This window comes from Excalfactoria chinensis, chromosome 9, assembly GCF_039878825.1.
Source record: "Excalfactoria chinensis isolate bCotChi1 chromosome 9, bCotChi1.hap2, whole genome shotgun sequence".
Classification (NCBI taxonomy): Eukaryota; Metazoa; Chordata; class Aves; order Galliformes; family Phasianidae; genus Excalfactoria; species Excalfactoria chinensis.
The window spans coordinates 3273604-3417782 of NC_092833.1; the positions used below are offsets into that span (position 1 = coordinate 3273604).

A 144179-nucleotide genomic window follows, 5' to 3' on the forward strand; every position below is an offset into this window, starting at 1 on the left:
GGTTTGAGGAGCCTGACTAAAAAAAAAAAAAAAAAAAAAAAAAAGCACATTAAAAGCATAATACTTGAGTACAACCATATTCAAAGCAAGGGACATTAAATCAAGAACAGGACACTGCATTGCCTACAGTATCATTGAACACGAACCCAAAAAAACAACTCCGAAACAGTCCTGGTCACAAACACTCACAAAGCTGCAGGAGGAGCTGAACTTCAACTCAGTATGCAGAGCTGAAGTTCATCAAAGAAGACATGAGTTTAATTTCGGACAGTAGACTTTATTAGAAATTTTCTCATTTGTCAGTAAATTCACATTAAAATATGCTGAAGGCAGCTCAGTCTAAACATTTGACATCCTGCCATAGCAACAACTTCCAGTTTAAAAACTAGATAACTGATGAGGCTGATAGTTTGAAACATGTAAGAAATGCAAATAGAAAGCAGCATCTTAAAAATGGGATGAGCCTGAAAAATTAACAACATTTCAGGTGAAGTTGGGGAAAAAAAAACACACACCACAACAAAATCAGTAACCCCAAGATGGGAAACAGTTAAATGAGAACTCCACAGATTCTAAACAGATAAATAAACATTATAGCCACACATCCATTAAGAAGAGAACCAAGTATTTAGAGTTCATACCACATAAAAATTATAAATTTGTTCCAAAAAGTGACAAGCTGTCTAAAATACGAGTATCCTGAATTCTGGAGCACTTTGCTATAGGCTGCAGAACTTTGGAGGGACTAGACTTACTCTTGAAAGCAATGGATTGCATCTCAACTACCATGTCAAAAAACTGACCTTTCAGATACATAGAACAGATTTTTCCTTGCACTCTTTTAAATCACACATTCTCCTAGACAACCTGCTAGCTTTCTTTTTTTTTCCTCCTCCCCTAACCTCAGAGCTTCTAGGAGTAACAGGCTGATAATGCTGGGTGCAGAACACTCAAAGCTTTTAACAACTCTGCACACCAAAGGTCATATTTAAGCATTTTTCAAGTTTTCCTTTGCTAACTGATTACAGTGGGGTAGGGTATAGAAGAGAGAAAGAAAGAAAGGAAAAAAAAGAAAACCAACACGCACATTATTGAAGAATGCTCTGCCCTGCATGAAGAGGATCTTGCAGGTCAGATTTTCTATTGGCATTTACTAGAGGCATCAACAATAAACCAATATATGACAGCTTCGGATAATGGCTTTCAGGACTGTAAACACAACAGGCAACAGATAACACATGAATCTTGATCAAATCAATGTTTTCACATTCTTTAGTAGTCCCCCACAGTGATCTGCTTTCACTGATTCAGAAAAAAATATATATATTAAAAATTAAATAACACTCAAGTGTCCATCACGAAAATTTATATTTTGCTGTAAACAATTTCCTGCTATTTGCATTGATGTAGTCCAACGTGAGGCCGGAGGGTCCTAGGCGTCTTATTGATATTGTAAATAATTTTTCAGAGACAGAGGCAAAGGTAGAATTTCTATGTCATGCAGGCGGTCTCTGCCAAGGGCAAAGCGAATTGATCTTCGGCACAAGTCCATTAAAGGCAGGGGTTCCGCTGGAGGAGAAAAAAAGATAAGAGTTAATTTCTCAGCACCTCTACTTCGAGTCTGTGTTATCATTAACATAGATTCTGTATCGTGTTAAGCAGTAGCAAAGCTCGTAGTGGCACTGTGAAAAACCTGTCAACCATAAGGTAACTGAGAACTTTCAGAGAAGAGACAATGCTGCACGTTTCACCTGTAACAACTGACCACAATTTCAGACTGAGCTTCCTCAGCTGTAAGGCTTAAAATAACACAGAACCACTTTTCACACTTCCAAAGTTGCAGCATAACAAGTTACTACATTTCCAGATTTCTAATAAGACAAAGAGCTTCTGCTCTGTAACATAACATTCCGTATGTTGTGTTAACATGAACTAAACTGGCAACTTCTGACCCCTGCATACCAACTCCTCCTGTGCCTTAGGAACTGGAAGCAGTACTTAAGGGTAACCAGACTTCTCAGCAAACACTGCTTTTCCTGTGACACTCTCTTAGCCTTTCTTTCTTCACTATTCAGTGGAAGTGAAATAAATAAGTAAATAAATAAAGGACCCTTAAAAATCTATAGGGAACTTAACCTTTACCCCATTAATAAATGAGGGGAGGAGTATTAGGCATACTGGAAGCCACTGTGAGCTCTCATACAGACACAAATAACCTCAAAACATGAAAACAACTGAAATTCCTGATGAACAGAAGTTAAGAATGGAGACCCAAACAGCAATGACAGCATCTCTAACCAACTCAACTCTGTCTCCTTCCTATCCTTATGTTCAAATTACAGGGAGCTGCTGTTTCCAAAAACTGTCCAGGGAAAAAGCCAACAAAGCATTCTGTGGTGTGCTGAAAGCATAAAAAGCATATTTAGCTTTAAAACCTCTTCTGTGACTCAAATATGAAGTCCATTTCTTCTTACAATCCATTTCCACTTCACGTAGAACTTTGGCTATTGAAAGATTTTAGAGAGAATCCACACATTATAGAAATAAAGTAACATTTTCTATACACTTGTGATCTTAGTTTTAACTTTTAAGTATTAGAACTATAAATATTGGTGCTTCAGGGATGAAGCTATAGAATTCATTAGTAAGTCAGAGAAAAAATAGCTCATGAGTTCCAGGACGTGGAGTCCAACACATATCACAGGTCTTACACCATAAACAGCAATTCTCCGAGTATCTTCCCTAATTCCCAAGGGTCCCACAATGAAGATAAAAAATGAAGACTAACAGTGTTTTAAGCCATTAACTGATCACATGGACTCTTTTTCTCCTAGACAAAGGAATATGCAAAATGCAGCCATCTGTGCAGCTGGGAACAGAGTTAATTCTAAACTTTAATACACAGTTAAAGGAAAGGTTAAAATATTTGTCAAGTTTGAGCTGCTAAGTGTGCCTCTTTTTTCTCACTTCTGCAGGGAATTCTGGAATGCTAAAGAAAGTGTCCCCAAGCGTTGGCAACAGCTGCTGAGTTATACATACCAAAGGTGCTCTGCAACTCAAACATTTAACTACACTATCTTTATTTTCCTTTCTATGAAACAGCAGTTCAAACCAACCAACCAACCTACACAAGCAGAAGCGATATTTTCTGGGTTGCTGGCTGTAAGAGTTTGCAGAAAATTTGCAATAATGGGAGTTTAAGTAAAACCTCGCAGCAGTGAACAGTCCTACATGAATCATATTATGTTTCAAATTGGTTTATGTAATTGTAAAGCTGTTTAAAATTATAGAGAGAAAAATTTTAGGCAGCCTAACTCAACAGAGGGACAATTAAATGTTTGCTACGTGCCCCTATGCAAATGCTCTCCCATGTCACATTTATTACAAAGTATTTTACAAATGAAGATCATTTGGAAAAAGGCTTGGGTTTTAGGAAGCATGACTTAGATCCTGAAAATTGGGCCAATTTCAGGTGGTGGTCTTTGTATACACTGAGAAGGCAGGAGAGCTTGCGCATAAAGACCCAAAGACCGAGTGCAATTGCCTTCACTCCATGCTCCACAGCCCTGGGGAGTGCAATGTGGCCTCATCAGCACCAAGCCCCAAAGCCACGTGGACAGACTCAGCTGGAGACACTTCCTCAGCACCCAGCACTGAAAGGGTTCCAGCACGGCCCCTGCCTCAGAAACTGGCAGGGCAAAGGCACAACTGCCCCCACAGCACAGATATAAGTGGTAATTTCAGAGATGTTTTCAGGTTCACCAGCTGCTGTTTGCCTGTGTCCCAGCTGGGTGCTAAGCCCAGGCTCTGCCATAACTGCACCCTGGTGCTGACAGTTCATCAACTGTGTCACTTCCTCTGCTGGAGCCTGGTGAGAGGGAGCCGGGCTGACATCAGCGCTGCTGGTGGGGAACTGGATGGCAGCGAGGAGGCTCTAACAGCAGGACCACTCACATGCAAACACCAAAACTGCCTTAGGTTTTCATGTAAGTTCAGTTAGAGATAAAAGCATGGAAAGGAAAAGTTCAATTTTCTCTAGCATATGCTGTGCACTTCACCTAAAACATACAGACACAGACCTCATGTATCCAAAATACTCAACAATGCAAATGACAAGAGAATATTCCAACATGCAAGAGATAGCAAAATTGATATTCTAAAGTCATCTGCAAATGTGGCTATTGAAATATGTCTTTCTACATATTTACCTTTGAAAAACTTCTAAGTATGAGGATATTAACTGATTTTCTGCAAGGGCAGAAAACAATAAAATCAAAGTATTTTATTAACTATTAGGTTCACTTTTTATCCTAACTCTGAACAAATGTTTTATTTTTACATTAGCCCGAAATGGAATGAAATTGGAGCAATTCAAGCTTCCAAAATTAAGGAATACCCAGGCATTTCAGTGAAGGTTATGTGCACTCCAGTAACACTCTATCCATTAGAAAACGGAGGAATGAATTGCTGAGCTGAAATACAAAATTGTAAAGAAAACACAATTCACAAGAATGGCTCTTTGTACTGAATTCCCAGCCAGGCTAAGAAACTGAGTGAGATATTCCAGCACATGGCAGCAGGCTTTGCACAGGAAACTTAGTTTCCTTTCAGGCTCCAACAGAACTTCAAGAAGAAAAATCAGCCCTAGCTTAGCTGGTAACCTTCAGGTCTGGTTCCCTCCAAATTGCTGCCCCTTTTCTGAATGCATCTACAGGAATCTTCCCATTTTGGGGTTAGTATGAAACTTCTTTACCTAAAGGTAGATTCTCAGAGATGTCACATCACAGAAAGATACTTTTCAACAAAAACAAATACATACATAAATAAAAATAAAATTTTTAAAAATAAAAAAAATTAAAAAAAAATTAAAAAGTGAAAAAAAATATCACTACTCAGCTTAGTTCCTCCATCTCCCAGGAGTTCATAAGAAGTTCTATTTAAAGGGGGATACAGATACAGGGCACTGCCAGCGCTGGCACAGAGCTGCATGCCTCCAAGAGGTGCCCCAGGCAGCAGACACCATCACGAGCCATGCCGAGCTGCACATACATGTGTACATTCTAACAGCACACTTTGTAACTGTGACCAATGAAGTGCTCGTAAGCATTTTCCCAATAAATATGCATCTGCGATTGCAATTCACACATCATTACAGGCTGCAAGTTCATTTTGTGCTGGCAACCTGCGGTTACTTAACAATCTGGCACTCTAACAAGAATGCCTCATCTTTATAAACAGGCTTTTATCATCAAGATACTGAAGTCATCTAACATCCAATAACATTAATGTTATTAACTGCCACATTACATAATGCTTGTACAAAAGAACAGCTTTCAGCACAAGGCAGTTACTTGCCAAATGACAATAATGATTTTCTGAAAGGAATCTTGAAACCTAGAGCAACCCGTAATGTTTGCAGTTTTCATTAATCTCTGAACAACATTTTTATCTTACTTTATAAAATAACAATTGTGTGTGACAGAGGGGAAAGCAATATCAAGGCTGGTTGGAAAATGAGGTTTTTGTGAGAACCATCATCACAAAAATTTAAGAATTCTTCGGAGTTGTTTTTCCAACAAATTATCTTATACTTTGGTATTTCTGGCCGCAAAAGATTAACAAACATTAACATTGTTCCCGTTCCCAAACTGAGGAGATGCTTGTTGCCTCCGCTTGGACCTTAGTCTAATGGTAACAATGGTAAGAATGGTTTCTGTTTGCTACATACTTTGTAGATACCGACCAACTCCCCTTTCTGTCCTCTCCTCTGCCAGGAATTCCACAACAATCAGGTCCCAGCTCTGAACCACTCTGTCTCCATCTCAGCCTCTGCAAGCTCTATTATTACCTGATCCCTACCTGTGCTACTGGGTGGCCCTTTGCCCCATCAGGGCACCAAGTCCTCCATGCTTCAGACCACAACACTCCTTTTTAATCCTTTTCTTAATTTTTTTCCCCTTATTCCAGATCCTAAAACACCTGTGAAAGGGTAACATGACCCAAGTTTTTTAGGGTGAATTAGGGTATATTAAAATTTGTAATTACCCTTGAATTATCACATACAATAAACATACAGATATATGTAAGGCTGCAGTTTGCCTTCCAACTGTTCTGCCAGAGCTTAATTATTGTTTTAATTTTACAAAGTACAGGCCAAATTCTTTCTCCCACATAATACGATACATAAATACACCCCCTTTGACGTATTTATGACTTCCCTGATGCAACTGATGGAAAAATTGACTTGTGTTCTTTAAATGGCACATTCTAGAGAAAGGAAATTGCAAATAATATTTTAAAGAACACAGGCTATGACTGGTCATAAAAAATACTTATAAATCTCCTAGCAGTAACAAAGATTCAGTGGAAGCAGAACAGAAGAAATTACTTATCTATTTTCCCACAGATGTCTGTGGGCTCCACAGTCTAACCCAGCAAGCCATGTAAACAGAATACCTCAGAACACCACGTTTTAGTCACTGTTCTGGAGATCCAGGAGAACAACACTTTCAAGAAGTCTGCAATTGAAAAGGGCACACCAAAGCACATGGTGACACTTCTCCCAGACACATCTGCCCAAAGTGGCAGGCTCTCAGGGGCAGAACACAGAACACATCCTACAGCCTCCACCACCATCCCCTTGCTGCCCTGCAGGACGTTCACACACAGCTGCAAACCATCCTGTTCCCTTCTGCAAAAGGTGGCAGATGGGGAGGTTTTGTTATCAGTTATCAGTTGATAATCAGCATCTCCAGTGATTGTCTTCCAGGACAAATAAAACCTTCTATAGCACTGCAATAGCACCTGGCTTTTAGCAGGCTGGGCAGGAAAAAAAAAAAAAAAAAGTAAGGCTAGAAATATAATGTCAGCATCGCTCCCCCTGTAGCTGAGCTGACACACGTTCCTCCAAAAATCTGGTACGTGAAATTAAATATTTTAAAGAGGAAAGGAAGGTAAAGAAGTTCAAAGAGAGAAACGGCTCCGTGTTAAACTTCTGCCCCCCATTGCTTGCATGTCATGTGCTGGGCCAGGGGAATCATTTTAAGTGTACCTTCAGCTTTTAAGTGTAAAACGCAGTTACACGCTGCTTAAAGCTTTAGTCAGGCAACCTTCAGCAGAATTAACCTCAAAGAGCAGCAATGAACAAGCAGATATTTTGCAGTATCATTTGTTCTCAGCTTATGCTCTCCAGCTGTATTTTTTTGAGAGGAAAGGAGAACAGAATGGAAAAGAATCCCTCTGAATTTCCCAAAGCTAGCAGCCTCTTGTTAGATGGCTGACAATGAATGGGTCATTTGGCTGTAAGTACACATCTCCTTGTAATCTCTTCACATTTCACTGCTTGCAATCTGCTACAAGGAAGACAAGAGAGGACAAGTCATCAGCAAGCAGCAGAGCACATGCCCAAATCCAGTGAATTCAATGCAAGCTTTGCAATTATTCCTAAAGGTTTCGATTTAGTAAGCCTAAGCGCAGGCCCCACACACAGTTGTAGGAAGGCTATATAAAGAGAATCATATCTAGATATCAACCCTCTTCAGAATGCTCAAATGTTCTCCACAAATACTTAGTGTTGCTTCATGCAAGCAGTAAGCATACACTGATAACACAGTATCTGTTTTACTAATGAAAGGATGCTGATAAACAGTGGGTAAATGCCTTGTTGAGAGACTTCACAGAACATTTTAAGTCCTGAGGTGAGCCTTATGGAGCTGAGGTGGTCTTAGAGCAAACCCATCCATCACCCCCACAGAATTAAATAACCAGAGATGAATCACTCTTTCATTCTCCCCTTTCCTTACCCTAAAAGAAAGGAAAACAAATGTCTTGGCCCAGGGATTGTTCTCTTCCCCAGCCTGAACTGGAAGCAAAGGGAGTTAAAAAACAAGACAACAAACCAAGATGAAGCTGTTTACTGTGTGACTCAACCCAAGAGGTTTCCTACCTAGTCCATAAATAAAAAAAAGATTGCTCATACAGAACAATGCACACAGGTCTAGGACAAAGCAACACAACAGGTCCTGCAGATTTAAGAAGAGAGTTGTAAGATAATTTGTGGCTTAACAGCACTAATTGTCAGAGCTGGTGATAATAGCATCACCAGGCTACTTGTAAGAAACTCAGCAATCTCACTCACAACTTGGTGGAACACCTATAACTCCTGGCAGCATTAGTCTATCTGAGGGCAAAGGTTATCTTAAACTCTTACAGAAGCAGGCATTCGTGCAGTAAGCTGCTGTATCATCAACTGAATTTTTAATATTATTACAGTGCTTCAAAAGCAAATGTTCAACCATGCCCCAAGGATCTTTTTAGCTCATCATCATGACTTCAGTGAGCATCTGTCTGAACAGTATTTAAACAGTAATTAAAGTATTTCTTACCATCCAGGTGAGTTTACGGTCCACCTTAATAAAGGCAATAGGTGAACTGAAGCACACTTACAACACAGGGCAATATAAAGTCTTGCTCATAGCCCAAATCTGGGATAAATCTACAAATAAATGCACTGACAACACATGTGGGACCTTTCCAGAACACCTTCATTTTCTGAATTAGGAAAGGTAATTCCAATGCCCATGTGCTTTATAATAATTCCATTTACATTAATAAAAATTACAGGTACGATTCATTTCTGAAAACATTTTAACACACAACTCATCCACCTCACGGATTAGTAGCACTGCTCTGTTACTCAGAAGCTGCAAAACAGATCCAGATAATGACAAATTTTACCAGCAAATGAATGCAGCAAAGCTCAGCAGCATGCTGTTTTTGTATGCTCTGAGAGAAGGAGAGGGAGAACTACAGCCACTTCTCTTCTGAAAGAGGAAGAATACGTATGATTTAACTCCTCGTGGGTATCAGGAAAGTACAAATAGGAAGGATGGAAGGATCTGCTTTCTGAATAAGATTTGTTTGTTCTTCTCCTACCCTCAGATACTTCCACAAAACAACTCCTTGCTTTTTTCTGAACACTGGATGAAGGTAAACTGAGCTACTTCAGTGATGGTCTAACTGTTTTGTAGTAGAAGAGGCACCTAACATAAACAGATACTGTTTTAAACCATACACACACACCAAAGAAAAGAACATGCTTGGACAAGAGATAAGCCTAAGCTACAGGAACGGGCTCCTTAGATCCTCCCTGTTCAGCTTCCTCAAGCTTAACATGTTGGGAATGAGAATCTGGCACAGATTAATGCATTCTTCAGAGATTGTACTCTCAGCACATTTATCACCATTAAATTCAGTTTGTGCATGCCAGGCCATAAAGATGGAACTTAAAATATATCAAGGTGTGAGAAGATTAAAACTTGGATGAGAATTTCACTGCGTTGTTCAGGGTGTTGTGGATGGATTTATAGGCAAAGCAGTAACTGAGAAAGTTGAAGGAAAGTTCAGGTTCCAAGGATGTACCACTGCAGACAGCTCATGTAACAGGTAGTCACACAGTGCAAACAGTATGCAACACGACAACTGAAATATGCTAAATATTTCTTCCATTTTCTCTCTACAAGAAATGTGCTTCATAAACGGGCACATAAAACACATCTGCACAAGGACCTGCCTATAACAACTTCTATGGTTGTGAACAAGTTTTTATTGTTCTGGGGAAAGAAATTCAGACTGTTTATAGGCAAATCTTTGCTCACCCCTCAATCCACCAGCACATTTCCTGTCCTAACAGCATAACAGCAGATGACAGAGTTTCTTGGTGCAAAACCTCACCACACAGATAAGAATATTCTAATGTTCAAAATCATAAGTTTTCATTGTTGTTCTTAAGCATACTTTGTTTTCTGGGTTCATCTCCTGAAATACACTTCTTTGAGAGAGGGAGTAAAAATGTGTGGATGGGAGAAAGGCATACAGAAAGGCAAAGCATCACAGATATATGCCGAACCCATCTGACTGCCTGACTTCTCACTCTGCCCTTCTCCCACTGACCTACTCTATCTACCTGTTACATTTTTTATGACCTACTTACTGTGTGGGACGATGCGCTAAGCTGCCATCTTACACTCTGGAGCCTCGCAGGAATTCCTAAATGCTACCACACTAAACCAATATGCGTTCATTCAAGATTTCCAAGCTTAAAGCTCATATATTCTCAGCTGGAACCTAACACAGCATTTTTCTATATGGGTTTTTCATATCATACTAGATAATAAAGTTACTTACTCTCGCTGGCAATGAAATGGAATTAAAGCATCTTCTGTATCCCACTGTTGGTTTCTTCATAGTTTTGCCATAATTAACAGAAGTGATGACCGGTGACAGAACTGATGACTATCCTGCTTAAATTCATAAAAACTGTGTTGAGCTGTTCAGAGACAGTGAATATTTTACTACGCTCCTTGTTTCACTGTTACATGACACTTTCTCAATTGCTTCAATTTAACTTACCCAGAGGCTCCAACATAGGCAGATTTCCTCAAACCAAGCAAAAAATCTGGTGTAGAGCATCATTTAAATTTTAATGCAATTGTATACACGCTAATGAGCTCTGGGGGAGATCTGCAAACAACAGACCTCATTTGGCACTTCGTTACTCTACTCATACTAATAGAATTATATTGGAATAAATCTGGAGCAATGAAATTGCAAATTAGGCTCAATACATCTATTTGATCCTGTTATTTCATTACTATTTATACTTACATTTCTTGAAAGGGACTTTCTTTTCCTTAAGTAACATAATCTCCATTAGCACAAAATGAATACTAGAAATGATCTGAATTATTTTTATACTGAACATATGATTTGTTGTCGTTTCTTTCATGCAAACACAGCTGATGCTCTATGAAGACATTTCTAAAGCACTCTGATACCCTAAGCTGAACGCACAGGGCTGTCTTTACTCACCATTGCTCAGCTCTTCTTATCACAAGTTCCTGTAACCATGCTTCAACCTTGAGAAAGCTCTGCCTGAAATTTCACACTGCTGTGCTGCTGCCTACAACTGGCCCTCCTGTATTGAAAACGGTCATTTTGTGAGAAAAAAAGCATGGAGAATTGATTTCCTTATTATGTATTGCTACAGGTGCTCTATGTTATGTCTTATCGCATTCTGGCCTTTAAAGCACCAACACAAAGTCTGCTGAAGGAAAAGCGATGGGTGAGGGGGATATCACAGAGGAACAAATTCTCCTGAGTTGGAAAGGACCCACGCGGACAATCAGGTCCAACTCCTGTCTCCAGGACTACCCAAAATCAAGTCCTGTGTCTGAGAGCAGTGTCTAAACACCCCTTGGAACTCCATGCCCACTGCCCTAGGAGCTGTTCCATGCCCATCATCCTCTGGTGCAAAACTTCTCCCTGACCCCACCTGGCCCTCCCCTGACACAGCTCCATTCCATTCCCTTGCGTCCTGTCGCCATCACACAGCACAGCTCAGCACTGTCCCTCCACTCCCCGTGAGGAGCTGCAGCCACTGTGAGGGCTCCCCTCAGCTCCTCTGCTCTGGGAAGAACAGAGGAGTTACATACATCCATCACTCTATTCCTTACAGCATAAAGCTTAACACAATTTGAGAACTTGGCTGGTAGCAGCATGCCAGCCACAGCCCCTTCCCTGTCCTCCTCTAGGTCACCAGGCCCAGCTAATGCAGTTTCTTTGGACCTCTCAGATGACATGTAAGGACTCATCCCCTGAAAGTGCTAGCTTGCTGTTCCAGAGAATAAAGACACAAAGAGAAAGACAGCAAAAAGAGCCCAGTGCCTTTTGTCTGGGTCCTCTCCTCCATTCACACTTCCCAGCTTCACGTTTGATCCTTCAATCCCCATGCTATCCACCTGTAGTTTTATGACCACCATCTGCACAAGACATAATTGATGTCAAATAAGATGAGGAAAAAACTAGTATGGCTGACATACTGAGAAGTGTGGCTGCACTCTGGAAGGAACTATGAAACACTGTAAACAGTCTGCATTTATTGCTTCTTACTGATTCACTGTCAAACAAGCTTCATTGGTAAATGGTCAAGTAATGAAATAACATCATGACATCCAGCCCCCTAACCCTGAGCCACCAGCCTGCTGATGGAGCTGCAAAGGTGAGCATCATTTGGCCTGCAGAGAAGCTATTGTGAACAAAGATCTACCTAGATTTTCAGCTCCCAAGTCAATCTTTAAGGCTGGCCATTAAGATAAGCGCTGCATCTGGGGACAAAGCAAGGTTGAGAAATTCACTCATTTCATGTACTTCTTTGCCTCTCATTTCCATAGGAAAGGGAATCCCACCATCCCACTAACATTGCCAGTTTCAAACATGAATACAGAAGGAAAGGAAGAGAGCATGCACTAAAATTCTTTCAAAATTTTCTACAGGTTTCCATTTTCAAAGCTTCCCAAAGAGATTTAGGCAGTAGTCTGAGGCATTTGGCTTACTACTCTGTGTGTGGATAGACATATGTATTTATACATATGACACATAAAGGAGGGATGAACACCCATGAAAATATCTGAGCCACCCCCTCCTTCTTCCAACATTAAAATAAGTAGGTATGTGCTGGAATTAAGCTGGAGCTGGGAAAATGCTATCATTAACACACAGCAAAAATATTTCTAGTATTCTACAATTTGAGCAGCTGTATACTAATTTCTTAGTACAAAAATTTCAGCTGAATTCAACTGATTTTAGCTATAAGAGGATATATTTTCTTATCTGGGAACTGGTACATGTGAAGGTTACAGATTTCAAGAGTAAGTTGATTTATACCAGCCAATGCTGAGATACTTCAATAAATGACTTGAATCACCACAGTACCAAGCAGGGAGCAGAGCTTAGTAAAGACAATGATAGTTGGCTTTTTGTTGTTGTTATTGTTGTTATCTTTTACTTTGCTATTTTATTAACAGTTCAGGATATGAAAATTTCAAAATTAAAAATTAATAAAATTTAACAGGAAGACAACATGAATGTGTCTTGAGTGTTTGTTTTTCATTAGTGGAATGTCAGTTTGCTGCAGAAATACCATTACGTTTTAACAGAACATGGACATAGATTCCTTTACTACCAGCCTCACATTCTGAACACTATTTTTTATCAGTTTATGTAAGTTAAAAAAGGTGAGACACAAACATCAGTCCAACTTTACACTCGTGGTATGTATAAACATATATATGTATTTTTTATAATAATAAAACTATCGTGACTGCTTTCTTTTCAACCACATTTTCAGACCTAATAAACCATTTAAGTGTATCTTATCATCTGCCTCCTTGCCTTCCTTTTGTGCTCTAATTCTCAGAGCAAGCAGCGTTATTCAGTGAACTCAGGTTTAACAATGAAAGACCCTTCTAGCCACGGGTGTGTAAACATCAGCACAGTGGTATATTTGGCTTTTTTTGTCCTAAAACCTAGGTGATAGTGGTGCAGCAGATGAAATGCTCAGCTATCAAAACAAATTCTTCAGCTCAGTATTTAATCCAGAGTACAAAACCCCAAAATATTAAAAACAGATTCAGAATTACACACAGCCCAAAAGAATGTTTCCCACTAAATTCCTTCTCCTTTGTGTCAACTCAGCCTTTCTCACTCCATCAGCATTCTCAGGAAAGCCAGAGGGAATTTTGCCAGGGTAAATACTGCTAAATAGCGCCCCTTATTCATGGATATGTGGCCTTTTCTCCCCTTGCCAAGTCTTTTCTAATGTCAATCGGCCTGTAAAATTAACTGGATATACTTTTTTTCTACCTAAGCACTCACACTTTTAAGATAAACACTAATCCCTCAGGTGTGAGGATATGCCCATGTCACTGTGACTCTCACATATTTCTACACTAATGAAGTCGATCATGCACACAATGACTGAGTAAAAGATTTGGAAATGTGACATTTCCTGAGTCATTCTTTTTATGGGTGGAAACAGCCACATAGACCAGACTTCCTGGGAAGCATTCAATTTAAGATGTTCTCTAAACCCATCACATTAGTGAGTTACCTATTTTGGCTATGCTTTTACTCCCTTCTCTGAGAGCAGAAGTCAAGGCCTCGCACTTGTTTTCAGTTTTTTTTGTAAATTGGAGTCAAAAACCACAAGCTCAGAGAAGTGCGCAGTCAAACACTAGGGGCAAGAAAACTTAGGAGCTCAAGGTAACATTACCCACTCACATTCATCTCCCAAAGTGTTGATAATATTTGCATCTCCTTGTCCTTTCCATGTTTACCAGAAAAAAACTTATTCAAAAAACAGAATTAATGAGCAAGGGTAGATGTTTCCCTTTGCAGCTGCAACAATATCAAACTACAGATGTGAGGATTCCAGCTACTGCAGCAATGAGAAGCATACTGACTTAATCCTTCTGATGCATCCTCCAACTGAAGAAGCAACAAGGAGGGCAGGGCAGTGAGCAACGTGCCTGCATGCCAGGAACTCAGAAGTTGGCCCATGCACATGCTGCTCAGTACAACCATGCCACTAGCAGTGGAGCAGGCACCTGTCACCTGCACCTCCTGGTTTCCTCTGCAGAAATTCCCAGGGCTGCAGGCAGGCTGTGCTCATCCTTGCCTGCAAAGACTGGAAGGTCGGGACTTTGGAGCCTGAGCACGATGCTGCTAGTTCACAAAACAGAAAAGCTAGTCAGGGCTGGTAAGCACTGCATCAAGACCTGAGAAAAATATCAGCAAAGGAAAAAGTAAAAGCTTCTTCCTTCTCCCCATGCTTCATTATCATTGTAAACCACACGCATCTTCTCAGCTATTAATGATTTCAATTCATAGGTTGATACAACGCACATAATACTTTAAACAAAATATTATTTTTTAAAATAATAAATGCTTTAATTTTATTCACAGAAGCATAATCAGAATTCTGGGTTTGTGTATTCAGGACCCTGGTATTGACTGAAATATGCAGTCTCTAAGATTACTTCCCAGCTCAGTAAAAGAAGACAATGCTTTCATATTGCGTCCTGTACTGATGTACCTTCCCAAGACAAAAGCAGGACTATACATTATTCACTTATTTGGTAACATCAATTAAAATTGGGCTTTCAGGGCATTATTTCCTTTAAAACATCAAAGCCGCGTGACAGCTGCTCAGGACTGGGTCCCTCTCCGGCCCATACAGCCCTGAACAGAAGCTGCACACTTGAGTAAAAGCAAACTTCATAAAAAGAAACTTGTATCATTGCTTGAGATCTCAGCACAACCTGAAGACATTCCCAATAAAAACGCTCTGTCTGGTTGCTTCTTAGATGCATGATATCTTCAAAAAGCTGGTTGTATATAATATTCCTTATTTCATCACATTCATGCTTAGGGTGATCCATGTGGATTTAGCAATTCCTGCTGACAGTAAAGGTCACACAATCTTGCCTGTTCCAAAACTGTCTGTTCCTCTTCCATGCTCAGTAGTCACAGCAGGACCAAATCCTTGCTTTCAAATATGTAGAGCTCAATTAATTTTATGTGTATTTTTCCTCGGGGATTTTGTCCAGCTTTGATGAAAGATTCAGTTCAGTCTATTCAAACAAGTGTATCCTACAAAAACTGCCTTAGCACTGAGGCTTTTTAGAATATCTGAATAAAATCGCTCTTACACGGAATAGCTTCCCTTTGGGAAGCGCTTTACAGCGATACACAGGTTACAGAAAAACATTTTCAAGGAGCTCTGCAATGAGAACGTTTCCAAGTAATAACGTATTGGCTAAAATCCTGCCACAAATATAGGAAGTTCAAAAGGCTGAGCTGTCTGCTAGTCATGAAACATGAACAGAAAACAGACCAGAGTTGTCCTCACATACAATTGCCATCCTCTGGTGAATGCCATACCCTTCTTTAAAACTTGCTCTGAAAATCTGCTTCTGCACACATCCCATTTCTAAACAACATCCAACTAACTTTTTATCTAGCTTTACAGCTTGCTTTGCTTCGTAAAGGCAAGATGACTCCAGTTGTTCTCACTAAAACACAGATCTGTGTGCGTGTTTTTCAGGTCTCACTGTGGCACACACTTTCCCCAAGTTACCAGGCCTAAACCATGGCACTGACCACAAAAATTCTGACCGAGCCTGTGGCTCAGGGTTCCTCCTAAAACAAATGCAGGAGAGGGAAAGTATGGTTTACCAGCTGTAATAAAACCTCTATAGAAAAAGGAACTTATAGTGAGCCTCCCATGCATACTGAATCTTCAGCCAGATTCCAAAGCACAGTGACCTCCGGAGGCAGACAGCTCCCAGAAGACCTAACCTTCAAGGCTGTTCTTCCAAGCAGCTGCTGCTGCCTCAATTCCTGAGCAGCCCCTTCACAGTTCAAGTTCTTGTTTTCTACATTTGTTATCCTAGACAAAGTGAAGTTTCAAAGAAAATGAAGGCAAACAGCACCACACAGAAAGTCACAAAGGGGCAATCTCGTATTATTTTGAGTTGAAAGGCAGCCATACCTGCCATGCTTTTCATTTTCCACTTTTTCCAGACACACATCTTGTGCAAAATGGCACATCAGGCACACAATAGTTACAAGGACTACACACACTGCTGCTCTACAGCCAAATCTGTTGCCACACAGATCAAACTTGCAATAAGTTTATAGCCTACAACTAAAAATGTTAGCACTGATGTACAAATTATGTTTGATTGCACAAAGTTGTGTAGAGACCACAAAGAGGCGAATTTGAAATGACACAGAAAGCAAGAAGTAAACAATCCAGAAGTTCTCAAGATTCCTTTGACTCTTTCTGGAAGACACTCCTTGCTCTGCAACAAGTCATGCTGCAGGCACAACGTGGATAGACTTCCTCCAGTAGGGTCTCAGTGAAGCCAAGTGTCCCACAGCATTAAAACAGGTCTGTGGGAAACTCCACTCAAAGGAAGGTAACACCTGTGATGCTGGAAATTCTGTATTTTTGGAAAATGCAACAATTATGATGCCATCTCTGCATCTACCATTTACTAAAATATAATGTATCACTTTAGAAGCCTGAAATGAATCTAGTAAGAGCAAAATAGCACTGTTCATGTAATGCCAGAATACTTTCAATCCTATGCAAGTCTTCCATTTTTGCTTTCAGAAACAAGAAAGTAGGTTTCTAGTTACACCTTCATGATTTCAACCTATCCAGCAGAAAAAGGCAATTCATTATGGCTCAGCTACGAGCCCTCTGCAGTACAGGAGCCGTGCTCAGCAGCAGCGCCAGCCGCCTTTGTCCAGCCGCCGCGGCTCTGCTGGACCAGCCAAGTCCAGCAGGTTAAGAGCGCATGCCGCATTTTTTCACAGGGACGTGGTCTGTGATGCAAATGAGGCCGCTTTCTAAGCCTGCCTTCCAAAAGCACGCTCAGGAACCCAGACCGGCCATTTCCTCCTCGAAATCTCTCGTTCCCAAAAGGAAAAGAGCAAAAAAAAAAAAAAACCCCAAACAACTAAGCTTCCCCAGCAAAAACCTTCTGCCAAGAAATTTGATGTGTTCACATCCAAACTCTCCTCCTTCTTCTTAAGCTTTCCACTATAAATCACTCTAGGGAAACAGCACATACTCTGGACATTTAAGATATGTTCCTGAGTGGTAAGCCATCAAACTTCACTAGTGTCTTCTAAACAAAATAGTGCCAGTAATCTTCAGAAGCAAATTATATACAGCTTTTTCTGTATTGTTACATGGATTAAAGGCTATTGTAAGAGGAAGCTGAATTAGCCAATCTTTTGGAAAACTCCTGCATCTGAAACAGAATACGTAGCACAAGGAATGAACCAAAAATATGGGGAATGCATCAAATTACTGTGAAAGGAACAGTTTAAGTATGATTGTGAGGCTGTATTGCCAATGGAAGTTCTTGCAGAGGTTGAGCTCAGACAGCGTTCAGAGACAGGACACCAGTCTGGGCGCAGAACACGTTATCCCCTGCAGGCACATCTTCTGCAGGAGCTGCATTGAGTGCTGTGCCGCCGACAGGGTCAGCTGCCCAATGTGCCGCCAGATCATCGGCTCGCTCGTGAGAGTCCCGCCACCGACCCCAGCCAACGCCACCACCCGCCGGCCGCGGAGAAGGCTGCGGAGGAGCCAACAGCAGCGGGAAAGATCCCCGCACCGCTCCCGCAGTGTCTCGCCCCGACTCGCACAGCGCATCCCCTTCAGACCTGGAGAGGGGTGCTGGCACAGTGCTTTAGGATCAGGGATGCCATGGGTGCTGCTGCCCGCATGTCCTCCTCTGGAGCTGCAGAGGGTCCCTTTCCTGCCCAAATACAGCTGCCCACTTGGGCTGAGATGGGGACTGCTTCTGGGGCAATGTTCTTTCAGCTCCACCTGCAGGGAAGGGGCCACCGGGGCTCTCCTTCTCATGCAAGCTCTGGGTTTGCACTTTTCAGGCAGGTGGGGACAATCAAGGTGACCTCATCCCACTGCAGGGCAGCATTTTTGAGCTGATACGCTTGGGCTGCACTTTAGACTTGACCTGGCCCTCATGGGACTCTGCTCTAGAATTCTGAGGATCTTGGTATCAGCTGTGCTACATCTTAAGTGTTTCCTAAGAGAACATTAAAAGGCCTAGAAACTGAAATGATTTTATTTTGGTTTTCTAAATGCAGACTTCAGCTGCTGAAGGAGCACAGCTCCTGCTCATGAGGATGAACTAGTTGCAGTGTTTGCCTTGCCACTGTCCACACTGGAAATAAAGGGAAAGCAGAACTGGCAGAGCCCTGCCAAAGACCGCAGTCTAGTTTTGAAAAATTGAGGGAACCCTGTGTGGCTAAAAGGCCACAAATACATATTACCGATAACCAATACAAAGCCAGTCCAGAGCCTTTTCCTAAATACAGCTCCTTCACTGAGGAATGCAAAGAGCTGGGCTGCTGTGCCAGTGATACTCACCTGAGGCCACTCCATCCCAGAGAGAACTGGTATATCCCTTTGGGAGTGGCAACCTGTCTGATACAAGAAAGTCAAAAAAGGCAAGTCTGCTCCACTCAGAAGAGCTCCTCATGGCTCCTTTGCTGATAAATTACAACAGTAAAGGATGGAGAGTTGACAGCACAAAAGCTGTACTGGTATCTTATAACCTCCCTTTTGGTTTTGGCTTTAACACACTTTTACTTCACAAAACCATTTTTTAAAGAACGAGATTTTGTACTTTCCATTTCAGGGGTATTTTTGCAGAAAAATCATTCTGAAGAATATGAATATATAGTGTAATAGATACTGGGAGTAGAAAGTACAGCTAGGAGCAGACCTTTGCAAGCAGTAATTGAAGATGCACCATCATTATCTGTCTTCCTCGCTGGAAGAAAATCATTTTCCTTCCAAAGCACATACCCTGAAATTCCAATATCTGAAAACTTTTGGGTTTTCCTACTGCTATTACTGAGAAAGGAAAGCAAAAAGCAAGTCATTAAAAGGAGGTGACCTTTCTGCCAGACTGGCTTCCATTACAGCTGCTTTCACACAGTGTGAAAACTCTCTGAAGGTATTAACTGAGTGAGCATTTGCAGAGCCGTCAACGTGAAATGAAGTTTGTGCAGTTATAAAACAGCACTGGGGAAAGAAAGTCTGAAAGGAAGACACTTGTGCCACTCGGGAGGAGCAGGGAGGGAGGCACTTGGTGCAGTAAGATCACATGCTTGTTTCTTTCTTTTCACAGATAAAAATGAGTGACTGGCTCTGTATTTCTCAAGAATACACAGAGATATGCTATGATACCTAAACTGGACAAATAACATCTGATTCCCTCTCGAAGAGCTGCAGAGTTAAGGATGAGAGTGCTCCTACAGGCAGCAGACAACATGCACTGCTGTGACAGAAGTGAGATTAGTGCAGCGACTGCTCTGCCAGACCACCCTGCTCTGTGGGAGCAGACTGGGAGCTCACCCTGCCAGCCCACTGCAGAGTGCCTACAAAGCTGGATTCTCTGCAACTTCCTCTAATCTAAAACCAGGTTTCACCTTTGTTACATTCTATCACTGCTTATGAATACTCAGCTAGTATTTTACCTTCCAAGGAGCCAGTGGCAATCACAGTCTAGATTATTCATCAATAAATAACACTGATCTGTCAGCATCCCCGCCTCTGAACCACAATCATTGGAGAATGAAAAAATAAAAAATAAAAAGGTGGAAAAAAAGTATTTGGAACATTTTCCCAAAGTAGGTAAGAAGAAGAGGGCTCTTCTGTCTACGGTGTCTACAATTGCTGCAAATATGCCCAGAAATGAGGTTACTTACATGCCAGCATCAATAGCCATCCTGAGTACTGCTGGCAAAATTCATAGTGTTGTTAGTAGCAAAAACGCCTGTCAAATTAATTGTGTACGATGAATACTCTTCTTAGTTTCATTTATCATGACAGGTTGGAAAGAATTACAGTGGCCCTTCATGTAGACAAGAACAATGTCAGAGCTCCAGCTAGGATGTGCCCAGCCAAATTTCCCCAGTGAACTCCTCACTCTCAAGGAGCAAATCTGGATGTCAGTCACTCCACTTAGTCATACTTAAGTGCCTGGCAAAAATCTCTTCCTTCAGCAGCTTTCAGCACATTTGAATAAAATTGACTGTGAAATATACTCAGAAAACAACAGATGGCTTATTCTTAACATGGGCAGCAAAACGTGTCAAGGGGATAGACTGAGATCGTATCTTTCTGCAGCGAATTAAGGAGCACGTGTCAAAAGCACATGCTCAATCACACCTTCTTCTTCTTCAGTTTGTAACAAAAATTAACACAAATCACCCTTCAATTTCTCAGATTTGGTGTAAAATGAAATCCCTAATTCAGTTTCCTATTATAGAACTTCTAAATTGTAGTATACGGTAAATGAACTGATTGCATTTGTGCATTTCTACTGTTACTCTTACACAGTAATTCAACTTCTAAGCCTGACTTAAGATTGACTACAGAACTTATTACAATGAAAGCAGCAGTGGGGAGAAGACAGGACAGACCAAAATCAATGTTTGTAACACTCAGTATATAAAGCAACTTCTTAGGAAACCGTACAACTTCAGAATAAAGGTGGCTTAGGAAGAGTACCAGAAATGAGCTGAGGAATAAAACCCTAAGACAGAGTATAGAGTTTTCATAGATTCTCAGAGATAGGAGGGGGAGCAGATGCACAGAAGCTACTTGGAGAAGAAGAAAAAAGACTTAATTGCTGAGTTTAGTATCTTTCTACTGCAAATAATGCAATGCAGCCATTCCATTAACCAACTGGCCTTTTCTTAGAGCAGCTTAAGCTTCATCCTACAAAAGTCCTACTCCACATTTCTGCGGTACACTTCTGAGTTCTCTTCACACACTTACAGCATTTTAGCCTGTTTTCCGGGGCTGCAAAGTGATGCTGTCATGTACTAAACTGCACCATCAGCAACGCACAGAAGAGGCTGCATTTACAGGCTGCAGCTGGCATAGTGAGAAAATGGCATGGCACTGCCCAGATGGAGGAAGGCCACTATTAGAACTTTTTCTAAGCCTTTTGTGCAGCAAAAGAGAAAGATAAGAAAGTCCCTGCCCTTTGTAGGCACACACAAGCACATGTGCAGATGCTCAGAGTCAACAGTAGTGGCTGAAGGAACTGGTAATTACAGTGGTTCAGAAATGATTTCAAGTTGATAATATGCTTATAACTATTAGCTTCTTCCATTACCAGATGGGATGTATAATGTGAAAAATAAATGACAAAACACTTCCCAGGGTTGCTTATTTGTAGCTGCAGGCATCTAGCAAGTTGTGAATGAACACTGATGTAAAAGAGCATCTCTAGCTGGGGCCACAGTAATTAGTCTTTAGAAAACTCATTGGAACACAGTCAGGAGGAAGAACGAGAATCATAAGTAATTTATGCAGAAGAATTTTAAACAATTGTTAGAACTATGAAAAATGTAAACCAGACATATAGCAGATAGCATGCAGAGCTTGTGGGTTTATCTTAAAGAACAATACCACTTTTATTGGAAAAAAAAGAAGTCAATTAGAATAGGCATAGGAAACACTGGGTAATTTTGTCAGACTAAATGACTGCTTCTGCCACCACCAAATGCCTTTCTCTAATGCTTTTCCTGCAGTACAAAATAATGTAAGTAGCTTCTATTCCTGATTTCACCTATGGCAATGCCTTAACAAAGTGAGCCAGATATACAAGGAATAAACTGGCTCTGGACTACTAAATTACTTTGTGCCATATAATTTACTGCACTTTACATACTTCTAGCACAATAGTGATGACTACTACAAGGTGAGTAAGTTACAGCCAACCCACACCACCACATTTAGAATCCAACACATGAGGTGAGAACAGTTTTGTCAGCACAGCATCCCCAGCATCAACTCATTCCATCCCATGCTGTAATAGAAACCAGCGTGTGCTCCTGATGTTATGTGGTCTTTCTGCACAGAATAATGTCCTTCACTACTTCTCTACTTGAGAAGCAAATAGTGAAAGAGAATGATTTGATCTGGGATATAACTCAAGTGGCGGCAGAAGGGAAGGCAATAGCAATGCAAGTAGAACAATTTATTCACAAGAGAGCTATTCAGACAGACTGGATACAACAGAGAGGGCCTGACTACATAGTGCGGAATTCTTAGTTTTATTGCCTAAGCTTCTGTTGTAACAACGTGATCAAGCCAAAGCTACACTACTCCACACCAGCAGTGAATCCAGCCCTCCATCTCCTCCCTACCAGTAACAGTAATAACAATAAATTGATGCAACAGAGTATATAGTGAATAAAAACTATGATCTAGCCCTGAGCTGTTAGCATGTCATGGCAATAAATTTCACCTATTCTCAACTACTTTAGGACTATATGTAAATGTCACTAGATACTACAAAAGAATTTTAACGTCCTCTATCCTCCAGTCCAGCTACAGCTTGTCATGATGAATCAAAAATCATTTTGTTAGGGTTCAGCTATTCTTTATGGGTGTCTGCAAATCAAGTTAACTAGCTGAAAAATTGTTGAGTATCATGCTTTGAGAAAAAGCACAACATGTCACGACCTGGTTCTACCTCCTGCTCTCCAGATAGGTTTAGGCTTACTCAGCTATCACCACACACTTCATAGCCTGCCAACCAAAGTATTTCCTTCTAAAATAAACATTTGAATTACAGATTATAAGGAGCAGTCTGTTTTAGCAGGTGCACTGTCAATCCCTGCCATTCTCAAATTTTTGCCTTACCTACTCAAAGTCAAGAGAATATCTTGCTAAAATCAACAGAGCGCACCAAAATTCTCTCTACAGCTGTGCAGGATGAAGTGCAGAAGAACAGATTTAAGCTTTAATTAAAACATTCAAAAGGACATTCCATCAGGATAAACGAAGACAGAAGCACAAGACCGCTGTTCCTTAACAGTCCTAGGAAGGTACATCTGTGTTTCTGACCCACTCAGAAATGATGTTGAAGATGCAACTCAGAAGGGGCATAGAGAGACACAAAAGGAAAAAGCACTGCAAATAGCAACTCCCTTCCTAAACTAGGGAATATGGGCTGTGAGGGTGGAAGGCAAACAGCAGCCTTTTGTCTAAAGACAAAATTACCTGAATATTAGTACATTATCTATGTCTATGGCACAAAAGAGTCATTTGGTAAGTCTGGGAAGACAACACATTGATTTGAACAGTCAATCTCCTTTACTCACACAATATAATTGTCTCCTGCATTCAACAGCATATGTAGACTTGTAGTTAACTATTTCCCTTCAAACAGGATGGCAGATAAAAAATAATAGAAGCAGGGGGAAAAAAAATCTTTAAATTGAGAAGAATTAACTGGTATCTTACTAAAGCTAGCAAGGCCATGCATTATTCATGCACAGAGGATGGGAGTGCGCTCATCAGCTCACAGCGCTATGGGGAACTCTACATCTGAGGCTCTCATCATTTGTAGCCATTAAAAGCCTGCCTGCACTATTTCATCTGAAAGCAAATGACAGGTTAACTGCTTCATTTCTTACACAGCCACAAGCAGGTAAATGGATGGATTCCATTCTCACAGGCACTATGGGCGCTCCTGCTGTAGCGAGCACACAGTACTGGAGAGTTCACCCTACAAAGTGTGGAACACAAAAAATATTTAAATCTAATGATGCTCCTGAATGGAAGAAAGAATCCCTGTATTACCGTAAGGTGTCTGTGGATATTATGCTGCATATTTGCATAGACCCTAATGAAACCTTTATCATTTAATGTCAACACAAGACACAAACTTTTAAGTTAATAAAAACATAGAAAATAGTTACTTTGTCATAAAAGTAGCCCCTTTCGATTAAATTATATACATCTACTAAGAAGGCTAGGCCAATCTGAAACAATATATTTGCAACCTTCATTCTAAAAATACATCTTTATAGTATAGTAGCTATTATTTCCCTACAGCATAATCATGGAAACCATGACTGCACTGCTTCTAGCCCACACGTGTTAAATAAGTGAGCTCATTTTGTAGAAACTTTCACAGTCATGCCTGAAATCTGTCTTTTACAGCACAGTATTTACTTTTCACCTGGGTTGTAAACCATTAAAACCACAAAGCCAAATCCTGCAGACAAAACTCACATTCACCAAAATCCTAATTGAAAACTGCACAAAATTGAGCAATGCTGTTCATAGTGAAGACATTGCTGGAGAAGGAGGGCAGGAGAAGCTAAAAGAATGTTTTCATATTTGTCAACAGGATCTCTTCAAGGGCCTTCCCCTAACATAGGCTTTACAAGCCTTCTACCCTTAACTTCTACTTTCCCATTGATCTTTTACATATATCTATATGTCCTGTTGCACATGAACTAGTTAAAAAAAGGAACATGAATAATTACTCCAGCAAAACATTTCTATGTTAAGCAACCACTTTTCCCAAGCTGTATCTCTAGATCTGATGAACTATTGATCCTTTTTCTCCTTCTTCCACTCTACAAATCTAATGAACTATTGATTCTCTCCTCCTTCACTCATTTTCAGCTTTGGCCGTGCATCCCCCTCTCTTCCACTTCCTAAATCTCCTTTTCTCTACAACCTTAGTCAGGGCACAGGCTCATCCTTTGTCCCCATTTCAGCTATGCCTTTCTGCATCTGAACCGCTGCACATCTGTCCCATGGCAGTTTTTGGACAGCAAAACTCTAACTAAAATTACAGGATCAGATGCTGTGCTATACTCCGCAGAGAAAGAGCATTGCAAAGGATCTGGTTCTCCCTTCTAGCATCCATTGATCTACTACTTGCTGCTGTTATGCCCTGCCCTCCCTAAGGCCAGATCCTGCAGCCAGGAGCCCTCTGCATCCATGCAACATAGTTCACCAGAAAAAGACCTTCCCTACTTTCTAAAGGGGTGTGCGTAACCCAGCTGCAGTGGAAAACCTGATCTAAAAGACCTTGGTTGTTTTGTTAGTCAACAGTACTATTTGCTGTGCTCTGCAAGCAAACTCTAACTGATTTCTCTCATTCCTCAAGATCAAAAACTATGAACACAATTCTTTTCAAATTGATGGGAAAAAACACTACGCTTCTCTGAGACTGTGCAAACCTCTTTGCCAGTTCATTTTTCTAGATGTAATAGCACCTTCCTTATCACAAAGGCCCACAGGACCATGCATTTCCACCAGCTCCAGCCCCAGCTGCCCACAGCACTCCAAAGAGAATGCTAAGCAGCCAGTGACCACAGTCAGCTGAGTCATGGCTTTAGCCTCCAGAGCCTCCTAGCCAAATTACCAAGATGTGTAGTTTCACTGTTCACAAGAGATCTGTTTGCACTTTCCCTCACCAAAGCCTTTCCTTTTCTGAAGGTACATTTCTGCAGACAGTGCCAATGCCCCACACAGCAAAGCAGTGAGCACAGGGGAAGCCAGCAATACAAGTGGTGGAGGCAGATATGGTGTAATTAAAGTTTAACAATGATATTAAAGCATAGAATTTGTTCTCAAGAATAGTTTTGCTATTATGCTGTAAATGTACAGAAAAGCGGCACTTACCGCCTGCCATACATCATTTCAGCCAAGTTTCCTCCTACATATCTTCTTTGCTGGCCCTCAGACTGATGAATTACTGCTTCATTCAGCCAGCACAGACCTTCCAAATCCCCTGCTCACTTCTCTGTGCAACCCTTCACAAATCCCTGCTCTCCTCTCTGGAGCATACAGATGTTAAGTCCCATAACAAAACTCTACTTTAAGATTATTAGGGAGTGTAAACCTCAGCCCAGCACCATGCTAGCAATATCTTATGGCATATTCACCATAACCCAACTGGAGCCAATCAATTCATTACATACACGTATCATTCTGTAGATCTCAAATAATTTATAGTAAATAATTTATCTCTCATATGTAATTTGACTTACAGAAATAACTGAGTTTAAATGTGAAACAAAAAAGTTGCTGATAATGGTAGCACTTACAAAAGCATTAATTTCCTACCTGGATTCTAGTTTTTAAAAAATTACTTGTTCCTTAATAGTTGGAGACTAAGGATCAGTTAGGAAAGAACATTACTAAACGTATTCACAATATACATATATAGTATATCCAACAAGAACATATTTAACAGTGCCAGATCATGCACTTTGGCCACAACAATCTACTACAGGCTTGGATCAGACCATCTGGAAGACTGTGCAGAAGAAAAGGATCTGAGTGCTGGTTGGTGGGAGGCTGAACATGAGCCAGCAGTGTGCCCAGGTGGCCAAGAAGACCAATGGCATCCTGGCTGTTATCAGAAACAGCACTGCCATCAGAATCAGGGAGGTGATCATCCCCTGTACTCAGCCTAGGTGAGGCTGCACCTCAGGTACTGTCTTCAGTTTTGGGCCCCTCACTGCAAGAAAGATATTGAGGTGCTTGAACGTGTCCAAGGGAAAACAAGCTGGTGAGAGATCTGGGGCATAAGACTTACAAGGAGTGAATGAGGGAACTGCGATTTTTCAGTCTGGAGGAGGCACAGGGGAGACCTTATAGCCCTGGAAAACTGCCTGAGAGGAGGCGGTGGCTGGGTGATGGGTTGGCCTCTTCTCCTGTGTAACTAGCAATAGGATGAGAAGGAATGGCTTTAAGCTGTACAAGGGAAAGTTCAGGATGGAGATTAGGAACAATTTTTTCACCAAAAGAGCGGTCAGGCACTGGAATGGGCTGACAAGGGAGGTGGTTGAATCACTATTCCTGAAGGTGTTCACTTAGCACTTAGAAACATGGTTTAGTGGGCAACATGCCAAAGTACTTTCCAACCTTAATGATTCTATGGTTACTGAGTAATATATAATGCACAAACACTGGCAACTTACTTTGAAAAATACATCTATTTTTAGAAGGACTGAAAACCGTAACTAGCTTCCCAGTAGCAGCTTTCTCCCTCAAAATAACCAGTCATAAAAACAGAAATGTAAACACCAGTCATTTGCTTATTGCAAAATGCCTGTAAAGGGTTCTTAGTTTGTGTTATGTCTGAGAGTACATCACTGATTCTGTTCTTACTTCAAAAGGCCAATATGGCAGTCCTCCCACTGGTAGAAATACTGCAAGTGAATTCCAGCAGGGAGCATGCTGCTATTGCTGCTAGCATGGTCTCAGAGGAGGTAGAAAAGCCAAAGAAGAAGGGAAAATTAACCACTGCTGTCATCTTTACCTTAGGATAGAATTTAGTAAGCACATATTATGTTGTGTAACAGGACGTATACCCTCATCTTTTCAGTAAGAAATGCAGAAATACCAGCAATTCATCATCGCTTCCTGCTTAAATCCGATTTTTATCTCTTGTACATTTTCACTCATCTCTACTGATGCAGCATCAAAGGAGTAGAAAAGCAGCAAAGTGCATTCTGAACAGAGCAGCAACACTCACGACTAGTTCACACGGTGAGGTTGCCTGCCAGTACTATTTAGGGAAAAGATTTACTTGACCACAATGTTCTTCAATTTATCCCACAGGGAAAAAAAAAAAATAAATAGCATTTGCGCTATCAAAGTATAAGGTTGTGTGAAAACACAATAAAATACTCAGCATGTGTCTAAGAGAGAAGTCTATGCAAACAAATAAATATAAGGACAAATCACAGTCTCAAAATAACTCCCAGGAAGCTTAGCTATATTAAGATTTCATCCAGGCATTTTTCAGATAAAACCCAACAAAACCTGCTCTGTTAGGAACACTAATTTCAAAACCAAACAGGCAAAAATCCTTGCTCAGTTTGCTAGAATAGGTGCTCACAGCTACTCTGCAAATATTTGGGGAAAAAATCTTCCCAAACCTTCACTCAAAAGCAAACACTCCCCAGATACCACAGGGAATCTCAAAGACTTGTTCCATCAGAACAGACTAGAACAAGATAATATCAGATAAAGGAATTTGGCTCATTGATAAAACAGAACTTATGCTTGAAAATTCTTGTAAAGAACCTCCCTTCCCTCCTGCTAGGCCTGGCAGGTAGTGTCTTTCTTTCTGGCTTGCTTTGGGCTAATCAACTCAAGCATCCTCTGGGTTGGGACACATTCTGCCCAGCAGGCCCACGAAGAGGCTATTTCTTCCAACCCTTCAGGGATACAATCCTTGGCCACTGTCAGCTTCCCACTCCTCCCAACAACCACACAAAGACTCTGAGCTCAGGCTTCATCCTGGCCTCATGTCTATCCAAAAAACCCTTCCAGGTATGCAGGGCTGCTTTGCAGGAAGGAAGCCTCACTTCTTTCCTCCCCAGGGTCCCACGTGACAGCAGGGTGCAGCCCCAGCCCAAAATCAAACAGTCCTCACACTGGCTGCCTGGACACTCAAAACAATAAAAAAAGGGAATGCCATTCCAATTTCTGCAGAATTTACTCAGCCTTCACCATAAAAACACTACTTCCTTGTCTTTGTTAAACACACTTAGATGAAGAAATGTCACTGACCTCTAAACCACTAAATCAAAGTACAGAAAGTTCAAATATGCATGCAGAAAAAGAACACAGGACTAGGGGACTAGGTGAGCAAGTGGGCTCAGAACCACTGAGAGAGGATGGGACAGTAGTGTGAGCAACAGAAGGGCCATGCGTCAGGCCAAGCACACAGCTTCCCCCATCTCCATCAGGAAAGCACTTACTTTCTTTTGTACACACCTTCCATTGTGAGAACAAAATAAAACAAAAGTCATCTATCTAGCAAAACAAAAAAGCTGGTACCATCAAGCTCTGGGTCTTCCCTGCAATAAATAGGCTCGGCCACAAACACACACAGGTTTCTAATGGTTTCCTTTTGTGCCTTGCTTACTGATGACTGCAGATGTCCAGCCCTTCTGCCTAAGCAAAATGAATTCATCCAGCTGCACAGCACAGTTATAGGACACATTAATATCACTCGTGTATAAATATTAATAACAAGCAATAACCTTGACATTGAGAGGTTGTGTCTCCAGACTAACTCCCCTCTTCCAGTTCTGTGTAAGCTGTAATAGCTCACATTACTATAAATCATCAACTCCACCTATTCTTTCCCACCTAGAATAGCATTTGACTTATCCTTGTGAATTCACATACGAGTACTTCGAACTTACTACTGCCAAATAATTAATAATCTGTCAATGTCTCCAAACCTGGCTGTAGGAGCAGCTGGATAACTGAATGCAAAAGCCAATACCCGAATCACAAGCTACCAGAGATCAAAAGCTGGAAGAGTTTCACTGCATCACCCATATTTCTGTAGCTTGACCACATCCCAACTCCAACTCATTGAAAAGATCTCAATAACACAGACAGCCCCAGGGAACTGTTTTATTTTGACAAAATAGTTCACCTTTTCCTTTCCAGGCAATGTATCACTGCATCAGCAGCATCGACCAAAGCTGATGGTAGCCGTGATGACCGACTACCCAAAACTACCTCTCACACAGCCTCCTCCTTTTCAAAAATACTCACTGCAACAAAAGCCTCATTGTCATGGCTTCAGCCCAAAGGGAGCAGATGCTCACCAGATGCTGCCAGACTGAGAACTGAGGCAGAAAACAGTGCCACAGCTGCTAGAAACACTCTGTTGAAGTCAGCAGAAGAACTCCAGTGAATTTCATGACAACAGACACTGCTAAAGGTTTATCCCTCTGCAGGCACAGACCAAGAACATAAAAAGTAAAATAAAATTAAAAATATGCCATTTGAAAAGTGGTCTCATATTTCTACTGCTGCTCAGGCTCAGGAGATGCATTCAGCATCTTAACTTGCCCTGTCCAACACGGAAAGTCCTCTCCGTCACACCACGCTGAAGGTCAGATGTACTGGGCACTATGAGATGCACAGATCACTCCCAAATGACTTAGTTTCCTTTCACAGATGGTTTTCAAGGTCCTGTATCTTTGCCTATGTATCGACCCCATGAGCATTTACCAGTCTTGAATAAAAATCAAACAGTAACACAGCCGGTAGAACTAGTTTACTCCCTTATTCTCATTTTTAAAAACAAATACATTTAGTAAGCTAGGAGTATTCATTAGGGTTCTGCTACTTCCCACAGCATCACTACTCCTTCAAAAGGGTTGTCACAAATAACCATTTCTCCAGACAAAGAAAATATTGGCTCTTTTTCTATACAACAAACAACAGCATCTTTCCTGCAGGTTCAGACTAGAAGTACCCTACTTTCTGTACTATGAATCATATTTTCTCCGGACATAGTCTGAGCATTGCCAACTTTACAATCACTGTTTAGGCCTGATAGTGCTGTAATACGTTTCATCTTGAAAATCTGATAAATATTACATCTCAGGTAACAGAAACACTGTGGTTCACCAAAACTTCCCAGAGAAGGAGTAATAGAAAAACCTCCACATGAGGATTTCCATCTAACTTACATTGAAGAAATCATATATTTATCTCTACTAACATTTAAATACCTCCTGCTTATGCTTCAGAGTAATCACTGACATCAGATGAAAGAATCCCCATGGGAAACAAGTCTTCACCTCAAGACACATTAGAGACTGTTTCAGGGCCTACAGCATTTTGCACTGTAACAAAGCAGCTTATCCTCTGGGACAGAATTTGGCTCACATCTCAGAAAAAGAGGAGCTATCTTAGTTGGCTTCAGTGGGGGAGGAAATCGTTCAGTGTGGAATAGTCACAACATTCATTTTCAAAGCCCAGTCCCACAGCACACCATGTGTTTGCCATGTCTTTTCTCCCTCCCAGCCTCCAACATACGCTGTGATAAAACTCGGTAAGGAAAATGATTTCCAATACATGAGGGGAATATCCTGACTGATCAGAAACAAAACAAACAAAATATCAACAACAACAAAAATATCCAAACAAATAAACAAAATACAAAAAGCCAGACAGTCCCCTAGGAAAAGAAAAAAAAAAAAAAAAACAGCTTTTAAGTAGATCTTGGTTACACACACATCCCAAAAGAAACAAGAGAGAATTAGAGATGGTAGGAAGAGAAGGGCAAGGAAAAAAGCACTTTTGATCTATTTCACATGGCTACATGCTTTAGATACCTAAGAAAGTTCCAAATCTCTTCCTAATAACCACTTCCTTGGGAGCTGCTCTAGGAATGGGGAGAGTTTCCAAGAATGAAGAAGGATTCTGTGGGCCCTGCAGGAGAACTCTGCTCCTCTGGGATCAGCCCAACTACTGCATCTTCTGAAAGTCCTGAGAGTGGGAGGGCATGTATAGACACACACACATGCATGTTCATAACACATAGGATCTTCTTCAACAGGCACACAGGAAAGGTAGTGTGCCACTAGTAAATCCCCTGATTTTTCTCCTTATAAGAAAATAAACATGTCACTACATATGCTATGCATGCCATTTTACACCTCTGCACAGGCAGAAGAATAGAAGACAGAGAGACCACGTTACCTGTGGTTATAAAGATAGCATCCCATAGGTAAAGCTGTTCACAGGTGGCCAAGTAATAGCTCCCAAGAAACCCAGGTACAGGCAGCAGAAATGGCCTTTCACATTCTGGCCATTACCTATTCTGTGACATTTTAATTATCAAATTCAAGAAACAGAAATATACACTTTTATTCACTTACTAGGAAAGGCTGAGAGACCTGAGATGGTCAGCCTTGAGAAGACTGAGAGAGTTTCTTACCAGTGCTTATAAACATCCAAGTACAGGTGGCCAAGAGGATGGTGCAGGCAATTTAAAGCGGGCATTTTAAAGCAGACTGTCTAATCTTGTCTAATCTAAGTTTCAAAACCTCTAATTATGTGCAAATTGTTATCAATGAAAGCATTACAGTATTAAACTGGATTTTAATAAAAGAGAATGAAAGTAGAAAGAAACCTGTTTCTGAAAACTTCCTGCAAATTCTTATGCAAGAATTACATTAGTTTTAATATTATTAATAGAAATAGGAAAAAAAAATCTCACATTTGAAGGTAACACAATCCCAAGTTCATGAACATGGTCCCTGGGCTATGGAAGGACAACAGTTATCCACAGTCACAACGGCACACCTGGGGAGCTTGAACATGTGCTGTTCCCTGATATTTCCAGCATGGGGATCCACAATACATCAACTGAACCTAGAAGGCTTGGGGATTGGAAGCGCTAAGAAAGAGTGCTCTCAAGAAAAATGCCAGGCCCAGAACTGGTGGAGTAGCAAATGGAAGAAGCATTGAAAGGTGTCCACAGCACTTGCTCCACATCCTGCTGACATCAAGGAGAACAGGGTTACCTTCCAAATTAAGCCTCCCGAAAACAAAACCACACATCTTGCTGTGTTTCTGACTCAGACATGGGTTTCTAAAATAAGACCACACCACAGTCATCTCTGCCCAAAGACAGAAGAACCGAATGTTTCAAATTTCACGTGGTTGTTTGAAACAACTTTTTTCATATTCTTATTCATGCCAAAAGTTTTCCCAGAACCGGACGGACGCTGACACAAGAACAGTGCCAGCCAACAGCTGTGTGGAGCACAGCAGCCACAGAGCACTCACGGTGCCCACAGCTCCAGCTGGCGCAGGATGAGCGAACACACACAGCATCCAACGCTCAGTCACCATCCACTCATGACCTTTCCAAGCAGTAACATCTGCCCCATGCCCTGATGAAATTCCCTAATAACAAGCATATGAAATCAACTTTCTGTTGATACTAGATTCACTGCGGTCTCGCTGGGCTGTTTCAGGCAGGGTGTTGGGCATTTTGCTTGTTTGCTTTTACATGAACAGAGGCGACTGCTCTCTCAAAATTATTCTATGCTGCCTTCACAGCCTCCAGCCCATAAACATTGCCTTAATTCATTCAGGACAGTCACCAAAGACCCAGCTATCCCTGCAGCAGTACGGAGAACACTGTCAGCTTGTTCTGAATCAGCAGAGACACTGGCAGCCTTTCAGGTCATCAGAACAAATTAGGTAGCTGAAGAAAGAATAAACTTTAAAGTGTCAGTCGAGAACTCTCCCTGGGAAACAACATTCTTTTCTCACATGCTAACTCCAACAGTTAACTGGTTTACTTACAAAATTTTAAATAAATTGTAAAAAGCAAGTAACAAAAGTCAATACTAAAGTCCTACAGAAGGCTGCTATGTTTATGTTGTACAGCACTGGAAAAGTATGGTCACTTCTCTTCAGAGAAGTTAAGTGTAAAGCATCCTTGAGAGGATGATTCAGCAATTAACCCACATCTTTCAATATGAAACTAGTGAAACATTTTCCTGAGGCCACACACCATCAGCAGCTTCATCTTGTTTTTAAATTTTTAATGTCTGGAAAATTCTGTTTCCAAAGAGGAAACTTTTCATTATCTGCGCTTTCTGTCTGCCAGAGAACAGGTGCTCTGGTAGGCTCAAGTCCTGATCTGAATTAATAGCACTGCTCATGCAACTCATTCAGTAGGATGCAGTCACCCATACTTTGTCCACAGCATCTACATCAGGGTTGCTCCTGTGTTGCTCCTGCCTCAGAGAGGCATCGTGCACAGCCCCCTCTACCACACTTCATCACTGAAATACCTAAAATTACCTTCTACAGTACGAGGTTCAAAAACTTCAGAGGCAAAGAGGCTGTATACGCAGCAGCACTGATTAACTAACTTATACTCACAGGGCAGAAACCACTTATTTCTGTATCAGTAGGCATTTTAAATCCCTAGTCTGTCCTCAGCTTCCTTCTTGCCTGGACCCATGTTCAGTACCTGAGACCTGTTCAGAGCCCCTTTACAATGAATTCATGGGCTTTCAGGGGTGGAAGCCTGAAGAGCCACAAACCAGGAAGGACTTTAAGCTCCCTCCTCCAGACCTACTTGTGCAAGTCCTGCTGGGAGTATTAATTTGAAAGGAACATTCAACATTTGTTCATAGACTACATGTTAATCTGAGAAGTTTTTGACAGAGTAACTACACTTCAAAAATGGACTATGGATAAGTAGGCTGAAAGGATTAAAAAAAAAAAAAAAAAAAAAAAAAAAAAGAACAAGAAAGAAAGAAAGAATGAAAATGGTGATTTTGTTATTTTAATGCCTTACATTTCATTCCTGCCTCCTGGAGCAGCACTAGCAGGACTAACAGAGATCTATATGAAATCAGCATCTTTGTTTTGCAACCCATCTCCATTTCAGAACAGCAAATCTAGGCATCACTGTTTGATTTATTTCTTAAATCTCATTTCCATAGGCCAGGCAGAGGCAATCTGCCTCCGCTGCTTTGCCTAGTGCAAGGCTTCTGGGTAAAGACATAGAAACAAGATACACATGCTGATGCTTTTTGCTACAGGGTTTGCACAAGGTGTTACAAATCAGCCTTTTCAAATGAATTTTACATCTTTATTCAGCCCGTAAACATATGAAACAGGTTAGGAAATAGAAAATATTGGAGGAAAAAAAAAAAAATACATCAAATTTAATTGCTGTTTTGGACTGTTTATTATGGAGTGATCCTAACCACATTAACAGAGTTATTAAGAAAGAAAGGCTTTAGTCAACACCCAAACTGTTACAATCCTCTTCTGAAGGAGAACTCCAGCTGCCTGTAGGTATACAGAGACTGGTCCCATCTCTTCCTCACTCAGCCTAGCTCATCTGCTTGTGATCTGCATGGCTGTTGAGCATTTGGTAAAAAGGCTTTTTGCCTTTGGAGGCAGCTCTGTTGCTTTAATGCCTTTTGCAGACTTAAGCACTGCAAATAAACAAATGTAAGGTCTGCAGGGGAAACTGGTTCACTTCACACACTTCCACTTATTGCAAAGTTCAAATGGAGACATGTAATTCATAGGCCTTTATCAACAGAAATACAAAAGCCATGCTCACGAAAATTAAACACACACCCATTGCAGCCACATCCTTCTCAAATATTTCTGTAAGCTAAATTCAAGATTTCATCCCAAGTTGTCAACAATTATGAAATGTACTGTGATAAACCTGTTCCCCACTCCGTAAGTTTCTCCCCAGGCACAGCAGAGCCTGTACCCTCAGGCTCAGATATTATATTTTAGAGTTTTATTTAAGTAAGCTGCATTGAACTGGAAGATACTAACCCAGAGCAATAGTCTGCAAGTTAATTGTTTCCACTTTTGTGGAAAGCAATGAATATCACAAGAAAATATACACTCTAACAATGAATATTACACTTTGTTCTTTAAGCAACATTAATCACTTTCTCTCTCCCACCTCTCCAAGGTTTTTTTTTCAGTGAGAAGGGCTCTGTTACGCTTAGTCTACAGCTATTTTGTGCTGATTACTGGAACCAAACCTCCAGACAGGTTATATTTACAACTGTCTGCATGGTCTTACAATAAGCTGATGGCTGACTCATCCTTTTTTCCCCTTCAGCTGAAATTACTAAAAGTAACAGGGAGTCATGGTGACAGTCGGAGGGAGCAGGGCATCCATCCAGCCTGAGCCTGCTCCCTTCTCCTATGACAGAAACCCACCACAAGGAGAGGTGAGCTCACACAGATCATGCCCCGGTGCTTAAAATATTTCTGACATTAATCCTTATCAGTGCATGTGATGGTAAAAAAAAAAAAAAATCCCAGAAAATTTATCACTTGAGATTTCAGTGTATGTAAACCTACCAGAAAATAAGTATTTATTTCCAAGTAACTTTACTGCCAGCACGCTTGCAAAGGCAAATCCTCCAACACAATGAATGCACTTTTCTCACTGTTGTGCAAGTTAAACAGAATACAAGAAATTCAAAATCAATGATCAGAAACACATGCCTCTCACAGGAAGATAAAGCATCAGTAGGAACAAAGCTACTATCACAACCAAAGGTTTTACATCAACTCTGGATGCTGCAGATTTGCCAGCTAGAATGAGGTATAAAAAACTGATGGGCTGGTAGCACAGACAGGGTGATAGAGTCAGACTGTTAACTCAGCAGGTCTGCATCTCTTTGTGTCAATGGGAAAGGATGTGAGTTTTCATTATCACTGACAAATTTAAAAGAGGTTAAGTGTATTCATAGCATGCCTGCCTTTCATTTCTGTCAGCATCAGCAAAATCGCATTTGATGAAAGACTGAAAAGGATCAGTGGTTGGGTTTTTTTGTTTGGATTTTGTTTGTGCTTTTTATTAAATCAAATGACTTGTTTTATAATCACAGTTGATTACTCTAATGTACTATGTGCCAACAGAAAAGCAAATCTTTCATAATATTAGTCAGTACCAGAGAATCAGCTGCCTCCATCAGATGTGCACATAGCCTATTTCTGCCACTGGTACATTGGCCTCTTTCCTATAGACGAGGACTTCCTGGTGCCTGTCCCTTAAGTACTGTAAAGCTTTCACCTACACGCCATTGACTGCAAAGAAACTTATACACACATTCGAAAATTCTGTAAATGTCAATTATTTCCTAGACTGCCTTTGGTGCTTAACACACAACCATGGCATCAGCACTTTCAGCTCTTCTCAGTTATCCAAATATGCCTTATCTGAACTAAACACAATGACTGGTACAGTTGACATCTGTGCTGTGCCAGTGCCTGTAACAAGTGGGTAAATAGCTTGTGGATAAATGCAGGAGTCATTTCTCTGTAATCTTGAGCAACACAAGGAAGCACTGGAGTGATCTATAGCATAACATGAAACTAAAATCTATAGGACTGAATAAAAGGAAATACAATACTGTGTACTCTGTAAAAGCACCCAGTGCATTCATATTGACTGCGTTGGTCTGCAGTTATAAAGTTTGCTTCTTCATAACTGAAGCCTGTCTGATGTAAGAGATGCTACACTAAACCAACAAAAGATTTAGCCTACTAAAAAAACCTTTTGAAATGAATAACAAATGGGGCTTTTTCAGCACCAAAATCGATTCCCTCATTTTTAATTCCTCACTTCCCAGTTCAAGCAATTACTCAGAAACCACTAGAAAACAAATAAGAGAAATCTCTTTTCTTCATCACCTCACCTTGTAAAGTAAAAAGCAGAGTATTTAACCCAGAAATGCTGCCTGAAACACACCCTGTGTCAGTAAAACAGGGATTTAATCACCAATTCAGCTGGTTTTTGCTCCTTCATATGCTTCACAATGACCTCCTCAGTAGAAATGAAAGACTAGATGTTTTTTTTCCACTAAGTCATCCACTTGGCCCTGTGTTCTGCTGGGACGAGCTATGCTCATCTTTCATGAGCTGTAGGAACCTTGCAATTGATGGGTGTAGACTTGAGAAATGAAAATGACCTTGTCAGTCTGTAAGTATAAAATAAAAGAAGATAACATACATCATGTTCCTTGTCAGTGTAAAGAACTGAAGAATCAAAGGAAAAAAAAGGGTTAAGTTTGAGTCTAAGAGAAGGAAAATGCATTTATATTAATATTAATAAATTGAAGAGCTTCTCCTTAGCAGTTTTAGGTGAAGAACCACATTTAAATCATTATCCTTTATGTAACCGTGACTATGCAATTTATGTTAGGAATATCAGCACTCAGAGTATTCTGTACTGAAGCTATGGATTAACAATAACTGCAATGTTGCATCTCAAACAGAACGCATCCAGTGCCACATCAACGAGGAAATGCTCCATTTCAAAATATTTTTCTCATTCGAAATAATAATTACTATCATAAGTGAATCACCCCAGCTCTTGGTACATCATCTCCTCAAATGCAAGTTTGCTACAAATGCTTGAGTGTACACTTTACAGCATGCAAAACAAACAGCAACAAAAAAACACAATTACAGAAAAAAAAAAAAAAATACACTGCAATACCTAACATCCATGGTGAACAAAACCAAGCAGGTGCATGTTAACTCATGCATACAAAATTCACACTTCTGAAATCCTGAATATTGAATTAAAAGTTTACTGTCAGCCTTCAGGGGAATTTCAACTTAAAGTATAGTTGATTAAGTACACTTCTTGCTTATCTAGAAGACACAAGTGTTCCCAGTGCTTTCTACAGCACTGTGGCACTACCATACTCTTTTTAATATTCTCCTGTCTGGAAATATTTTGCTACATCATGGCCTTTCCTTGTCATTTGCAGGAGTGCAGTTGGGCTGAGCAGGACTCCTCTTTCCAGAGGACAGCTTGGAGGACTCGGATGATCCTCAGAAAGGGCACTCTTGGCACCAACAAACAGAAGTGCTGACTTTCTCTGACTGAAGGAGAACAGATGTGGAAACAGCACACACAAGAATTAACACTTCTCCCAGGCTATCCCATGGGAAAAAACAAACAAACACAGAACAATCTAGTTTTCAGATACAATGAAACATTGATATATAGCTGAGCAACACAGCCACTACCCTCCTAAGCACTAATCTGCCTCTGCAGTACAACTTGCTTTGCTCAAGGGAATACTGATTTCATTGTGTGGTTATAATTTAGGGACTAATCCAAAGTCATTACAAAATTTTGCTAATTAGCCTCCTTGTTTCCATTTGTGACTTCAAGGTCATACCTAGAACTTACATTAAAACTGGAGTTACTAAAATGAATCTCTTACTTCCAACAGTTATATTATCTTTCCACATCCCTCCCCAAACAAGAAGAATCAATTCTTGACATGACCCATACTGCATTATTGATGTGGAGATGACATAAAATATCCACAATTCCATTAGGTGCAGTCTAAAATAAATGCTAGTATCTACATGACTTAATGAGCAAAAGAGAAGAATCCTGCAGTGCCATTCTGAGGGGCGAACCCAGTTGGAGAAACCAAACCCTGCACTTGACAAAGAGCTTGTTAAAGCAGCTGCCAGTCTGCCACCATGCACTGAAGAACTCATAAGCTATACAGACCAGTGAACAGTCACATCTTCAGTGCATTATCCAGCAGACCATGTAAATCACTGAGTATTAAAGGTTACTGTGCAGAACAGGTTCCTGAAAAAACCTTTGACTTCCAGAACTCATGTGAAAGGAACAACCACTGAGTGCCTCAGCGTGTCCAGAAGCAGAAGGAAAAACAGCCCGTTCTGATCTGCCTCTCCTGAAAGGCAGAACATTACTTGACAAAGCTGCACACCTGCTCCAACCAGCAGCAGGCTCCATAGCCATGGAACTGCACAGGAGACTAGGGGTGGCACTGCCAAAGGTACTTCTGGAACACCATAAGCAGAACTGCACTTAACTGCAGCAGAACAAATCTGAGCAAGAGCTTGCTTTAACTGAGACTGAATGAATTTCAGCTTCTTGTATTAGCCAGAAGAATCAAAGTCGTTCAATATGGGCCTCTGCAGTGACAGCCATGAAACAGAACCCCGCGATCCTACTATCAGGTCCAATGAGTGCAGTATGTTTTTCCCAAGGTACTCAAAGTCAAATGACAAAAACCTGCAACCAAAGGGGTTTATATACCCTGATGAAACCTTCCAGAGGATTCTAAGTAACCCTCACTATTAAAACTTGTAACTTACCTCCAGTTCATATTTTCCTTCTAACCAGTAGATCGTACTGGGGCCTGTGCACACTAACTGAAAGAGCTCTTTATCATCAGTTTCCTCCTTGAATGCCAACTCCTGAGCTGTGGAGTAGTTGCTGGTTGAAGTAGTACTGGGCAACGAGCAGAGCACAGTTCAGGAAAAGAGATCAACACTGCTGCAGCTTTGTCTCTAATGGACAAAGATAGAAGATGGCTCTTCCTATCCTAGGAACTCGTTTTATTTATTTATATCAATATAGGAATGTAGATGCACACAGAGGGAAGTCTAGTTAAAAAAAATAATAATTGGTATACCAGGTAAATTTAGAATACCTATAAAATCTTATATCGAAAGCACACATTTAAACTGTAGTGGAAAAATATGAAGATATACCCACATACTTCCAAAATTTCCACTCATGGAAAGATAATCACTCATCTCCAGAAACTCTTTGTCAAGGTAAGTGCATTAAAATTTCTCTTTTAGAAACCAAAGTACAGAAACATTCTTTCTCCCCAGATGCACCCCATGTATTTGTTCTACACAATAATGGGAGCAATTCTCCTTGCAGGCAGATCTTCACCAATGGTATGTATAAATATCACTGCAACCAAGGAACCCAAGCAGCCGAAAAGATGCAAATCATAAATGCAGAGAGGTACTGGTGTTTACTTTGGCCTCATCCCAATGCAGGCATTCCAACTAAAATACACCAAACTTTTTCCCTAGCCTTATAGGCCTTTGAGGAACACGTGGCCATGCTAACTCTACAGTAATCACAGCTCCCAGCAGTATGACAGACTGCACCATTTTCCCCTCAAAAAGGTCCTTTGTAATAAAGGAGGAAGTCAAATAGTCAAGGAGGAAGTAAAATAATGGGGTATGTATTCCTAATACAGTTGTACTCTAGCACAAAGAATTTTGTAATAAGATTTAATAGCAAGTAAACATTTGCCCTAAGAACTTAAACAACAAACATACTTCAAAAATTAATCAGGGCATGAATGCAGACCAGTAAAAACAGGCATCGGATAGAACAGATTCCCACATAACGAAGTCTTAAGGCCCCTTTCCGTACTTCTCACAGGACTTTTTAAAATACACTGCCGTTGATTTGATCATGAGTCAATCACAATACAAAGATCAAATAATTCCTTCTTAATGAGATCACATTTAATAAACCTGTCCCTCAAATCATTCTATACTGATAAGTGATCATAATATTAAGTCATCCTCCTGTTTTTTCAGCCAAGGGTAAAATACCATACACGACACTAGCTAGATACTTCATAACAAGAACTCTACAAATAAGAACTATCCTGTGAGATTTCACATGCTCTACTTTGCCAACGAAGCTTAACTCAATACGCTCAGCAACATATCAGAAACAGAACTCAGCTCTATCCCCATCAGCACTCCTGCCAAACAGTGAATGCCATTAGACAATACTGAGCAGCGCAGAGACGCAGAGGGAGGACTGTGCAGACAGCACTGTCAAGTTACGTTCCATCTTCAAAATAACACTTGGAAGAGAAGAGCATTTATGAATGAAAAAGAAGGTACTGAGTTCAGGTAACTCCTCTAGAAGAACATAGCTCCAACACAGATATTAATACTGAAAGCTAAGATCGATGAGTTCAACTAAAGGAATAGAAAAGCTGGAAGAGTGAACCAGACACCAAGCATCATTTCACCTTATGTCCAAGCCTGCAAACCATAGCAAGTAGGAAAAAGTGGTCAGGACAGACGGACAGCTGGTCAAACTCCTACTCAGCACACCAGCCAGCTCAGTGCATGTGTCACTGCCTTGCAATGATGTGCAGCCACTGAGAGGGCTGCACACCACATCAGTACCTCAGAAGCAGAAGGATTCAAGTGAAAGCGAACAAATACTGAACTTAATAAAAAAATACAGCAGCAAACTTCTGGTAGAACTTTAAACCATAGAACAGAAACTACTACAGTTCACCCAGAAACATGAGTTAGAAGTCAGTTGGATTTATCTAACAACTTATCACCATATGCCAGTGTCAGACCTGCCCTGGTTCACTTATTCTGTCTCACAGAATTAAACATTAAAAAAAAATGCACACAAATTTCACGTGCCACTTAAAAGTAATCAATTTTAGAGGAAAATTAAATGCCTTACTGCATTTCTTCAATAGGTCAATTGCTGACCTTCTCAACACTCCAATGCAACTGCCCAACACTCAGCAGTCCCATGAGGTTTGCTGTGGGCCATCTGGTACTACTGAAGGATAAAACATGGAAGAAACACAGCAGGGGGTGGTGCTGCTGCTGTCATTCTGGACCAGAAGACTTGGGTTACCTAATATAAGACCTTGCTAAAGTTGGGCAAAGTTGGATCGATGCACATTGAATGCATTAAGCTTACTGGCAGATAAATCAATGTGCAATTGAACAACCCTTTGGTTGTTCAATGATCCAATGCATACATAAATAATTTTTTCTAAAACTATCTTTTCCAATAGTGTCCTTGTGGTTAGAAAGAAGTAGACAATGTATGCCTTTTTCTTCTCACAACCCACCTCTTTATAAAACAGCAGTTGTTAACTGGAAGCTTGTCTGGAAAACTATTTTGGTGACTATATGGGGTAAGGAGAAGATTTGCAGCAGTTCACTGGCTGCCCCAAAGGTATCTCGATTCTTTATTCCCTATCTGTATCAATTATGAGTGCTGCTCTGAAAGTAATGCCTCCTATTATTTTGGCCCATGACGTAAGAGGTGGATGCTGGAGGGATGGCAGTAGAGGCTGAATATTCCCACCAATATTCCTTTACATTTTGTTGCCATGTGACAGATGGCAGCAGAGGGGCAGTATGACAAAGTGGTCTGACATGGAAGTGCGTATGAAGCAAAGATGTGTAACTGAATTACTGCATGTGGAAAAAAACAGCACCCAATGACATTCATGGATGTTTCCTAAATATTTCTGGATACCAAACAGTGGACATGAGCACAGTGAAATGATCTGTGGTGTGTTTCAGCTGTGGCAATAGTGACGTAAAAGACAAACTATACTTCAGACACCCATGCACACCTGTCACACCACAAAATGAGGAGTGTTTCAATCAGCTCACAAGCACAAATGGGCAGATTGCAATCAGGGAACCTTGTGCGGAGCTGAAAACTGGCTTCACTGCATTAAAAGTAATGGTGGCAGTGTTGGAATATATCAAAGTTTGTGCCAGGTGGCTCCCACAAATGAACACTGTACAAAAGTTTGCCAGGGCCTACTGAACAAATATGAGGCTGAAGATGATAGCTTCCTGGATTGCGGCATTACTAGTGACAAGTCATGGTGTCACAAGTATGAGCCAGAAGTAAAAAGAGTAGCACACAGAGTGGAGATATGTCAGTTCTCAAAAGAAAAGGTTCAAGATGTAGCACTCAGCAAGCAAAGTGACGTGCACTATTTATGGTTTAGGAAGGGGATGATTCTTCTGGGTTTCCTGGAACACAGAAAAACCATCAACTCTGAGTGCTGTGCAGCAATACAGACTAAACAAAGGCGCAAACATCTGGAACCAGACCAAAGGGACAAATAGGGAAGAAGTAGGTAAGTACTCAACCACCCAAGGTACCACTGAGTATCTTAGTCATTTCACAATTTATCCATTTTTAGAATCTAATTTATTTTCAACATTGTACTAAATAGTTACTTTGTCAGTACTGACCAACCAGCATACGTTTCATAAAGCTACCTCTAGCCAAGTTGTCAGGAGCAGGTATTTGATGATGCACTTGTGACAGATTTAATAGGTGGTTTTTAGGTCAGTTCCATTCTACATGGATCACTTTCCTTCTCCTCTGCTTGGGCTGTGTCTGCTTTCTCTAGAAATACAGAATACAAAATATTTGCTGCTTATCCTTTGAAGGGAAGGTTTGATATTTACAACATATTTGTGAAGAGCAGTTCTGAATAAACCGTAAGTAGCTCTCTAAGGGTACCCTGCAAACTGCACATATAGCTTAATTTTAGGTTTAAAGGTTACCTAAATTTGAATAGATATCCATACTCAGCTCAAGACGTAAGTGGAATTAACTCCACTATCAAGCAACAGCAGGAACTTTGTCATGGTCTAATCTTTATCGAGGGTAGTTTTTAAGCTTACCTACAATAATCCATTTTAAGCTATTTCCATTTTAAGTTGCTGAAAGTATTTTATAAACTGACAGAAACTTGTTTTCAGTCTCCTGGAACTATTATAAGCATTTAGATGGTAATGGAAAACACATGTGAGTAACAAAATATCAAATAATTCTAACAGTACTTCCATACTTTATTCTAATCTTATTTATAGAGGCAAAGTGGAAATGGAATTCACCTTATATGACCAGACAAACCAACCCTGTAATCCCTGCTGGAACTCACATCAAGCTTCAGCATTGCTTGATATTTTACTAAATATAAGTAAAATACTAAATACAAGCTCTCTTCTTATCACTCTATGTTGAGCCACAACTTCATTTCTGTCACCTTTTGGCATTTCACTCTTAGTAAACATGCCTAAATCACACATTTATTCTGAATTACAAGAAAGCACTATGTGAAATTCCAACTTTGTTATGAGTATATGATTTCATTATAGATTGCTTATTCTGGTTTCCATTTTCTGATCACCAGTAGTTTATAGGTTTCCTGTTGTAAAGAACACAACTGGATGGACGGCCATGTTCAACGAACATCAGTGGTTCTGTAATAAATATACATAATTCCCTTTTAAACCCATTTATACTTTTGGGTTCCACAGAATTTTACTGCAGTAACTTACTTGATGGACCTTTTCAATGTAGGAAATTTACTTATCAAATAAGACACCCAATATTTCACTGGAATACCTCAGCTATCACATTTTGACAAAAGTCCCTTTTTCCTACACCATCTAAGACCACAGATTTCTTTCTTTTTTTTTTTTTTTTCTTAAATATATGTATTTCCTGCAGATTTTTCTCCTAGAGGCTGAGGAGTTTAGCCAAAACAAACCAATGGAGGTGGTTTGTCACATCGCATTTATATAAACTGCTACAACATGATCTAGATGCAAAAAGCTTACATAGTTCCACAAACGGAAACTAGAGAGTTTAGGAAGCAAGCTATTGAGAATTATTAAACACACATATATATGACTAAGGAAGTCACTGACATCCACCTGTTTAGAGGCTGTGGGATGAAATACTCCATATGTTCACCCAGCTCCTGTAGCCTCCCTTAGCCAGCTACTAATTGCAATTGCTGAAGACCGGACACTGACCAGAAGGGACCTTTGGTCAGATCCAACACACTCTTACATGCTTTATACTTTCTCAGTGCAGAAGCCATTCTGTCTGTAGGAAATCCTACTTCTCTGAAAGAGTGGTCAGGCAGTGGAATGGGCTGCCCAGGGAGGCGGTGGAGCCACCAATTCTGGAGGTGTTCAAGGAACGTCTGGATGTTGCATTGAGGGCCATGTTTTAGTGGGAGCTATTGGTGACTGGTAGATGGTTAGACTGGGTGATCTTGTAGGTCTTTTCCATCCTTGGTGATTCTGTGATTCCTTACCCAGCCTACTAAGTTTTAGCATTTATTTAGCTTTGAACTTACTTGTTACTTTTATAGTTGCACAGAGGGGGAAGTGGAACACAGGGATGAATAACAGGAGCAAACAGTACTCAAGAAGGCTACAATAATATTATAGGTTTCCTACTTCATTCCAATTTACACCATCATATTCTTTTCCAGTTCATTATTAACGTATTGAGCAGAGTAGACCTCAGCAGAGACCCTACTAATAATCCTACATCTTTAAATCCAAACATTCACTTCCATCTTTTGCTTCCTGCCTTTCTGGAAATTCTCTAAATAACTAAGCTGCTAAACTTCAATGGTGTGCAATTGTTTTTGGAAGGCAGGCTTTTGAAAGGTTCTCTACAGTACATGAATTCTCAGAACTTCGAGAACTGTCACATTATTATTATTCCCACATACAATGCCATCTTCAGACAGCTCTGAAAAGCATGCATTAACTCCCCTCCGTGCAATGATTACAATTATCATCACATACACTCTCTTGTCTAATAATTCTATTCTTTATTACACTTTCCAATAAAAGATTGATTTTTTTCCTTAATTTTTTAATTTTCTTTTCATCTGAACACTAAAGCTCCTGACTGATTCAATGAGAAAAAAACTGTAGGTTTCCCTCAGTAATGGAATCTGTTGTTCTTAATGCTAACTAGATAACTGAAAATACAATTGTGTTCTCAACTGTAACATCTAGATAAATTGAAAAGCATTGAAAAAGTAGGTCTGAGGCCTCAATGGGAGTAACATGAAAATGTCTGTACTCTGAGCACAAAAACACCAGCAAAAATGCTGCAGAATCACCATTCTAGTGGTGAAGTTCTAGTTTCATAGATTTATTATTAATAATGGACTCCCAAATTTGCAGTGGCTGAAAAATCTCTTTAAAACCATCTGTACAACTAGCATAAATAATCATCCATCAAGAATACCACCAGCCAGTTATTTTTGTTCAAAACTATCATTTGAGTACAATTTTAGCTGTTCATATGCAATAAAGATAAATCCCTGGTCTCTGAAGAGCTAGAAGGAGGTCAATTTAACACTGCTTTCAGGAGCCCCAGTGCACTGCTGCTAATGAAGTCTCTCACTGCAAAGCCTGTTACAGCTCCATGTTCACACTTACTGCTTCTCTGAGCTCAGAGGCTCAGGCAGGCCATGTTCAGGCAGCAAGGAGCAGCAGCATCAAGGTTCTGCAGGGCTACCCAGTTCCAAATGAAAACAGCCAGCATCAGACCATGCAAATCACCAGAGATGGCCCCTTGGTGCAAAGCTGAACCAAAAGGGGGGACATGCATATCCTCAAAGCCTTCTGAACAGCAAGCCTTGGGATATGAGCAATTGTAAGGGACATCGAGGAAATGCCTATTGGATCACACACTTGATGATTACACCTTCTAATGTATTCAGGACACACATCTTTGTCCAGCTAATTGAACCCACAAATCACTTGCTGTTTGCCTTATTCTGCGAAGGAGGAAACGGGAGACAGACAGCAGAAATGCCCTAGGGGGCACTGAATTCCCTACTACAATTACCTCACAGAAAAGGTAGGAACATCTTCAGACTGCTGCCTGCAATACACAATTACACGGTTAATGAAGCAGTTGCTTACTTTCTCAGCAAGAGCTGAAAGTGTCTTAACGAGAATTTCATTATAGGCCCTAAAACAAGTTAGAATTTTATACAGACAGACAATATGTAATAAATATGTATGTATGTATGTATGTATGTATGTATGTATGCATCCATTTGTTCTGGATAGCCTATACAGCCATTTAGAAGAAAAAAAAGACAGATGAAGATCTGGAAAAGTTATAAATCCAATCCTACCTAATCCAGAACATTTCACTCTTTAACAGTACCATACAGCACTGAACATCAGGCCTTATGCAAAATAAATGCTCCAGCTGCACAGTGTTTCATTGGATTCTGGATCAAACAGGAAAAGCAAGCTATGTATGTCCCGCTGAACAAAGTCAGAGAGCCCATAGGAAATCTTGTAACCATGACTGACTTTGACACAGAAAGAGAAGCAGAACAACCCTTTTGCCTTTTCTCAGTGCCAGAAGAAGGGAGATCCAGAAAGGCACTTGCTCAGTGCCTCCAGCATCTATGAGCTGAAAATCCATCTCTCTTTGACTTCTTAACCTGCAACATTGAATGCTTTATGACCAAAACTGTGGGTTTTTTTGTGATTTTTGACATTAAGCAAAACTAAAGACTTCTTGACAGATAGAGAAAACTTTTTTTTTTTTTTTTTTTTTTTTTTTTAAATTATAACATTTCTACTATATGAATTCAAAGTTAGATGTACTCAAGACATATCTGGACATATTTGCCCAACTGCACTGCTATGACTCATCTAGCTTATCCCAAATTCTCCAGATGTCACCTCCCTCCCTCTTTAAATAAGCAAACAAACAAACTTCAGAAACCAATTTGAAATGCTGTTCCTGCAAAACAACTGGCAGAATCAGATGGATAGAGACCATTTTTCAAGCCTGCAGGAACAGAGCATCATTCAGATTAATTAAAAAAAAAAGAAAAAGAAGCAGAAGATGACATACAACCCTCCACTCACAAAAAAAAGATAACACATTGCTTTTTTAATTTCTCCAGCAAATTCTCTATTCTATAATGCTCACTACAGACAAAATTGGAAACAGTATCACCCATACCAGCTTGCTGGCAAGGGCGCTCCTCCAGCACCAGCCAAATAGCAGAGAAGACTTTGCACAGGGAGATGCCCTTTACCAGCAGCCTATAGATGGATGTCAGAGTACTGAGCTCCACAGAGGATCAGGACATTACTGCCAGATTAGTACTGGGAAGTGGACTTACCATCTGCTTCTTAGGCTTCAAGTCTTAATCCTAAAAGCTAGAAAAACAAATTTTTGCACACCTAATGTATGTTCTCATATTATTTATAGAAGCGAAAATGGTTTTCTTCATCATCAGCTTTACTGTTTAGTACTGAATGACTTCCCAAAGAAAGAGAATGTTTCATTGCCACTTTGATCTGTTCTAAAAGCAGGCTGGTTCCTATAAAACAACCACTTTCATGTATTACTTCAAATACTAACCATGTAGTTACCCTAAAGCTCCAGTTTAAAAAATCTTACCTCTTTTGTGTACTGAGGAGATACCGTATCCAGAAAACATTAAATGTAATGAGGTTTTGATCTCCAGATTACCCTATTTACAGGGTGACTACAACAGGGCAAAACAGGTAACTACATTTGTTATTACAAGCAATAATAAATGACAGAAAAAACGATGTGCATAATGTTAATTCCGCTTCCCCCCGCCCAAATACTGGCATGCTTTCCCTTCTTTCATATAATAGTCTTGCCCAGCATGTGAAGGATTTCATCCTTCTGACACAAACAAAATTTGTTTAAATCAGAATGCCGCCTATGGACTAGCCAGTAGAACCGGTAGACTATTAAGTCTATTAAATAACATCACGGGAATTTAAATCTATGGGCAATGAGTTGCACACTATGTTAAAAAAGACATTAAGCTTTCATGTTCACTCGGGTTTCATACATTAAGTCTTGCTTTTTGAGAGAGACATTTTAAGTAGGTTCCTAACAACACAGAAACAACCACGATGCCAGTGAGCAGTCTGGACAAGTAGTTATGGGAAGCTCCAGCAGTTGATCAGTGAGTACAAGGGCTTGCTCTGAGTTCAAGTCAATACGAGGGACAAATTCCTCCACCAGAGTGTCACAATTTTTCCTACTCTGAAACTAGCACAGCACACAAAATGATGGGCCATGACTGCATTTCTCTATTTATCAACTACTACAAACTCTTATGTCAGCAGCACAAGATAGCAGAGGAAGCCTCCCTAAGCAGATGGACCCCTCCAACCCTACCTTTGAAACAAACAAACAAACATTTTTATAGTTTTGTTGTTTTTTCCTTTTGGGAACAGGCAATCTCTAGAAATTTCTACTGCAACTCCTCTCAGCTGTGAGCTTTCAGGCACTAAATACGCCTGTCCACAGCATCTCCAATACTCTCTTACAACCAGGTAAGTTCTCAAATCTTGTACCTCTGCATCACAGCAGACTGGTTACAATTGAGAAAAACAGGGAAATAATAGATGGCTAAGAAGTACAAGTACACAGCTGCTGCTGCTCCCCAGCTACAGAAGCTGCTAAAGGCACAGCCCCACTTGGTACACAGCCCAAACCACTGTTTGGATTTGTTTCATCTCCTTCCTGCTTTAAGGGCAAACTTATTTTCATTAACACTTTAAGATCACAGTATATGTATTTACATATATTATACACATAGAGCTGTTGGAAAGAAATGAGACAGAGCAAACCTGAAAGGCCCTTTGCTTAAGCAAATTGAGAAGAAAAAAAAAAAAAACAAAACTGCATTTTCAGGAAATTGTTTGCATGCACGTGCAGCCACTGCTCTTGAAAAGCTAAGACTTAATGCCAGGGATGATGATAAAACACCCCAGTATTTGATGTATATCAAGTTATGTGTTGGATTTTGGAAACATTTGCATTACAGATGACACAGTTTTTGCTTTGTTCTCTCAATGGAATTATAGAAAACCTTAAACTTCTTACCATTCATCAGTCCTACGCAGAAGTTTGTAGAATCTGAGGCTACAGGATCTGATTCACAGAAACAATTTTTAGTAAGACTTTGGAAAATTAACGAAGACTTCCAGAATCAGAAGTCGGTGAAAAATGAAGAATATTTCAAGTCCAAAGAATCTGCAGGGTTAATTTGCCCTCTCAGACTCAGCTATAGTACAGTTCACTCATTTTTGCTCAAACTGAAAAGTTCAGTTGATAAGACACAAATGACAAAGACCCTGTTAGATGCCAACAGCATCACAATGATTCCTGAGAAACCAGTACTGAAAGCCACAGCAAACACTTGCCAAGTTGTTTGACATCTAGAGGCTCTTGGTTCAGCTTACAGAACAAGCAGTCATAAGCGGTCAGCAAAGCTCAGCAAGTTTCTGCTCAATACCAGGAGGACTTGGGTGAATCTTCAGTCCCTCCCATAAAGCTGGGGGTTGCAATATGAGCTCTTGACAGAAAAAACTGCTAAAGAAAGTGAAGATAAGTAGGGATATTTGTTCTTCAGGATCTTGGATAGACCTGACCTGACTTTTCTGTGCACTATTTAGCTTACTGCATCCAGGCTTATTTCTTTCTGTCAAAATACCAGCAGCTTTGCATTTTTTACCCACATCATGCTTCCCCATCTTCCCCTCCTCCTTTCAAGCATGGGTGCCTTCACATTTTCTTTCAACTATTTTTTTCAGAGATACTGTTGGCATTTCTCACTTCATCTCTCCTGACACACATTTCTTTTATGCATGTTGGTCATCTGTCTCTCATGCTATCAGTCATTCATTCTTTGTACACTACAGACCCTTTTCTAGTTGCCTGTCTCTCCAATTTTAACATACAAATCTCTAAGTGAAAAGTAAAACATGCTAGCATTACCTCTGACACTAGAAAATACCACTGAAAGCTTGTTTCTTCAGATAGCACCCTGCAATAGTACCACTTGACAAAGTTGCCATCTTTCAAAGAATCTACAGACAGGAAAGCCCCACATCAGACAGAACAGATCTATCTACATCTCTAGTGAAGCTGGTAATGGTTCTATCCAGGAGCCACAAAAGTATCTTGAGGAAAAAAAAGAACAAATTTTGCTAAGCTCTTTCTCTCATCTACCTATTCATCCAGCTTATTTATTTTACAAGCCTACTCTGCAGACTTTGGCATGGGAAAAATCAGCCAAAATCCACAGCATTTGGAACTCCAAGAGAAACCAAATGGAAATTTAAAAATTGAAATAACTTTTTTACTCATTAGCAAAGTGTTTCAACTTGCTAGTAGGACTGGATGATTTCTAAAGCTGGGAAGTGTGAGAATTCTGATAATGACTTAGCAGTGAAGTCTTCTTCCCTGCCCCTTAAAGGAACTAGCCAGCACAATGTGTTATTAAAGGTAGTCGAAGTTCACTACTACATTTTCAGGTAAAAAATGTGGAAGTCAGAATTGCTAAGTCTCAGTAGCAGCAGACTATTTTCGTTCTTTGAAGAACTATTTCCAATACTCACAAGCACATTCAACAAATGCCAAACCATCACACCCACGTACTGAGTGTATGCAGAGGGTGGACTAAGGAAGAAAGGACTCACCTAACCCTGCAGACTATCAACACCTGGAACAATTCACTGGAGATGAACGCAAAGTTCAGCTGGCAAATAGTTCCGTGCCTTCCACCCAACCTAATTTCTTGTCTTACTGATTATTCCCCATCCATAGCTTCAGAGGTATAGAAATCATTAGTGCAAGAAAGAGATAAACGAAAAGAAATGCAAATTCAGGTGAGGCCTTTAGCAAATGAAAGTCCCAAGTCTGGGCTCCAGCCCTCTATCAGAAGAATGAAAATAGATACTCTTGTAGCTACTCTTGTAGTTCTTGTAGCTGCAGAAATACATTTTCATGGGCATATGTACTCACATAATTAAGAAGTTCCCTTAAGCAAAAAAGAATCAGAATTTCCCTGAAATATCCATGCATCAGATGAAGCTATCTTGCTTTCCCAAATGTGTAATGAACAAATTATTTGAAAGTACAAAAGGACTGGCTGTAACCAAATACTAATGTACACTTAATGGACTGCAGGTTTTGCAGGATGTTTAAAGTTCCCCCTCTGATCTCTCTGAACTTTGGCTTTCATTTGTTTATACAGGCAGAGGCCAATAGGTCAGACCACTAAAATCAGCAAATTGTTTACACATATGGCATGCACACATCAACTAGAAATGCAGTCAAGAGTACAGCCATACACAGCATATTAAAGCAATTGCTTTAGTTAAAATAACAAACATACAGCGGGTTCACATATGTGATCAGGAGACCTTGCATTGCAGTGAAAAATCAGTATGAAGTAAGAAACTGACCAGTATTTCTTCAGAAGCCAAAACATGTGCTCCAGCCTGGTCTAACGCACGCTCTTCACTAAATCTAGCACTGCTCCCCTCCAGAAAAGCGCCAGTCTCCAATAATAACAGTGACAAATTTTTATCAATTTTTAAGTGCAACTTTAGCACTGTGACAGTTACTACCACAAAGAATATAAAGGTTTACAATGTGAGGCTGGAGGAGCAGCACTCACTGAACTTGTGCTCTGAGTGTGCCAGTCAGCTGCTTTTGTTTGGACACCAGATCCGCAGGCAGTGCCCATGACGCACATCACTACAGGCAACACGGGGCAGTTCTTTGTTTTGTACTAATGGACACAGAAAGGTATTTTTGAGAGCTCTCTGCCTAAGAGAAAGCCAAAAAAGTAAAATGTAATAGCTTGAGAAAATGAAGAAGAGCATCAGGATCCGAAAGAAACTTATCACTTTGTCCTGGTTAAATACTGCCAAGTGGGCTGAAACTAGAGGAGAGGAAGAAATTCTTCTAGCTTCAGTATACGAAGGCTTTTAAAAAATTCAATGACATACACAAGAGTGATATTTTGAGCATTTAAAGTTACTTTTCATTGCAAACCAATTATCTCATCTTTAAATTTAATGTCCAAGTTACACATGCAGACACAAATATCCACATGCAGAGGAGAGGCAGCACGATGTGGTGTAAAAATGCCTCTTGTTTCACTGTTGCCTGCTCTGTGTTTAAAATCAATTTTGGGTTCTGACAAATTGCTTTTTCTGGAACAAGATCACTTGTTTTGCCAAACAATGATATAGGGAAACAAGAAATCACTCTGCAACACTGATGCATTTATAACCTGCAAGTTTAAATGCACAGGCTGATAGATGCAAACTGGAAACACTGCAGAACTACTTCAAATAAGTCCTTCTGGACAGAATCAGTGCCTTAGAGTCCTCAGTCAAATCTGTTGTATTACATGCTCAATGGCAGCTGTGCCTATTGGCATACAGTCAGAAAATGTCTGATTAAAATCTGTGTGAAAACCTACTTCTTGCATCATATAATAGGGATGCCATACATAAAACATTCCTAGAGATACAATACATTTTCATCTGCTAGGACAGATGCAACTGGTTCCAAGAAACTAAAATTGGACATCTAACCAACCTGCGCTGTTCAGAATACAAACATATGACTATGAAAGATATCCTCCAGCAAGGTGAAGAAGTTGACAGACAGTTCTAATTAATGACCTTATTTTTAAAAAGGAGATCCAAAAGATATGCCAGGTCTGGAAGTTTGTTGCTTCTAGAAACATTCACATACGACACGGAAATACTCTTGCACTGTTTTACATCCTAAGGGCTTGACAAATATATGGAATTTGTCTTTTCTTTGGCATGGCCACCTGAAAATACAGGTTTCAGTTTGACTAACTGATGCAAAGTAACGCTGCCTCACTTTATTACTGTTAAGTCCATTATTTTACCCAATGCTATCAGTGAATAATGCTCCCATTACAACTGACAATCATTGGCACCAGTGCTAAAGATGTGTAAACTAAAACCAGCCATAGAGATTACTGGTCAATATTTAGAATGTCAAATATGATCCTGGAATAAGCGTCATCATTTTATCTTCTGTATTTCAACACTAACTAACATTTTAAATTCATATCTAAACAACGGAAAGAACCCCCATACTTCTTGTAGATGAAGTGTAGTTTTGTCAGTAATTTTTATGTTACACCTCCCCTGACTGAACCCTGAATTTCAGCGCTGACATCCCATTTCACACTGCTGTTATTGAAGTTTTTCAGATAAATTAAAGGTTGATTTGATAACAGGCCTGAAGATAGATATGATTAATCGTCCCACCCCAAAACAGTTCCAAGTGAAAGGCTCAAGTAAATTACGTTCTCTCCGTATACACGAATCAAATAAGGTGAGAGGGAGCTTTGATCCAAGTCCTGTCACTGCTGACAGGACTTGTATTTGTTATCTTCAAAAGACAGAAGAGGACTGAATCTGAACAGAGGGCCTGACTGCTACGGCAAAGCTTTCAGTGGTGGATAATACAGGGCGCACCAGTGCCTGCAGCCACACAGCACAAGGAAGAGGAGATTCAAGGATACAACATGGAAGAAAAAAGGAACACAGAATGGTTGCTTGCAGCAGAGCTTACCACCTTTTATCTGAGTGAAACACTGCCCTGGATAAAAGAAGTCAGGCTGCTATCTGCCTCTCCTCAGCTACCCTGCCTGTAGGAGAAGAAAATTAAAGCCATCTGTACAAGGAGCTCAGGATTAGAGAAGGAAACTTCCAGAGTTATAGACACACTTAAAAGTAATATCTTAAAGAGAAATGTAATTCATGGGGAAACTCACATGAAATCATAATCAACATGGAGAAAGCACGCACATTTCTGACAACAAAATAAATACGCTGGATAATCTATTGCCAAGCAGTTATTTGCATGGAAGGTTGGATTTATGCTGTGCTGTGCCTGACAGAAATACAGACAGAGCAAATCTGAAAAGAAATATTGCTTGCAAATCACTGATTCTCATACAAACCTTTGAGAATCACAAAGCTGAGTAGTTTGAGCAAATTCAGAAAAGAATTGAGCAAGGCTATGAATTTTTTAATTGCTAATTTAGGATAATAAATATTATACTCAAAGTTTACCATTAGATTACAACATTCATTTCAATTTTCAGAACAGAAACAGAGACATGAAGAGCACACACTGGCATGTTTTTCTGCTTTTTCCTTAAAAATTTGACAGAAGCCACGGTATCTTTATTAATGACAGAGGGAAGAAAAAGCACAGGTATGTCAGGGTATGAATAAACCATAACACAGCTGCAGACTGCTGAAGCTTGTTCATCACCTCCGGAGCTACCAAACTTTGAAGTACACCAGCACCTTTTCATATTATAAGCCAATGAATACTGGATTCCCTGCTAAATAGACTAGATTAGATTGCAAGGAGAAAACCCTGATATCTGCAAAGCTAATGTATGCCTTAAACTGCCTAAGGTGCCTCTATCACTGGAGGTCTTACGAGGTGAAAGTCGTATATAAGAAGACATGACTAATCTTAAAAGAGTACAAGCTTCAGAAGTTTTTCTGGCTACATATACTAAGCAACTACTTACTGTCAGCCTTGGGTAATCTGGTGATTCTATCTGTTATTACAGAAAATTTATACAAGTGAAAAAAAATATGTAAGTATTCAGGGTTCACCCAAACAGACCATTTCAAAGACGATTCATCATTGCAGCTTAAGTGACACACTCAGATATGGTATTTCCTTCCTTTGGAAGAGTGATGCTGCACCTGACATTCCACTGTTATTAATAACAAAAACCTGCATTACTTGAAGTTACGAACAACAACAACAAAGGTAAGAGTTAATTTTTAGTGTGTAGTGTATTCAAGTGACAAGGCAGTGGCATGAAGCTTCTGAGAAAAGACTGCAAATCCAAATAAATTAGAAAATGTCCACAAATTAGGATCAGAGGACAAGAAATGTGCTTAAACTAGGGGAAGAGGTGGGCATTACAGTGAAAACAAAAAACCCCAACAATGAACCACCTGATTCTTAAAGCAGAAACTGAAAACGCCTTTTTTCGTGTTAAATTATCTTGAAAACTAAAGATTGCTTCTTCACAGCTTTAGCAGCTCAGTTGCTGCCACTTCATCCCCTGACTGCAGATCTGCAGGGAAAATTCTTCCTAAAATCTAACAGTATTGCATCTTCAGAGTAGATTATTTCAGTGCAACCTCCAGAGTAATACATTACTCAAACACCATATAAAACAAACAGGTTTATCTAAACAAAGAACATATTCATTTAAAATTTGTAATTGAAAATCAGTTGGGAGAAAATCTGGTGTGTTTGATGAGAAACTATATATTTCTCCAGATAGTTAGCAATACTGCAGGTTTGACTTAGATTTCTTCATAGCAAAAAGGGGCCTGTGGGGAAGAGTGCATATGACAACCGATAATTATAAACATTTTACAGGCAGACTAATATGAGTTAAAATAATAAGAAAGAGGAAGGCAGTCGTGCTTCACTCCCAGAGGTCCAAAATTGTTATTTCAGCTGAGACATACAGCCCACAAAGCATACTGAAGAACTGCAACCCAAGGCATGGAAAGTATTCAAGGGTTAAGTTGTGGCCTTCCGTGAGGCTGGGAGGGTAAGGTTTGAACAGGCCCCACGCCCTAAAGCCTCTGCAACTTTACCCTGAGCCCCTCCTCCCCTGCAGTTCCTGAGACAACACAGAGGCCCACTAACCCTATGTGCTCCTCCCTGGAGAGTCATGGAGTTGTAAGCAGACAACCTGCAGGAAGGCAGGAGCCAAAGGGACAAGGACCACTTCTTCCCCAGGCAGCCCAGCAGATGAGCATCAAAACCCTGAATTATTGCTTCTGAGCTGCCTCAATACAGTAACTGATACACATCCTGAAACTGAGCCAATGTCATCTGAACAGCCTCAATTTTATGTCTACTGCAGCTCTGCGGTAGCAGAAGACAGACTGATAGCATGTGAAACAGGACCCAGAATTTCTGTTTAGACTAATCTATGTTTGTTCACTGTAGGTAAATTAAGAAGATAGTAGATTAGTTTTGTTGAAAGGGATCTGCAGACGCAATCAAGTCCAAATGCCTGATCACTTCACGGCTAGCCAGAAGTTACGGCACAATATTGAGGGCACTGTCCAAATGCCTCTTGAATGCTGGACAGATCTGGGGTATCAACCCCTCTAGGAAGACTGTTCAGTGTTTGACCACAGTTATGAGAAAGATCTTTCTCCAGAGCCCAGCCTGACTTTCCCTCACCGTATGAGTTAGCCTTCTTGCTATTTCCAAAGGCTAAATAATTCTAGGAGTAAATCATGATTCCACTGGTCATCAGATGCTACTATCAAACAGCTGCCTTTCTTTCATTCTACGTGCAATCTCAAGACTTTTACAGCTGATTTGTGCATTGATACATCCTTCCTTAATGCAAACACACAACAATGAAGAGTTTAGGCATAGGCATAGCACACAAGAAGCTTTCTTGAAAACTGTCTGGATCACACTGAGATGGAGTCTGTAATGAAGGGATGCATCCCACCATGTATCCCAAGCAGACTTCACCCTGAAGCAGCAGCTGGGACAGCCTGCTCTGCACCTCCAGTGGAAGCATGCTCTGTATGATGAAGATATGTGCACGTAACACCAGAAGGTGTTCTCAGACATGTCAGAAGGATAGCACTGATGCACACCCCAAGCTGCTTCTTAACTGCTCTGCTGACATGGGCACAAAGAGCAGCTCCCAGGTTGAGGTCCCAACAGTCTACAGCTACAAGGAATGCAGAGCTTCCATTCAGACACTCCTGTTGCATTGCACAGCAGCTGGAAATCCTTTCTGCAGACTCTCTCTGCATTCTCTCTGCCTAGAAAGATAGTACATTTTAAATTTTGTACCTATTAGTTGTATTAATAAATTCCCTTTGTGTAAGTGTGGATCACATAGTATTATTACTAATGTGGACAGCCTGTATTCTGGATGTTCTTCTGTAAAGCATTCTGCTGAAATTCCAAACGCCAGCTATTCTGGCAGGTATTTTTCAGGACCAAATCAATCACTGTGCTCAGTTCACTTAATCAAGGAGTAAGTTTCCCACCACAGCACTGTTATGGGGTCCTCCTACCACTCTGTGTAAACACACAGGTACTGATGTATCAGTGAATGTCTGCAGTGCTTTGCTATTTCTCTGTTCTAGTCTATAAATAGTCTCCAGGATTCCTCATCAGGCAACAGATGTAAATAGTCCAGCATTTTTTAAAACACCAAAGTACTCTAATGAAAAAAAAAGAAAAAAGCATCTGAAAAACAACACATGTTGCCCTTACTGTGCATTTGTTTTTTTTTTTTTTTTTTGTTGTTGTTGTTGTTGTTTGTTTTTAATTACTGCAATAAACAGTGAGGCAGAAATCTAATGTAAAATTCTGCCCAAGTTAAGACACTGAGAAAACAGCAACGTGGCAAATACTGATAGCATTTGATCAAACAAGTTTGTCCAGGGAAGAACTGAGCGTGCTTATGAGGAGCACCCTCCATTCTGTCCACCTCCCCTCCCTCCCAAACTCTGACCAACACCTGCAAGCTCTTGGTCTCTCAAATGTGAGCAGAAAGACGTCTTGTGGAAGTCACTGCCCATCAGTATGTGATGCTTGAAGGAGCTTCTGAAGCTTCTGGAAAGCTTTACAACAGAACATTCAAAGTTACTTCTTTAAATCACACATATTGCTCAAGCTCATGAGTAATTCAAAGTGGTCAGGCGGATTTTTACAAATTATCATTTCATCTCAAATGCAACTCTTAGTTTCAACTTTATCTTTGAAGATTAAAAAAAAGTGTGACTTTAGCCTTCACTGCTGGAATCATGATGGATTCCCAAACACACATTACCTTACTGCTTCAATTCCATCTATTTCATCCCCCTGCTTTCATCAACCATTAGTACTTTATAGCCCTCCCAGTCAGCAGAGGTCATTGCCCACCATGCCGTTACTCACTCAAAGTTTTTTTGTTCCTCGTCCCCTCCCTGGGCATTGCTGCCCCAGGTACATCTCACCTTCCTTCTACACCTCAGAACTGCATGAAGAAAGGCACACTGCAACACCGTTCATTTCCAAAACTTGCTTCAGGCTCAGACTATTCCTCCCAAACTAGCAAGTCTCCTAAGGAAATAAGTTTCTGTGCAGAAATAGGTACACTGCGGACATCCAGACTATAAAAGGCTTCTGCTCATCCACTCCTGTTTAAAGAAACCCCAACATCCAGCTGTTTAGGTAGAATGGCTCCTTATGAAAATAGCAGTTCTTGCCACAGAGTAGCAGTATGGACAGTCAAAATAAACAAAACTAATATCTGATAGTTATTTAAGTCACCACAGAAGTGGTTATGTATAGATAACAAACATATTTTCCTGCTTGTGAACCTTATCATCAGAAAATACTCTTTACTGCCAGACAAAAAAGAAGAAAAAATGAGGCTGCCTCTGAAATTCCTCTGAAAAGTGGGATAAAGTTCAAATTAAAAAATGAAACTCCTTAAAAGGTTTGGAAACACCTTTACTCAATGTGTGTGTATAAACAAAGTAAACTTTCTTACCCACCAAAGGACTTCTCTATTATATCCAATACTTGGAAAGAGTTCGGGAGGAAGAGCAGAATTCCTTACCAGCTCTAGAAATCACATGATAAGCACTATGGCATGGCTTAATGGGCTTCTTATACCTAAGCTTCTAAAATAAATAAACAACTCAAGCAATTTACAGTCATCAAAAATGTTTTGCTTCACATAAAGTTATTTTAAAAACTCTGATCTGCTGTTCTGAGAAGCATCTCAGGTGTTTTCTGCTTATCACAGTCAGCCATCAGAACACACTGCAAATAGATTTTTAAATTTATACAACAGACACGAGCCAAAATTTAGTATTCTGAGCTGGCATAGTCTAAAATACAGTATTCACCATCAGATTGTAGCCTTACTCTGTAATACTTGAACTGCTGGAAATCCCTGCTGCCAGCATCTCCACTTGCACTGTAAGACATCACGTAAACAGACACCTAAGCTGCAATGTGCACCGAGCAGTAGCAATCAATCAGTAAACGGCAAGTTACAAGCCACTGTCTGACAGCACTGTTTCACGAGCAGCCGGGTTACTACTTTCAGATCTACCAAAAGCTGCAGCCAGCAGCGTGAGATACCTCCAGGAAAAGAAAATTCCTAAGGTTAAAAAGCAAGCAAATAACAAAAAACAACACATGTACACATGGCTGGATTGAAAAGCTTTTAACAGAGAAGATATCTGTTTTAGAGCACCAGCTAGACAAGCTACTTTGGTTTCCTGAATGCTGTTATTGTGCAGGACAGTAAGGGAGCAGTGAACATGTGATAACAAATGATGTGATTCCAGGATGTCAAAGTGCCTCATGGCAAAGTGGCTTTAAACTTCCTCTTCACATGATCAGGTCAGCATTCATGCTGACATAAAAGCTTAGTTTACAAGTTTACTCTTAGCCATGGGTTCACACTTAGAAACAACTATTCTGTCTTCCTCTGGGATCATCTAAGGAAGCTATCCTGTCTTGCCAACTGAAATAACCCACAAGAGACCAGATGGGAATTTTTCTCTGCTGTCTCACAGTCCACAGCTATGCTTCCCTACTTCTCCCCTCTTATTTTATAATTTCTCCCAAACACATTCACATCCTTCTTTGTTTTCATCCTTCTAGTGTTTCCTAGAGCAGCCTTGCAAAAGGCAGAAAAGGAATGTGGGATGGCTCCTTCTGCAGACATAGTGGACCAAGCCAAGCTGCACTTTGCTTACCTTGGCAGATACTCCCAGCATTACACAAGCTGCTTTCACACACAAATCTCCAGTTTGCAAAAGCATCCCACCCCCACCAGCCTCTAAAAAAGGTCCGTAGAGCAAGCTGTCATCACAATGCCCGAGTAACTGCAAAGTCCTTTGGATGAAAGCACTCAAGAAGCTATTTAGCATTTGACTATAATAACCTGCAGCAGGGCAGGATAAAGATTCTTCACCCCCCAGTGCCATTACAGATGCTTATAGAATGGGTAATCTTAAGAAGGGTCACATTCTTTAATTATGTTCCTACTTTGTATGTGAAATGCAATGCTAACAAGCAGAGAATTCATTTGATGGAAATAACGGACCACTCCATCCTAACTGAAGAGTAAATTCCTCTATAAATCACAAACTGAAAGGCACAGGTGTTGTAGAAAGAATAATCTAATAGCAAGTGTATGAGACTAAGTTCTGTTCAAATCCAAAAATCTAGGAATTTTAGTTCAGTAATCTTTTTTTGCTAAATCTATGCATTTATATTCACAGCTGATACTGTGGGTCAGATAATACAGTATTAACAAGAACAGAGTTCCACTTATTACATTGTTCAGCCTTTGCTGCATAATTCCCAGCAGCAGATAAGCTGACTGCAGATAACTGGTCATAACCTACTGCACACTGCGCTGCAGCTGGATCTGGTAGAGCTTGCTCCTTCCCAAGCAGCAAGAAGAGCTGAACAAAACTCAGTCTGCAACACATACACCGGCATGCTGCTACTTCAGGGACACAACAGCAACATGCTGCTCCTGACTACAGAAGTATTTAATTTTATATTATCCCTCCAGATCAAAAACAGCGAAAGCTTAATCCAAGAAACCACAAAGCATTTCAGCCACTGCTTCTGAGGGTCCAGGAAAGGCAACTATGGAAAGAAAGCCTATCGGTCTGAATTCATATATGTTTCTACACACCACGCAAGAGTTCCCACTGCTGTAAACTTGTAAGATTCACAGATCCTATTTAAAAACTACAGATTTAAAACATCTCCTCAAGTAAACAAGAGCTCTACTATTCAACACATCCAGAAATTTCTCAATATTTTTTTTTCCCCTCAGCCAGCTCACTTCCATTGGAGACAGATTTCTTACCACTCTGCTTGTTGAAACAGAAAATGCTTCCAGAAGAAAATGCAGTCCATATCATCCTCATAGATACTTGTAATAACTACGGGATGCAGTTTACTAACAGCAGACATTCATCCCATAGTACACGTCTCACAATTGGAAGATAAAAAGATAAAACAAATTCAACAAGAGAAGGGTTGAAGGAAAGTGTAATGAAGAAATATGGTAAGACTTACGGTCAAGTCCATTGATGTATCGCATTGTAATTTCACAGTGCCCCCAAACTGCACTGACTATCGGGTAAAGTTTTTTCCCTTTTAGTCCTCTGAAGGCCACTCCGAGATACTGTCCATCTACCATAAAGCTGAGCGTTCCTTCGTCCATATCCAAAACCACCAGTAAGGAGTCTGGGAGTACAAAAGATTCATCCGGTTCCAAAAAGACAGGATAGGTGACCCCAGGCTGGTTTTTACAGTTGTGATAAAGTTTGTTGCGTCCCAGATCCCAGCCCCACGACTCACTGTTGCTGCCCACCAGTGACGTGTACCCCACCGAGTGCAGTGGCGCTTCTGCTGTAGAGACACCCACCACCGCGTGAGTCCCCCGCTGCCTCGTGGGCCAGTGGATTTGCCAGACATGGAGGCCTCTTGTGTAGCCGACTTTACCTCGGATGCAATCTGTGCTTTGGGCAACGGGATGTCTGTGAAAAGTCAGTTTATCATCTTCCTTTACAAATATATTTAAAGAGCGATCTTCGTTGTTCCAAGCATGTTTGTACTGGATCTCCAGCTTGGCAGGAGGCATATCCAACAACATGTCCAGCCGCGCAGGCTTACAGAAATCTGGGCCTCTCAGCTCTCGTTTCACTGGCCTAAAAGGGGGCTCCCTCACATCCACAGACTTTATGCTCCCTGAGATTTTCTGGCCCATTTCTTGGCTGCAGATTTACCAAGGAGAAAGAAAAGCTGACTTTGGCCCAACGTTACCTCATGAAAGCACTTGTACTCTGAGCCAGTGGCCTGACAAGCTGACTGAATTTACTTCTCCTGTTTGGAGCTTTTTAGCAGCAATGTTTCCAGAGAAAAAAATGTTCCTGAAACAAACAAACAACAGAAATTTTCCAGTTAGTTTAAGAAAGTCAATAGAAAACCCACAGCATATTTTTAAAGAACAATTTATTTTCCCTGGTAGTTTTTTGAAACACAAAAGCTGACAATTTACCACTTTTTGTTCAGTAACATACCACGCTAACCAGACTGATGACAGCATATTCTGAGCCCACCAGCACACCAAGCACAGACAGTCATTTCCTCCAATTCATAATAGGATACAGACATTCCTCACCTTCTGCCCTTCTACCCATTTTGTCTAGCCAGGTTCACAGCAGTCTTGAAAAAGGCGCATGGTATTCCCCAGCAACAGCAATAAACTTGATGTCCAGCTGCAGCTTCACTTTCATTTACTCTTTTGTTTCATGCTCTCAGAAATAGGCACTACATCTCCTTGCATTTCTAGCTGTTCTTTTCCCTGGGCCCTTGCAAAACAGGGCTTCAGCTTTGGGTTCCTCTAAAAGAAATGAAGCCAGCAGCAAATGGCTGAAGAGTTCTAAATGTTTATTTTTAGGGTACCCGGTTTAGCAAAGTGTGAAAGCATCTCTGACGGAGAAGAATCTCAGCTCTATCACTTTGAAGAGGGATACGGGGAAAGTAAAGGCATTCCCCAGGAGCTCCTTCTCACTGAAACAGTACAGTAACTTGAAAATTACCCAACATGAGATCAACTTGAAAGATCTCTTCCTTCTTTTCACACTATGTAAAGAGAATCTGGAAGTTCAAACAGTAATTAGATTTAACTTGATGCTTGCCTTTGCAAACTTGCAGAGGCACTGGCAGACTTCTGCAAAGCTGACTCAAAGGTACGATGATGAATGTGGTCTGCTGAAGCAAGGTCAGTACTGTAATTACCCAGAGGGCAACAAAATACTGACAGAAATGCACACAGAGAGAAGTGACAAGGAGTAAATATTATCAGATAAGAAGGATACATGATCAGTAATTGGGTGGCTCCTTTCAAAAACATGCTTGAGCTTGAAAGCAGTATATGGGAAGAGAAAATGTCAGCTGTTCAAGAGGAACCCCAGTGATTCCTGGAAGAGCTTTAGCTCAACATGTCTCTTAAAATTTCATCTTGAAAGCACAAGGTGACTGCCATGTTCCTGCTAGCATGCTGAGGGAAGACAGCTAGGGAAGTCCTCGGTGCATCCTCACATTTCACTTCCTGATTACATGAGGAACTAACCTTGGCACTGAGATTTAACTGGCAGGTTACCAAAAGACTATAAACACCAAAGGGACTCACTTGGCAAGCCATAGACAAACATTCTTCCTAAAGTGCCCTGAATTGCAACAGAAATAGGTTGCTAATAAACAGATCAGTAATTCACAGGAGTAAAATATATCATCGTAAGTACTTTGATACAAGCATAATTGTGTCTTTACTCTGGGTTGTGCTTGGTTATATGTGAACACCACTGTTCAAATATCAACATTATCAAACAATTTAATCATAGACTGCAACATTTTGCCAAATGGCTTTGTATGTACATAGGACTGAATGATAATGTAAAATTTTATAGTTCCAGATGTGTTAAAGATAAGAGCTTCATAGCTGCTCTTCATCAAATACTTTCTCCAACCAACTGTAACATATTGTGCTCTTCCTATTCTTGTTGTGCATGTCTAACATTTGTTCTCAGCTTCTGCTATAAGTCCAACTATAACCACACTTGTAGCATTCAGCTGTCAGAGGACCTGGACAAGTAAAAGCAAAAGCAAATTCAACACAATTGTACTGCTACAGCAGCACAGGTGTAACCCCAGACTAGCTGCTATCTCACCGCTCTGATCATGTGCATTTAGTGGTAACTGACATGAAATTCTTTATCTGAGGTTGCAGTGCATGCTTTCTGCTCACAGCCTACGCACCACTAACCTGAGCCCTGTAAGGAGCAACTCATGCAGACAGTGCTCTTGGAATACAACAGTCCCTCTGGCTGCCCGCACGACCAGCTTGCCTCCAAGCACGCGTCATCTGTCCCTTTCCTTTGTCAGCATCCTGCCCATTTAACATCAAACAGATGTCAGAGACAAGCTCTGAAGCAAAAATGCATCAGCAGAGGCATCACAGCTCATCCTTCATCCTGCAAGATGAGTGCAGCTTTCTGGGGTGCAGCCGGAGGAGCACAGCTGGCTGCTCTCCCCCCTTCTCAGGGAACATCGCTCTGCCAACACAGCAGCCCTGGCAGTGCCCCACTCACCACTGTCAGCTCCTCATCACACAGCTGCCCACTGACTGCTCAACAGAACTTGTAAGGAAAGCCCAAATGCTCACAAGGGGAAGAAAAGCTACTTGTTAACAACTTACTTGGCAAAGAAACCACAAAACTTGCTTCCAATCTGCAGGACAGAATGGTGAGACAACCCTCAATAGAAAAGTTGAGGGCTAATGGATAGGATGGGATAAGATCGCTCCTTTCAGGTTAAGCTCTACTCGATCGATTACTTACAGAAATATTTGGTCACAAACCTTCTCAACATCCCCTGAAATGATGAAAACTTGCTGAAGCATAGCACTGTCATCAACCTCCCATGACTTTGTATGACCTCACGGTACTTTACTTATGGAAACTCAGCTCCTTGCTTGTCCTTTCAAAGTCAAAAATCATTACCAGGAACAACATATATAGACATATAAACATCCCAAAATTAAAGCAACACACAATTTCACTGCATAATTTTGCTCTGAATGCCAAATGTGAAATTTGATTTGGAAGATGCTGCCTTCGTAGAGTGCTGCTCCTCCTGCAATTTCAAACCACCACAGCAGTTAAGAAATAAGAAAATATTCCCATTTGGCATAGTAGGTTTGATCTCTCCAGTATATCCATCCAGAGGCTAGAAGTGAAACATTAAATGTCATCAGACACCCTTGTGATTAAAACATATTTTGTGGAAGAAGGTAGTATTTTCACTGGAAGAGTAAAAGAATCATACCAGTATTGTCCCTAAGCAACTGGAAAGCTCTGGCTGGGAAGACTGCTAGTTGGTGTAGCCTAAAGCGTTTCTGTCTCAGTCTCGCACTCCTGCCAGGCTTTGTCAGGATCTGACAATTAGATTAAGCATACTGTACAAGAACAAGCCAACTCCTAACAGGAAAAGTGTGTCAGCGTCGCTTAGCTCTGTCTTCATGCAGACTGCCAAAATATTTAGGGAAGTTATTCACAATAAAAACACCAATTATACTCAGCAAAGAAAAGCTTGCTGGGATATTACTTCACTGTAATTAAATACAGTGCATTTTTAGCAATTCAGTATGTTGGCATCAGTAGAACAGAACTGCTGATAAAAGAAACATGCTTTCTTGCAAAGTCAGCTTTCAGCATTCATGTTTATGTTTCCCCATCAATTACCCTGAACCACATATGCAGAAAACTTGAAAAACACAGATGAGAAATAATAACATAGAAATAATGCAAAACTACAGTTAGAACATTCTGAAGCTTATGTCACTTCTACTAATGTGTCACCAAAATAAGTGAAGCGAGGCAAGTCCTAATGAACAGTACTGAGATAATCTCACTTCAGGAAGGTGACCCCTCAGCCTGCAAGCACTGCAAACTCCTATGCAGTGGTTCCCAATCTTTTTGCAATTGCATCTGGCTGGCTTTTTGCCTTCATGCATTCAGCTCCTGCAGCACTGCTCCTTCTGCCATAGACTGATTCCAGCAGGCAAAGGCTCCCAGACAGTAAGGGCTGCAACAGAAGTCTCCAAACCAGTGCCTCCTCTCCCTGGGCACAGCCATTGTCCTTTCGCCAGGTGCCTGAACAGATCAAATCCCTTAAGTGTTCCAGCACTCTGAATCTGGTCCTAGCCTCTCTCCAGACAAGACAGTAAGAAGAGAAACACTAGCTCTGTAGTGCTGGACAAGCCAATGAAAAGCATTTCACAAGTTAAAGAACAAGGACCTTAGCTCCATGCAGAAAATGTAAAGGCATGAGGCCGAGTGTCTATGGCTTATGTTCACAGCATGCAAACAGCTATGAAACCATGACAACACTGCTCTGAGGGTGACAATGAATTAAGTACATATTTGGCACCCTAAAATATTGGCCAGCTTGGTTTCAGCTATAGGTCCTGGCATCCAACATTTCTGATTTATTGCATATTTGAACAAGGTTGGCTTCCTTTGTCAAACTGGGAATATACAGTAACAATGCAAGCAGCCAGAAATGCTTGGACACCCTGAGCTATCCCGTGCTACAGATAACATTTTGTGTTGCATACACACTTAGCAAAACAACATTTCACATGTGGGATGAACACTGCAACAGCAAGTCATGACTTCTTCAACTCCAAAAGGAATGCACATCATGAAAATCCCAAGGATGTGCATCCATAAAGGGTAACTTGTTTTGTAACGTTACAAAAATGTAATTGTTCCAAAATTCAAGATAAGCTTGTTGTTAAAATAGATTGTGCATTTAGTTGTTTGGAATTAGAATAACTTGAAATATCACACCATCTGTACCACCACAGTTAGAAGCAGTTTAGTCAGATAATGAAGAATTCAGAAAGAATCTTGAATAGCTATAAATACAGTGGAATGTATATTTTTAAACGCTTCCATTTACTGTATGTTGGAATTGAGCTGCTTTGACATTTTAGTTTGTTTTTCAGCCCTCTCTCTCTGCAGGTTTCCAGAACTTAATTCTGCAGTACTGAAAGTTGGGTTTAGATGGAAACATTAATTTCCCAAGATGACAAAAAATACTTGTTTTTATTTTTTTGCATAATGACTTCTTAGAATACAGTAATATAAAATGAAAACCAATTATACTAACATAATGTAATGAAACATATAATTTTTTGTTACGCAGTACTATTTAAAACATTCCACTGGAAAATTACTGAAAAGAAACACACTTTTGTTCCGGGGTTTTGAACAGGAATACCCACGTGATTCCACAATTACCATCAGCTTACTCATGTTCAAGCTGCTGCACTTTCCTACCACCCCTAACCCATTCCTTCCTCCCCTTTTGTCTTGCAGCCACCTGCATTCTAATGCCCTTGAATTTGTCTCAGGAAACTGAAGTTGGTAAAATCTTGCATTTTATTTTGCCAGGTTATTTTCAAGTCTGCGAGCCCTTTGATCTGACACATCAGATAGTCCTGTAAACGCTTGCTGTGTCATAGCATCTGAATTCAAGTCATAAGTTTACATCTTCTTCACCCTTCTGACAAGGCATCGTGCATCTTTTCGCCTCCAGCCAACTGTCCCCTATGGTCAATGCCTTCCAGAAGTGGATATTTCAAATGTTCAAGTGTCACACTTACATTAAAAGAGCAAATTAATACATGAATAAAGCTTACCACTAAGGTAAATTATGCTTTCTGCTCCATTTTGCATTATACAGTATAATTTCCTACTTTACATTTGCTTCACCAAATAAATAAGTAATAGCAATAGGTGTCAGAACACATGAGATTTAAAGCTCAAAAAGTAATTAAGCTTTAATATCTCCATTTCTCTCCAGTCATTACTACTTTTCACCAGCCTAACACCTTTTTTGTTTGTTTGTTTGTAATTTATTTTACACTTTTAACTCCACTGCTTTGAATAGGATCGATACCCTTACAGAGTCGGTTTCAAAACAAAGAACTCCAGCCGTGGATGAAGCTGACTACACTCCATCTGCTTACATTTCTTTTGATGTAACTTCCAGTAGAATCAAATGGCCTTCAAAATGCAAAAAAAGTTACAAAGTCAGAGATGAGAAAAACTCCACTGGAAAGCACCACGCTGGTCACACAGCCAGTTCACATCACAGGGGGCGTGCCAGAACTGCTCCTTGGGCTGAGGGGAGCTCCAAAGACTGCAGAGATTATCAGACAAACAAGCACACCCCCAGCTTAATGCGATTGCTCTCCAGAACCTTATCACAACTGCAGGAACAGTAATAGTGTACTCCAGTGAAAAGCTGGCCCCTCAGCTCCAGGCTAAGTCACTGCAAGACTCAGTATTACCCACACCTGGTGAGTCTGAACCATGAAGAAGCCGAGGTGTACAGGTGATTTTCAAGGGTCACTTCTACGGTAAAAGATGAGAGTAAGTAAAAACATTCTTGTTTTAATCACAAGGCTGCTGCAGACTTAAAAGATTCAGCAAGAGGTTTTTCATCTCCACAATGCCTGTGTGTTTAGCCATCGATGAGTAAGCTGAGTGAGTTCTTAGCCTCTGTACCATTTATTAAAACTAATTCACTGAAGGCTTAAAAGTTACAGTGCTGCTGGAATGACCAGACTATGTTCATCTGCTTGTAGTGCTTTGAAGGCTTACACTGCTCAGTGCTCATGTGAATTGGAGCAAAAGCTGAGAAACAATACCTGTCAGATGCTCACTGCTGGTGGGCCACTGGCAAATACATCCAACACTGCAGCTGAAGCAGCGCATACCAAGCAGCTCCTGATCTGACCTGGATGGCTTTAATAATTCCAGCAGAGCTGCCAAATTCCAGTGACAGAAACATATTGTTTCTCTGGCCAAACACACTGGCCAGGCGTTGGAGATGGGCTCCCTGCAGCGAGCTGCTCAGCCTGATGCAAGGCAGGCTGGGACAGGCTTCAGGGAAGCCACTGCTGCACTCAGGGTGTCATGGGGGGGGGGGGGGGGAGGGCAGGGCTGGAGGGCACCCAGCCATTGTACTCTGCAAACATGTTGAGGATGAATGCACGAGAACAAGTTCCATTCTGAACAAAAGCGTATTCTTTTGTCTAATAGGAAAATAGGCTTACACAATCACACCATCTGCATCCCTCCTAACCCTTCCCCCTTAACTACTTCAGCCAGCAGTCACCCCCTGCCAAGTCTGAACAGCAGCCGCTCAGAGTAACTACATTACAACTGAAGGGGCAGCTGGGCAGTGGACAGGCACCCTGCAAGTGACCACACGGACTGTCAGGTTGGACTGCAAGCCAATGGCTGAGAAGAAGCACTGAACCCAACAAGCCTACTTCAAGCTGTAACTGCAGGCAAGGCATCCTGCAGACTTCAGGTCCTGAAGGGAGCAGGAAGAAACGCTTCATTAGTCCTGCAGTTTCTAGAGGGACTTCTTTTAAAGAACAGAGGTAAAGTAAACAGACTCTACACATCTTAAGGAAGCAGCATCAGAAATTCAGACCATGAACTGATTTATGACGGTTTTATATTTCCCAAGTGAGGTTACAAAGTGACACAGAGCTCCTGAGCTCTGACAAAGAGACCAAACAACTTCCTCTTATATAAACAAATATTTCTCAAAAAAGTAAAAAGAACAGAAAAAACAGCAACAGCAGCAAACTTCATCTGTCTTAAACATGGCTTTGCTAAAGCCCAACTGTCAGTAGTGAACAATTCCATAGACAAATGGGAACGAAGGAGTAATAAAATAGAAACCAACCACCTGAAATCCAACTACAAAATTCTTTCTTCTCATACACTTAAAAGCTTCCTCATTTTACAAGGCAGTATTTTGCCGTGCTTTCTGTTAATTAAGGAAGCAGAGCATTTAGTAATGCAAAGGAGTCTGGGAAAGGCCACAGGGACTTAAAGAGTTAAAGCTGTACAGCCACTTAGGTCCCCTCACAGTAAGCATCTCTGACCCCCGAAGGCACAAGGGTTGCCTGTGTGAGGACCCAGGACAGGTCCTCCCCTGGGAGAGACCAGGCAAACTGCTATTTCTTTTCTGGACCTTCCATTTTGCCAGAGCTAGACAAAAAAGGGATGACTTCTCAAACAAATACTATTTTACACAGGAAAACGCATCCCCATTGCCTAGACTTTCCACTGCTAGAACTAGAAAAAGCCATAGTGAAAGATGTTGTCATGCCGAGAAGTGTTTACATCTCCTTACCACTGACCTAACAAAGCACATCCTAGAAGAATTTCATGCTACAAGTGCCAACAATTCCAGATATTTCTGACCACAGGGAAGTACTTAAAACAAAGCAACCCACGAGACTTCCTGATAGAGGTATGGATAGAAATAAATCAGCTTTGTGCCTACCTACAGGAGTCTCAACACAGACTGATCCATAAGCTCCATTGCAAAGGCTGTTTCTCAAAATAACCTCCCTCTTAAGTTCCTGCCACTAAGCAGTCTTCTGCAGAGACTTTGCTTTCAAGCAGTATTTCATTACTAATTTTATTTCATTCTTGAATGCACTGGGGGAAAAGAGAGGAAGGAGGAAAAAAAAAATAAAAAAAAGCAAATGATTTGGAAAAAAGCTGTACCAGGATACAATTTCTGATAGTAAGAAAAAGATAATCAATACTCAGTGTCTATGTATACTGCCAGTGAACTAAAACAATCAGCACAGTATGCTGGAAGCCTTGCCAAAGCTACACAAAAACGTGTACGCTCCTAATAAAACTTTACATGAAATAATAATAGTAATAAAAATGGATATGATTACAAAGAATCTTCAAGCCATTATCTAAATTTGCCAGGTACCAGCTCTCTAGTAACTCAGGCAGGCCCCACTTTGCCCTGGAGAGAATACGCTCAGGCTAAGTTTGGATCAGTAGCACCATGCACAGAGTGAAAAAACTAAACTCCAGCAACAGAGGGGGGAAAAAAAAAAAAAAAAAAAGCAGAGTTCTTCTGGAAAAAGTATTGAAACTCCAGACTGCAATGGGATGTACAGACCACCTTGGTTTCCAACATAATAAAGAATTAAAGTGACATTTAGAAATGTCTTCATGGTTATGAGACAATCTTCAGGAAGAAGAGATATCTGGTTTCCCAATGAGTTATAAAACCATAACACACCTGATGTGGCCTAAACTATGAAACAAACATTGGGAAAATGATTCTTTTTCAACTCTATCAGAGCTAGATTTGGTTTCTTTTACCATTTTCTAGAACAGCACATACATGGGAGGAAACAGAGTTCATGAACATGAGGGAAGGAAAGAACAGATATTTCACTTCTAATGCATATCTTCTTCAACACAAGCTTATGGCAGAGGGCCTGCCTGTTACAACCCCTGTCTCCCCACACCCTCCCTCTCCCTTCCCATCCTTTCTCCAGGTGCCACATTGTCAGCTGTTTAGTATAGTGAAGCCCTTCTTCCAAGAAGTCTGGAAGTCACAGCTTGCTTTCCCATGCAGCCTTCCCAGTGAACTTACATCTGACTCTCAGTGAACTTACATCTGACTCTCATGTTAGGACTCAACAATTCATTAAAAAAAAACAAAAAACAAAAAACAAAAAAACATCCTCAAAGTATTTGCAATTAAACAGGATTGTTTATAAAAGCTAACCAGCTTTCATTAGTCACTGAGACACAAGCTTCTACACTAAACTATTCCCAGCTGCGTAACAGAAGGAAAGACCTCCATGTGCTACCATCATGAATTTTCCTTCTTCCTAAGAACTACAGCTTTGCCCCCACCCCACCTCTCCATACAAGCTCTCCTGACCTCCCCTTCATAGTCATCACCACAGGGAATCTCCAGCAGATGCTGTTTCTATTTTCTCCTCTGGCACCAGCCCACTACATCCTGAAAGAGCACTTATTTATTTACAGCTGACTTTGTCATTTGGAAACATTAACCTGACCCATGGGTGGGATTAATCTGGCAAAATTTAGATTCTGTGATGTACATGAGCTCATCATTAGGATAAAATTAAAGTCTGTAAAGCCCAGTTTGCAATGAATATAAAAAGTGACTCTAGCTAAAATTAGAGGAGATAGTGGAATTCATCTCATACAGCATAGAACCAACACACTAACTCACTTAATGTTCTTCTCATAGGCAACATAAAGAACAGAGAAGAAACAGATGCAAACATGAAGACCACCAAAACCATTCTGACATTATTCCTGCTGTTTAGCACTAGGTTAAGATGTTTACATCCAACCTCACCGCACAAGCTTTTCAGGCTAGCATAGCCCCCCAGCACTGCTGAAAAGACAGACCACAGAATCACACCCATCTACCAACTTTCATCAGGCAGCATATACTTGATTCAATCTAAATGCACAGATTAACCATCATTACTAAACATTATGTCATGGCTTTTGGGTAGCACAGTATAATACAGAGGAAGAGATAAGTTTGCAATAGTGTCAAGGTCTTAGCTCTGAAATTCTTGTAAGCAAAAATAAGACAGAAACACAGATCCCAGTTTCCAAATCTACCACGTGGCTTTAATGAAAATCGATGTGATAGCTAATGATCTTGAAACATCTAGTACTGCAAAAGTACTTCAATTTCTTCAGAAAATCATTCAAAATCATTTGTGGCCACGTACTGGTAGAACTGAGGCATATTTGTGCTGCAGCAGCTGATGATGAATAAGTTCCCAAGTAGCACCAGGGGCTGTGGCGACATGCAGAAATTGGTTCTGGCTCAGGTTGCTTTTCTGAGCTCTACAAAACAGAAAATACTATAAGATTCTCCAACATGACCACAACCCTTACTAGAAAGGGAAAAAAACTAGAAAGCAGAGAGAGGAAGAACTCTGTGCTACCATCTAACTTTCCTATCTAGCATCCCTATCCCAATTCCTTACCCAATGCTATTAAGACATAGACTTTGGGTAGGGAAGAGGATGTATCTGCTAAGGACACTGTTGGTGAAGCCAGGAATCTCAGGTATCCTCCCAAGCAGTTGCTAAGATTCCCTTGTTTGGGAACCGCTGCCTTAAAACAGTGGTCAGAAGAACACAGGAGCAATCAGGCAAGGAGAAGAGGAAAAATATTTACTGAACTGTGCCACAGCTGCAGCCAACACAGACATTCAAGAGCAATGAGAAAAGACAGCCTCAAATGCTATAGCTGGGACACAGTACACAACGTTCTTCAATAAGGAATCTCATGCCTAAAATGCTCCTAGGCAGTGCTAAGGCAAGGCTCTACCACAGCACACTAGCTAAAACTAGCTCACACACCAGAGGACTGCATTTGGAGCTTGTCTTACACTGCAAGCACAGCTCTGAAGCAGAGTAAAAGGAAAAAAAAAAAAAAAACATAAAAAAAAACCAAAACCAACACAGCATGGTCTTCTGCAAGGAAAAATTAATAGCAAAGTAAGCACAGGGAACTTTCAATATTAATAAAATATGGTAGTCAGTCACCATTCAACTGCACTGTACAGAAATCACTATGATTTATGACTACTGCCTAGGCCCAACTGCAGAGGAAAAAAGGCTGTGTGTGCCTCTCATATTAAGCATATACCACTTCACGTCCATGCAGAACACAGGAACAACCAAGGCCACCTGCTTTACACAGACAAAAGGAATTAATTTCTAAGGCAGTGGGAAATACTACATGAGAGAACTTTCAATCCCCAAATTCTGTCTATTTAAAACTAAGCTACTTAATCAAGTTAATTGAGGGAATTAAGAAAGCGCCAAATTCACCAACTATTCTCTAGCCATTCCCAATCTCGTGTTACTCTTCCTGGGCACAAGCTCCCCTGCTGGCACTGCACAATCTATCATCAGCCATTAGGCTGATTACCAGCTATTAGTTTTGCTAAGTACATGTATGAAATTTAAACCTACTTTTGTTATTTACAAGCTATTCATGTACCGCATATGAAGCAGCTGTACAGTGTTCAATGTAAACAAGAAAAGTGTAGCTGAATGTGAGTTAGAAATTAAAAATAACCAGTAGAAGTAGTAATTTCCTTTCCTTTCTCACTGAATATTTGTTTGATAGGACAAATAGGACAGAAGTTTATCATCTTTAATAGCACAGCTGATTCTGTAGGCTGAGGAACAGGTAAGAACCCACCAGAATAACATAACATTCAATTAAAATGTCATTCTAGAAAACACAGAGCTGGGGTTCTTACAAAACAACATTTTTTTTTTTTTTTTCTCTGTTATAAGGCAGAGTGATTAAAGTAAAAGATATTCTGCTTTATTTAAAAAGCTAGTTGTTACATACAATAAAAATATATCCTTGCACCATTACAGACTTAAATGCAAGACCTGAATTCTGCTAAGAGCCTGTCACCCCAAACACCTTTGCTGTAATAGTAATCGCTTAACAACAAATATTTTTATACAATAGACCTCAGCTTTGATTCTAGCACACCACATTTCTTCAGAAACCAAACACAGAACAGCTGTGGAATCAAACCCCACTATATGCAAACATTCAGATCAAAAACATGCAAGCAGAATATCCCTTGTGAAGGCCACTTAAGTGGGAACTCTGATGAAAGTGTTGTTAAATGTCAGTTATGTCTTGGTGTAAGGATATCCAGAGGAAGCATCCCACACACACTTTTCATAACAGGTGCAAACAGATGCCTGCTCTGCACAGTTTAGATACTTGAAAGAGTAAATGTCCCAGTGTCTATACTGCCAGCAAGGTTCCGGGGGAAATGAGCTACTTGCTATACTCACTACTTTGTTTCCTGCATTCCTAATTCAGGCATCTAAATTTAGATGGCAGATTTAGGCAGCACACTTCCCACTCTAACAATCAAAACAAACAAACGATCAATTCACTTATCTTCATCCATACGCAGAAGCAGGAGTAGACCTCTCCATGCACAGGCAGAACAACCTGTAGGAGATTACAGCAATCTACCGATCTCAGCAATCTCTAGCTGCAGGGCAAGAGAAAGTCTCATATCCTGACGCAAGCGTCAGTAATTACATATTAGCCTGTGCTCGCTACTTTGTGACATTTCTGCCCAACCCTGGGTCTAACTCCCATGAGTTTAAAGCCACTTCACTGCAACTTAAAAACAGAGTTTAAAAATTAAGGGAGCGTGTTGACTTGGCTTCATTGAAGCTTCCTCGTCCAGCATCCTCTATTAGCAGAATGTGGATGGAGTACAGAAGTAAAAGCCAGATCAGTAAGTCTCATATCTATGGAGTGTCGATACACTTCAGCTTCAATTTCCCTTTGGTGTTTCCTTCCAATAGTCAAGTTGTGACAGCTTGGCAGATACAAATTTCTTCTTCTCTTGCACTTTCATTCAACTTTGCTGGAATGAAGTGCATACGAGTGAATAAATTGCTAGTTCTTGTTAATCTAAGGGTAGGAAACTCAAGCCAATTATCAGTGCTATAGATGGCTTGCTGGAAAAAAAAACAACAACAAAACACCATAAAACAAAAAGACCACACTGTCCATAGACAGGAATTCAAGGCAGCAATCTCATCCACTTTCTCTACTCCCAGCACCACTAAGCAGGAGCTGCTCCAGCAGGCGAGGTGAGGGACACTTCCATAGCAGCACTTATGTCCCACAGCAAGGGGCTGAAGCACCCACAGGTATCTCACAGAAACTGCTGATTTCATCCGTGCCCCTTGCCTATGAAAACTGCTTACACTTCATATTTCATTTCTTAAAACTGATGAATTTTTATACTTTGTTGATTCACTGAATTCACCACCTTTTCTCCAGATACATCCACATTTTCGCATCTTTGATAGATGATCTCTGTGATTACAGTGCTGAATCTTACTTTATTCAAATCATCAATGAGCTAAGTGTAAGATTTTTAAGATTACAGGAAACAGTTATGCTAGCACTGACCAAAGTACAGAGGAAATTCTTTATCTGATATTTTAAACATTGTAAATAACCAGCAGCCTCGGTGTGCCATTTGCTTTTGAATAGGAAAGATGACAGAAAACACACCCTTTTTATCTTGCAACATCAAAAGCAAGGACTATATAAATATTTAATGAATGATCAGTACATTGTGAATTACAAGCGTGACTACCACAATTAATATTACCCAGATGTTAACAGCCTCAGAGACTGACAATACTGAAATCTAAGGAAACAGCAATAGTAAAGTGTATGTCAACAATCCTTTTACATTACAACCCTTGACTGAAGACTTAAGATAGAAAAGTTTCAAGCTTTCTAGCGCATCCAGCTGCTGAGAAAGATCAGCAGATAACACAAAGGAAAAAGTTAAAGAAGACAGAGCTAGAACAGTCCAGATCCTGGTTACGTTTCAGGACATGGCCCTACTTCTGCAGGAAGGAAAATCCATATTCTTCTGGCAAGGCGGGATAAAGGTGGGACATCTCTCAAAGTCTCTTTGCATGACGTTACTTAGGAATTGTTAGAATAGAAAGCGACAGCCCAGTCAAAACAGCATGCAAGCGCATTTGAAACTTGGGTAGCCAACAAGAACACTCTTCTGGAAAGTCACAAGATAGTGAACTCAACTAGACAGTCTGCCGTATGGCTCTGCAAGAATTAGTCTGCAGTCAGCTCAAAAGATGGATTTCATTGCCACGTTTTATGCTGCACACCAAAGCTTACTTGTCACTCAGCCTCTGACAAATCCTCAAAGATAAAGTTGCTAAGTCACCCTCACTGTAGCACAACACAATCCAACTCGGCACCTGACACCCATCATGAACAGGATTAGCCTACAGCATCCAACTCAAAGATACACAAAAGAGAAGGAAATATAACTGCTGCTGCTTAGCTTTAGTTTAAGTTCAGCTGACTTAATTATGAACAGATCTAGGTCAACACTGAACACCCATGTTTCTCACTAAGGAAGTGAACACATAAAGGATGAACTGCACTGGTCTCTGAGGCAAAGAAAACATCCCTTTAAGAAAAATGGCACAAAGCCCCAAATACACATATAAATATAAGTACGCTAGAACCTACTACTCCATTTTTTGGTCCAGAAGTTGGCAAAAAACAGGAAGGAAGTGAGTTCTTTCTAATGACCTTGATGTGCAGGCCCAGCCTGTAACAGAAAGGAGTAGCTGAAATACAGACACTTGGTTTTAAGCAAATACTGCCAATCAGATTCTGACAGTTCTTAGCTGAAAGTCCTGCTCAGGCCTCACTGCTCATATCCACTGTTTGGTCTCCAGAAACATTCAGCAAGCATCCATGAATGTCAGTGGGTGCCATTTTTTTCCACATGGGGGAATTCTGTTCCACACCTTTGTTTCATTTGCATTTCCATGTCAGATGCCATTTTGTCATGCTGCCATCTGTCACACAGCAACAAAATGCAACAGAAAATTGGTGGGAAGATTCAACCTCTGCTGCCATACCAGCGACATCTGCTTCTGACATCATGAGCTAACATCATAAAACAGGAAGCACTGCTTTCAGAGCAGTGCTCATACATCAGCCAGAGCTCCTCCTACCTTAAACCACATTTTATAAAGACAGCTTTAAGTCTTCGCTGAAAGACATGTATATGCTGTGTTGCTCTCAGCAACATACACAATCCCATGAAAAATACGTGTGGGTGAGGTAGCTATCTGGTCTGGCAAGTTTCAGTCTACAGCACAAGTTTATTTCCTAACAGTAAGTCCAACAACAGTAATTTACAGAATTATCAGCAAATATTTAGCTATGCATAGCAACCGTATATTGAGCTTTGACTTAAGGCTACTGGTTGAATAAACAACCTCATTTCTTTAACCGGTTTCAGAACAGCAAATGGGCCTGCACTAGCTTAATAAATACTTTAAGACCCCAGGACAACATGTGTGGCCTACATTTCCATTAGCCTCAAGCTGTGTGCTGTATTAACGTAGCCCAGCAAAACGGAACTAAATGAGCTGCATCAATCTAAGCCGAGTTCCACCAGCACAGAGCCCCAGTTCACAGAGCAGCCAGCAGGACCAGGCTCATGCTCCCCTCTGCCATCCACCTCTCTCTGGCCTTCAGCCAGGGCTTATGAAGTCCAGCAACATTTACGTCAAACCTCTACGTTTCCCTTTGGTGTATATTATATTAAGAAGAGTACATTTATAGCCACTAGGTGAAGGAGGAAATGGAAGTGAATAGCAACACTGCTCCATGTTGCCATTATTCAAGATGGGCACCCACAAGTGCTCTAGAAGCCTCACATTTGCCCTGAAGTGATGCTGCCAGAGCACAAAAGCACATGATTAAAAGATGTCAGTGAACAGCAGCAAGCAGCCAAATGAGCTAAAGAGAAAATGCAGACTAAATGCAACCCAAGGTACAGAACTTTGCTCTGGTAAAGGCATCTCCTCAGACTGAAAACCTCTTTTTCACTCTAACCTTGATGAAGAGGAACTAAGACGACAGCTGGGTGCCTAACCACTGTTGCTCATCACTTTAATCAAATAATTTTAACTGTAAAAGCATCAGAAAACCATGCCCTGCTTTCTTTTTCCATTGTTGTTACTGTACCTTACGTGTGTAGGCACAGGAAAAGTCTCCAGCTGTCTCAATTAAAAAAGAAACAACAAAAAAGATCCAACCTAAGCAATCTTCAAACAGCCCTCTGGAATCTGGCACTGAGTTCTACTGTGCCAAGTAGTCTCCTTCCCCACAGAAAGAGGGCAGTGACCCACCCACAGAAGAGGGGCAAATGGTCATTGCAAAAGAAAATAAGACAAAAAAAGCTTGCTTGATTTTACTTGGCACATGGAAAATCCATTTCAGAAGTTCATAGAGCAACAATGAGGCCTGATAAGTTAATGAGCTGCAGCATTTGGAGTCATGGGAGAGGCAGCCCATGGCTCAGAAATTCCTGTGTGGCACAGGACACAAATCATGACTAATTTAGTCAGATCAAAAAATCACCAGCTCTGATTCCTTCAGGAAGCAAGATATTCAGACAGTGCTTCACTGGAGGGTTGAGGTTTTGTTGTTTGTTTTTGCGTTTCTGCACATAAAACAATCAAAAACCCAATGCAAGCAAACAAAATCCTCAACTCTCAAGGGCTACTTGCAGAAAGCAAGAACAGCCTGATTACATCAAAGCCCCAGTCTTGTTGGACAGGAAGCCTGGGGCTCCTAAATGGGCATGGGTGACATTAACAAAGACAACCACAGACTCATAGACTGCACTGATGCCAGGCCTGCAGGACAGAGCCCAGCAATGTTCATACACCTGTAGGAGGGCTTTGGCAAGGCTGTGAAGCTCTGCCACTCATCCCCATGATGTGGGAGCTGTCAGCCTGCACCCAGCCTAGCACAGCCAGCAGCAGGACTCTGAAGCATGTCAGCCACTAAGAAAACTGCACTAGTACCAATGCCAGGTACAAAACTTTGAGTTGTTAAGAGAATGTGTGGTATCTGGCATTATTGTGTCAGCAGCACCAAATAATGTCACAGCAATCTGATATTCATGTCTCTGACAGGCTGCTTTAGTTACAGAAACAACATTAAAAATGCAGCATCCTTTGAAATAGTTGAAGAAGCGGGGCAAGCTCCAGCCCCAAGCACAACAAACGGCTCCACGAGGCTGGTTACTCCCTAGAGGATAAAGTCTTTCACAGCCAGCATACACCTTATCAGGGATCATTTCTGTCACCCACGGCAAACACGCTGTGAAAATATCAGTCGCAACTTACACTTTGCAGCCAGCATCAAACCAGTGACCAGCCATCCTCACACAAAGGACACTTTCCTCGCATAGCACTCCAAGCACAAGTACTAAACACAAAGGAAAAGAAGAGACTCGCTGCCAGCACGGACACTGCCACATCAACTTCCTCTGCCGCGCTGACACACAGGCGATCCTAGAGAATGAATGGGGCAGAGCGCAGCGTGCGGTCCTCCAGCCCTCGGCCACAGGAATCGCTGCACGCCAGCACCAGGAGTTTTTAGAAGTAACAAGAGGATGGATTCGGGCAATACCTTTCTTTGTGGCAAGTCAAGCCTCGCATACGAATCGAGTTGCCTCTTCCCCTCACAAAGAGATGGCTCAATATTTCCAGCCAATCTGAACGGCGAAGCCAAGGTTTTAGTACCTGAAAAAGGACCAACTAAAAACTGCCAAATAGTAGCTTGCAGCAGAAGGGTTTGCTTTCACCAGCATAAAGTCAAATCAACACAAGTTTATAAGAAACTTAAATCTTCAGCTAAGCTAACATCTAGGAACAATCCTCTTTTACAAGACAAATAAGTAATTCCTTCTTCAAAACGTTACAGTAGAAAACATGAAACATTCCGGAAATGTATTTCTTCTAACACCAGCATGGAGAACAGCCGTGTAAAAATGCACCTCATCTCCACAGGCTTCCCGTGCAACAAAACACAGAACTATAAAAAGCACATGAACCTATCCGTCCCAAACTTACCATAAAAAAAACCATCAAAGCAACTCTACGGATCCGTTATGCGACCAGAAGGGCAATCCAGAGGAGAGGACGCGAGCTGTAAGTAAACAAACTCGAAGACCAAGAAGAAACTCGCCGCGACTCGCAGAAGAATTTCCCCACGCGGTTCTCCCCCGGGGGCAGGAGACCCCGCCGCGCCAGGAGCTGCTCCGGGAGGCGCGCAGACGAGCCGGGCGCTGGCGCACGGCGCTGCCCGGAGCCACGGCCCAGCGGCGAGGCGGGCAGGGCGCCCGGGGGTGGGCAGCGGGACCGGGGCGGCGCGCCCCGCTCTGCTGCGCCGCGCTCGGCTGGGCCGGGCCGGGCCGCCGGGAGCCCCGCCCGGTGCCCGGTGCAGGCGGGAGGCGGCCTGGCGCGGCTACCGGGCTTTGTGCGCGCTGCCTCCCCCAGCGCCGCCCGCCGCCGCATGCGAGAGCCGACGCAGCTGGGGAGAGCGGCGGCGGGGACCGCCGTGCCCCCTCGCGAAAGCCGATCCCGCTGATCTCATCGCGGCGGGTCACGAATCCAATGGCCGGGGAATTAACACCAGATGGCGACGCCCCTTCCCCCCGGCCCGGCCCTCCCGTCCGCGGGCGGGCGCCCGGGGCGGACCCGCGCCGAGGGGGAGCTCGGCCCCGGGCACCCGGGGTTCGGCTGCACGGAGGGCGCGGAGCGCCGCTGCCCGCCCGGAGCCGGAACCGCCCCGAGCCCGCTTCGGGGCAGCGCAGCCCAGCATGCGGGATCGCTGAGCTGCTGACCGGGAAAGGACGGACGCGCAGTGCTGCACGGGCAGCGGTCCGCGGAAACTTAAGCAAGCGTGCGTGCTCGTGGGGTTTGCTGGGGGGTTTCTGTAGTATTCCGTCTCTCTAGGCTGTGTACAGGCAGCTGATTTACACTTTGGGATGCCAAAAATAAACGCGTGCTTCCAGGTAAGCGCTGAGTCACGACCAGAGCGAGTTCCGTCAAACCCCTGAAAGGTACACAAGAGTCAAAACGTGAGCACTTCCATCGCTGCTCACCAGTATCTCTAAACGCTAACTTGAAACACCAGTGTTTTTTTAATCCTAATAACCCTGGCTCTAAGTTGCCAAGCATGTGGTTGCCAGCAAGCACCGTGCAGATGGTGTGCTTTCCCTCACACACCCTGCTCGGCTCATAGATCCACACATCTCATTTCAGGAGCAGCTTCTCCTTGCACCGCCTACCTACGTCCCTCCCCAAAACTTACTATAAGGAGGGAACCAATGAAGATTAAGGACATAGTAGTAGTCCTTACATTGCATTCCTTATGGGAGACATGAAATAGATGTCTCCTGTAGAAAGAGACAGTAAAAGCTTACAGAGGTGAACAACTTACAGTACTTCCCAATGGTATTTTTCCTCAAATTCTACTTCCTCCAATGCTATCTATGCTCTTTACTTCTGGGGTGAAGAGTGCAAGGAATTTTTACACTGTTTTTCATGATGATATTTATTTTCACATTACTTTTTTTTTTTTTACTGAAGTCTACAGACTTCAGCAAATCCAACAAACTAAACAGGACAAGAAAAATGGCTGTGCTTACACCATAAACAATTCTCAGACCTTAAAGCTGCAAATTCTTTGAGTCCTCAGCCAAGATAGCTCAGGATGAGCTGCAGTACAAAAGACCATTTGTTTCACACATTCCATGTGGGCAGGACAAGTGTAAGATGATGGCAGTGGGCTTCTGTGGGGATCTGGAGGTGCCTGCAGGGCTCCCACACTCAGAACATCCACCAAACCTATGTAGAAAGCAGGACTAATATTAAATTGTCCCTCCTGGCCCTGCGTACACACATACATCCCAGCCACCAATGTATGCCATGTATTAAATAGATGAATGGGAGGTCTCCATATGTTCCAAAGTTCTTCAAGCCTAGAAAAGGTTTTCTCCTGCTCCGCATTCACTCAGGTGGCTGCTAGTTTATATACACCCAGTGGGAAATCTTGGAACAAGCAGTCTTCCATATTCTTTCCTAGTGGACAAGTTACTGAATTTAAATCCTGTGATTCTCTTGAGTACCAGTGGGATCTACCCCTCGGCTTTCATTTGGGAGAAAAACTTTAGAATGGGCAATGTTTAACAGTTAAGGGGGAAAACCTGTGCCTTGCTTTCTTTTCTTCAGTTTCTAACAGAATTCTTTTCCTTAAGCAGCTTCCCAGTGCGGCAGTGTCTCCTAGCACCTCCTCTGGAAGTAGGCAGTATAACTTTCAGCATAGGAAGAGATGTGGTTGTTCTTGTCTGTGCCAAGCTCAGTACAAAAAGCAAACTTGGAAAGTCCTTCTGCACAGTTTGTGATACCAATTTGACAAAGAAAAGATGAAAAAAAATCCCATTAGAAGCCAACTTTTGTATCTTTCCAGCTAGCTTTAGACACCTAGGTCTGAACATTGAACGATGCAGAGATCAATCAGGCAGAACAGAGTTTTGGGAACACACTTCATGTGCAAATGCAGGCTGTAGAAAGTGTCATTTTGATTAATGAGGGCTAGAACACACTATTGTATATAGATCAGACTATACATGTGCCTCATATGTAGATGAGAATATATATATACCTCTCCACACTGATCATTAAAGGAACAGGAAACAGACAACTTAAAATACAAGTAGGATTTTAAAAGACTTGGAACACAACACAGATATGGCATGTTCTTCTGAGCTGATCTATTACTGATACAGTAACTGGGGAGGAGAGGAAGAGGCACAGGTTTGTAAGACAGCACTATGAACCTTTCAAGATAAACTCTGTAATGCATAAAGTCATCAAAATCAACCACGTGGTGCAGTTCCTGGACCTGCACACTGTGAAGGAAAGAATTCAGACTTGTCATAAGTACCATGCATTATTCACATTATCAACACCTTCCACTTCTTTGATAATCCTCACAAAATAAAAATCACTCCGAAAGAAAAAGAACAATGTACCTGACTGATTAAAGTTTAAGAATAGTATACATGATTTCCCACTTGACTAGGAAACACTACTGTGAGGTGCAAGTGAGAACCTTTGGCCTCTCCTCTCTGCTTGGAATTGCCAGGCAGACTAGTCAGAGAAGCCACCCACTGCTGCCTAGGAATGGGTAAGAGAATGGAAGTTGATTTAGATTGGAGAAGGCCACATTTTGTTTCTGCTTAGGTCATGCACAAGAATCATAATTTGAAGTTGTACCTTGGCATTTGAGCCTGGCAAATGGACCAAAAGCAGTGAATTGCCGGTTGGTTCTTCCCATACATGTTCATCTCCCTGTTAAATTCCACACTTACAGCATGGCTGAACCTTCATCCACCTTCAGCTCCACATAAAAATGATCAGGAAGCATTTCCTACACACATAAGATGAATACTGAGCTCTGACTCTACAACCCCTCTAAATAACAAATCCATTTACTATGATTTTTCTCTCTCTTGGTTTCTGGGTATATCCAAAAAGCAATGTCTGCTCTGGTTCCTGCAGCAGCACAAGCAGGCAAGCAAACCCACCTCTAAATCCACAGAACAACACAAACATAGAATTGAGATTTATGAATTGCAAATACCATGATTTCTTGCACCATGTTTTCTATTTAAGGGGCTTTAGAATTCTGCATTTTTTCTAACAACCCCCTCAGTAGAGTAATACTGTAATCATCATTCTTATAAAGAAACAGAAATAGAAAATTATGATGAGTTGGTCTCTTCACAGATTTTAGAAATCCATATGAAAAGCACTGCCTGGTGACATAGCTTCTCTACCATATCTGTCCTTGTAGCAAACTTTACCACTGCTACTTGGACTCTATCAAAGCTATTAACTAGGAAGCTAGGACACTTACATCTCAGTGAGCTGAGAAATGGCTACAAGACAGAGATCTGCTCTCCCAGGTCACTGGGCAGAAGTTAGAATTTACTTCTTTGAGCAAAACCTTGTAGAACCACAACACTGAAAGCCCACACAGATTAGGAAATGACTGCTTACATAAATGTATTATTAGTTCAAAGATACTGAACAGAGCTAAAGATTTTGAATTCCTCATTTGAGAAATAAGGATGACATTCAGAAACACTTAACATTGTAGAAGTAGCTTATTGTAAAATGTCAAAAGTCAGTCCATCTAAAAGCAGAGCCACCTGTACTCCCAAATGTACTTCCAGAGCTTACTATATACTTCACATCCTACAACATAGACAAGTTTATTTCCCAACTATTTTCCCACTACTTTCGGACTATGCAAGCATAATACTTAACAGGTTAAGAAGAAAGCTGTTCTTGTTCTTTTTTGTTCATATATTATTTTCAGAGCCCAGAGTCACATGAACTAAAGTAACAGATTTCTCTGTGGAGTTGGTGTTTAAGTGTTTCCTTTATGCAAAATTCAGTTGGACAGAGGTAGCCATAAGTTCCCACCAACAGAGAAGCAAGACAGCCAAAGGTTTTTAGAGAAGTTTTTCTCTTAAACACAGTAAGGATTGCTTGTCTTGTGCCAGCAGTAAACAAGGCAGGGACAACTCAGAAGACGTACCACAATCAACTGATAAGCAATGGTAGCAGTTATTAGAACACTGAGAACAATGAAAAATTCATTTTACTTACTTATCCAAGATTCTGCAAGACCAAAAAGGGCAAATTCTAGCGGTTACATTCTGATGCAGAAGCCTCTGACTGAGAATGACCTCTGAGGAGGCAGTTCCTGTTTGGGAAGTCAGCCTACTTCCACTGCCTGCTGCAACCCGGGACAAGTAGGTGTTCACTAAGACTTGCTTTGAAAACACATTAAACCTCTTGAGGTCATTACAGTGTCACAAGCTTCATCAGAAACTGAATGGCCCCTAGTTCATATCACAGAACTCTGGTGTTGTACTCTTGGCTTTCAAACACACTAATGCAGACAATCATACTTTGTACAACTTCCAGTTTTTAAGTGGTATTACTGTACAGCACTTTGCAGACTAAATTACAACAATCACATGCCACTATTAAAAGACCAATTTCAAATGGGAAATCAAACACAAAAATCTCAGTAAAAAAACAATGGATATAGAGTCTGGGACCACAACTGTCACAGGAACATCAAAAACCAAATTATTATACAAGATTGCTGATGCTGCAGTAGATAATGTTTTTTGTTTTGTTGTTGTTTTCCAAAGGACAGTCAGACCAAGGGGCAAGAACTCAGCTCTCTTGAAGCTTCCTGAAGCACTGGGATCATCTCAGCTTGATTTAAACTGGATCATGACTTATCCAGACTCCTTGGATTAGAAGGCCACTGTGCATCCATTCTGCCACATCAGCTACTACATAGGTGAAGGAAACTCATTTAACTGTTACTGACACTTTTGCTAATATCAATTCGCTGAACTGGTCAAGTGAGAAAATAAGTCATTATGGTCTCCCATGGGCAAAGCACTGACCTTACAGTTAGCAAGAAGTGACTGTAATGATCTTTCTCTCCCATCTTTTTCTTTTGAAGTAAATAAGACATCTCAAAATAATTACATGTGGAAAGCCACAAGATGCAGACTTTAGATTGCAGGCAACTATGGAATGCAAATCCATAACACATTAGCTGTTATATCAAATACTGTCACAAGGAGCTGATGTGGTTAGATGTGTCACCTATCACCCAGATTTCCACATGATGCATTTCTGAAAATCTAAAGTAATATGTGTATCTCAGTCAGAAATATTTGTTTTTAGCTGAAGCAGATTGTTTTTTTGTTTCAAAACTGCTCTCCAAATCTACTTAGTTTCCACAATGTTTTAGAAGATAGGTATCAAACAAATAAAGAGGTAGGTCCAAACCAGATTATTCTCTTGAAAAGACAGAACTTACCCTGCATTCTGCCTTGATTCTTGAAGAAAAAACCTGCAATTTAATATATCTTTGGGAAACTATGATAACCAAAGGCAGATTTATTCACATCCTCCCTGTAAATATACACTATTGCTGTTAACCAAACATTCCAGACATTCAACTTTGTTATATATTCCTAACGTTCCTCAAATATTAGCTACGTCTATGAGTTTTGCTTCACAGTCTATGTTGAAAAAAAATCCAGCGTCAATTGCTACTTCCATAAAAATTACACTTTTGTTGTTAGAAAGGCATCGTGTTTCCGCAACGTGCCTCAGAACTAAAAAAGATATCAACATTAATACATATTTTCCATCATGTTTAAAACAAAACAAAAGTCAACAAAACCCTTTGTTTTCCCAGCCCTGGAATAATTACTCAAAGATATCACCTAAGCTTGATTAATGCCCATTTGGACTCTTTCTACACACACTGATTAGCAACATCTGAAATTCCAGGAAATTTCATCTGAAACTTTAAGAATGCGTCACATATTTCAGTTCCCTGACTTGAAGGGCAGAGGGGAGGGGAGAGAGCCTCAGAGGTGCTCAGCTATCACTATTGTACATTTCTGGGAATACACTTGCAACTGTGACGTTTTTGTCTTGAAAGCATTTTGTTTCAGTAAAATTAAGTCACTAAGTATTCCAGGCAGAACATGTGGCCACAAACAAAAAAGTCTATGTTAATTGCTTAGGTGTGATAACTTAGACAACAGGATTTAAGAGAGATTCTGCTAATCCACCTTACTTTCTGTGTTTCAATTATTAACTTCAGCACTGCCTGTTTTTGCAGCAAAGCCACTAAGTAGTTGCAATTTATTCAGTTTGCCCTCAGCCCCCTTCAAGATTTACAATGATACATATTTTTGGCAATTTTCCCCAGGAGATCTTTTGTTTCTTCAGCTTGAAAACATCCATTCACATCAAAAGCAAAGTCAGTACAGTTTATTATCCATTAGTCCATTTGAATATGATTCTTCTACTAAAGAGTGTGACTGCAGGCAACCATCTGGGGTATGGGCACACAAAAGGCTGTTCATAAGGGTGCATGCACAAAAGCACCATGGGGATGTGGAAGTGTGTACCACACAAAGACACCCAATTGTCTTTGCTTTCATGCTTTTTTGAAGGTGCCATAAGCATCTAATCAGAGAATTAAGCATCAGAGAGGCAGCCCTCAGATGGCAGACGTCAGCTCCAGTGAGGACAGATGGTGAACAAAGGTGAAAAGCACACAATGCACCAGGGCGGTTCTGTACAGGGAGGTGGTTTCACTCCTCAGTTACAACAGCCACAGCCTAAACGTATCATTTCCTTTCTGGGACTCTCACAGCTCCAGGCCAACTTCCCAGTAACTCACAGTACATGTAGACTCATTTTCCATGTTTTCTGCAAGGTGTCACCAGCACTAACTGGCAGCACCCACAGGTATTTGGGAAAGAAAACATTGCGTACTGCTGCAGAGATACTAGTTTGGCACAGTCATTTGTCAGGGGAACACAACTCACTGTCTGCCTTTCAGAATAGAAACTTGAGGTCTTTGGACATAAAGAAAACAACTTCATTTAACTTACACAAGATACACCTGAAAAACATTATTCACTTCTTTTCGATCATCTAATATGTTACAATTGTTTTAAAAATAGGATTCATAAAGAAACAAGTTACTCTTGGATGAAGCTTTTCCATATGGTAATACACACGCAGTTTAACATGATACTAGATACACTGGCATACATCCCACTGCTAACAAAACTCTGAATGGCTAAGTGTACTTTTAGCTCATTGTAATCGGGTTATCTAGATTTATCCGTGATAGAGGCTGCTGCCCCTAGAAGGGGAGAAATGAGCAAAAACAACGGCAGCAATCCAAGGAAAGAAATTATTTTACTAAATACGAGACACAATATGATACAATATAACTACAACTACTATATCAAACAAGGCAGAGAAAAAGAAAGAGAGAAAAAGAGTCCCGGAGAACCGGGGGCCTACTGCAATCTCTAGGCGACAGGCTGGAACGTTGCTGATAGAGCGAGACGGCAGGGATGGAGCGCTCCAAAGCGAAAGACAGGGCGAAAAGAGGGACGTTCCAGCCTGGGAGCGAGATTATATGTGTGTCCTCCTCCTCTGGTGATTCATCTCTGGCCGCGTTGTCCCCTGGGATATGTAGTTTCCTCCAAGGGCTGAGTACTCGGGATGCTGCCATTCCACAGATCTGGAGCATGAACCTTCCACACTTCCGCATACCCTCTGTTACACTTCCACATACCCTCTGTTACACTTCCACATACCCTCTATTACACTTCCACATACCCTCTGTTACACTTCCACATACCCTCTGTTACACTTCCACATACCCTCTGTTACACTTCCACATACCCTCTGTTACACTTTCTTATACCACCAAAACAGTTCATACCGCACATGATGTCATGATGTAGAATATTGACAGCACAAAACCATGACACTCATTTCATTTTTAGCTCACTTCTCCAAAGTTTCTGAGAAGAGAGGATAAAATAGTTTTACATCATACTTAAACTGCAAGTACAGTGATTCTCCAGGGAACAAAGCCCAAATATTTAAATAAAAAGCAAGATGTCTCCAGGAAAACTGAAAAATCAGAGACCATAGGTGAATACAGACAGGTACCAGCCTTCTGAAATGGCACAATCCTTGCTGAATTTCACTATTGCAGTTGCTGCCATCTAATAGGAAAGTCCTTCCTTTTTCCTTTCGTAGTATTTTCTTTTAAAAGAAACAACAACAACAACAAAAATGCATAGTCATAAAGAGCTAGCATAAGGGTACATACAAAGTAATCTTCTAACTACAAAAAATTATCTTCGTCTGTCTTCCTATTCCAGTGTATGTGCACATACACTGGAATCTATCAATCCTTGAAAGACTTTTCTGGATTTGCAGAACATTGCCCGGTCAGGGACATGTTCAGCATCTCTAGGAAGGCTGTCACTTGTTCACTTGAGGGTCTCTGAAAACTGATCCATGAACAAATACTGTCTCTTTGAGGATTAGTCCATCTGCCTTCCAGATGGGGGAAAAGGTAATTGCAGCAGGAACAGATGTTCAGGCAAGTACAGCAGGTCACAGAAGAGTAAGGACGAAGAGTAAAATGAGAAGAGCTAATGATGAGAAAGCACACGGATTTTTCATGGAGATTGAGGTGAGCAAATCTAGAAATAACATCACTGCCACATTAATACAGAGAAGACACAATGCACGTCTGATGATGTGAAAACATCATACAAATAAACTACATAAAAGGACAAGAGAGAAAAGTAGTTCAGGACTAACATACAGCTCCCTTTCCTAAAACTGACAAAGCAATTTCAGATGCGCTGGACATAAAGCAGTGACTTCATAAACACTAAGTTTTTTTTTTTTTTTTTTTTTTTTTTTTTTTTTTTTTTTCCCCTAGTTAATTGGATCGACACTGCAACACAACATTCGCACCTCCAAGTGTTCCACCTCTAATTGATTACTTCCTGGGTGACACGATCCAAACATTTTAACTTGAGAACTTCTTCGTCTGGAAAAAGTACCATCACATGCTCTGAAATCAATGACACTAGGAAGCACAACCAGGACATGGGATTGGATATGCAAGATGTCCTTTCCTTTGAAAGATGATCTATTTCATTGCAATTGCATGGCATTCTACTATTTGGTGCATTTCTGCTGTTTTTACTTTTTTTGGAGAAAGTTACAACTTCATCAGAAACCTATTAAAAGGCATTTTAATGGAAACAAAATCATTTGGTTGCGTTGATAAATTTTACCCTAATTCTAGGGTAAATTCTAATTCTAAATAATAATTCTAATAATAATTCTAAATAATAATTCTAATTCTAAAATATTTCTCAAAATATATATGTTATGTACTCCATATACATGAGCTCCAGCATTTAGTATTTATGTTTCCAGATTGTTCTATCAGTAAAAGTGACTATGTCTGAACAGTAACTTCTTCCCAATTCTGATATATGACAGAAGTACAGTTTGGCCAAGAAATTAAAAAAATACATAACAGAAACCATAGAAGCTAACTGATAACAACTGCATAGACTGTACTTTGTGGCAGGATGCTGAAGTGAACCACGAGCACAGAGCATCTCTGGGGCAGTTGCCCATAACTTCTAAATAAGGGACTTGCATGAGGAGCAGGCTGCTTGAGAAGCTTGGTAATCACATGGTAGTGAAGCTGCAAGTCAGCAGCTATATCATTAAACTGCAGTAATATTACTATGATGTAGAAAGCTCAGTTGAGAGATGGAGAGAAATAGTATGTTGCCAAAATAAATTTCATATTGGTAAGTAAATGAATACAAGTTCAAATTAAACTTGCTTTAATCACAGTGTTACTATAAGGTATATTAGAAGTTTCTTATTTTTCTTTAATTAAAAAGTTATGTAAATGACAAAACAGGAGGCTTTTAGAAGTTTCCATATATTCAGCTCGGTATTTATTATATAGCTCTGATCTGCCATCCGTATAAATTGCTAACGCTTCTAAAAGCTGTTATCTCGAGCTCTTTAGATCAGCACAAAGAAGTCAACTTTGACAAGATCCTTTACAATTTTCTTAGGTTAAAAAAAGAGTCCTACATACAAGATGGCATTGAGCTGCTTTTTTTCCCCCCAAACCATATATCATGCTGTCAAAACGTATTCAAAATCTAGAAGATGAAAGAAGGATGCTACTGAGAAACTAAAACCAACAAAAAGCGTATTTGGTAAAAGAGGTACTCACCAAAGAACATCTATTTGAAGTGAATACTATAAACTTCACTATTGTTCAGCTAGTGTTTGTGTGAGCAAACTCATAAGGCAGAAACTCACTTGCTTACAAACAATAGGTTTCAGGATTGATTTCATTTTAATAATTGTTTTCTTTGCTTTGTTTTGTTTTTAAGGAGCAGGCGTCTATTCTACTGACTATAGCATTGCTTTTTTGCTTTTGAAACACTGGTCATCTTGCTATTGATACCTGGTTCCATTCAAATGCTTTTCTCTCTGGACTGCTAGGCGCTGGGTAGTTTCACCTGACTTTGTACTCTTCTTTTTCCTTCTGATAGTGGATCAACAGAACTGAAAAGTTAAATGCAATTCAACCAGCATCTCTAAATCTGAATTCTGATATATATATTGGTGGGTTCTCACTATAGGAAGAAAAATGAATTTTAAAATTTGTTGCTATTTTTACTCATACAAAAGTAAATATCCTAAGAGCTAAAAATAATGCCTTGAAAAATTCAATTCAAAGAATAAAGACAAATTCAAATCTACAGTTTTTCTGCCAACAAAATGAAAGATACTTTTTGATTCTTTAGTAAAAGACCATCTCTTTCTGAAGTTATTAAAATGAAGATGAATATATAGACATCAGCATTTGAATTAAATACTAAAAAGAAACAAACAGTGAAATCACACATGGAGAATCCTTAGCCCTCATTTAACAAAATCATGCATCAATTTTATTTTCATCCCTGCAAAGCAAAGTACGCTCTCTAGAAATAACTCTAGAGGAAAGAAATTGACTGATAACATTAATTAATGCTGCTGATACATGAACCTGTAATTTGAAGTAGTACTGCTTTCAGAACATGTAACTTAAAATCAAGGTAACCCTAAAACAGGTTATAAACACAATTACAGCTCAGATGTAATCTTAGGGCTATTTAAGCCACTTCAAATCCAATGGCTGAATTTTCAAATCAAAAAGAACTACATTTGTACTACTTTTCTATAATGGCATAGCTCAAGATTTCAGCTTGTGAAAATGAGTTGATAAGGAAATTCTATTACTGCTCTTTTATTTTATTTTATTGAGGAAAGTGGTTAATACCTGTTAATTGTATTAGTAAGCAGCACTAATGCAACGGCAGCATCAAGACAATGTACTGAAGTCTTATTCAGTGTAAAACTCCAATGGAATTAAGGTTGGCAAATACTGAAGGACAGTCTCAACAGCTGAGCAGTTCAGACCTTCATCTCCCTCTCTTCCACTACTGTGTGTCAGCTATCACTACAGCTCTAGCACCAGCCAAAATACCTCTGCAAGGTCAGTGAAGGAGTAGAGAGAGGGAGGAGAAATCTTCAAGGAGAATAAGAAACACATACAGCCTCTCAGTCTAGAAACTAGGAATTAAATGAAGATTTAGCTGAGGCTCAGTGTTGTTCCTCCACACTTTTAAAGACAAAAGCCTTCTTAAGGACCAGTTCCAAGGGCAACAGACAGGAGACCTTTCCAGAAGTGTGTTTTCATTTCTGCTGTGCTTCAAGTGAGCCAGGAAAGTCACTGGCTGATCTTGAGCCAATAGAGAAGAATAAGTCTTATAAGGGAAAAACCTTAACAAAAGCAACCCAGAGGAAGCTCTCCCAGTCTCCTTTATATAGTTTATCCAGCCTACTCTATAGCTTCTGCAAAAGTAAAGTTCTGCTTTAAATAAGGAAACTGTTCTGAAAGTAGTTAAGTGCACAATTAGGTGCACAGTTCTTAATGCTTTAGTTAACTGCGATCTTTTAACCACACACTTTTATAGCAGAGCAAAAAGAACCAATTTATTTAAATTCTTCACTGCTTTTGAGAACCTGACCTGAAATGGATTAATTTTAGTAATATACAGGAAAGCCTTCCTAGATTAGGAGCAGCCATTGTAAGTATTATTTCTTATTTTTTAAAAATTAGATTACTATGAATTTTTATGTATCAATCACAGAAACATGTATTGAAATTTCATGTTCTACTGATGCCCCACTCAAGCTCCCCCCAGTAAATTTTCTCAAGTTTTTATATATTTTTTCATAACAAATGCTATCTGTAAGGCCAGATATTTTGAAAACAGTTTCCTTAATTTTCTGCATCCCTGTTTCATAAGCAGGCTCACTTTGAAGCGAGTAGCAAATTTGCCATGAAAATTGGGAGTATTTGTTTGCACAATTACTTTTCATGAAGCCTTATTTAATGTCATCTCGCATGCTGCGCACAAAGGGCAATATTCACAGTGTTTACTCTCAATCTTTAACTTCACCAACCTAAGTTAGGAGTTCCCTCTCCTTGAAGCACCACACTGAGATATATTTACAATGTATCCTGTATGGAAATGGACACACTTCTCAAGAGAACTGAGTGACTTTATAATTATAGTCATGGTAAAAAACTACCTGTTGGATTTATTGTGCCTTAGTTTTGGTTATACAAGAATCCTCAAAGGCAGAGGCTAAAGACAGGAGCTAAATACAACAGCACGAATACAGTGTAATTTGTCCTTCAACCTAGTCCTCAGAAACTGTCCCAAAATGCATCAGCTGCTTTGCAGATACTAAAGAACAGAAATCCATAACACAGAGAACTCACTGCTTTAGCATTCCTTAATGGTTTTCACAGGCGCTGACTAAACTAGAATATTCAAAAATAGAACTATTTCCTGAGAAACTGAAAAGACAGAGGTGACTACATGAAAGTTTTCAAGTATTTACATAGTCTCCCAAAATATGGTATAACCATCCAGCTACTGTATTACATAACATTGCACAACTGAGAAAACCATGCCAAATGGCTGTAATCCATGCTTAACAGTTTGGGAAGTTCTAGTCCGAAGTGCTGCCAATTTTAGATTATTTACACATGATCAGGATTTTGGTTTGCCTTTTACTCTTTCCTGGTTAAAATAAACCCTCTGCACTTCTTATTTCCAAACCATCACTATAGCAACCACACAGCTGTCACCTTGAATTTTTATGTTAACCACTAATAAGAACAGAAACTTGTGAATCTAAAGGTCATTGTGATAATGGCTCATAAAATATCTTCCTGTTTCAAAAAAGAAAATAAAAGGAAGTCAATCTATATACAAGTATTCTGCTCTTTAGCAGATCTTTTTTAAGCTTTACTCTTGTAAAGATACATAAAGAAAGATATAAACTACCCAACAATGATATAACTTCATCTGTAGCATAACTTGGTGGTAAATTGACATCTATGATAACTAACCTTAGCTCATTAATGTGCTTTCCCAGACTTTCTGCATTTGTTTAAGCTCATTTGAACTTCTAGAACCATACAAAAAAAAAAAAAAAAAATTAGGATAAAAGAAAATGAAACAACTCTGTCCTCCTCCATGTTACTCCACACAGATTATGATCTTTATCACTTATTTTATCACTTCACCTGTTAACTCCTAACGCCACAAACTTGCAATGAGTGCACCATTCATGTTATTATCAAGTCAACAAATTGCAGTATCAGTCTAGATTCATGCACAGATCAGTGTTATGACTGTCCTTGTGCTGTGTCTTTAAACAATGAAGTATGTGGAGACATTATTCTCTACCACTCCAACTTGCCACTGTACTTTGAGGATTACTTCAATAGTAAGCTTTCAGCTACACAGCAACAAGTAAACCACAAGTTCAGTCTCGGGGCTAATCTGGACATTTTTCTGGTGGAAAGTTTTTTACTAAGCAAAGAAATGCTCTTGTGATGAAATCTTCAGTGAGAAGCAGCAGGCTAATCTCCTGGAACAGCACACATCCAACATTTGCCCCTGAGCCCAAGTATTCAGCAGACACTGATACTACACTGAGCATTTCTCAAGTGCGTAGCAACAAAGTCTTCTGCTGGCAGTACACTGCATTCAAGCTGCATATGATCAAAATATGAATTTTTTACTCATATCTTCTTGTCAAGTCAAATGCTACAGCTAAGTGAAATCAAGCCTTTTCCACCACTGTGAACCCTCTGGGTCTCTACTCGCTTCCTGCCACCAATGCTTTCCCTCTTCAGCACCACTGATGCCTTCTGCATCTGGAGAAAAGCCAAAACTTATAGAAAGAACATTAAAAAAAAAAGTTAAATTACTGCCAAAAATATGACAAAAAGGTTTTGCTTATCCACTAGCACTCTCACAGACAAGAAAAAGACCTGTCCTACAGTTCCACAGTGTTTCCAAAAATTATGCCCTAAAAGGTTCACAAGTCTCCTACCATCTTTCAGAAAGTCAGATGAATAACATCTTGGAACACATGTATGAATGCCTTACTTAAAGTGTATATTTATTGCATGTCACCTCTGCAGAAGAGCTTGAGATTTGTTGGGTGTCTCATTCACGTGCTGCTGTACTACTTATGATGGCTGGAAATTTCTTTAACTCTATGAAACTCTATGTTCACAATGTTTAGAAAGCCAAGTACTAATGATAACACCCCACTGACTAAGCTACTAGTGCATATTCTCAATTATGGGTTTGTCTAAGAGACAAGGTGGGTAAACCTACCACTACTGAGTTTAGAAATTTGTATCTTAAATTTGCTCAACTAAACACAGCATTTCAAATCTAAGTTTCTTTTTCTTTTTCTTTTTTTCTTCACTAAAAATTTAGTTTTCAAACCTATTTATGTTTGTTCTAAGTAAATGGAGCGCTCCTCCTAACATATCTGTATTTTTATCCTTCTGAAACCAAGTATGACTTACAAAACACTAAAATTTTAAGTTCTAAGAACTACACTTTGGGTTTAAACTTCATTGCACTTTTGTTCAAATAGTCTGATGCAAAGACTACACTGCAAGCTTTCTTTTGAAATGCTCTTTTGTATAAAGCACCAGGGAGAGCTTTTCAGGGATGACAAGCAGAGAAAGGAAAGAGGAAGGGGTATAAGGAAAACAAAACACAATACAAAATATATTAGAAGATTGGTCTGCAGGGAGTTTCAGTAAACCTAAACATTTCTCTCCAGTCCACTTCAACTGTACTAATCACACTGATCTGAACATTTGGATTTAAGACCATGCATTATTATTAGGGGGCAAATCACTATCAAGATTCATATGCATGGTGAAGGCCAAAACTCAAGGACTCTGAGCATCAGCACATACTAACATGCCCACAGACAGGATTGTCATCTCAGGAAAAAAAGAGTCAAACAACATAATTCTGAAGCAGCCTCCAAATATTCCCAATTTTAGTTGCCTGGAAATGATGCAGATCTGCCACACTATTTGTAGCACAGCATTGAAGAAGTACAGCCTGACTTCCACGTTTGACTTTTGTTTGCCTCCCTCCATCTCGGACTGCGAAAGACTTTGTATGCCTGAAAGCAGACAGTTATGGTGCAGGTCAAAATAAGATCACGTTCATGGCTATCCTCCTTCATTAAATACATACACATACGTATATATATCAGAAGCAATTATTGATTCTCACTTTCAGAGTTTAATTTTCACTGGAAGAAAAGTTTGAGGTAGTATAGTTCAGTAACAGAAAATAAGCATGCTATGTATTGCTCAGCTATGAAGCTCCTGATTCAAAGTAGAAGTCTACTTCTGTTTTTCAGTATGTACAGATTTTCCACCTCAGATCCACACAGTTCCAGGTAATGTTTCTGACCTTTCTCCAGTCAATGCTAGAAATCAGTTTTTGTGTCAATAAAATTATGTAATCAAAGATCCTCCATACATCCCAGTAATGCTACCCAATGCTACTTTTTACATGTTGTCCCTTCTGCCTTCTCTCTCACTTACCTCAATGTAACCCTCTTGATTGCTTTGTAAATTGGCTAGTTTACAGCACTGGGTATGCAGAAAGTATCACAGACCTGCAAAGATGTTGGGTTTTTGCAGTGAACGAGTATAGTAGTGCAATGGTCTCATCGTGTACTTTAGAAAGAACAGACCTTGGAAAAAAAAATACTAAGTCAGCTGTGTTCAGTATTCCCTGTTCTCCCTCATCCCATCCTACAGATAAGACAAACTTAACAACATGTTCCTAAAAAACCATCATATGCATTAGTGTAGCCCAATACCAAAGATCTTCCTTTTCCTATGAAAATCAGTATTTTCATATGCAGAAATAAACTAGGAATGGGAAATATCTCCCATGAACTCTCGAATCAGCAAGACCCTTTTCTCCTCCTCCTGCACGAGGTGGTTCAATACAAGCCCCACCCTGGCAGCCAGACAATAATGCTGCAAATAACTTATTCTGATCAAAGCCCCATCTGCTTGGCAGCAGCAATTCAACTGCACTTGTGTTTTTTGTATGGCTGCAGTTTCTGAATTGAATGATCCTTTCAGTTAGATGGAAGTTTAAACAAAATATGGTAATTAGCATCAACCACTGTGGCTTTCATGGCTACTGTCTACAAAGACATCTCTAATAAAAGGATTTTCCTGCTTTCCCATCTAATTACACAACATTGTTGAACAATACAATTTAAATTTAAATCAGGCAGTTCTTTCTCTTCTGAGTCAGCTAACAGACTTCCTGCCTTGAACTACATATTAGATGGCAGAGACTACAATTAAAAAGAGGAATTCTACCTGAAAACAATCTCACTGAATTTTGTTTCATCTTCCTCTGTGGAATGTGGCTGAGGCTGGAAATGTTTAGCACGAATGTTATGGGTATAAAATTACTTATTTATCATTTGAAAGGAAATCAAGATTTAGCTTAATACCACCTTAAGGTGGAAAAATCAAATGTTACGTAATATTGTGGTTTTATTACAGAATAAATATAGCAACGTGCAATGACAAATGGTTTAAATGAGGCATCCGCGATGCTCTAGTCAATAAGAATCTTTAAAGGCACGAACCTGAACAATACATGCCAGACAAAATCAGTTTATTTAAACCAATAGCAGTTTATGTTCGGGTAATACAAGCCCTCAGTACACTAAAAATCAATAGTGGGAAATTCGCTCTTACTAAAAGTGAACGTTTTCAGCAAATGATATTTTATATACACAATCATATACAGGGCTGAACACACCTGACCTTACAGCTGGGCAGACTCTGGCCTGCCTACCCTTTGGATGGAAAGGGAAACCCTTGGTGTGTAACAGCAGGTGCCATAAAAAAAAAGCCAGTGGCACAGTGTCAAACGCTTAGTAAACATTAGCCCACAGAAACTGACTGAATGGAAAGACTTAATCTGGCTTCATCGTTGCTGATGAGCTGATAGGCAGGAATAAAAAGAGGCTGAAAAGCCCCTGGCGAGGACAGAGATTCGGCCACCTGAATTCCTTTAGGCTGCTCTGACAACTTCAGTCTAAAGACTTCTAAAACATTTCTTACCACTTTCTATTTGCCAAGTGAAACAAATAGGGCAGGCAGACAAAATATATCTCAGCGAGCCAGATATTCCAGTTATATGAGTTACAAGTTGAGAGAACAGATTTGCTGCACTTATAATATGTCTGAAATGTTTGTAAAACTCATTTTTAGAAATATAATTGGAAGGGAAAGCTCCAGACCATTAGGTAGTATTCTACTTTAGTTCCAAAACAAGAGTAACACAAGGTACTAAAAGGAAGAAAAATTTTTAATTAACACCATCTATTGTATGTTCCCCAAACAGCCAAATTGCAAACAGATTGGGAGCTGCAATATGTGCAGACAATATTCATCCCTGATATTACATGCCACATAGAGGGTGTTTCATCTACAATCCACCTAGCCTAGCAATTAGAGAGGATGAAACACAAGCACTCTCCTGCTTTCCACTAAACAAACAAACAAACAAAAAACCATCAAATCCATACTGACTATTTGGAAGAGGAGTGGGGAAAAAAAGGCATGGAAACTGAAAGTACTGCCTATCAGGAGGGACATTCAGCTGACCCAACAAAGAGAGCTCATAGCAATCTTAAAGTCTGCAGGAGAAAAAAAATTGGAATCCTCACCATGTATTACTGCCCTCACTGTTATTGTTGTCTGTGTCTTCTTGGTAGTAAATGAAGGTACATTTGGAAATAGTCAATAAAAGTTTAATGAATAATAAATACATTTTCATATTACATGATACAGATGGTTATCCTCACACTGGGGGAAAACTTTTTACCTAATACACAACAGGATGTGTAAAGCAACAGTAACTTTTCAAATAACTTTAAAACATCTGTGAAAATTTTGTAATCTCCGTGTATCTACTTTCTTCATGTGCCAGATGTGGTGTCTTTGTGTTTGATAGGAATAAGCTGGGAATTTGGGTCCAGGTATATTTTCATAGCTAACACCACATAGATACTATATTGTCTGACTTGTGATCTAAACTCATTTTTGTATTAAAAAATAAAAATAATAAAGAAATCTGCTATGCTTCTATTCTGTAGAAGGATTGTTGCTAAATGTTGTGCACTTAATTGCTGCCAGCAGAAAACTGCATTACTGTGAAAATAGCATGTCATGCATATCACCAAAGAATAACCTTTGTACACAGGAAACCATTTTCCAGTTCCACAGCTATTGTTAAGATAGTAAGATAGGGAATTTCATCACAATATAGCAGGTTGGCTTGTAATCTAGTTTGAACCTTTTGGCAAATAATAATTGTTAAATTAAAACCATACATTTTAAGCAGAGCTGAAATTTCCACAAGAGGAAAAGACAAAAAACAAAAACAAACAAACAAAAAAAGCCCAAACAATCAAAACCAAACCCAACCAGCGCACTTCATACCACACAGGAAAAAGGGAAAATCCCGAGTTACTCTCTGGACCAGCAGGTTACTTCAGGAACTCCTGTTAATAACTTGCACAGGTATCTTTGCCAAATATGGTAATGATGTGGCAAGCACAGAGCTATCCAGCCCTTGTCATACTAATAGCATTACAACTCAACACCTTCAGTTCCAGCAATGACAACACTAATAAATGCTATTTCATATTTCTAACATTCAGATTAATAACCTGTATCTCTAACAAAATTTTACACACTAAGAAGTCATCAAATGAGAACTGAATGGCATCATGCTAGAAATAAATATTTGCTTCCATAAAAGCAGAAACAGAATTTCCATTTTCTACTCTAAACTGCATTGAAAAGAATGAAATGGGAAAACAAAAGTGTGAAATGCAGGTCTCTATGGAAAGTGACCTATAAGTAACAAAATACAAATTGAGCCTGAAAGCTCACATTAGCAGGCCTAGGACTGAGAAACAAGCCTTTAAGATCTGCAGGTAATGATTTGTAATACTAATCCACTTGGAAAAGACTTCTGAAATCAAGGGAGTATGCCAGCTGCTTAGCAACATTTCAGTTATCAGATCTTGGTCTTTGCATCATCAGGATAAAGAGATTCTCATGCAATCAAGTTTCTGCTGACAAGCAGCCTGGATGGATTGATGCCCAGTATAGGTATATATACATATTCAAGGTTCTTTCAGACAGAGAAAGCTTTTTGTATTTATATTGCTTATTCCATCCATGCTTCCTCTTTGTCTCATTTGTAGTATTGCATCACAGGATTCTAGGCCACTCAACCTCCCAGAGTTCCTTCTAGAGTTACTCCACAATTCCATAAACTTTTGTACTCAGGTTTTCTTTTTATAGAGACCAAAACATAAACAATTTGAATTCATACTATAAGAAAACAACTCTGGGTACGGCTATGAACATTTACAGTAATTGGAACATTAAGAGTTTTCTGAATCTGTAGATATTCATACACACACACACACACAAAGCCATCTGTCACTTTTTATGCAGAAAAGCACTCTAAAATTCAGCTTGCTTTCATTTGCATTAATATATACATGATCACAGCCCACAGGTCTCCTGTGCTTGTTTTAACTGTTGCACTAAGCTTGACAGGCCAAAATGGATTAGCACGGGTAGCAGGATAAGGCAGCATTTTAATTTGCTTAAGGTTAATAAATTTGTTTCTAGTAAAATGTTATTGTAACATCTCATTATCCCTTCTAAAACATAAGCATCACATTCGCAGTGATGCTAATGCCAACGTCATGCGATCATCTGCAAGACTCATTTGGAAGCTCATACGGTGTGTGGTCTTCTCACCTCCAAACTGTCTGCTTAACCCAGGCAGAAAGATTCTGGCAGTGAATTGAAAGGATTACTACAGTGTTTCCACAACTGAAGTTCCTTGCCTTTGGCCTCACGCCTCTACAACACACCACAGGCATATAATAATCCTTCAGAAAAGCACTGCCTGTCATGTCTTATTATTTAAATATTGAAAGGCAGAGAAGTATCCCACTTAAAAGGTACAGGGCTTAATCTGAAAACACTTCAAAGGGATCTCTAATGACTTAGTTTTAACTCATCTTTCCTCAGATTAACTGTAGCTTTGAAGTTCTCCCTAATCTTCATCTAACCCTCAACTCAAGAACACATAATCACACCGGAGTTTTTTGGAACATAACGTGTACAACTGACACATCAAATAAAAGGCACAAGTAGGTTAGACCTGGCAATCTAATTTACTTGAGAAGTTAATGAGGCCTCAATGAGCCGCATTCACTGCTGACAAATACTGTTCACACATAAGGCTTATAACCTATCAACACAAAAAGAGCAGAAAACAAAGAAGTTTCACGGTATTCAGCCACACCTGGTGATAGTAACAAATGCGTGGGCACGGGCAGTATTGCAGACACTATTTGCAAACGCTTCACCTTCACCACCGTGACTTTGTGAACTTGCCATATGCTGGCATAGCTGTTTCCTCGTGAATTTGTCCACGTTCTTCTACTGAGAGATTTCAAATCAAGAATCGTACACAAACAGTGGGCATTTCTAGTGACCTGAAGTGACAGGGGTTTTATTTCAACTCAAAGGCAGCTAAAATAGACATAGAAAGGTAATTACTTTTAACCCGAGGTATTTTTTATATCTTGATGCTCCTGCAGTGATATGTGGAATGGGGAATTGGTGACTGTTTATTATTCCCCAGAGCAGCTACTTATCAGTACATGTAATAGTGTTATTTCTGGACAGATGTTAAACATCAGTGCTATAGAAAATGGCACATGTACTCTGAAAGTATCAGACTACTACTAACACTCCATACAACAGCAAGATGAAATTCTAAAACATTAACGTGACAATTTATGTTGAGGAGAAAAAACTTATCAAGCAGCTGTTCTTCAGAGATGAAGAATTCATCAGCTGCATCATTCTACAAGCAGATGAACCTAAAGGGCAGAACAAAATACAGCAGCAGAGTTCCTGCCTTGCCTTTGATAGTGATGTTTCTGTGAATCATGCATATTATTTAACATCTGCACAAGTGCTGCCAGTCCCAGTTCCTCAAATGTTTAGGAAGTGTAGGACTCTTTGCAGAGGCACAGATCAGTTTCTTTTTCCAGCCACTCAGCCTTGACCAACTTCTTCAGTCCTCAGAAATGTAAACATTTTCATAGTTTGAATGCAAACTGCACTACTAGTTACACCCCAGATAAGAGTGTGAAATCCAGAGTGGCAGTGAAAGAGAAGATACCAAGCAGAGGATATCTTACTGCTGGTCACCTCAGAAATGCAAACATGAGATTTAGCTCTATGACAACTCAAGCAATAACACAAACAGCATGCCAGCTCTGCGCAGCAGAACTCAAGTATAATTAAAGACAAGTTACACAGCTGCTAACATACTGTAAAATACCATTAGGGCTGCTTCAGAAGTAATGCCTGCTAATTGTACTACATTGGCCCATAACATCAGAGGCAGATGTTGGTGGGATGGCAGTAGAGGTTTAACCTACCCATCAGTATTCTGTTAACGCTCCATTGTGTGACAGATGGCAACAGAGGGGCAACCTGACAGAATGGCACCTGACATGGAAATGCATATGAAACAAAGGTGTGTCACTGAATTGTTCCATGTGGAAAAAATGGCACCCACTGATATTCATCAATGATTGCTGACAGCTTCTGGAGACCAAACAGAGGATGTGAGCACAGTGATGTGGTGGGTGGTGCATTTCAGCAGTGGTGACAGCAACTATGGGTCACCTCCGCTGGTGCATGTTTTTATGGGCACGGCATGCAGGTTCTTTTTGCTGCTGGCTAAAATGCACAGCTAATGATGGTGGCTCTGTGAAAAAGTACTGTTTTGTAGCTGAGAAATTGCTCTATCAAATAGTATTATTGTGCTCTTTTTATCTTGCAGTTTTTAAGCAGAAAATCATCAGAAAAGAGTTGTGTGGTGACATTTCTACATTTTGATTTGCATAGTTAATTTCTGCAGCTTATAAATAATCTACAATTCCAGAGTAGTTCAGACTATCAGCGAATGAGAAAAATGCATAGAAAAATTTATTGCATCATTTCCTTTTTTCTAACTACCTCTGTCTCCAATTTTGTACAGGCTACATGAAGTGCAGTTCTTTCCAAAATGTATGAGTTATATAAGGTTCCTGTAACATTCATCAGAATATTATACCTCCTTTCTGACAGCTTTGAGATGTTAATTTCTTTCTGCTCTCACTTCATTATATGACTCCTGATTTTTCTCACATCAGCATGAAACTAAACAAGATCCTATACATGTAAAACACTGCAGAACAAAAATCTCAAACCATCATAAAATTAGTAACAAATTTTCAAACCAAGAACTCCAATGACCTGCCAGCCAGCAACATTATGCTGAAATAATATGTAAATAACAAACAAGCAAATAACAAATCAGTAAGTTCTTCATGACCTGTTCAAAAGCAATAAGTACAAATAAAGATGAAAAAGCACACAAATCCTTCAGTTAATTCAGAATTAGTCATTTGTTCATAGTTACAATGGCTTTTTAGTCTGAAAAGTGACTCCTAGCATGGTTCCCATCCCAAAGATTTCAAATACACTTCTCCAAGCAGATGGCTGAAGGAGGTTAGATCAAGTTGTTATTTCTTCCACTTACTTGGTGTGAGCATAAAAGTACAACTAGATAGGGGATTTCAGTTGTGTATTTGCAGACTGCTAGTTGCACCTCCTAATGACTGTCCTAAAAACAGTGCACACATTTAGCTAATAAAGTAATTGTCATGACATTTAATTATTTTTTTTTTAATTATGTTACTCAATATTATGCTTTATCTGGCATTTCTGCAAATTGTGACTTCCTATAATACTTAAGATAAAGTTGTAATCGGGTTATCTAGATTTATCCGTGATAGAGGCTGCTGCCCCTAGAAGGGGAAATGAACAAAAACAACGGCAGCAATCTAAGGAAAAGAACTTATTTTACTAAATACGAGACACAATATGATACAATATAACTACAACTACTATATCAAACAAGGCAGAGAAAAAGAAAGAGAGAAAAAAGAGTCCCGGAGAACCGGGGGCCTACTGCAATCTCTAGGCGACAGGCTGGAACGTTGCTGATAGAGCGAGACAGCAGGGATGGAGCGCTCCAAAGCGATAGACAGGGCGAAAAGAGGGATGTTCCAGCCTGGGAGCGAGATTATATGTGTGTCCTCCTCCTCTGGTGATTCATCTCTGGCCGCGTTGTCCCCTGGGATATGTAGTTTCCTCCAAGGGCTGAGTACTCGGGATGCTGCCATTCCACAGATCTGGAGCATGAACCTTCCACACTTCCGCATACCCTCTGTTACACTTCCACATACCCTCTATTACACTTCCACATACCCTCTGTTACACTTCCACATACCCTGTTACACTTCCACATATCCTCTATTACACTTTCTTATACCACCAAAACAGTTCATACCGCACATGATGTCATGATGTAGAATATTGACAGCACAAAACCATGACAAAAGTTTATATTTGTAACGCAAAAAAAAATGTAAGGCAATCTTGGAACCAAATCAGTAGCTAATTAAGTTGTTGTGAATGCATGGCTCAAGAGGTAGCAAAGTCTTTCTGTAAACTCTCAAGCCAAGCAGGAAGGCTGGCAGGCTACTCATGCTGGGAGTGCTGGCAGCAGCTACTATCCCTGTGCTGTGCTACAGGGATGTGCTGGAGGAGCAGCACTATGGCCAGTGGCATCCTGGAAAGGTTCAGGTGCACCTCCTATTCTTTTGAGACTGGAAGCAGAATTCAGCACGGCCAGCAGGGCGTGTGCGTTCCCCATCTCTGGGTGGAGCCCCCCTCACCAGGAGATGGGAAATGCTGATGGCACCACATCGATGACACAGAACTAGTCTGACAGAATTAACCACTGGGAAGGGTGAAGCACCTGCTCCAACAGTACCTTTAAACAGTACAGGGTCTGTGGAAATAAAGAACATGCAGCTACATGGAAATGCTAAAAATAACTCGCATTTAGAAATCCAGACTTTTCAAGGAACTTTGAGTTTGATACTACAGAGTAAGAAAAAGCTTAAACATTTGCTTACTTCGTTGGTCTCTCTTTAAACGTTCTCAGAATCTTTCAAAATCAGTTGACTACCTAAAACACTACAAACTTCAGGTGAAAGAAACATATCTTTCAAGTTATGCTTCAAGATTCTGCTTGGGGATTTATAATTCACCTATTTCACATACCCCCATACATAGCTCTGGATACCAGAATCACCTTGTGCAAGTCCTAAAGGTGAAAAAAATCACAAAGGGAAGAAAAATGGTTCTGTCAGCATCAGTGCACAATCAATGGCGTCCCAGATTAGACAATCAGAGCCAATATATCATTCAAAGTCTTTTAAAAAATAATACATTGAATTATTAAATAATTTAAGGACATTTACTACGTGTGTGTGTGTATATATATATATACAATATATATATATATACACACATATGTATATAAAAGGCCATTAAGGAAGTCCTCCACAAGAGACCCACAGCTTCCATCACCTTCAACTGAAATTAGTTGAAGAGAGCATAAACTTGCAATGATTGTACAAACAAATTAAAATCCATGACATAAAAGCAAAGATTTACAAGATTCTGTAATAAGCATTTTAAATAAATAAATGATGTGATGTAACTACAACATACCCATAATATTTAAGTTCACTATGCACTGTTTGAATAAAAAAAGGTATTGGCATAATTGCAGACTAAAGTTCACTTGTTTGCCTCTTTTACTGAGTCTTTCATGTGCTAATACTACCAATGCTTCCTCTGAGTTTATTCTGCAAGGAAAACCTGCAAGTGTCCCAGGGCCATGTAAACCAGGGGGTGCAGCTGGACACAATATATATTCTGCTTTAGTAATAGAAGAACTACTGAAGTAATTTAAATCTGTTTGCAGATAAACACTTGAACAAATCAGTCAGTGGGATCATTTGCTAGTCAGTATTTACTACTACAGACAGTACAGAAAGGCATTATAAATAAGCAAAAAATGGTGGCGTGTCTTATCTGTCCCACTGTCAGTTCAGGAAGAGCTATTGAAAATACACAGCTACTTACAGCTCAGTTCTCTGCCTAGCCAGTAATATTTCAGCTGCAAGGGTACACTGCAGCTGTTCCATTTCTTCTTAACATGTTGAGTGCCTCGAGTCCTGCTGCATCTCATTGATGAGCTTCTTATAAAACTGCTTTTCTCAATATGAACAGCAATAAAACAAAGTTTATACATGCATAGAAAACAAAAACAAAAACAAAAACTTTCTTTTCTTCCTTATTTTAAGGATTCCTGCTTTTCCCACACCCATTTCTTTATTTGCTTTCCTAAGTTTATACATGTCATGACTAACTGCAACTAATGTTTTGGGAAGGGAGAGAATGAAATTCTCCCTACATATCATTAAGGCAAAATTCTGTAACTCTGAAAACATTCCATTAAACGTATTTTCTTACAGTACATGATCAGTCCATTCCCTCTGTGATGAGCATGCAGCCAAACATAACAGCATGCAGACAGACAGTTTGCTAACTGATCACACTGCAGCCATCACTAGCAGCAATCTGCAGGTGTATCATTCTGAAAAAGGGATGAGTAATTAAGACAATTTGTTTTAACTATGGATGGCTAAATTACTGCATCTTCTACTCTATCACTTCACAATATTAGAAAAACTGAATGAGCATAATAAAGAAATACTGACTAACAAGCTCTGCCTTAGTGTCTGTAAAATCCTTCTGCTCAAGCTCTTAACCGAAACAATCTCAGCCCCGGCTTCTTAAATTCCCTTCAGCTTGCCCAACGTATGTTTCCAGGTTGTCTCTCCTCTGAGTTTTCCTGGCTTGGGTTTCTTGGCCAACTTTGAGGCCTGTCAACAAGAGAGTGGGAGGATTTTGTTGTTTAACCATGGCAGGAGGCTGACACCTCTCCATGTCTCCCAGCTATCTGGATCAGACTAACAGGGAGGTGTGAATGCCTTCAGCCTGTGTGGCCTGGTTAAAAGCAAAGTTTCTTAACCCTTTCCTGCCTCGTTTGCCATTTCAGACAATTAAAACTGCACTTAGCCTTAAGAGAAAATAAAGCCAGAGGGCTTGGGCACACCAAAGCAGCTGGAGATCCCTTCCAAAAAAGCGTGGAGAAGAGTCCAAGAAGACAGCTGCTCATGGGAGTGAGATGCCTGCTTGCTGGAGTTAGCTAGTAAACTTTGTATGCCTGCTGAAGGCAAAGGCCATCAGGTAAGCACAAATACCTCAGCACAAGTAGATTCTGAATAGAATTGTTTGAAACTGATTAGACCATTCTCTTACATGAATATATTACTTTACTTTTTTTTATTATTATTATTATTTTTAATATTTATTTTTGTGAACACTTGTAAACATTTCAGAGCCCTGAGGAATATCACTTGTATTCAGACAGAAGACAAAAATGACTCTCTTGTCAGAAGATTAAGATATCCACAGGCATGAGAGGCCGCATGGCCAAAGACTGCTTCTAAATCCTTAGAGGGTCTCAAACAAGAGCAATCGATAAGAAGTAATTCGTAGTTTACAAGAACTTAATTGCTCCTCCTGATTCTGTCTCAATCCAGTGAAAGTTCATACATGTGACTTAACCTAAGGTGGACTGAATTCAGATAGGAAAAAGTCTCTACTAGTTCTCCTTCTCCCCTTAAAAAGCAATCTAATAAGACACAAGTGAAAGGAAGTTAGAAATAGTACATGAACAACTACACAGAGAAAAAAAAAAAAAAAAAAAAGAGTAGACAAAAAGGTGCAGTAACAAACATTTCTGTCTGTTCCGTGCCTCTGTGTAAGTTAAATTTTTCACACTATATTCCATCAGTAAAATTACTACTGCTAACACATTTCCTTCTAGGTAGGACAGCTCATTATTTGTTAAACCTTTTAACCAGTATTGCTGGAGGTTTTTTTTGCAGAGTATATTCTAACAATAAATGTTGTAAAGGGAATGAGAACACCATTCAGAAGCTGAAACAGCCTACACTGTTTTTAGCTTTATTTGGGATCAAAATCTTTTAGAAAAAGTAACAATACCATTGCCCCCAAACCATCTTTGTCAAAACCCATTGTGCTCTCAAAAGTTTTCTGACTATTTACTTTACCACTACAAAAGACTGTTTTAAAATCTAAAAACAGGATGCAAATTAAATTAGCAGTTTATGAAGAGCTGCTTTTATCTGTTTTCTTTTGATTTGCTGGCAAATGCGGGAGATTGCAGTGCTACCAAGCCCAAGTGTTTGAAGGTGTCAGGGGAAGTAAGAGGAAAAACTGCCATGATTGAGTCAATGCAAGGAAAGAAGCAGAACGTATGAGCAGAGGGAATAGTAAGCCTTCCATCTATTATAAACTAGTCATGAAGTCCCACTCATCATTTAAGAAATCAGGTTTCATGTTTTACATCTCAGTCAGACACTCTTAGCTCTAGGAATTGAATAATGCTCTCTACTGACTTCCCTAATTTACTCTGGTTAGTTTAACTCCCAGAATGCAATAACCAGCAGCAGAATCAATGGGAATTCTGTCTCCAATTTCAAGTTTAAAAATTGGCTTTTTGGTGCACAATTAAAAATGGAAAATGTTACAATCTCATTTTTTAACAGAGTTATAAATAAAATGCTGACCACTCAAACAAACAGAAACCAACATAAACACACAAAAACTCCTGTACAGAATGTCTTAGAATCATAGAATCACCAAGGTTGGAAAAGACCTAAAAGATCATCCAGTCCAACCATTCACCTATTACTAATAGCTGCCACTAAACCATGTCCATCAACACAACATCCAGTCTTCTTGAACCTTCATATTAATTTTGTTGTAGTGGAATTTTTATTATTCATTTTACTGGGGGTATACTAAAGGATATCTCAATGTGTTGCTTAAAAGCAATGATTTCTATAAAAATACTTTTTTTTGAAAAAAAACAAAAAAACAAAAAAAAAAAAACAGCTTTCATTCATAGATATTCTAAATGCAGGGAATAACATTGACTACTGCTGTAATACATATCCCTGGTTTGTCCAATGCAAAACCTGCTCTCATTTTGGTTAAAGGATCAAAATCTAATTTACTTCAGAAGAACCTGATTATTACCAGTGTCAGACTATACCAAGCTGAGAAGCTATGCTTTACATGAATCAGCAAATGCTTACTTGAATTTGTCAGAATGAGATGCCTCGGTTAGCACAGTAACAAAACTGTCTTTTTTAAACGGGATTGAAAGCAATCAATTCACCACCGAGCTTTTAGGGAACTCACCGATCTTTCCTGGGCTCATTAACAATGGAAATGGCAAAGGAATCCATCACTAATGTACGTTACGTTGTCCATTTAAAAAGGTTGAAATGAGAGATGATGCAAGAATGTACCTAAATTCAGCTCGAGAGACAACATTCAGAACTGGTGAATAACAGGAAGAATTTATATCATGTATTGACTGGATTGGTAACTTCTGATATAATTAGAATGAGGAATAGCTGCAGTGTACCACTGGCATCTGCAGAATTTACTTGTGCACATTATTGCTTATTGGGTGATCACCACCACTGCACTTTTTGCTCTGATGTTGTTGCTGCTGTGTTCTTTTTTTGTTTTGTTTTGTTTAATTTCCTTGATTGATTTTAAGCAAGACAACAATGCTGGAAAATGAAAAACCTTAAAAAAAAAATAAAATCACTATTACACCAACACAAAACAGAATTTCTTCCATTAGGGCTCCCTGATTTAGAAGGAGAGGATTAGGAGTAACATAGGCATATTACTAGACTAATTGTGACACTAAGCTGACTGTAGAGTAGAATCCATGACAGCTTATTAAGAAGAGAAAAAACAAAGCCACATTGCAGGTAATAGCTTCACACTAATGTTATCTCTAAGACTCACTAAAGCAGCTATTCACAGGGTACGACAAAGTACATACATAAACACTTTAACATCAAGAAACAAAAGAAGTGAATACAGGATAAAAAAAAGTATTCATTAAATGTAATTCGAAATATCACGAAGGGCTTCAGATTCGGGCTAAACCGAGTAGATTTCAGCAAAAGTAGTAAAAGATGCTTAGTTTATGTCACTAAAGGAACATTAGGAAGACAAAGCAGGTTGTGTGCACAGAATTCTCAACAGGACAAAGAACCCACACCACCCAAACCTCAAATCTAGCTCTTCACATTTACCCTTTGAAATGCAAATTAGCATTGTCCTTGTTAATAGGTGCTAACTAGCAAGGCGCGGAGCTGCTGTCAATGAGTTACTGGTGAGCAGATACCTCCATTTATTCCTAGTGATAGCCTTAGGAAAATGGTCACTGAAAAAAAAACCAAACAAATATCAAACACTCATCAAATCTGACCATGAGATTTCCAGCAACTGCAATGATAGCATCAGGAAAAAGAGGACATTGCCAGGGTGCATAATTTGTATTGCCGTGCCTGTGAATTAGCAAACTCAGTGACATATGTGCACCACTGAGAATAAGAATATGCTGTCTTTCAAAGGATGAAAACTGGTATCTTTGTACAGCACCTGTGATCTGCGTGGGCCTAAGAGGTGCTCACAACTAGTTCTGTCTTTTTTATAACACTGTGCAGTACAAGATAGAATCAACAAAAGTATCTGATGAAACACAGAATTAGGTGTGCAGGTATCAAACTTAGGCAAGTACTCCGAGCACAAGTTCTTCCATTCCTCTATGTTATAAATATGCCAATTCTGTAATCTGGGTGATTCTGCCGTTCTGTAAATAAATGAACGTTTTCCAGACCATTTTGTCTGAAACTCCACAAAATGAAATCAATCCTGACCACTCCATGATTGTACTGTGGTTTAGGATTACTGCCTGCTCTGTTCCCAATCTGCCCCAGTGGCATTCATGTGACACCCTCATCTTTGTGGGTTAACCACCTTTCAACATTTTCATCTGCTCATTCTTTTTTAGTAGTCAGTTACCAATGCAGAGCATACCAATCATGCACACGATGACAAAATACCAGTATTTACATAAAATAAGTTTTAACTTAATTTCAGCCACAGTATCTCTTGCAAAAATTTGAGGAAAAAAAACAGTGCAAGTGGAGCTGCACCCTAATTTTACTTGCAGTGTTTCCTTTCTTGCTTTAATTAAGGAGGCCCCTTCACAAAATCTGCTCACATTACTGTAAATAATCTGCTTTGAATGGTGCTTGGTGGATGATCAGGTTCATTTGCGAGATACTAAAATAGAAAATAACTGTTTGACTGGATCTGAAAGGTTATGTCTTAAAGCAGATCTTTCTCAATCACTCCGAGAACGTATGCATGCTCTTTCTTTTATGGGAAGCATTGAGTCTTTCCCTATTCTGGAAATCTATTATATACAACTTAGCTCTAACAGAACGCATAGATGCCTAACCATTGTATGACAGTGAATGAGACACAGGAAGTGAATTTACCCCAAGGTAAAGTATTCCTTCCTGCTCATTATTCACACTGCCCAACATGGTGCTGTTGCCTTCTACTTTCCTTGGTTAGATTCAAGAGGGATAACTAAATCAAGGGAAATATTTTCAAATTAATGGGACAAGGATTCAGCTTCTAAATGATCTGAGAACTTTGCAATTTAGGAATTGACATTTTAAATGGTTATTGATTGTATAATTAGAATAATAGAATCTTATGAGTTGGATGGTACCCTTAAAGGTCATCTAATCCAACTCCCCTGTAATGAATAACTACAGCTAGAATAAGGACATATACAGCTAGAATTTATGTAGATAATCAATAAAATTTACTTAACATTGGTGTAGGCATTATATAAAAGCTGACTGAACATCTGACAGATATTTCCACTAGGAATCTAATGGACATTTGAAGAGAGGTGCTTTCCTACAATCCAAAAAATTGTAATAATTTTGAAGAAAAACTCTGCCAGATCCATTTAGTAAAGTAATCTTTCTGAGAACTGTGTTTACACACTACTAAAATCCTTAGACAACACCCAAAGCAAGTACAAAGCCAGCCTCACAGCATGGATTTGACATTAATCATGCTTGTAAGCAGCTGCCTTTTCTCTAGAAAGGACAGTTGCCATATTGCCCAGAGCACAGTATCTCATTTCTTAGCAGTGTGGCAAAACCAGGAAAAAAAATAAAATAAAATAGGAAACAACAAACAGAAAAGAAAAGAAAAAAACCCAACTTAGTAGGCAAAGGGGAAAGAGAATCTTTTTCTTGGAATGGATCCCTTTCAAAGAAGGTTTTGTGGGAGAGAAGCTCTGCATGATGGGGCTCTGTTTTCCCACCAGCATAGCTAACAGGTGAGTAGTTAGAGACTGCGTATGTGAATCAAGGAAAAAATACATTCTCTTGTTACTGGCTATTTTGGACTATGTCATTTTTTTGCTGGCAAGTTGGTTTTTAAGTGCTTGTAAGGTCTGTTTCACTTCTGAGGCAAAAAAAGGAAACTTCACATTTTTCAGAAAAGAATCTGGATTTCTAATTAGCCTGTAATTGCATTCTTTCCTCTTGTACCTCACCCTGACTTGAGGCGGGCTGTTTTGCAGACCACCCAACTGTGGGACCCCTCAGACCACCAACACCTCTCTGGAGACTTTCTATGAAATAGCTGAGTTCGTGCTCAAAGTATCAAAGTGCTCATAACCCTCCCTCTGCTTCCTCTCATTTTAAAGAATTTAGTTCTTCCCTGTAATGAATGAGATGAAGAGCAAGCTGAAAGGCAGAAGGTAAATTTGGAAAAAACAACAGCAGGCAATCCAGATGCTCTGAGAACATTCAAGAATAAGGTAATCATAAAAATCACTTTTGGATACCCGCAGATCTAAATGAACTAAGCAGTAGAAGAAATAGTAAGTGCCACATGAATGATAACAGGGAATTTGTTTTGCAACATTTTCCTTTGAGCATTTGCAAGCTTTCCCAAACAACCTAAGCAGAGCAAGTCTGTTTTGCATTATTCGTACATCAGTTATTTGAAAAAGGCAATCTCAGCAGAACCAAAATAGCCATGTTGAAGAGCAAGGATGATTGTCAGAGAGAAGTAGACAGGCAGAGAATACACACCGCCAAGATATCAGGAGAAGGGAGCATTTCTTTTTCTCCCACAGAAGGAAATACTTTGTTATTAAAGTTCTTTAATAAGACCAAACTTTAAAGATACAAACCTATTTCTGCCATAACAGAATCATAGGTAAATGTAGATAGAAGGAAAACACACAGCACTAACTTTCAGGTAATTACTTTGATAATGTTCTTACTGTTCAAAATTAGTTTGAACAGCAATCACATATACTAGAGATCTTAAAAAACAAAATGAAACAAAGAAACCACCAAAACCCAAAACAAATCCAAGAAAACACTAAACTTAGTTTCCACGTTTATTATCTACATAAAAGTTACATTATTCCTCTGGACAAAGCAGTTTGTAACGGATCACAGCCATCATGGTAGCAAATACTCTAATCACAGTGATTCTGAAGCACCAAATGCAACTTCCTGTTTAAAAAGATCTCACCTACATCCTAAAAACGAAATATGACGCTGAGATGAATGAAGGCAGCAAGATGAAAGAGAACTTGTCGGCAGTGAAGTGATTGTTCACAGTTCCTAATGCTCCTTCACTCCTGCTGCTAGCTGAGCAAAAGGGAGCAGCAGGACTCAATGGGGACAGCTACCCAACTCATTACAACAGTTTGGAAAAAGCTCTCCAAAGCTACTAAGAAAACGTTGTTAGCAGGTGCCAACATGGGCCACATTCAAAGGGGTGAATGCCTTTTTAACCTGACAACCCAACAAATCCTCTACTATCTAACATGTTTCTTCTCAGCACTCTTAGTGAATAATTTGTCTGCTTCCAGAAAAAAAGGTAATTTTTGTGACAGAAAGCAAAATATATCACCAATGAGCAACAGACAATAAGGTAAATATCTGCATTAAGATTGGTCTGAATGAAGCATGAATTGAAATTTCTGTGTGTAAAAGCACCAGAAGAAATTCTGGGAGTTGGAACAGTGGCACCAGAACATGATGTTTGCATCAGGATGAAGCAATCTGTATCATTTCTCATCCTGTTATCCCAGCAGGAAGGCATACTGCAGCCATAATGTGACCACAAGCAGAAGCAGAGAAAATGGACAACTGGAGATTTAAGCACAGTAAATAAGTGAGATTAAGACAAATCACAGACCATAACTGTTGCCACCTCAGGAACATAAACGACCTGCCAAAACTCAGTTAATTACTACCATCCAAGAGAAATTCAAAAGAGGCAGTGAAGACTCAGTAACCACCACTATTGCTAAATGTAAAGATCCTGGCCAGACCCCTTGGGCATGCATGTTTTCATGCTGCTCCCTCTCTCAGTATCTGAAAACAGAACCATTTTCCCATGCACCCTGAAAAAGATTGTGTGCTATTTCTGGAGCCCACAAACCAGCTTTTCTCCGGGTATGTGACATCATAACAGTTAAATTTCCATCGCTGCAGTCTTCACTGGAAAGTTCCTCCAAAAGCACCAGCAGCTCATCACAGAAATTTGATTTCCTGACATATGCTTACCTCCTGCTAGTTCAAGCCCAGTACTTGACTGCAGCACATAATAATGAATTATAGGCAGAAAGAGAATGTAGCCTCATTTTTCTGTAACTATATATCTGCATGCTTTGCAATGGATAGGAACAAATTGCTCTTTATCTCCTGGCAATGCAGATCAGAAATACAAATTAATGTCACTCACACATGTTATTCTGATATGTCCCTGTCGATTGTTAAATAAAACAAAAACAGAAAAGTGAAAGAATACACTCTTCCCTATAGAGGGAGAAAATGAAGGAAAATATGTTTGTGTTATATTAATTCTTATATCTTAAGACTTGATTAATAGTTCTGTACTCTCTTCACTCAACGAGCCAAAGTTCACTCACGAAAGGGAGCTAAAAATGCAAGTTATCCTGTGTAATTAAGAGAAGATACATCCCTTACTTATCTGTAGACTAAGCAAACATATTTCTCTCATCTCTATTAATACTGCTTTTTATGCTATACCATTAAAGACAGTTTTGGGACACTTTTTCTAATTATTCACCCAAAATTATCCTTCATAATTTAGTCAGGATTATTTTGAGAACAATGCACTTTTACCCCTTTCTTGAAAACACACTTGTGCCCCAGGAAATCTAACTGCCACCATCTAATCCCATGAACGTCCTTTCTGAATCACTTAGGGACTGACCTCATGAATTTTTCATTGTTATTTCTAGTTGGGACTGTCAATCAGACATAAAAAAGATGAAAACAGAACACAGAGTGAAGCAGCTTGCAAGAAACGTCACCTCATCCAGTGCTAAAATTACATCAGATAGCATAGAGTAGAACAACTTTGAAGAAGCAGCATAGGATAAGCTTCCATTTTGCAATCTTTTTTCCCCAGGATTCATAACCTCTTTTCTTTTTGTGTTCTTCAGACACACTCAGTGTTGCACTCTACGATTCCCAGAGAATTGTGGAGTGTTCAAGGAAGTTTACAGGGAAAATGCAGCATCAGTTGTGCTTGAATCAAGATCTATCAAGTTATCCTCAGATCAATTTTTTTTCTTCACACTTGTCTGCAGTCACATTCACAGTAGTGAAGAAATATGGAAGGCGTGGCTGAGATCCCACAAGATGTCTAACCATTATTGACAAGTTAAATGTGAGCATAAAGAATGTTCTCCTACAAGCAGAGAAAGCACAAACACTGTACATCGATCCACCTGCCAGGCACAGAAGCTTGGTAAGTTATAAAAATCCTGGACCTAGTGTATCTAGGAGTCCCAGCCATACATTAAGAGACTCCATAAGTGCTCTGCAAACAGATTAGAAGGGCTGATCTTTTAAAGAGCAAAAAGATCTCTTAAAAGAAAGGCAGAGATGATGCAGTGATCATAACACTTCTGTACACATTTTCAGTTAGGCATCACAAAGCACAAGATCTGACATTTTTAGGTAAATAGAGACAATAGCTTTAGTGAGAGAAACAAGACCTATTCTTTCTAGATACTGGAAGACAATTCAGAGGTAACTGCTTTCTACATTTCTGTTAATACAGCTTTATGTTTTACATGAACACTATAGACAAACCTTTACATCTTTGCAGTGTAAGAATAGGTCCCATCCAAGAGCAAAGATACTGAGATGTCAAATATGGGTACATATTAGTAATAATTTGCATATTTTTGTACATTTCAAGAAATAAGGGATCTGAACTCTATTTCAACCAATATGCAAATTCCCTTTTCATACTACTGACATTGCTTTACTTTAATTAATTTACTGTGTAGTACAGTTAATGTTTTCAACAGAGATCCAATCCCTTGAAATACTTGCTTTCTTCAAAACTGTTTTTTCAGTTCAGTGAGTCTCACTCAGCTCTTTACACACAGCACTCATACACACGGTGTGTATCACATATGCTAGAGACTGCCTATTTCAATACTTTTTCAGCAATGCAAGAGTTTCTCTTTCCCAACAATTCATATAAACACTCTATTCTGGGAAAACAGAAGTAAATTATCATTTGGGAATAATTACTCTGCTGTGAGAGCAGATCAATTAGACCATAATTGAGGGTCAGCATGGGAATGGGCTGAAACAAGTCATGTCACAGCCGTCACATCACAGCAGCCATGTCAGCCTGCTTCCCTGAGAAAAGCTCTGTTGTGTAACTGTGTAGCCTTCACATTTCTTTTTGCAGGCTAACAATTTTCTATAGTGGGTTTGAGCAATGTAACTGACCCTGATCCATATGGGTCTGGGCATGCTCAGCAATTACAGAGTTCAGAATATCTTTACACATGCACATGAGAGAAAGGACAAGATTTTCTCAAAACAATATAAATCAATGTCTTAATTCATGTAAAAATAATTGAAGGCATGTATAGTTCACAGAACAGACTCTACTTGGGGATGCTAACACTGTTTGAGAGCATTCATGCAGCAATGGAAAACAAGATTTCGGGATGAACTTGGAGTTTGAGAGTACCTAAAAATGTAACACTAACACAAAATTAATAAAGAGATTTCAGAGACAGATAGAGGGATAGGTTTTCTCCAGTATTATTTACTGTGCAGCAAGCATTCATGAAGTCAGAGGCCAAGCATTCACAGTCTTCTCATTACCACTGAGGCTGCTTCAGGTCAAACTAACAGTAAGAAACACAATTTTAACACTGTTATCCCCTCTATCCTCCATCTTTTCTACTCATAAATGTTGTTTTGCCTATGCCACAGAAAGGTTAAAAATAGACTTTCTCATGGCAGCGTTCCTTAGTTCAACACTTCTGATAGCAGCAGAACCACAACTACTAAATAAAGGGCCAGTAAGACCTTGGTGTAAAATAATGATTGGAGAAATGTAATGCCCAAAAGATATTTGCCCCCTGAAGCTCTTCAGAGACAAACCTTACTCGTGAATAAACTACAATTTAATTCAATTTTTTCCTTTGGTAAGCAAAAGCAAAATAAGCTAAATAAATAAAATCTGTTCACAGTGGATATTTTTTGTTTTGTGGTTACCTTTCCAGAGGAAAAGTACATATAATCAGTATACACAGATACTTTGTAAATGTATATGTGTACACAGACTGCCACACACATATGTATATGTTCATTACTACATTCCTGTACCCAGGATTGAGAGCTGAGAAAGCTACAGATTGAGTTTAAGCCTGTTTTGATATCATTATCACACTTTTAAAAAGTTCCTAGGGCGAAATGGGGATCTTATTTATTTTAATTTCAAAAAGAATGTAAGATTCAATTTGCTTAGAAGTTGACAAGAGAGAGAAAATGGCATGGCTGCAGTTTTTTCCTTGTCAGCTGAAGTTTAAAGCTCAGAGAAATCTCTCCGAGCTTTTCTTATGTAATTTAAATCATAAGACAGACTTCAAAAAGAAATAATACAGCAATTACATTAAAAATTATTATCATCTGGGGAAGAGGAAAACTCAGACTAACAGACAAAAGATTGAAAGGAATTCAAGTTAAGAGGAAGAAAAAAGGGTCTGCACCAACAGAGCAGGATTCATTTCTAAGGAAGTTAAGAAGTACAAATCTTTGAGAATTAGAATTAAAACCTTCTACATTAGTGAGACCACATCCTTTCTAGTAAAGAGATGATTCTCCTTCAGTTTCACTTCGCTTCCTTTTCTGTTCTGTAATCATCCTCTCACACAATTACATTTCTCATCTTTCTTCCTGAGTTCAGTAGTTCTTACATTACCAGCTGCACATTTCACTAATAGAAGCAAACTGGGTACTGCTTTGTTATCTGTTGGCCTGCATATACACTAACAAGTATTCAAGTTAAAAAGAACTTGAAATGTTGTCTCTGTCCACTTTTATAATGCTGAACAATTACATGCAGCTATAAAAGCACTATAACATTTTTGCAAAAAACAGTTCTCCTGTCCTTCCAATACACTGTTTTGAAGTCTGCCCAGAGTTGCAGTTAATGGACTGCTCAGAAAGTAATGCCTCCTCTTTTATTATGTTGGCCCATGTCATCAGAGGCTGATGTTGGTGGGATGGCAGAGGTATGACAGGTGGCAGCAGAGGGGCAGTCTGACAAAAAGGTATCTGACACAGAAGTGTGTAAGAAGCAAAGGTGTGCCACTGAATTCCTCTGTGCAGAAATAATTGCACCCATTGACATTCATGGAAGCTTGCTGAATGTTTCTGGAGACCAAACAGTGGCTATGAACACAGTGAGGCAGTGGGTGATGCGTTTCAGCATTGGCAACAGTGGGTCACCTCCACTGGTGCACATTTTTATAAGCATGGCACTTAGGCTCTTGTTAATTGATGTCAAAAATGCATAGCTAATGATGGTGACTATGTTGAAAGGTAGTGTTCTGTAGCTGAGAAGGTACTCTACCAAATAGTATTATAATGATCTTTGCATTGATTCTAGTTTCCATGGAAATAAATAGGAGGCATTACTTTCAGAGTGATTTAGGTCCTAAGACTTAGCATTTGCAGCCCAAGACCCTCTTTACTCAGTCTGGCCCAGGCAAACCAAAAGGTTGGACACCTGTGGTATAGATGCTACACAGCAAGTTAAGTGGTCTGTACATACCTAAATCCATCCTAAGCCACCTTGTTTAGAACATTCCTTATAAGTGACTGTAAATGCATGCCTCAGTAGGCACTAAATCAACAAAAGTAATAGTAGTGCATCATGCAAGCAGCTGTCAAATCTCTGCTATTAAAATTTTACTTCCATTTTTTTTTTTCTTTGAAGTCAAGCAGGCTTTTACAGATATTCAAAGAACAAAAAGAAAAAAAAAATAACAACTTCTACACAAATTTAATTTCTCAAGCATATCCCAGAATGCATATTTTAACATATTCATACAATGAGAAAGGAGCGTTAAGTTGCAGTGTGCTGTCAAATACAACCAATTCCAAGAAGGATGCTTCCACATTTGATTAAGTAAGGAAGAAAGAAGAAAGAAGGCAACAGGCCTTTAGGCAGGAAAAGCAGAAAAGCTCCCAGAAGTGAACAGCTGTGAAGGGAAAAAAGTGCCTGATTTTTTATAAATTTCATATATTTTATAAATGGGTACAGGTTTAATTACCCATTATGCTGAAATGTCTCAGGTGCAGCTTTGTTATCAACAATTTTAAATTTCAGACCAAGTGTTTCATACATAATGTGTGCACATTCCTAACAAATTCAGAAAGAAGTTTGATTTCACATGTATGTAAGTTGGTTTGGTTGTTTTGTTACAGAATGATCGTGCTGGAAGGGACCTCAGGGACTTCCTGGTCCAAACTCCTGCTCAAAGCAGGTTCAACTCATTTTGCTTAAACTATAGGCAATTGGATCCTGAAACCCTCAAAAGATGGAGGTTGTTTAATCCTTCTAGGCAACCTGTGCCATAGTTTCCCTGTCTTCCAGGTTGTGAAAGAAAATAAACAACACCAATAGTAAAAATACATAAATAAATAAAACATTGAATCCATTTTGAACCTCTTCTTTAAATTTATGTTCATTATTTCTCATCCTTTCACTCTGTACCACTGTTCAGAGACTGATGCCTCATAGGGAATGACATAGTGGTCTTCTTAGGAGATTGTGAATGGTTAGTAAAATACAGATTTCTGGGAGAGGTCTTTAATTGAGAAGGGAAACTATGGATAGAGCCTGCAGTATTTTTAAAAGAATTATTTCAAAGAGTTCGAGGTAAATTACATTTGTCTCTCAGAAGGGCCAAATTCTTGTTACTTCAAGCTACATATAAACATTTTAGAAGAATGGGAAATATTAATTCGCTAAAAACCAAGCAGAATAAAGAGGTTTCAATTTCAAAGACAAAACAAATTAAAATATTTTGATTATGGAAATTTCAGGATCAAAATTAGGCAGTGTAGGTGGTTGGTTGTGACATAAACCGCAATTCTCTAATCACTGCCAAAGGCAAAAATGTCAGAGCTGAACCAAATTGCCTATATTAGGATGTTTAACTTGACATGTTTATTCTAGCTGAAAGCTAAACAAATCCTTCTGGCTTTCTAGAGTTTCCCTCATCCGTTTTCTTTTTTTGAAGAAGCTAGCAAACTATATTTCTAGTAATTCTACAATAATAAGAACAAATAAAAACAATTACAAAATAGAAATGCACATTCACAAATATATCCATACACACAAATATGCAGTCAAACGTTCATAAAATGCAATGATTAAGTGTATGTGTGTGTCTGTATACCTGTATACTGATACATACATAAAAACCATCAGATTTTTCACTTTTTGGAATTGTGGGCAAATGACTTCATACTCATCTTCAAATACCTTATATTGGTCACTTTTAATAGTTACAGGCAATTGCATTTTGGATAGGTAGAGATGAACCTAAATTCTTCATACAGTTTAGCAAAAGCCAAGTCACCATGATAAGTATCCAGGAACTTGGTTCACAGCTATAGCCACAGTCAGACTAGACAGGGAATGAACCAAAGAGAGACAAATGGGATTTCAGAAACCTGAAACCTAACAAATGCTTGGATATGACATCCATTCAACACAAGGTTGCATACATCACAGTACTGTGCAACCAACTCATTGGAAAGTAAAAAAAGCAAATCTCTGTATAAATGCAGTTAAGTTTTCTTAAGTCCCCATACAGCCAGATTAGCACTCCTTTGATTATCTCTGATTTACAGTTCAATACTGACACATCTTAAAAATAGTAAGTATCCTAACCTCATAAGCAGTGCAAGAGAAACTGCTTTTTGCCTTTGTATATTGCCTAATTTCATTATTATAAAGAACTATAAATATCAGGTACTTGGAAAGAAATAGTATCTTTTTTTTAAGAATGCACATACAAATTAGTTAAAGAAAAGCAAAATTAGTCCTAAGTGTAAAGATATTAGCATCTTCTCTGGTATAGCAACTCTGACATTACTAATGACTATTCTCTCCAAATCAGTCACAGAATCATAGAATCACTGGGTTGGAAAAGACCACCAGGATTATCTGTGTTCAACTGTCCCACTAAACTGTGTCCCTTAGGACAACATTTGAGTGTTTCTTGAACAGCTCCAGAGATGGTGACTCCATCACCTCATTGAGCAGCCTGTTCCAGTGCCTGACCACCCTCTTGAAGAAGTTTCTCCTAATGTCCAGCCTGAACCACCCCTGGTGCAACTTGAGGCCACTCCCTTTAGTCCTATTGCTAGTTATACAGGAGAAGAGGCTAAACCCCACCCTGCCACAACCACCTTTGAGGTATTTGTAGAGAACAGTAAGGTCTCCCCTGAGCCTCTTCTCCTCCAGACTAAATAATCTCAGTTCCCTCATCTTCTCCTTAGAAGACTCGTGGCTCCAGACCCCTCAACAGCTCCATTGCCCTTCTCTGAACACGCTCCAGGGCCTCAATGTCTTTCTTGCAGTGAGGGGCCCAAAATGGAACACAGTTCAGTCACCAGTGCTGAGTACAGGGGACAGTCACCTCCCTGCTTCTGCTGGCTACACTCTTTTTGATACAACTAGGATGCCATTGGCCTTCTTGGCCACCTGGGAACACAGCTGGCTCATGTTCAGCTGAGCATCAAACAACACCTCCAGGTCTGTTTCTTTTGCACAGTCTTCTAGCCACTCTGCCCTAAGCCTGTAGCACTGCCTGAGGTTGCTGTGGCCAAAGTGCAGGACCCACCTCTTAGTCTTGCTGGACTTCATCCCATTGGCCTCAGCCCAGTGGTCCGGACTGTCCAGATCCCTCTGTAGGGCCTTCCTACCCCCAGGCAGATTGATACGTCTTCCCAGCTTGGTACCATCTGCAAACTTACTGAGGATCATCAATAAAATACGGTAGAGGACAGTTTCCAATACCAACCTGTGAGGAACACCTCTACTGACTGACTGATTTAGCTCCGTCTCCTTTGGATTTAACTCCATTCACCTCTCTGGGCCCAGGAAACTGTGTCAAGCGCTTTGCTGAAGACTATGTAGACTATGTCAACAGCCTTTCCCTCATCCACCAGGTGGGACACTAGATCATAGAAGATCAGGTTGGTAAAGCAGGATCTGCCTTTCCTGAACCCATGCTGGATGGACCTGATCTCTGTTGTCCAGCATGTGCCATGTGATCTCTCTCAAGATGATCTGCTCCATAACTTTTCCTGGCACCAAGATCAGCCTGGTGGGCCTGCAGTTCTTCAGATCCTCCTTATGAACCTTCGTGTAGATGGGAGTCACACTGGCAAGCCTCCATTCCTAAGGCAGGAGTCACGGAGCTCATGGGAGTCTCCATAAGATGAGGCCCATTTCTTGCAGTTCTCTAGCAGTAAGATGCCTCATTCAGAACACAAGAATGTACTACAGTGATGACAGAAAAGGGACTGAATTGGAAGAGCTGTCCTCATGTGAGTATGGGCAAAACAATGAGTTATCTCCATCTCCTACATTTCTGATTGATAGAGTGTGACTAGATTCAGATACTTTGTATTCTATCATTTCCTCTACAGCTGAGATACCCTTTTAATACAGGCAGGTTACCACCGCTGAGAAAGCCATTTACCACTGAGTGAAGAAACTCAGGTCAGATGAAGGCCCAGAAGTTGCATACAGATGCTTAGCTTTAAACAAACAAAAAAATAACCCACAACCACACAACTCCTTGTACCACTAAGATTTATGATTTGGGGAAATTACATCAGAAATCAGATTTCCACTTTGCTTTCCTGATCTTATCCCAGAGAGATTTATACTGAAAGGGACAGGCTATTCCCTGTGTCTTTGACACAAATATTCTTTACTTTTACCCCATATTTGGTAGGTAAAGCTCCATGGTAATTAGCTTCTATACTGAACTGTATTATTTACATTTAAGAAAACTGGTAAATTCTGTTACTGAACTCCTCTTTTTAGTAACAGTGAAAATAATAACCACTAAATGTTCATTGCTCAGTGTTGTAGAGCTTCAAGAGTAAGAGCGAGTGCTTCAAACTAGACTATAAGTTACGTGGGTTCTATTTTGAGCCTGACGCTGTTCATCCTGTTGTTTCAATTTAATTATATTTAGCCTTCAATCTATGCCCAGCAGCCATAATATTTCACATTTTGTTAGTTTGTCTGGTTTATACTGCCTAGTGACTTACAAAAATAGCTACATTTCAAAACATCACTCCAGAAAATTAACCCTAAAGCAGTATTTACAACCTATCAACACTTCTGTGCAAAAGGAAAAATATCATAAGCACTTTGGTGACAACAGTAGTTGCTGAAAGCAAGGGGGGAAAAGAAGTGAAAACATGTACAGACTTAAGTTCTGAACAATTTATCTAACCAGAAAACAAATTTGACAGCAGATATTGCAGATACTTTGTTATAACCAAGATTTATGTGTTTAAGCATTTCTATTAAAAAAAAAAAAAAAAAAAAAAACAACAACAAACAACCCACAACAGTATTTTCTCTGCCAAATATTAAGTCAAAACAGTATTTTTACTTACCTATTTTCAGCAAATTTGGTTTTAAAATATTTTTAAGGAATTTTTAAGAAAGTATTTTAAAGACACATCAGTTATCCTCACAGAAGAGCCATCTTTTTGCTGATTGGATTTTTACAAATTAAATTGTAGCAATTAAAAATGCTAAGTATTTTTTAATAACTTGAATTATAAAACTACATCAGTTTTCCTTGGATTGTGGAATAATGCATGAAGTTTATGTATTTTTTTGCAGGTAGCTTATGCGGAATTACATATCTATCATTCATGTAAAACAGTTATTTCAAACATTATAGTCCCATAAAATCTACAGTTTTTACAAGTGGTTGCTAACCTTGCTTATTCTCCATGTTAAAAACTCTTCCAATGAATACATATTTCTCTAGCCAGTATCGCCTAGAAATTTTAATGCTAATAATCTATATACAAAAAATTGTCTCATGATTGTGCGTCATAGCATTAGAAGGCTCCAGTATGCACAAGCTTTTCCCAAATTCCATTTTGAACATAAGTAGGAAAATACAGACCAACCTTGGTAGTTACTCCAATTTGATACTTCATGAGATTTCGGAGGCCTCATCTTCAGTGATATTTTAGTCTGAGTCCCAGTTGCACTGCATGTCTTTCAGACAGGCTTTATAACATCTGTTGGGAATAAATCAGACTTAAACGTTTCTTATTGAAACACAGTATTTAACTAGCAAATGAGATCCTAAGTTCTAGGGTAGAATATAAACATACATTCTTTCTTGAACTGAAGTGATTAGCCCAAAAATAAAATACAAGATTCAACATCTCAGCAAGCAGAAATTATTGCTGCTTTGTTTTCCTTTGTTGGTGGTAGAGTTCCTTTAGTTTCTTAAAACAGACAAAAGTCTCCCATTTTTCCCAAACCAACCAACAACGGTGAGATAATGCAACTATAAAATATACACAACTCAATAATATACTAGAAGTGACAGTTCTGTTTTGTTTTTCCCATCTAACATGAAAATCTTGTTCATTCGCTCCTGAAGAGGAAGCCTACAGTATTAGGATTGCAGGGCACTAAGTCTCACCATGAGATCTACTAGATGTCGTGTCTTATTGGGTGTGTGTGTATAAAATTAACCATTTGTTTTTTTTTTGTTTTTTTTGTTTTTTTGTTTTTTTTTTTTTGAAAGTGACAAAGTTGTCTCTAATAGAGAAGAAGATGTTTTCTCAAGAACAGTCTTTCACACAAAACTATGCCTAGCCCAAAGCACTAAGGGAAATTCCTTTGCATTAATTATTAACTTTCAAATTTAACTGGTAGGAAATATCATCTGATTATGTTCTGGGCATATAAAAAGTAGAATTTTACAAAAGTAGATAATGAGTGCAACTGAAATCTAACCTGCTAAATCTCCTTCAAATCCAGATTTACCATTACATCTTAATGCTGAATTAGAATTAGGCTCTGCCTCTTGCCCTTGGGGTGTTGAATGACACCCTCAGGGTCCTGCTGGAAAAGAATAAAAGCTTTTCCTCCTAGCTAACTATTAAAGAGCAAGTCAGCTGCACTCCAGGAACACCTATTAAAGCCTAACAGAGGCTCATAAAAACAGTTACTTAAATATTAAAGCCATTTCATTAGAAGTGGCTGGAACATAAGAAAGCAGACATTTCAACTGATTCAGGCCCCTATTGGTTTTAAAAGAAAATCTGTGTCTTGACATTTATGGGCATACGCATAAGAGTAGTGCAGTAGACAGTCATTTTATTGTTAACTTCAAAGAAAATTCATCTTTAAACCACTTATTTCTTAAATCCTGCAATTTAAGATAGCATCAACTCTCTACATCAGGGCTACTGTAAGGAGCCGTTGAAAGGACAGATAGTCCAAAAAAGATCTTGGTCAGTCAGACTTGTTAATATCAACTGCAGGGTCAAAGTTTATGAATTCCCTCAGGGGGCAAAAAACATCAGAAATACCATTTGTGTTTAGACAGATGTGAAGGCACAACACATTATAAACTTATGAGGCTTAAGAGAAACAAAGAGTGCAAAGAGAAACAAATGGAAATGAATACAAATAAATGACCTTAAAATTCTCAGCACTGAATTCAAGATAGAAAAATAAAACCATTCCTAAAATAATCTGGTCTTAATTTCATAGTTACTTCAAATCTTTAAGATGTTTGGTTTCCTTTAAGTGTAATTCTAACATGAATCACTAAAATCCAAGTTCGTTTTACTTCTTGCTACTCTCCTGTTAGACACTTTCCACTCTAAAAACTAGCAGAATACATTGTTTCATTTCAGAGAAATTCTGTTGTGAGAGTAGATAAGAGAGGACACGGCTCTTTCTGCAGGAAGCAGAAATTTGGGCAGCTCCCAGGTAGAAGTTGCACATATACCTTGGGTTTGGACTGCCTGCAAGTGTTCTTACTAGCTGCTCTCATTTGAAATACAGTTAAGTTTTGACAAAATGGGAATAAATCTTATAATTTAAAAAATGTTTGCTGTGTAAGAAATGATTGAAACTTTCATTTATTCTTCCACTGCAAAACAGAAGAGATGAAAGAAACATGAATACAAAAGCCCAAGAGTGTGACAGCAACGCCCATTCATCAAAGGCACAAAAATCACCCTAAACCACCCAGCTCCCTTTTGCAGGCAAACCATAACTAGATGGCCAAAGACAGAACAAAACAAAACGAGCTATGACTCAGCACTGAGAAATGGCAGCTTTGCCCACTCAGCATCCTGAGCAGCAGCTTGCTGTGGCTCAACTAAGGAATCATAAATTAGAGCCATACATCTCTTTTACTCTCTTATACTGAAGTAAGATAAAAAGCATTATGCAATTCATCTTACATTTTACCTCTTAATGATCTTTACAGACACTACCAAAATAATACTGTAAATTGATATCCTGAAGGGTTTTACTATTTAACAAAGACAGTAGATTATCTTTACTAAAAAGCCAAAAGGTCACCTTGATAATGTAATGGGATTGCATTCAGAGTTTTGGGTCTCATCATTAGTTCATTTTTCTGCTTAAAGACTGATACTTGGTAGATTATTATTATTATTATTTTTAAGAACTGACTTTAAACATGCATAACAATCCAAAACTCTGAATGAATGCAGCCCTGCTGCTCTCTCATAAATTGTTTCAACTGCTGTAATTTCCTAAGAGATACCACATAGAAAAATTATAACTACAATAAAGCACTATTGATTGCCATCTCTGTGGCAGTCCCTAAATCTTAAAGAACATACAAAACAAAGTAATACATTTCCTTGAAAAGTAAAAAGGAAAACAATCATTAAAATTTGCCCATTGCTTCATTGTGGATTTGCCGTCTGCCTCCTCTCAGCACCATATCTGTACATTAACACAAACAGCACTTGACCACAATGCCTATTTTCCTGCCCATTTTGCCCAGCTTTGGCTAGGCAGAAGATATGAGAGTTTCTTTCTTGAGTTAGATCCTAGAGACTGAGATCCCAGCTCCTTGCAGGAGTAGAGATGATTCCTTAGTTTGTGGGGAACAGTCTGCAAGCCTAAAAATCCAAAGCAGCCATTAGCTTCTTCTACTATTCCTGAACAGGCATCAAAAAGCAGGAACCAAGCTCAGGTAGCACAGACAGAAAATTTAGCCCAGCATGTAAGTTCACTTCTTCCCTGCCTGGATAGAAATTGGCAATTAGTATAGAGGGTCTCACAATATGCATGACTTACTACAAAGGGCATGCTTCAGAAACGAAACATTTACATGACAATCCCAGGTTTTAGAGTTGGGTCACTCTCATGAGTGCTAAGAGATGTATTAAAATAGTTCCAAAGGCATACTACATAGAGAGAAGTCAAAATAACAAACAGCTTCTGATCTTGTGATTTGTATGTGAACCTCATGTTCTTCGGGTGATTTCAATATTGATATTGTCAAGTTTAATAGATTCCAATGTGCAGGTCATCTTCCTCTGTATATCCTTCCACTGCAAGGAAGATGCTCTTTCTTTTTCTTTTCTTTTTTTCTAGCAGTAGGGTACATATAGTACGAAGAATTACTTCAGTACTACTTGAAATTTAGAACTTACAACTTATTTCTAAGTCTTTGCAGGAGAGCTGGAAAGAAAAATAAATGTAAATAAGTTGTCCACTTAAAATATGCATTTGATAGCTCAGCCTGCTTGTTCCTTTCTCCTGAGTCAGCAGGGAACTGAAGGAGACAAGACAGCTTCCCCTTAATAGCTTCGAAAGGCTAACTAGCCTAATTTGATATCTTAGCAGTTCACAAGCACTGAGAACAGAAAGTAGATGACTGGCAGGATATCAACATTTTCTTATTGAAATGCTAAAATTTTCAGGCTTTTCAGCCCTCATTTTAGCAAGCTGACTGATTTCTTTGCTCTCTTTCACTCTGCCAGTGGATTTTTCTAAAACAATTCCATTTGACATTGGGATTGAGGTGTTTGTGCTTCAGGCAGCTGGAATGTGTTGCCTAAGGAATAGAAAGACAAACACACAACAACTTAAGGCAGACCTTGAGGGAGGAAAAAAAAAAAATTAAGAAAAAAAGCATGGAGTATATCTTACTAACAATGTTTTGCTGCAAAAAGGAATGCAATATCCTGGAAAGGGCCTGCTTTACTTGTGTTACTAGAGAGAAAAAAGCTAACCATAAAAGTAGAAAGCATTTATAAACTATCTAGTATCAACCACGCTGCTCTGATTAGGAACAAAGTTGCATGCAAACAGAGTTGGAATTAGCAAAACCCTTAGAAGTGATCTAGGTGCTGTGAACAATTTGATACATACACTATTAATTACACAGTGACTGCACACAATATGTTCATGCAAATATATTATTTAAATGTTAAAAAAAAAAAAAAGAAAAAAAAGTTAAAATACTTTACTTTTTTTAAGTAACATTTGCAAAATTAAATTTAAAAAAATCCTGTTGGAATGACGTTGATGATCCAGAAACAGAGCATCAGAAAGCAGTTAACCACCCAGTTTACACTACATTTCATACACTTCTCATTCCTTTAAACATTATTTCATCATTTGTTTCCTAATAGTCTCTCCTTAAAACCACCTTAAGCAACTGGAACTTCCAATGAGCAAAGAAACAGAAAAGGAGACTCAAGCATTGGATCATAGCCAGAAAAAGCAAAGCTGCTGCCACCATATATCAAATACATAGGTACATGTCACTTCACATTTGAATTCAAACTTCCTCAGTGTCTGCAATTTCATTTTTAAAAGTGTGGGATGACATGAGTAGACACTTTAATACCAATTTCAGTACTTTTAAAATATTACCTGAACAATGATTTTACAGCAGAAAATCAACCATGCTCATAAGAAATGTCCATAAATTTAGTAATGTTTAAATAAATTTAAAAAAAAACAAATCAATAAAGGCTCATCTATATGAGCTCAAAAATAAAAACACCACTGTGTTTTAGGGTAAAACACGAAGGCAGGAAAGTGAGGAAACCAAGCAAGGGAAAAGAAAAATAGCATTTAAAAGCCAGCACAGAAATCAGCAAAACACATGGTGGGGGGGCAGAGAATTATCTATCAGGTGCCAGAACTTCATGCAGTATTCCAAAAACCTTTGATACAAGTTTACATATAGAATTTTCAAGTTAGTGACAAAATAGCGGGTTATCAACAGGAAACAGAGGTGCAGGAATGAGCTGCACTGAGAACTGATTAAAAAGAACTTTGGCTGGGCTGTTTAAACATGTAATCAAGCTACTTTCCATCAGAGCAGCCTAGAAGGAAAAAAGCCATTTTGGGGGAAACAAACATGCTTGCTCGCTACTACCCTCAGCTCCAAATAATGCCGCTATGTAATCCCTTCACTGAAAGCAAATTAAGAAGTTCAGTAGGCATTTGGTTACTTAAGGAGGACAATTCTGATTACAGTAACATTGAACAACGGCTTAGTTCTTTTCAGTTACTGAAAAGTTCAATGAAAAAGTAATACTGAGGATTTAATGAGGGCATAAATTATTGTTAATCTCCTGCTCTGCTGCTACAAATTCTTTACAAAATCTCAAATCATTAATAAATAGGAAAAGTAAATTACAAGAAGGTCACCCAGAGGTCAGCTGCTGCACCCTGTCAAATATGCAGAGCCAGTAAGGAAGTCTTCAATGGAACCAAACTGTGTGAAAAGAAGCAGGCTTAGCACAGTCAGAAATGCATCTACCTTAAGGAATAAAAGAGAGAGAAAGAGAGAGAAAGAAATACGAAACTTGCAAGAACATTAATGTATTTCAGCATACCAGGAAAGAAATGTGACAATGTGTAATTTTAATCAATACAGCATTAAATTCGAATTACAATACTGAGGTTATCCAAAGATATTTTGATCAAGGATTTCATAACTCAGCAGTACATTTCCAAATACACTAGATAGAATCTGTCTTCCAAACACACACTGCTCCTTTTGTTCTATGAATGTGTCCCAAAACTTGATTACTGTCTTACTACATTCAAGAGGTAAGATAGTCATCAGATAAGCCTTACCTGCAGCTACACATATCTTTGAATCTATCAAATATAGAAGAATTTGAATGTTTAGTGATTTTTAATTACCTAATGTAATTATTTCAAAATAAAAATTGCCAAAGTTTTTGATCCCAATGCACTACTATCTAAATTAGAAGCACAACAAACACATAGCAGGAAGTTCAGTTACTATTTAAGTATTAACATCATCTATGTTCACTATGCTGCAACTGCACAAGACATTATAAAATAACAGGAAGATAACTGGTACACTTACAGGGAGTACAGTCCCCTAATATTTGAAAAGAATTAGTGGCCATTTTCAGCAACTTTGGTATGAGGGAGAACTTGTATAAAGCAGTTTGCTTGCTCTTACAGCCCTCACTTTTTTCACTATGTGACCTGATATGTATGGATAGGAACAGTGATCTGCCATTGAAAAATACTTCTGCTTACCATATGTACTTACTAAATCTTTCAGTGTTTTCTATACAAAAATGGAAAACAAACAAACAAACAAAAAACAACACCACCACCCTTTGATTCTTATTTGACTTTATTCAACATCATTAAATTGCCCTACATAACCCAGCACAAAAGCTTCATCAAACAGTATTTAACACAGACAGAAAAACACAGGAAATATAACTGAAGACTGAAAAGTTACATTTAGTTTTCTTCAGGGGGTTTTTTAAGCCTCAAGGTTAGAGATCCTATTACCAGTATCACCTTTGGACAGGTCAGTTTCCCATTCCACTGTTGCTGCAAGGGGTAATGAGCACTTAACATCTGCATTATCACCTTTGAAGAAAGACAGATAAGTAAAAACTCTGGTTTTATAAAATTGGCTTTCCTGCTCTAAAGCAGAAGTAACAGTGACAATCAAAATTATACTTTCTATTTAGAAAAGGTGTTCACATAGATTCCCAAGGGTTAAAAACGTTAGAAACAAAGGCACTCAGCTTACGAATAAGAATAAACTCAATAGGCTGTTAGTTTATCATCTCACATCTTTACAGTTCCACTCTGTCCTGTTGTTAGCTCAAGCAGCTACAACCTTCCCTTAGCCAAAAGGCAGGGACATGGACTTATATTACAGTAGGAGAGCACATCTGCTAACCAGAATGAACCATATTCACATCTTCAGCTTAAAATATAGACATGCACTTCCATTCTGACTAACGTGGAGCTGCTGACTATCACAGGTGAACATCAATTAGAAATAGAGATGCATCTAGAATAAGCAAATGCTGAATGAGCTTCTGAAATCATCTCTCTCCATAGCCCAGAAAAACTTATAATACTATAACTTAGGGACAATATTTAGTTACAAATAGCAGTGACAAATTACTTAAAAATAACTTCTTAACCTGATCAAGACCAGGTTTGTCCAATAACTGTTTTGCCAGTAGAAAGACAGCTTTTTGTTTAATTCTGCCAAATAAATGTTTTGTGCTAGCAATACCACTGCCAGTGGAGTGCATACAGCAACATAAACTGCACCGGCAAAAAGCGAAGTTCAGCGACAGCAATTACCATTATATTCAATGCTTCTGCATGCACAGTCAGGATAGTCAGGGTTGAAAAATCTCCTCCTTCTTCTTTCTTTTTCTTACTGGCAATCTGTTTTGCCTGCTAGGTGACAGATATTGGTCTATTTTGTTTAATTTTTACAACTAACTTGGGAATGGTGGAGGGAAATGAACTCAGGATTTCTAGCCCCCACAGGCAACATTTTCATGTTTTACATGTTTTGTGGGAGTTTGTTATCCTTTTTCCATATTCTAACCCCTGCATGGCTCCACACTGGTGCATAGTTACTCTCAATTTAATGTCTCTTATAAGTATTACAAGCATACTGTTTTCTACTTCCAGGTAAGTCACAAGACAGTATATAAATGCAGACCTAACAAAGATTCTCCAAGTACCATTCTTGTCACTCCAACAGTTTGATTTTTTTTTTTTGTTGTTATCATTACACTTTTTTTTCTAATCAAACTACTGGTACAGTCAATCAGTAGCAACACAGCCACATTATCCTGAAAGGTATTTTCAAGTGGTTCTTAAGGAAAAAATAGACCTCCAAAAAGAGTAATAATGAAAGTCTCAAAGCATTTCTTGGGTTTTTCTTGAAGTTTCGCTTTTCTAGCCCAGTTCTGACCTTAGTTTTACATTCACTTCAGAGTAAAACAGGGTGAAGAAAGGATGAATTAAGCTCTTGGTGAATTAAGCAGAAAAGAGTATGAATATAACCAAGAGGCATTTTCACTAGCATATATTCCACTAATCAGCCACTGTCACCAGTTGGGATGTTCCAGTTATACCAGTCACACTCATATAGCTCCGAAAATGCTACTGCAAAGATTAAGCAACCAGTGGTTGTTCTTTGCTGGAAGTATAAGCACGAGCATCATATGCTCCCTAAAAGAGAGCAAGTCTAATTTTAAGGTGACATTATATGCATCTAGAAGGTTTAAAAAAAAAAAAAAAAAAAGAAAGAAAAGAAACGTAATTAAATTTTTTTTAATTTACTCCAGGGAAAAGGAGATTACACCTGGCCACAAAAGCAGAAACATCTGCTGAACTCATAAACTATTGGATTAGTTCTGCCCCAGGAAGCCAACTGGGTGTACATACCCCTTACAGACAAGTTTAACTGCACACAGTAAAATGCAGAAAAGAGAAGTTGTGCCGAATTAGCTTCCTGTTAGAGAGAAGGAGGTGAAAAGGGAAGCATGCTTAAATGCAGAGTGTAGGCTCCTTCCACAAACTGCAGCACAGTTTGTATTTGACACCACACTTGAGCTGTAAGCCTAGTTTGCAGATACAGTTCAAGAGTTTAGGGAACTCTTCCACTCCATTCCAAAGACAGCTAAGAATTATGTTCTCCCTACTTAATATTCTTAATATAATTAAAGTTATAAAGCTGTCTCACAGGATCTTCTTATCTCTCAGGTGAGTTGCTATTTCCAAAGTAGGGGAAGAAAACAGTGAGTAAAGTAAAAACATTTCAGATAGGGAACTCAAAGTAAGTACTTTGCTATGTCATGAAGATAAAATTGACAGATCATTTTCATTTGAAATACTGCTTCTTTATCAGGTCTAATTCCTCATTAGATCCAAAGATTAACCACACTGCATCTGCTCAGCCTGTACCAAACTAAGAAAAAGTGAAAGTTTTAGATCATTTTCTGAAGCAAACTCAGTTAACTTCCTTGACAAGCCTAGAGTTGGATACCATGAGCCTTTTCAATCAACAAGGGCTGCTCTGGTTTCCTTCTTTTTTAATGTCAGATAGGGAAGAAGCCATCTTTAATTTATGTTTCACAAATTAATAACATTTAAACACATTGGTGTTTCTACCTAGTTTACTTTGAAGAATGACGTTTCCAGACAAAATGTAATAAAGAATTCTATATTCATCATTAATTACTGAAACTGAAGCTAGGCCCTTGACACATGCCCTTAATATATTTATAAGCATGGATAAGATCCCCCCCTTAGTCTTCTCCAGACTGAACAGGTTGAGCAAAGCAACTTACAAAAAAATCACAGTAATCAGAGGTAGGTGGCCATAACACAACACGCTTTGCCAGCACAGTCATTTTCTGCCCTAATACACACAACACACCACAATTATTACTGCCTTACTATCACCACATGCACAGCAAAATATTAACAGCATGTTTCATTAAAAGTAAATTATCAAATACAGAGATTATAAAACTTTATAGTTCTTTGAAAATAGCTGTTATTTTTAATACATGCCCCGAGGTAACAGGAAGTCGCCATATGCACTGTTTTTTCACCAAGGAACATAAATGGTTACCAAAAACTTGCTAGATTAACAGCCTTAAACAGAGTTAGATTTAATTTCAATGAGAGACGAATACACTAATACACTGTCGTTTTCCTAAAGGCATTGTTGTTAATCTAATGAAACAGTACAAGTCTGATACTTATTTTAAAAATCAGTACAGAAGACGTTTCTGAATGCACCGACAGCTCAGAATTATCATGTATTTAATTCCCTTATTTCTACTGAATGAACATAACTGATTGAATTGCATGAATTTAACAGAAATTTATGCAACAGTCTCATGGCAGCCAGCAGACAGATTATCTTTTGCAGATTAAGAGGAACAAGGATCACCAGCAACCATAGGAATGTCAAACATATGAGGTTCTGTCAGTTCATAACGAACGTTCGCTTTAAGATGTTAATCAGAAAACAAAGATAAGGAAGCTTACTAAGGAACAAGAGAACACGACCAAACAAGGGCAAAAGCCTAAACCAAAGAAAAATTCCACCCAGACTTCTTTCTTCCTACTACAAAAACCCCAGAGGATTTTGTAACTTCGAAGGCACCTGCAATCCAAGCCTAGACAGCTCCGATACAAAGAAGCACATCAAGATGACAGAAATTACACTGTTCATTTCATACAGTTTTCTAGGAACGTACAAATGAATGTAGAGACCACAGTGGGAGAAATTAATTCTGGTTTTACATCTCCATAACAAAACCTTTGAGGTCATAGGGCACATCCAGTAGCCTGCATTCCAGTCCCAGGTTCTTAAGTGCCATTTCCAGAAGTAACCTCGGTACTTTACCCCCACAGTCACTTTGATTTTCAGAAGTCGTTTAGGACATTTTTGGAAGTGTTTAAAGTGAACCATAAATAATCAGTTGCAATTACTGCCTCTACACTTTTGCTTCTTCAGAAGGATACCTTGAACGCAGGGCTCAGCTCTTAGACTGGCCTGCAAGAACAGTACTGCAAGGCCTGAACATACAAATTTGAATGTATATTAATTTACAAATTAGCTGTACTGTAGTTTGGGGGGAGTAAATGTGTTAGGATATTTTTGTTTCTGTACACCTTACTGCCAATCTAGACAGTATGAGAGGAAGAAAAAATAATACTAAATAGCCACACAGGCACATGAAACTGTGGCTGAGCATCTTACCATGCCTGAAGTGACAGAACACCCTAATGCATACTGAGCTGAATTAATTTTTAAGAAACGGTGATATCTTTGATGCAGATCAACCTCTTTTCTAAAACCAAAAGGTACCGTACAGTAGAGGTCAGGAACTCTGCTGCAGGCAGGTGCTAAGCTACCTCTGTTCTGCTCCACTGACAAGGGCGTATTTTTTGGCTCTGACAAGCTGTTACCAAGCTGACAAGCAAAGAATAGAATTCAAGACTAATACCTCTGCTTACTAGCATTCTAAAGTAGAACTTGCAACTGAAATGGGCACTTTTTAGAGGCAAAATTAAAACAACTACACATTCTTAAATGTAAAAATTAATCTTATTAAAAATCCTTTTAATGGATTGTGGTAACAAGAAAAGTCAAAGTCAGTGGGACACTGAAGATATTTGGAATATTTAGACTAGCAACAGTTTTGCATGATGAAAATATCAGTAAATTAAGTGAAACAGAGGTGTACTTTTCCAACTCTCACCCAAGGCCAGCAGCAGAAATCTCAAAGGACGCTTGTAGGACACCTTCTCACATTTATGAAACAATCTTTCCAGTCAAAGCCATATATATCTGCTATCCCAATGTGATTATCATGTGATTATGTAAAATAATTACAGCCTAATGCTAATCAGCAGACATCAAACTTCAAGATCTGTAACAAACTTCTTTATTCCACCTCACAAACTACATCCTATCTGTAAAACTGAATATTTCATGAGGCACAGTTTTCAGAAGCAAATGTTTTACTTTCATTAATTTTTCCTATATTCTGCTTTCCAAAGGTCTTTTCAATCTGAACTCTGAGATATTTTTGGAATAAATAAATACACTGTAACTGTCTAAATGTTCCATGAGGTCATTTGTTTGAAATCCAAAACTTTCACATACTTTGCCTGTGAATATTAATTCATAATTCATAAATCCCTGGCACTTAATAGACAAGATTTTAGTAGCATTATTCACAAACTGTAATAATTTGGGGCAAAAATAACATATTTTGCAGGTAGTTCCCCTGCCATAAATAGATGAATGAAATTACCGTTGTCTTAATTACTACATAATTTATACTTGCTTAACTCCACACTCACACACTCTTACAACCACTTGTAGATGAAGACATAAGAGCCACCAAGGCCATCCCACCAGTGGTAACAGCAAAAATACTTTTTGAAGAATCTACTTATAAAATAACAGTATCAGAATGGCTCAAGAAGTGGCACCACTTCTCAAAAGCACAGGATTTGCAGATGCATCTTGGAAAAACACAAGAGAAATTCTGAAGGTTTCTATGTAATAAATGTTTTATGAGGGTTGCTCTGAAAGTAATGCCTCCTTTGTTATGATGTTTGACCACAATGTCAGAAGTGGGTGGGATGGCAGCAGAGGCTGAACCTTCCCACCAGTGTTCGATTACACCTTGTTGCCATGTGACAGATGGCAGCAGAGAGGCAGTCTGACAGAATGGTATCTGACATGGAAGTGTGTCTGAAGCAAAAGTGTGCCACTAAATTCCTCCATGTGGAAAAAAATGGCACACATTGACATTCTGAATGTTTCTGGAGACCTGATGTGAGCACAGTAAGGCAGTGGGTGCTGTCTTTCAGCATCAGTGACTGCAATGTGAAAGACAAGCCTGGTTCCAGACAGCCATGCAGGTTCTTGTTCATTTCAGGTACAAATGCACAGTTAATGGTGTTGGTTGTGTTGAAAAAAAAGTGTTTCATAGCTGAGAATTTGCTCTGTTAAGTAGTATAATTGCTCTTTGCATCTATTGTAATTCCTGTGGAAATAAACAGGTTGCAGAACAACCTACCTGCATGCTGTGTGATTGTACACATGAAGACACATTAGTGTTTAAATAGAGGAGACATAGCTGGATATATTGGTGTTCAGATGTCCATTCAAGGAATACTTTAGTAACAAAGAATCACATTTAAAAAAAATAAATTGCAAGTGCAAAATTGCACATACAGCCCACTGACTGCACATAAATTTTGCTCCAGGTGAAATTTTCACTTGTTCATATAGTCATAAATAGCCAGCACTGTGTGGAAGGAAAGCACCTGAAACCTGACAAATCCCAGGTAGCTTGTTTCTGCCGGGTATAATATACACATCTAAACAGAAATACTTACAATGAGGAATGAATGTTAAGCAAACCAAGTCAAAGACTAAGTACTCATATCTGGTTTTAACTCCTTATTATCTGATTTTAACTTATTAATATACACCAACAACAGAACAAAAACAACTCACATACATAAAATGAGTGTGCATTGTGTGCTCATCACTTCCACTTTCAGCAGAACTGGACATCAAACCTGCCCACATGGGTTATGCATAAGGAACAGGAAATAATAAAATTATCCATTATCCATGAAAACTCAATGGCACATTATTTAAATTTACAGGCAGAAGGAAACATCACTCAAGCTGTAATTGAAGCAAAGCAGCACACTGGGGAAACACAATTTGCATAGGATTTGCCATTGCGAGAACCTCTCTTGCCCAGCACTACAGGCAGTCTACCTTAGCTGTATTTCTGAACAGCTGGTCAGACTGCCAGAACAGACAACCTAATCCCTTATTTCCTGTTCCCAGAGAATGCTGGTGACAAGTGTACATACACCAAAACATGAATTTATAACAGAGCTTAAGGGAAGGATAAACACAGGTGTGCTGCGCAGAAGCAATTAGCACTGACTAAACCAGGTCAGTCGAGAAGCAGAAAGACCTTTTAATTTGATTGACATAAGATTGTCCGAATAATAACAGTAGGAATGGCCAGAGGTATAAGGAACAATAGGACTCCTGAGTACATAAATACATAAAATGCAAAGTAGGTGGAAGAATACACCTAAAAAATCATAACTATCTGATACCTGTAGCATCTAATTTCTGACACTAGTAATTACTTACATGAAAACATGATTACTTAGAAAGGACTGATTTCTTCTTGTAGCCCACGTGTGCACTTAGTGCCGTATGACAGACCCAAGAGAAAGTTCTCACAAAGGCACGCTCATGGTTTCATCCCATCCACCTGAGTTGACATCTCAAGCTATACTAACAGCCTCTGGTGTATGACCAAGGCATTCATAGGCTTGCCCTTCCCAGGGATCCTCAGAATTAAGCTCACTAGTAAAATGCAGCTCTGTAAGAGCAGGGCGATCCGAAATACTGATATGGCATTTATCTTTTAAAAGTCTGGTAACTACCACCGTGTCTGCAACTCAGAGTTAACAAACACTGGATGGTAAAGGCATCGCTGTAAGTAGATAATGTAAAGAATTCACACCAGTTTCATCTTAGCACTGTTTTTTAAACAATGAATTTTCTTTGCAAGCAGAATTTATACAGAACTTAGATAATCTTTGCCTTGGTGAGGATTTAAGAAATATCTTTGATAATCTTTTTCTATCTTCCATTCTTCCACGAGAAGCAATTAAATACAAGGAAGCAACCTATGCCTAATTAACCGCCTTTTAAAAATGCACTTCCACTTGTCAGGAGGTATTCAGCTATTTCTGAAGTGGGTTTTTCTTTTCTGAAAAAGCAAAAAAGAAGATTTCACAACTTCACCTCACCTTCAGTTTGCAAGCTATCATCTTTTCCTTGATCCCTTGAGAATGCTTAACAGCTTCTTGATTCCTCAGAGAATACCACTTTAACATCTAATTATCACTGTGAGCAATCATTGCAGACTACAACAGAGCTTCCAAAGAGCAATATGAAACAGGGGACATTCTGTTTATATTAAGGTTAACTGGTCTTTCAGGAACTCATAACATTTGCTGAAATAATAGACAACTGTAGTCCAATAAAAACAATTTTCATTCTTTGTCACAAAGCTGAAAGACTAAAAAAGATTCCTTCAAGGGTAAGAAGGGAACATCTAAGATATATTTGTCCCTAACTGATAAGTTCTATAGTTCTTTCATCCAACAGATGTTTAAAATGCATTTGCAGTCTATAAAGTTGATTGTTCAACAGTACCCTGTGACTAGATCATTACTCAGCAGAGTTCTAAAGGACAGTTTTATAAACAGAAAATATAAGACTCTTACAAAAAAAATTGCACATTGGGCTGTAAGAGGTATGTAACAGAGCAAGCCAAAAAAGTTAAGTGATACAACTAAGGATACTGCTACTACCAGAACACGTGTCTGGAATAACATGGGAAGAGTTTATTGTTATCTTTGTTTTCTGCTGTAGATTAAAGCAGTTGTCACACTAAACAAAAATAAAAGGTCAAAGAAAAAAAAAACAAAGACCTACAAACTTGTCAGTTTTTGAGCTGTTTGAGAAGGGGTGCTTGAAATGGAATAGGCCTAACTTTTCCTACCAGCCAACATAACAGAAGTATCCCCTCACATGCACTGCTAGTGGCTTTATGCTCACCTCTCTCCTCCACAGCACCAATGATCATAGTGAGTCCAAAATGAACATGAGTCTTCTTCATGTTGCTGGATATTATTGCAGCTGTAGCCCAGGCTCAGTATACCCAAATCATGTTTAGATTGGATACCTACTATCATTTTATCAGTAAGATCCTGTATCAGAAGCTGTAACCATGACAGTATCAAAGTGCATCTAGGATGCTTCACAGCCACCAAGCAAAGAAAATTAACTCACCTCCTTTCCAAAGGAATGGTCTAATAGGACCCAGATGCAGGCATTAACGGGTATCACAGACACAGTTACATCTGTGTACATTTCAACAGAGCCTATCTCACTGAAATGGGACATATGATGGAAATGCACTCAAGAATTCACATAAGAGAAGCTCTAACGTAGTTTAACTGAAGCACACAATTCATATAATAATTACAAGACAAATATGAAAGAACTAAGAACCAACTGAACAAAACAACAGAAATCAGGGCCTTGAACTCTCAGGAAGAATATCCACTGTGTGTTTGTGTGTGTGTGTCCTGGAATAGTTGCACTGAGAACTGAGTTATCTCATCTCTGTTCCACGTAAATTCAACTGTTCGTTACACATAACATTGCTATGTAATTCTGTGTTACAGCTGTTTAACACATGGCCAATGAGTAGGCTATAAGATGGAAACTCTGAGGAAGATTCCAAAAGCTTTATCACATCAGCTTTAACAGGCACCAGGCTTTTCTCCACCAGAATACAAAATATACATAGATAGACAAAACTACGGTACTTCTGATTAGGCAAATAAACTTAACAGTGAGCTAATAAAATACCTATGTGGTTATTCTCCATTTGAATTAAGGCTTTTTAAAAAATTAATACAAATCAGAGGGACCCACTTTCATTTAGACTAATTAACAGTTAATTTAAAGTGATCCTGCAGTCTCTCCTGGGTACCAGCTTGGACTCCCAGTGACATTTCTATCTCACTTACTTCAGGAACAGGCATTCATAACTGCCCTCTAACTCTGACTGTGTAATCCACGGCAGAAAAAAATATATATTAATATATATATATATGTATTTGATTATTTGTAAGTTCATGTGCAAAAGCAAGCAAATAAAAAACAAAACAAAAAACAACCCAAACCAAGCATACAAAGCAGTATCATTCTTCCCCTCCCCCCCCCCCCCCCCCCCCCAGTTTATAATATATTGTTACAGAATTACTGAAAATATTATAAAAATCACTGAAAAGCAACAGAATTCCTGTGTGCTTCTCTATTTTTTTTCCCCCCAGTAAGTATCTGTTTCTCACGATCAATGTGGGCCCTAATCAAGAACTTCCTCATGCAATGCAGTGTGCCTTGCCCCCTTGGGTCAGATCCTAATGCCAACACAAAGACAGATGGAATGAAAGTTTGGTTTGAAAAGCTCAGAATCAAAACCCATAAAACACCCAAATGTTGTGCTTCTCTGCAAACTCTTTTCCACAGCAGCTTTTAAGTTCCCAAGCTTTCCAGAATGAAATAAGGGCTCAGTGCTGCTAACAGCAAACATAGTTGTACATGTAAATCTGAATACATGGTGAAACAGCTTCTAAACTTCCTATCATTAAGAAAGACTCCCTAATTTTGATTTATTTTTAAGAGATGCTTGCTGAAATACAAACATTCAGTTCTATAGCCACAAAAGAACAAGTTACATTTAGGTTTTAGTATATTCCTGTTGAAAGCAACACTGGAATCTCTTCACTGCTAATGCATACCTGACACACCTGCTGTCAGCACCACTACCAGGCACACAACAGGCTGTCACCCACAGCAATACAGAAAAGCCAAAATTCAAAGGCTTTATGTCTTTGCAGCCCCAAATCCTTTACCTCGAGCAGAGGGTGAGGTGGTTCTGCAGCCGTGAGGGCCCGGGGGCAGCCAGCACGAGGCTGGGAGCTGCACACAGAGGGGTCTGCTTCTGCCAGACCCCTGAGGCCTCACAGACATCACATTTGGTGATAAAAGGGAAATGAAAACCAGAGTTATTCGTTGGGATGCTTTTACCTTGTGTGTTTTCCTTAAAGTCCTTCAAGTTCTCCATCTTGAAAAAAAAAAATTAAAAATAAATAAAAATCCATGAAAATACATCTGAGGTATTTCAGTTTCCTTGTTCAGCACTCAGTAAAACAAAGAAACAACAAACCCAAAACACCACAGTTCTGAAATAAGTTAATGCATTTTCTCGAGTTCACCGAGAAGCACCAGAACTACGGTGCACGACAGGGACGGTATGCATGTAAAAAACAGGTGGCGAAAGTACCCTTTTACTCAAGGTGCTTTGCTTTTTTTCTTTTAAACACGTCCCCAGAGAGCAGCTCTCTGACGCCTACGTGGGCACAGCGCATTCCCGCTCTCGCTCCACCGCCGTTCCGTGGCGCCGCGCACCTCACGCAGAGACGAGCACGGCGCCTTCCCGCCTTTTCTCGCGGCGCAGCGCTCGGTGCAAGCCGCCATCCGCCGCCTGGAGTCGGCCCGGAGGAGCTGTGGGGCCGCTCCCGCTCAACGAGGAAAGCCGTCGGACCCTCCCTCCCCTGCATCCCGCCGCCTGCAGGTAGGAGGGGTTGCTGTCCCGCCGGGATGCGCTGCCTCATTGCAGTCGCAGCGGAGAACCTGGAGGCAGGCTACGTTTCTTCCTAAGTAAACGTCTTCCTCTGCGATCATGCGGAGCCTTCCCAGCTTCTCCCCTTGCTAAAGTTCCCCTTATACATCTAAAAAACAAACAAACAAACAAACATTTGGTTATGGACCAAAGGGAACTAGAACTTCACAGAACAATTTCTTGTGGATGGACGTGGAGGCACTCCTCACACACAGGAGAACGGATACAGATGGTGGGATAGGTATGTTTAGCAGCATGGAATGGGCCGGAAGCTCATGGGAATTTCTTAGCCTGGACATCTCAGCATATGAACATCTGCCCCCTCACAGCCTGCTCTCTCAGGTGTGAAAATAAATAAAAAACAGCATCGTTGTAATATGTGAACAGAACTGAGAGACGTAAACACCACAGAGGAACGGCCATGCACACTTAATTACAGAAGTAGATGCAGGTTATATACTTATTACATGCGTTATTATTCATTTGTGTTATTTTCCCCTAATTTTCAGTAGAAATAAACACAGTTTGCATTCCATGCAAACATGCCCAAAGACACCTGGAGAGAGCTGCGTGCTGCTCAGCAGGATGAGTACAAAGCGAGAAGTCATTCAGTCCCATCGCCCTGCTGAGGCTGCAGAAGGACCTGCAGAGGGTCATCAGCACGTTGTGTCTACCACAAGAAATCCAGGTCAGTTACAAATCTTAACATTGCCTTGTTGGGAAGCAAGAAAGATGTTATTCTTAAAGGTAGACCCAAGCAACTTTTATACACATAAATATTATGTTTTTAGATTTGATAATCCTACGATGCTTCACACAAGGAC

The 144179-nt window shown here is 39.6% G+C and overlaps 1 protein-coding gene across 2 annotated transcripts; it reads right to left on the bottom strand.

Moving 5' to 3' along the window:
- Positions 1-259: 259 nt before the first annotated feature.
- On the bottom strand, positions 260-81452 carry SPSB4 (splA/ryanodine receptor domain and SOCS box containing 4). 2 transcript variants are annotated; one of them, XM_072344493.1, is made up of 3 exons: positions 80881-81452; positions 61989-62845; positions 260-1569 (listed from the first exon to the last, which is right to left on the bottom strand). In XM_072344493.1, exons 2-3 carry the CDS (start codon positions 62680-62682, stop codon positions 1442-1444), a joined length of 822 nt encoding a protein of 273 aa, XP_072200594.1. In that variant the 5' UTR covers positions 62683-62845; positions 80881-81452; the 3' UTR covers positions 260-1441. The 2 variants fall into 2 exon arrangements, with proteins under 2 accessions (XP_072200594.1, XP_072200595.1); XM_072344494.1 differs by lacking the exon at positions 260-1569 and adding an exon at positions 43474-43574.
- Between the last annotated feature and the right edge of the window lie 62727 nt (positions 81453-144179).

Bases quoted from the DNA above. Each gene is read 5' to 3' on its own strand.
- SPSB4 (XM_072344493.1), bottom strand. From the start codon at position 62,682: ATGGGCCAGAAAATCTCAGGGAGCATAAAGTCTGTGGATGTGAGGGAG. The intron at 1,570-61,988 runs GTAAGTCTTACC...TTTCTCCTCCAG, and splicing joins ATACATCAATGGACTTGACC to CGGAACCCCTGCCTTTAATG.